The 126,211-nt window shown below is 40.5% G+C and overlaps 3 protein-coding genes across 4 annotated transcripts; 2 read left to right on the top strand and 1 right to left on the bottom strand.

The window, feature by feature from the left end:
* Positions 1-4,792: 4,792 nt before the first annotated feature.
* FANCD2 (FA complementation group D2) lies at positions 4,793-65,477 on the top strand. The gene is made up of 44 exons (XM_063426460.1): positions 4,793-4,925; positions 19,179-19,254; positions 19,503-19,643; positions 21,744-21,811; positions 21,928-22,031; positions 24,502-24,565; positions 25,186-25,238; positions 26,077-26,155; positions 28,056-28,180; positions 28,839-28,926; positions 29,518-29,622; positions 30,000-30,100; positions 34,262-34,358; positions 34,883-34,918; positions 37,285-37,431; positions 37,649-37,783; positions 38,392-38,523; positions 39,020-39,127; positions 40,208-40,317; positions 40,934-40,994; positions 41,470-41,589; positions 43,077-43,150; positions 44,380-44,517; positions 45,453-45,553; positions 46,600-46,715; positions 46,799-46,907; positions 47,113-47,214; positions 48,275-48,384; positions 49,226-49,366; positions 50,074-50,187; positions 52,096-52,224; positions 52,806-52,924; positions 53,024-53,134; positions 53,797-53,924; positions 54,071-54,170; positions 54,593-54,715; positions 56,153-56,246; positions 56,684-56,755; positions 57,709-57,747; positions 58,622-58,696; positions 61,789-61,863; positions 62,980-63,126; positions 65,000-65,092; positions 65,279-65,477. Exons 2-44 carry the CDS (start codon positions 19,188-19,190, stop codon positions 65,348-65,350), a joined length of 4,323 nt encoding a protein of 1,440 aa, XP_063282530.1. The 5' UTR covers positions 4,793-4,925; positions 19,179-19,187; the 3' UTR covers positions 65,351-65,477.
* Positions 65,478-68,667: 3,190 nt separating this feature from the next.
* On the top strand, positions 68,668-81,144 carry EMC3 (ER membrane protein complex subunit 3). 2 transcript variants are annotated; one of them, XM_063426458.1, is made up of 9 exons: positions 68,668-68,745; positions 70,188-70,356; positions 71,467-71,524; positions 71,829-71,922; positions 72,697-72,801; positions 73,782-73,863; positions 76,673-76,752; positions 77,157-77,239; positions 79,834-81,144. In XM_063426458.1, the coding sequence occupies exons 2-9, from the start codon at positions 70,202-70,204 to the stop codon at positions 79,960-79,962; spliced, it is 786 nt and encodes a 261-aa protein (XP_063282528.1). In that variant the 5' UTR covers positions 68,668-68,745; positions 70,188-70,201; the 3' UTR covers positions 79,963-81,144. The 2 variants fall into 2 exon arrangements, with proteins under 2 accessions (XP_063282528.1, XP_063282527.1); XM_063426457.1 differs by having other exon boundaries at positions 68,668-68,758.
* Positions 81,145-111,689: 30,545 nt separating this feature from the next.
* Positions 111,690-114,840, bottom strand: LOC134569196 (natural cytotoxicity triggering receptor 3-like). The gene is made up of 3 exons (XM_063428106.1): positions 114,783-114,840; positions 111,946-112,302; positions 111,690-111,781 (listed from the first exon to the last, which is right to left on the bottom strand). The coding sequence occupies exons 1-3, from the start codon at positions 114,838-114,840 to the stop codon at positions 111,690-111,692; spliced, it is 507 nt and encodes a 168-aa protein (XP_063284176.1).
* Positions 114,841-126,211: the final 11,371 nt, after the last annotated feature.

The following is a 126,211-nucleotide window of genomic DNA, read 5'->3' as shown; positions in this document are numbered from 1 at the left end:
AATGCCTAAATCGGGTGGACATCGTTACCTGTTGGTAATTGTGTGCACCTATTCAGGCTGGGTAGAAGCATGTCCTACTCGTACAGAGAAAGCAGGAGAAGTTGTAAGATTCCTGCTACGAGAAATAATACCCCGATATGGACTACCCTGTTCTATAGGATCGGACAATGGTCCAGCTTTTGTTCATCAGTGCCTACAACAACTGACTCATATGCTTGGTATAAAGTGGAGGCTTCATACTGCATATAGACCCCAGAGTTCTGGTAAGGTAGAGAGAATGAATAGAACTATAAAGAACCAGTTGGCTAAAATGTGTCAGGAAACCCAACTTAAGTGGAACGTTCTCTTACCCATAGCTTTATTGCGAATCCGCAGTACCCCTACCAGAAGGATGGGCCTCTCTCCTTTTGAAATCATGTATGGGCGACCACCTCCCGTACTTGGTAACTTAAGGGGGGACTTGAGTCAGTTGGGAGAAGGAATTACCCGGCAGCAGGTTGTAGAGTTGGGTAAGACTATGGAGGAGGTACAGAAATGGGTACAAGATAGATTACCTGTGAATATTTATCCCCCTGTTCATAGTTATCATCCAGGAGACCAAGTGTGGATTAAAGAGTGGAATAATGTACCGTTAGGGCCCAAGTGGAGAGGTCCTTATGTTGTTCTTTTGTCTACCCCTACAGCGATAAAAGTAGCCGAAGTAACTCCGTGGATACATCACTCCAGGGTTAAACCAGCAGCAGTCGATTCTTGGCAAATTACAGCAGATCCAGAGAATCCCTGCAAGATCCGGTTGAAACGCACTACTCAGTCGGAGTAACGAGGAATTATTGTGGATTACAAATTTTATTGTTACAGGTGTGAGTGAGAAGGCCATAATAAAGCCTGTCCGCTTACCAACACATAGTGTATAAGCCAGGAAAGTCTCGAAGGGACACCTGTGAAGACGAGCAGAACTCCATTCCCTGCAGCCCTCACATCCTGGAAGCTGAGGTTCCATCGCACGGACGAAGACTGAGGATGACGGCGAAAGATGTGCTTTTGATTGTGTTTATTTATATGTGTTTTTATATTCAGGAAGGTAGAGGTACCGACACTCCTAGCTGTGAGGTATGCATTAAGACTACGAGAACAGGTAACCATATTTCCCAAACCCTAATTTGGCATTCACAATACGAATGTAAAGGAGAGGTATCAAGATGTAGATACCTAAATATAGACTATAGTGTGTGCCATTTAGGAGTAGGAGAACCTAAGTGCTTCAGTCCAGAGTATCAACCTCGTACAATTTGGTTGACTCTCAGGAATGGAGATCCTCAGGGGACCCTAATTAATAAGACGGTGTTAGAATCCGTACATTCTTCGGGTGTTCTGCTATTTGATGCATGTAAGGCGATATCAAGTGGTAGAAAACCGTGGAATGTATGTGGGGATCTTAGATGGGAGAGGACGTATGGGTCTAATGATAAATATATTTGTCCCAGTAGTAAAAATAAATATGTGAGTCCTAGATGCCCAAATAAAGACTATAACTTTTGTCCATATTGGTCTTGTGTGGGGTGGGCGACTTGGGGACAGACAGTAGATAAAGACATGATAGTGACTAAGTTGCCGACTAGCCCTTATTGTAAGTCTATGGAATGCAACCCAGTCCATATACTTATTAATAACCCCGACAAGTTCCTAGATAAGTATGGAAATTTATTTGGGTTTCAGATATACGGGACGGGTTTAGATCCTGGGACATTATTGTTTATAGGAATAGAGACTGATACGGTATCCTCCCAGACTCATCAAGTATACCATTCCTTTTATGAAGAGATGAGTATAGATAATAAGATCCCCCATAACGCTAAAAACCTGTTCATTGACCTAGCTGAAAGTATTGCCGGTAGTCTTAATGTTACCAACTGCTATGTGTGTGGAGGTACTAACATGGGAGACCAATGGCCTTGGGAAGCAAAGGAGGTAATGTCCGGTTCTGAGGCAGTTGACCAACTAATATCTACACAAGCCGATTATCATTTGAGTGTTAGAGGTAAATCTGAGTGGAGATTAAAGACCTCCATCATAGGTTATGTTTGCATAGCAAGGAAAGGAATAATGTATAATACTTCTGTAGGAGAATTAACTTGTCTAGGGCAAAAAGCTTATGATGATGATACTAAAAATACAACTTGGTGGTCGGCTTCAAATGTCTCAGAACCATCTAACCCGTTTGCTAGATATGCCAGTTTAAAGGATGTGTGGTTTGATTTATCCATCACATCTACCTGGAGAGCCCCAGCAAATTTGTACTGGATCTGTGGTAAGAAAGCCTATTCGGAGTTGCCACAGGACTGGGAAGGGGCATGTGTGTTGGGTATGCTCAAACCATCCTTCTTCTTGTTACCGATTGAAACAGGTGAGACTTTAGGTGTTAAAGTGTATGATGTGAATCATAGGAAGAAAAGGGGACCCTTAGAGATAGGCACCTGGGAAGATAATGAATGGCCTCCCCAGCGTATCATAGATTATTATGGGCCAGCCACGTGGGCAGAAGATGGTACCTTTGGTTATAGAACCCCAATTTATATGCTCAACCGTATTATAAGATTACAGGCGGTGGTTGAGATTATTACTAATGAGACCTCACAAGCACTCAATCTTCTAGCGAAGCATAATACCAGGATGAGGACAGCAGTGTACCAAAATAGATTAGCCTTGGATTACCTTTTGGCAGTAGAGGGAGGTGTATGTGGGAAGTTTAACCTGAGCAATTGCTGTCTTCAAATAGATGACGAAGGGCAAGCAATAGCTGAGCTTACTAGCCATATGGTTAAACTAGTGCATGTGCCTACTCAGGTATGGAAAGGGTACAATCCAAGTAGTTGGTTTGGTAGCTGGTATGAGTGGTTTGGAGGGCTTAAGGCAGTGGTAGGTGGAGTCCTACTGATTTTACTGTTGTGTCTACTCCTACCGTGTCTTATACCCTTAGTAGTTAGGTCTGTGCAAAGCCTGATAGGAAGTATAGCAGAGAGGAAGGCTGCTGCACAGATAATGGCGATATATAAGTATAAGGCTCTAGATCAAGGAGAACCAATGCAGGAAGATGAGTGTTAAAAGATTCACATCATAAGATAAGTCTGGTCTGGTTCATGGTAACCTGAGGTATATGCAAACCAAGGTTAAGTGATGCCTCAAGTAATTGTGAAATATCAGAGGCATCAAAGGGGGGAATGTGATGTAATTCCAGTAAAATACAAGTTTAGCAGGCTAAGATTGCCACAAGGCATATGTATGTATATGTGTTTGTAGTATCAGTTAGTTAATTACACGTAGCTAAGATACTGTTATCACTGTACTGACCAGGTGCAGGAATGTAAGAACTGGAATTACGCGTCCCTCTCCTTTGTATCAGATGAGCCACGTGGTTAGACCGGATGGATGAGTTTAGACTCTATTTATTAAATAGGTTAAGGGTATGTGTGGGTGTAGTTAATTGTGGGAGGAGCTACAGTGCTATATAAGGAATGTACTCTATGTATTCAGTACTCAGACTTTGCTGTATTTTGGTGACGCTAGTCCCTCTGAGTCCCGATCGGTGATCCAATAAAGAATCTCTTCCTTCCTGAAGAAACCTGTGTCCATCTCTCTGTGCTTGGCTTCCGTCAGTTTCTCCGGTATCACATCCAGTTTTATACTTGGATATTACCATATTCTACTCTCTCTTACTGCTTAAATTGGAAGGTGATCCACTGATGACATTGTTCCCCTATTTAAACTCCCTTTTCGTTTGGATGGCGGTACAAGTTCGGGATCGCAAGAAAGAGGAAATTGTCAAGGGAATACCGCCTATTATGCTGGTTGCCAGGGAAGATATGTTTTAATGACTGTTTCCTGTATTCATTTCATTGTTAAAGTTTTTTCTTTGCTGCTGAGGGAAATAAAGATAGAGTGCAGCATAATACTCGCCTCCGTGTCGTTAATAAAATCATGACTTTACGTCATGTAAATAGTAAAATCTGGTAATTACAAAATGCTGTTGGTCCAATAAAAAAGATATAGCAAGATACAAATGGCATCAGACACCTCCATCACTTGACTAATATGGCTACAATCTCTTCACCAGCACTATGAGGAATATTTAGAAAGATAACACCTTGGTATGTATATCCTGAATGGTCACTAATAGGCCATTTCACATTTTAGGCCAACTGTACTTAAAATAGATAATTTGCTATTTTCACTTAAAATCAACTTTGACACTATAGTGAATAACCCTGTTTGCAGAGAATTGGACACAGCAGCTCCCAAACTAAAGTGTGCATTCTCAGCAACTCAAAGAGAATGTCAGAATTAGAACTCAGAATGGCAAAACTGTACACAAACTAAACCCAAAACAACTGATTCCCTCCCACCCCCAAATGTGACCATGTTAACTTAATTTTATTGAATAGACTAGTTGGTTAAAAAAAAAAAAAAAAAAATTGCTAATAAATCTAACTGGCATTTTCAGTAAATGTTCTCAAATTTTCGTCACTACTCCCTAACCTACACTTATAGCGCACTCTGCCTCAGCACACTGCCACTGGGAGGGGTGACGTCAACAAATCCAAACGTCTGATTGGTAGCGCAGAGTGAGCGCGTGACGTACGGGAGCTAGATTTACTATTGGTCAGTTGTCCCGCCTACAACAAGTCTATCCAATCAGCGTTGCGCAATGCGACCCGCCCCTTTCTCCCGTCCAGGCCAATAAGAACGGGCGGGGAGGCCTGGGCGTGGCTTGCGTGAATTTCCCGCGCACCTTCCTGCTATGCAGAGCGGGGGATTCACTAAGCTGCGAGAGGTCTCGGGGCTGTCCGGAAGAGTGACGGCCAGTGTCTCTACAGGCACCTCGGTCTAAAGGAACTGCTATACGAAGGCCTACCAGAGGTCTCATTACAGTAAGCCTGCCCTATAGCACACAGACAGGGATAGATAGAATTATAGCAGACACACAGCCAGGAACTTCATAACTACCACTACCGTCACCCTCAGCCAGAACCAACCACGCCTGTCACCCTCAGCCAGAATTAACCACGCCTGTCACCCTCAGCCAGAATCAACCACGCCTGTCACCCTCAGCCAGAACCAGCCATGCCTGTCACCCTCAGCCAGAACCCCATGCCTGTCACCCTCAGCCAGAACCCCATGCCTGTCACCCTCAGCCAGAACCACGCCTGTCACCCTCAGCCAGAACCAACCATGCCTGTCACCCTCAGCCAGAACCACTTAACGTGACCCTAGTTGCAGGACAAAGGTCAGCCATTAGGCAGCATGTGATATGGCTGCAGAGGGGAAAAAAGGTAGATGTCTGAGCATAATGGGAGTTGTATTTTTACAGCAGCTGAGGGTGTACCTTCCTGGCCACCCACCTGTCCTATTTATTGTTAGCTTATGGGTTATAAAACATAGGTACTTATTTAGGAAGTACTGGCTCTCCATTCTAAAACATTACTCTCTTCCATTTGTTGTATTATCCCTAGGAGATCAGAATGTTCGTGAAAGACATGGTTACAGTATTCTCCAAACTACATCTTGAATAGGTTGTGCAATTTTGGGCACCTGTTCTAAAGAAGTATATTATGACTCTAGAAAAAGTGCAGAGGTGGGCTACAAAATTAGTAAAAGAAATTGAACATTTTAGCTCAGAAGAAAAGTGGAGATATGATAACATTATACAAATATATCTGGGGCCAATACAAACCATTGTATGGAAATCTATTCACAAACGACTATACATAGGACACTAGGTCATGTGTTTAGACTGGAAGAAAGAAGATCTAGTCTAAAGCAAAGGAAAGGTTTTTGTTTTTTATAACCATAAGAACAATAAGGATGTGGAATTCTCTGTTATAAGAAGCCTTTTATCAGTCTGTACAGGTGTTTAAAGGGACACTTCAGGCACCCAGACCACGTCTGCCCATTGGAGTGGTCTGGGTGCCAACTCTCACTACCCTTAACCCTGCAAGTGTAATTATTGCAGTTTTCATAAACTGCAATAATTACATTGCAGGGTTAACTCCTCCTCTAGTGGCTGTCTACTAGACAGCCACTAGAGGGCACTTCTGGGATTCTAGCACAGGTTTTGTGAGGACCTCCAGCGTCGCTAAAATCTCCATAGGAAAGCTCTAATGTGCGGGTCGGCGGGCATGATCAGTCTCCCCCACCGGATGACTGGGAGGAGCGTGGGGGGGATCCAGAAGCAGCGCGGAGGGACATCGGCGCTGCCTCAGGTAAGTCACTGAAGGGGTTTTGACCCCTTCAGCAACCTGGGATGGGAGGTGGAAGGGAGAGGGGACCTGCAGTGCCAGGAAAACAATTTGTCTTCCTGGCACTGGAGAGTCCCTTTAAGCAGCAACTAGATGCATACTTGCAAAAACCTAATGTGCAGTTATATAATTTATCAGCTATAGGGTAATAGTTTCTTGATCCAAGAATAATTCTTACTACCATTCTGGGGTCAGCATGTATTTTTTTCCCTCTAGTTTGTTTCTTCAAACTTTCTTTTTTTTGCCTTTTGGATCAACCGCAAAAAACAGATGTGAGGAAGGCTGAACTTGATGGACACGTCTCTTTTTTTTTTTTCAACCTATGTAACTATCTCTGTATAAAACATTTAGTGCAGCTGACATAGAAAGCAACACTAGTATCCATTTGAGTCACTGCATTTAGAGGTGTAACAAGCCAGCAATGTAAATACTGCCTTTTCTCTGAAAAGGCAACATTTACATTGAAAAGCGTGCAAGGACAGGAAGTAGACTCCATAACCACTACATTATTATTATTATTATTATTGCCATTTATATAGCGCCAACAGATTCCGTAGCGCTTTACAATATTTTGAGAGGGGGGGGATGTAACAATAAATAAGACAATTACAAGAAAACTTACAGGAATAATAGGTTGAAGAGGACCCTGCTCAAATGAGCTTACAGTCTATAGGAGGTGGGGTATTAGAAACATTAGGATAGGAAATATCAAGTAGGAGTGAAGCAGAGCTGGAGGAGAGAGCAAAGCACTATCCCATAGGGACAGGTATGTAAGGGAGAGATTACTCTGGGAGGCCATACGCTTTCCTGAAGAGATGGGATTTAAGGCCCTTCTTAAATGATTGAAGACTAGGGGAGAGTCTGATGGCAGTAGGCAAGTTATTCCATAGGAGAGGAGCCGCCCGTGAGAAGTCCTGCAAGCGTGAGTTGGCCGTACGGGTGCGAGCAGCGGTCAGGAGGTGGTCGCGGGCAGAGCGGAGGGTACGAGGAGGGGCATACCTCTGGATCAGTGAAGAGATATAAGAGGGGCTGGAATTGTTCAGTGCTTTAAATGTATGGGTTAGCACTTTGAATTGACTCCTATAGGATACAGGGAGCCAATGTAAGGACTGGCAGAGGGGCGAGGTGTGAGAGGACCGACTGGATAGGAAAATCAGTCTAGCTGCAGCATTCATTACAGACTGTAGCGGGGCAGTACGGCTTTTGGGGAGACCAATCAGGAGAGGGTTACAGTAATCCATGCGGGAAATTACTAGAGCATGGACAAGCTCCTTGGTAGCATCTTGCGTAAGAAAGGGGCGGATGCGGGCTATGTTTTTGAGTTGGAACCTACAGGACTTGGCAACAAACTGGATGTGAGACTCAAAGGTGAGACCAGAGTCAAGTATGACGCCAAGACAGCGCGCTTGTAGGGATGGACTTATGTGGATATCACTGACTTGAAGGGAGAGTGAGAGAGGAGGATCAGTATTAGGAGGAGGAAAGACAAGGAGTTCAGTTTTAGAGAGGTTAAGTTTGAGAAAGCGTGACGACATCCAGTCAGAGATGGAAGAGAGGCAAGCAGTGACACGTTGCAGGACGGCCGGGGAGAGGTCCGGTGAGGAGAGGTATATCTGAGTGTCATCAGCGTACAGGTGGTAGTTGAATCCAAAAGAGGCAATAAGTTTTCCAAGAGAGGCAGTATAAAGAGAAAATAGAAGGGGACCAAGGACAGAGCCTTGGGGAACTCCAACCGAGACAGGGCGAGGGGAGGAGGTATCCTTGGAAAAGGAGACACTAAATGAGCGTTGGGAGAGATAGGAGGAAAACCAAGAGAGGACAGAGTCACAGAGACCGAGTGATTGAAGAGTTTGAAGGAGGAGAGAATGATCAACTGTGTCAAAGGCAGCAGAGAGGTCAAGGAGAATTAATATGGAGTAGTGACCTTTGGATTTAGCGGAGATTAGGTCATTAGTCACTTTGATAAGAGCGGTCTCAGTAGAGTGGAGAGGGCGGAAGCCAGACTGAAGAGGGTCAAGGAGAGAGTTGGAATTAAGGAAGTGAGACACACGGGTAAAGACAAGTCTTTCCAAAAGCTTTGATGAGTAAGGGAGCAGGGATATGGGACGATAGTTCGAGGGGGAGGACGGGTCAAGAGATGGTTTTTTCAGGATAGGTATTACAGTGGCATGTTTAAGGTCAGCAGGAACAGTGCCAGAAGAGAGAGAGCAGTTAAAGATGTGTGTTAGGATAGGCACAAGACAAGGGGAGAGAGATCTGATGAGGTGAGATGGGACAGGATCAAGTGGGCAAGTGGTGGGGCGAGAGGAATGGAGAAGGGCAGCCACATTAAAGGGACACTATAGTTGCCTGAACAACTTCAGCTTAATGAGGTTGTTCAGGTGAGAACTATAGCTCCCTGCAGCCTTTCTCATGTAAACACTGTATTTTCTGAGAAAATACAGTGTTTACATTGGAAGCTAGGAACACCTCCAGTTGAAGTCACTCAGACTGCCACTAGAGGGACTTCCAAGTTGATGAATGCCTAATTCGCATTCATCTTTACGTTTGACGTCTTCACGCTTGGGTGAAGACATCAAAAGTGCTATCGGCAGACGGGATAGGAGGCACTGTGAACGCTCCTCCTATGCCCTGTAGTAACCACGGAGCCTGTCAGCGTTGAGAACCGACAGTGTGGGAGATAAGATCTCCTGCACACAGCGTCGGCTCGAGCAGACAGGCTGAAGACCGGAGACCGAGCAGGAGGATCCAAACTGTAAGTAAACTCATTTTATGAGTGGGAGAGTGTGGGTGTGAGTGAGAGAAATAGATAGAGATATATATATAGAGTGTATGTTTAACAATGTTTATTTACAGTGTGTGTTTGTATACAAACACTATGTGTGTGTATATGTGTGTGTGTATATATATATATATATATAGAGAGAGAGAGAGAGGCACTGAGCTCTCAGCTCGCGAACACGCATACTGCGCACATGCGCGATAGAGCGGCATTCAGTGGCGCTCTATGAAGCACCTAATTGCGATGCATCCTATTGGGCCCTGCGATTTCATCATTTTGATGAAAAAGTGTGTGTGGCCTGACGAGGAGCTCGGCGCTGGAACGGAGGTAAGTTTTAATGATAAAAAGAGCTCCAATTTATTTTTTATTAGGGGGAAGTTCATATAAAAGCAAGAAAGAAGGCTAGGGGACCTTTCTTGCTTTTATATATTGACTATAGTGATCCTTTAAGCTTGAATGTAATCCATTTTTTTTTTTTCAGCGATGCAGTGGATTTATTAAAGAGACACTATAGTCACCAGAACAACTATAGCTTAATTTGGTGGTTCTGGTGTCTATAGCCTCTCTGTAGACTTTTCAGTGTAAATGTTGCCTTTTCAGAGAAAAGGCAGTGTTTACATTGGTGCCTAGTAACACCTAGTGACAGTCTCACAGACTGCCACTAGAGGTGCTTCCTAGTCCAGTGCTGCTCAATCAAAATTGATTATTTCAGCCATGGAGGTGGATCCAGCTGTGGCAAGCACTGCACAGTGTGGGAAATAAGGTGAGTAAATTTACCTTTTCAGGGCTATCACAGCAGGGGCAGTCACCTTAACAGCCACACCAGTACTATAGTGTCAAAAATATGTTTGTATTAGTGACACTGTAGTTTTCCTTTAATTTTTCCTTTCCACTTTTTCCAACATTAAAGTAATGGAGTTTTTCCCACCACTGGAAATTCTGCAAAAATCTGTGGATTTTACTATAGAGAAAACCATCACTTAACTCTTTGATTAATATCTCCCATTGACCTCTGGGCTGTAATTGACAAAGTTTGGAGTGTCTTTGTCTTAGCCAGTTTAAGTATATGCTTTTTTTTTTTTTTTTTTTTAATTCTTTATTTTTGTTGTGCGTGGTATAACAACAGGCTTGGTCAGCCACAATAGCAGTTCCAAGTAGTAATGTAATAAACAGTTATAACATAACGTGGCATAGGAGTATACAGCACATTTTTAGTTTTGGATGATAACATATTACTGTCTAACGCTTCAACAGTATATATAGAATTAAACAGGTTAATCAGTGGCATTAGTAGGTGCTCATCTTTTTATATCGATTTTGTTGTTATGAAAACATGCTTAGTACAACTAATGAGTTTCAGGCAAGTATTCTAGCATAAACGTGTAACAGTAGTGTATTGCAGGATAACGTTTCATGTTAAACCGGCTGGGTGTGTGGGGGTACCCGGGTTTTTTTTTTTTTTTTTTTTTTTTTTAAGCCGGTTGACAAGTAACCTCATATGTTAATTTGCTTTGATAGTTTAGTGAGTTATAACATCTATGCATTGAGACAGCCAGGCTATACTATTTATGTTAACAGGTGGTACCTGGTAGCTGATAATGCTTGTCATATTATAGGGGGAAAGTGTAATGGCTAGTGGCTCCGGTGAGCACTGTGGGTGGTCGGCAATGGTCATGGATTCGGTAACCATAGGGTAGTGACTGTCACAGATGGCCGGATATTCAGCCTATGCCTTCGGTGGGCCACGTTTTGTAGTCTCTATCCAGGTCGGTTTTGGAGTGCGCCTGGTGGGTCGAGCCTCTGAGGGCTCTGTGTCTGTCTGCCGGGCATTGGTGAGGTGAGGGGGCCCCCTGGTACCAAGCCTGTGTTGAGGTCTGTTTTTTCAGGGACCCAGCACCATCCAAGTCCGTCCTCACCGAGGGAGAGCAGTGTCGGGTCGTGGTCTTGCGTCGCCTGGCGGGTACTTTACTCAGCTGTCTGGGAGCCGGTCTGTTGATTTTACCCCTTCCCCGGAGGCGGTTGCCGGTTATGGTGAGTGTTGGGCGCCGCCACGTGCCAATGTGTGGTCTGCGGCCATTTTGCGTCCTCTGCCTCTGGGCTTTCCTTTGGGGTTCTCGCTTGGGATATTGTGTTTTTGGCATCAGTTTCGCCCAAAAGGCCGCCAGGATGGCATCAAGCCTTGACTCCAGAGTCCCCTGGGCCTCCGGTCCGCAGTGTATGGTTGCTCGCTGTGGTTGGCTGTGGTAGGTGAGTATGTCCGCCATTTTGCGTGTCGAGTTGCTGTTCAAAGCGTCGGTTTGTGCTTTGTTCGGGCCCCACCACAATGTGGGCAGTGGAGTGTGAGCCGGGATGTCCCCCCCGGCCCTGAGGGGGGGGAACGGGACTCTGTGTGGTCCTGCTGGGGTAAGAGACCGAGGACGGGAGGTCGGCCGCCACTCCCGCCCAGGGTCCTCTCTAGGCCGCAATCGCTCTGCATGCTTGTTGGCGGTCGGCATCACGGTTTTCCGTTCCGGAGAGCTCCAACCGCCGTCTTCAACGATTAAATCCCTTTGTGGGTCAGTATTTGAGCGGCAGGAGGCTCGATTCCATGCTTGGTTGAATACTTTGCTATGGAGCTCCTGCAAGTTGCGGCCGTCCGCCATGCTGGTCAGGCCCCGCCCCCAAGTATATGCTTTTTTAATAATTGTCAAGGTTACAATTAGGATTTGTATTTGGCAAACAGGCTAGTAAGTTCATTCAGACACAATTACACATATCAAGCTGCAACAAAATATGAAATCTATTAGCTTTTCATGAAGACTAAAAAAAAAAAAGTAGGTATGTGTTGGAAATTATTTTCTCTGTGAAATGTGCCTTGGTCAATAAAAGATCGCAAACCACTGGCAGGTAGCATCATTGTAACATTCAGTAAGCTTGGTAGGTCACTGTACATTAACCCCTTCCCGACCTCGGACGTATAAGGTACCTGATACGTCCGCGGCTATTTTGAGCGCTGGAAGCTCTGGTAGTATTGCAGCGATGCTCTGCATGTGCTGAGTGCCTCGAGGGGTCGAGGCACTTAGCAAAGATATAATTATATATAAAACCATAAAATAATCAATATAAATATTAAAAAACACATGTCAGACGTTTGGCTTTGCACCCCCCAAAACAAACCTATGCATATGTGGTATCACTGTACTCAGGAGATGTTGCTGAACACATATTGGGGTGTTCTTTGGCAGTAACACTTAACTGGAGCTGAGAATCCATGCCTAAAGTTTGAAAAAGGTTTTTTTGTTTGTTTGTTTTTTTACAGTTTTTCCATCATATTTTATTTATATTTTCTAGTAAATTATATGATCTGAAAATAATGGTATCTTTAGAAATCCCATTTAATGGTATGTAATATGTGTGGGTACAGTAAATGAGTAAGAGGAAAATTACAGCTAAACACACACCGCAGAAATGTAAAAAGAGCTCTGGTCCTAAACGGTAAGAAAATTGAAAAACGGCCTGGTCACTAAGGGGTTAAAGAGTGCATTATGTATGAGTGTCCAACCTGTTTACAAACCATATACTGCATGTTATACGACCAAAAGTACAAAAACACTTGCTTGTTGTAAATCTAACTCCAAAATCATAAGTATTTATGGCTAGTTGTTCCCACCTTTTGTTTATGTAAGTGCTTTAAAAACACTAGTTAGATGGGCAGCCCTTCTTTGCCCTCCTTAAATAGGGTTAAAATTTTAATTTATTTCAGCGCCCCACTGGCGTTCTCTGTCAATCCAATGAGGCTAATGCTCACTTGCTGCAAAACGCCGCACTGCACCAATCCGCATTGCCAAGAAAGCACCTCTAGTGACTGTCTGAGTGACTGCCACTAGAGATGTTACTACACAGGAATGTAAACACTACCTTTTCTCTGAAAAGCCTGCAGGGACAGGCTGTAGATACCAGTACCACAACATTAAGCTGTAGTTGTTCTGGTGATTACAGTGTCCTTTTAATAGCATGTAAAGATATCCATTAGGTATTGAAGCATTGCTGTATTGATTGCTTCCATTCAGTCACAAGAGCATAATAGGTGAGATCCGGCACTATTGTTTTATTATCCCTTGCTAATTGTTGTTTAACCCCTTAAGGATGGGTGTTCTATGTCATCCTTAAAGGACCACTCTAGGCACCCAGACCACTTCAGCTTAATGAGGTGGTCTGGGTGCCAGGTCCCTCTAGGATTAACCCTTTTTTTTTTATAAACATAGCAGTTTCAGAGAAACTGCTATGTTTATACTGAGGGTTAATCCAGCCTCCAAAACCTCTAGTGGCTGTCTCATTGACAGCCGCTAGAGGCGCTTGCGTGCTTCTCACTGAAAATCACAGTGAGAGCACGCAAGCGTCCATATGAAAGCATTGTAAATGCTTTCCTATGCGACCGGCTGAATGCGAGCGCGGCTCCTGCCGCGCATGCGCATTTAGCCGATGACGTCACAAGGAAGAAGGAGAGGAGGAGGAAAGCTCCCCGCCCGGCGCTGGAGAAAGAGGTAAGTTTAACCTCTTCCTTCCCCCAGAGCCCGGCGGGAGTGGGTCCCTGAGGGTGGGGGCACCCTCAGGGCACTTTAGTGCCAGGAAAACGAGTGTTTTCCTGGCACTAGAGTGGTCCTTTAAGCGGCCGTTCCTAAACAGCGGCGGGCGGCATACAGTGTCCCTCCGTCCTTTTTACTTACCAGGTCCCTGCTGGTGGTCCTGATACTGGGGACTGCTCAGGCATTCCCCCTCCGGCAGGTTTGATCTTCCTGGGCCATGTGATCGCAGTGTCCTCGCTATTACATGCCCGGAATGGCTGCCTGCAGGGGGACTGCCTGACAGATAAATATTTTTTCTTTCTTTCTCAAATATACAGTTGCAAGAAAGTGTGTGAACCCTTTGGAATGATATGGATTTCTGCATAAATTGGTCATAAAATCTGATCTGATCATCATCTTAGTCACAACAATAGACAATCACAGTCAGCTTAAACTAATAACACACAAAGATTTAAATGTTGCCATGTTTTTATTGAACACACCATGTAAACATTCACAGTGCAGGTGGAAAAAGTATGTGAACCCTTGGATTTAATAACTGGTTGAACCTCCTTTGGCAGCAATAACTTCAACCAAACGTTTCCTGTAGTTGCAGATCAGACGTGCACAACGGTCAGGAGTAATTCTTGACCATTCCTCTTTACAGAACTGTTTCAGTTCAGCAATATTCTTGGGATGTCTGGTGTGAATTGCTTTCTTCAGGTCATGCCACAGCATCTCAATCGGGTTGAGGTCAGGACTCTGACTGGGCCACTTCAGAAGACGTATTTTCTTCTGTTTAAGCCATTCTGTTGTTGATTTACTTCTATGCTTTGGGTCATTGTCCTGTTGCAACACCTATCTTCTGTTGAGCTTCAGCTGGTAGACAGATGGCCTTAAGTTATCCTGCAAAATGTCTTGATAAACTTGGGAATTCATTTTTCCTTCGATGATAGCAATCCGTCCAGGCCCTGACGCAGCAAAGCAGCCCCAAACCATGATGCCCCCACCACCATACTTCACAGTTGGGATGAGGTTTTGATGTTGGTGTGCTGTGCCTCTTTTTCGCCACACATAGTGTTGTGTGTTTCTTCCAAACAACTCAACTTTGGTTTCATCTGTCCACAGAATATTTTGCCAGTACTGCTGTGGAACATCCAGGTGCTCTTGTGCAAACTGTAAACGTGCAGCAATGTTTTGTTTGGACAGCAATGGCTTCCTCTGTGGTATCCTCCCATAAAAAAACATTCTTGTTTAGTGTTTTACGTATTGTAGATTCGCTAACAGGGATTTTAGCATTTGCCAGTGACTTTTGTAAGTCTTTAGCTGACACTCTAGGATTCTTCTTCACCTCATTGAGCAGTCTGCGCTGTGCTCTTGCAGTCATCTTTACAGGACGGCCACCCCTAGGGAGAGTAGCAGCAGTGCTAAACTTTCTACATTTAGAGACAATTTGTCTTACTGATGAACAGCAAGGCTTTTGGAGATACTTTTATAACCCTTTCCAGCTTTATACAAGTCAACAATTCTTAATCGTAGGTCTTCTGAGAGCTCTTTTGTGCGAGGCATCATTCATATCAGGCAATGCTTCTTGTGAAAAGCAAACCCAGAACTGGTGTGTGTTTTTTATTGGGCAGGGCAGCTGTAACCAACACCTCCAATCTCATCTCATTGATTGGACTCCAGTTGGCTGACATCTCACTCCAATTAGCTCTTGGAAATGTCATTAGTCTAGGGGTTCACATACTTTTTCCACCTGCACTTTGAATGTTGACATGGTGTGTTCAATAAAAACATGGCAACATTTCATTCTTTGTGTGTTATTTTAAGCAGACTGTGATTGTCTATTGTTGTGACTTAGATGATGATCAGATCACATTTTATGACCAATTTGTGCAGAAATCCATATCATTCCAAAGGGTTCACATACTTTTTCTTGCAACTGTATCTTTCTCTTCCCACTCTTATCCTTCTATCCTTTCTCTCCTCATTTTTTTCTTTCTTTTTACTCCTTTCTTCCTTCCTTCTCTCCCCCTCCCCTTTTTTTTTTGTTGTTGAAATTTCTCTTTCTCTACTCTACAAGGGATAACTTGATCAACCAATTTTTTCGTATCAATGGTTGTTTTTTTTTTCAAATTCCTATTTAAACCTCCTTCCATTGTCAACTGAAGGCTAAGATGCATTTTTACAATTTTCCAGTTTGGGAGACTATTACTTCTACAGGCTCTAGCTATTGAGATCTTGGCTGCTGTCAGTGCGTGAATGAAAAAATATTGTAGACATAAATTATAATAATTCAGATTTAAATGTAGCAAGACCACTTCTGGGGAAAAGGGTTAATTCCTGTTAACAATTTAATTTGGGTGTTTTCCTCCAAAAACACTGCAATATGCGACAACTCCACCAAATATGTAGGAAATCATCTTTTTATAAATTGCATCTCCAACACAAGTCAGATGGACTCTGATTTATTTTAATAAGTTGACTAGGGACCAGATATAAGGATCTTAGGATCTTAAAATGTATTTTACATTAAGTTTAAACAGTTAATGGATTTAGAAACTGTTGAACAAGACCGTTTCCAATCTTGTAGAGAGATTTTTTTGTTTAGATCCTTTTCCCATCGCAGGAAAAATAAGGTCGGCATTAGAGTATTTCAATAACGAGTTACATTTGTTTAGCAAATTTTTCATACCTTTTCCCTTTATTAAAGGACCACTATAGTGCCAGGAAAACATACTCGTTTTCCTGGCACTATAGTGCCCTGAGGGTGCCCCCTCCCGCCGGGCTCTGGAGAGAGGAAAGGTGTTAAAACTAACCTTTCTCCAGCGCTGGGCGGGGAGCTCTTCTCATCCGATCCTCCTCCTCCCATTCGGCTGAATGCGCACGCGCGGCAAGAGCTGCTCGCACATTCAGCCGGTCTCATATGCTTTCCTATGGACGCTTGCGTGCTCTCACTGTGATTTTCACAGTGAAATCACGCAAGTGCCTCTAGCGGCTGTCAGTGAGACAGCCACTAGAGGGTTTGAGGGCTGGATTAACCCATTTATAAACATAGCAGTTTCTCTGAAACTGCTATGTTTATAAAAAAATGGGTTAACCCTAGCTGGACCTGGCACCCAGACCACTTCATTAAGCTGAAGTGGTCTGGGTGCCTAGAGTGGTCCTTTAAGCTTCCCATGATGTTATAAGATTCTAAATTTTCTTCAGGTAAAGATTTATTCAAAAAGCTTTTAATTCTCATGTAATTATATCGTTCTGTCTCTGGCAGGCCAAATTTTGTACATATTTTAAATACATAAAGAGAATCAACACAGTAAAGGAGGAGACTATATTTAAAAGAAGAAAAACTACCACAACATGAGGACATAGTCTTAAATTAGAGGGACAAAAGTTTAAAAATATCAGGAAGTATTACTTTACTGAGAGGGTAATGGATGCATGGAATAGCCTTCCAGCTGAAGTGGTAGAGGTTAACACAGTGAGAGAGTTTAAGCATTCGTGGGATAGGCATAAGGCTATCCTAGACTTAAGATAAGGTCATGGACTAATTAAAGGGACACTATAGTCACCCAGCCCACTTCAGCTCAATGAAGTGGTCTGAGTGCCAGATCCCTCATGTTTTAACCCTTCAGATGTAAACATAGCAGTTTCAGAGAAACTGCTATGTTTACATTGCAGGGTTAATCCAGCCTCTAGTGGCTGTCTTCCTGACAGCTGCTAGAGGCGCTTCTGTGACGCTGGATGCGAAAATCGCATTCAGCATGCAGAACATCCATAGGAAAGCATTGAGAAATGCTTTCCTATGGACTGTTGAATGCACTTGCTCCTCTCGGAAGATGACGTCGGCGGGGGAGGAGAGATCACTGGCGCTGGATTAAAGTTTAGTGGCGGAAGGGGTTTTAACCCCTTCAGCCCAGCGGGAGGGGGGCCCTGAGGGTGGGGGGGAACCTAAGGACTTTATAGTGTCAGGAAAATGAGTTTTTTTTCCTGACACTACAGTGATCATTTAAAAGTATTTTGAAATATTGGGCAGACTAGATGGGCCGAATGGTTCTTATCTGCCTTCACATTCTATTATTATTATTATTGCCATTTATATAGCGCCAACAGATTCCGTAGCGCTTTACAATATTATGAGAGTTTCTATGTTTCTATATTTGTTTAAATGGTTTAATATTAGGCCCCATCGTTATCCCCAATTATTTTTAGGCCTACATTGCTCCATTTGTTCAGATTTAAATCTTGCATATTGTATTCGAGGATTGAAATCGGCAAGGCACTAATAATACGGCTTCTAAGTTCTGAGTTCCCCTTTATTTTTTCCAACATTTTAAGGATAGATTTTATTACTAAGCTACCAGAGCCTGGAAAAGGTTTTATAAAGCTAAATAGAGTTTAAAAGCTGTTTTAGTTCAATAAAAGGTGTGTGTGTGTGTGTATAAATAAATATATATATATATATATATATATATATATATATATATATATATATATGGGTCAAATATAAGGCTTGCCCATTTAAGTTTTTCACATTGACATTTGTCAGATTGGTTATGTTGCCTTTGAAACAGAATGGTAGACCAGGAATGAGAATTACCCCCATGATGGCATACCTATTGCAAATGGGGTATGTCTTATCTTTTTTTTTTTTTTTTTTTTTTTTTTACTAACAACTTGGTAACAAACACTGGCCAAAGTTAGCGTTCATTCGTTTTTTTGCCTTTTTTATACACAAATATGAACGCTAACTTTGGCCAGTGTTTGTGACTAAGTGGCTACTAGAAAAAACTGGACATACCCCATATGGAATACCCTGTATTATATACTTTTGTAAATGGTAGGCCATCATGGGGGGTAATTCTCATTCCTGGGCTACCATACGGTCTCAAAGGCAACATAACCAATCTTCCAAATTTTAATGTGTGTAATCTAAAAAAATTCCAAAACACTATAAAACCTGTACATGGGGGGTACTGTTGTACTTGTGAGACATTTCTGAATACAAATATGTGTGTTGCAGTAAAAGCCAATGATATTGTGACATTCACAGTTTAAAATGCTGTGCATAACTAAAAAAGAAACAAAATATCTTAATTTCTCACTTTTTTTTGTGTTTCATATATAAATATTTTATGTGAAATAAAAGCCCTGAGTCCCCTGAACAAAATGATATATAATACGTGTGGGTGCTCTTAATATGAAAGAGATACATTATGGTTGAACAGACATATAATCAAATTCCAGGTTTTGTTTTGATCAGGACATGTACAAGTGCCTAAATTCATGAGGGGTTAATGGGCTTGGTACACACCACTTATGTTTTCCTCATCCAGAGCAGACACACACCATTTCTGCATGGCTCTTGGTGTGTGCATGGGATGGGGGCCTTTTTTAAACTGTTGTCACAAAACCAGGTTTACAAAAAAATTTAGAATGTCATTGAGTGCAGCTGGGCCGTCCCACTGGAAGAGTTTGTCTATAGAGACTGAATAGTTATGTGCCTGATTTTATACACCCTTCAGCAATGTCAATATTGGTATTCTCTTGTTTTTTAAGACTTGAACAATGGTTGCCAAACGAAGGCTCTCCAAATCAGATGACAGGGAGGAACACGGAGCTACGGATACTTCAAGTAAGACATTACCACTATTAATGTTTTCAGTAATTTGCACAATTTATCATGAATGCTCTTTTTTTCTTTCTTAAATACTTTGTGGCAGTGCATTGGTGCATAAACACCTCCCGCAGCCTCAATACTTTGACTTTGTGCCTCTTTATATTTTATAACAATTTAGCTAATATAAAAATGGCATGCTCTGTGAAGGCCCATCATGGAACGTTTCACTGGTAAAATAAAATCATTTCTCATTTCTATTCCAGAAATAAAGAAAAGTCGTACGAGTAGTAAGAAGTTGAAATCCACTGTTCAAGAGGGTGTGGTGGACAATGACAGTATATTTGTACAGTTACTTAAGACTTCTGGCATGCTTCTTAAAACAGGAGACCATCAGAATGAATTAGGTATGGTGGATTTTTAGACTGTCAACGATTAAAGAAACGCAAAGCCATCATTTTCTGCAACGCACAAAAGGTTTCTTGACTGTAAAGTTGTCATGTAATGATCTTGCCCATGACTGCTAAACGATTGCCTCACCATTGCTACGTGCAGTCAGAAAGTGCATTACAGGATCTAGACACATAGAAGTCACATATGTCAGATGCATATGCTGGGACAGGGTCTTTATAACAACCCATTAAATTAATTTGTAATGGTTTTGGTGTTAAGAGTGTACCTTAAACAATAGTAGTGCTCAACACAAAAGTAGTTGCTGAGCACAAAAAAACTAATTTGGGGGGCGTGGCCGACCGAGCAGCAGAGAAGACGTGTTTACACAGAGCTCTGTCCCAGACATTAGAAAAACTCGTTTTAAACAGGGAATTCAAAACCCAAAACACGCTAAGTGACAACCGCCCTCGCACAGAAGGCTCCATGGGGCGAAAGCACAAAAAAACTTACCATCCAGAGGCTCCAAAAATGCAGGATATCAGACTATCCTTCGAGAGGCCTACACCGCAGGCCCGAGCCAAAATGGCGCCCGACCCGCCTAGCGAAGATGAGGCCTTGGAGAATTACCACGAGGAAGAGGAAACCCCGGCCTCACAGTCGGAGGGGACCCCCTCTAACGAGTCAGAGTCAGATGAGGATTCCACCCCAGCAACGAAGAGAGATATTAAAAATCTCCTGCTGGATATGCGGCGTGTGTGGAAGGCTGACCTCCTAGACACACGCACGGAAATAGGGACCCTCAAACAACGAGTCACGGAGATCGAGACAAAAGAAACAGCCAGAGAACAGAGTGTGCAGGACACCCACAATAAGCTGCAAGCATTAACAGAACAACTAAGCAAACTTACCAAGTCGCAGCTAGTGATGGAGTCCAGACACAGACGGAAGAACATCCGCCTCCGCGGAATTCCGGAACACATTGATGGGGACGCAGTACTGCCCTTCCTTCGACGCTTCATAGCCTCACTGGGTATAGGGGGCCACACAAATCCAGAGATACTAACGTCAGCGTTCCGGGTCCGCAAAGCCGCGGCTGCCCCAGCAGATGCCCCAAGAGACGTAATTGCCACGACCAAAGACATCACAATCCGGTCTGCGATCATGGCCAAATCGAGGGAGCTGGGAACCATGCACTTCGACGGATGTGATATTGCCATATACGGAGACCTCCCATTTGCCGTCCTCGCAGTCAAGAGACAGCTAACACCAGTGGCCCAGCAGCTGAGAGAGGCGCGGATCAGATATCGGTGGGGGGTAGATGGCTCCCTCCTGGCGACGCACGGCAACAACATACTCACCCTCTCCTCTCCGGAGAACAAAGAGACTTTCCTCCAGAAGTTGACTTCGAGCAAGAATATCCCAGCGACAATCCAGAAGCAGAGAACAGACACACAGGGTCCCACCAGAGTTCGCCCATTAAACCCGCAAGCTAGACTCCTAGTCAAACCACGTCACCTGTAGAAATACCACACACATAGCGGCCCTTAGCAATTCCCAGTAACCAAACAACGAGACACACAATAGTGGCCCAGCATTGTCCTTCTATAAACCCACTGGTTGCCTAGTAAGCGGTAGCTAGCACCCATCAGCGACATCTGACGCAGAATCATGCTAGATAGCAAGACACACAATAGCTGCCCAACATTCCCCATCATGCACACATTTGGAGACAGGTAAATAGTGGCTTAACCCTCTTACGGGCCCACGACAGAGTCACATTTACCAGTGGGCAATAGTGGGGCCACATAAAGGATGTACGAAGGATACCCCTATCTACATACATAAGGCTCAGCACGATCAAACTATACAGGGCACCTTTGGACTGCCACTATTCCACATATCGCCTACTCACTGTTTATTGTACCAGAATTAATATGTGAACTTTATCACTTTCTTATATTATGTGAACGTTATCACTTCTTATACTATGTTCCAGATGTATTTTACATTTTCCGTTGTGAAAACACCAATAAAATACAAATTTAAAAGAAAAAAAAAACTAATTTGACAGAGAGTTATATGCTAATTTCCTTTCACAAACTTTTTTTTGGCAGCTGTGGATCAAGCTATGTTCCAAAAGAAACTACGTCAAGCTTTGAAGAAGCATCCCAGATATCCAAATGTATGTAGCAAATTCTGTATTTTAGTAATACCTTAACCGTGCTAAAACGAATGTGATTTATACAACATCATATATTCACAATACTCACTCTAGGTATTTTTTCTCTTTTTCTTAAGGTAATCCAAGAGTTTATAAGTGGCCTGGAAACACACATTGAAAATCGTGACCAGTTAAGGAATTGTCTCCTTCCTTGTGGAACTCAGCAGGTGGAGGAAACAAGGTAAAGAAAGTGAGATATTGTTGGTTACAGTTAGCATGCCACTGTACCTTTTTTCAAGGTTTTGAAATAAAAACTATTAAGAAACATTTTTGTGAACTTGCTCTTAATCCAACCTCAGTTTTCCGGCATTGTATATAATTGTAATCCCTATTTATTGTGTTATATTTAGTTTTAATCAAGGCAGGTTTTAAAACAATCTATTTATGCCATGATTGTATGTGCTCTAAAAAATCATTTGAAGGTTATTTTGTGGTATTTTATCCCTTCATTGAAAGATGCAGAAATAATTTCTTATTTTTTTTTTTTTTTATTCTTTATTTTTGCGGTGCTTTGCGTGACAATAAAACAGTACATTGCAAGTCAGAAGTTCCTGTACATAGCATCAACATTTTTATCTAGCGTCTTGTGAGTCTGCACCAATTATATAATATTTTAAAAAACAAGTTTACAACTTGGATCCAGGTCTTGTCCTGCGTAATATTTGTTATTCGTGTGTTTGAGTCATATATTCGGTTCTGGTATCCGCGTTCCGTGTGTTAAGTAGTTATGGAGTATGTGGCGCCTCCATGGTTATGACACTTGGGTGTACATGTATGTGTCGGAATAGTGTCAGCGCTATATCATGCGGGAGTGAGTCCCGTTGAGCATGTAGTGTCAGTCAGGTACGGTCCATGTCAGGATTAGGTCTGTCGCGGGTTGTTCGTGTGACAGTCTTCAAGTAGGAATCGCAGCAACATAAACATTTAAACATTATAACCTCAGGTGATGTATAGGCTTGGCTAACCGAGCCGCTAAGGAGGAGAGAGAAACAAGTTCAATGAAAACAACTTTGCAGTCTTTGGGCCTGAAGTAAAGGTAGGCGCTGGGGAAGTGTCCCTACTGTGCCTCATTGTCAGCCAGTCCCTTGAGGCTGTCTTGGTTCCGAGGACCGAGGGCTTCTGTTCCGCGGGACAAATGGTGCGGTGTGCTCTGGGTCCCAATTGGTAGTAGAGGATCTTGAGGGTGAGTTAGCGGTCGGTGGGACCAGTCCCAAGGTCTCTAATATTGTAGGTGCCTCCTCCATGGAGGCGAGTGTGAGTTGGGTTCCGTTCTGATGTATCACCAGGGATCCGTTTGCCCCCCATCTATAGGTGATGCCTGCTGCCCTTAGTCTGTTTGTGAGGGAGCTGAAGGTTTTGCGCCACATAAGGGTATATTTTGTAAGGTCCTGGAAGAAAGTTAGGCTAGCGCCCTCAAATATCAGAGGTGTTTTACCTTTTAATGCAGACATGACCTGGATCTTTTCGTGGACATTTGGGCACCTGAGTATCACATCTCTGGGTGTGCTTGAGCGTACCTTTAAGGACGTAGGTAGGCGGTATATCTCCTCGGTGACCATCTTCTTGACCGTGGTGTGAGGTAGAATAGTGGCCAGAAGGCGCCTTGTGTAGTGCGGCAGTTCATCTGGCAAGATGGCTGCCGGGATGCCTCTAATTTTAATATTTGTGCGCCGATGGCGTTCCTCCATGGTTGTCTGCTGTGCCATTATGGCTCTTTGTTGCGCCTGAAGGTGATACATCGAATCTTGGAGCTCAGCTAGGTGGGTTTGTATGTCCGAGATGTGTTTTTAATTTGCGTGTACCCTGTTTGTGGTGGCTGTGATGTCTTTTTTGATGGGGGCCAGTTCTGACGCAAGGATTTTGTGGAAGTCCGATAATAGGATTTTCAAATCATGCCTGGATGTTGGGGTCATGTTGGATGTTCGGGTTGTGGCCCTATTTGGGTTTCTAGGGTTGCTTCTGCCTCCGGTTGGTCCGTGTGTTGGTAGTGAGTCGCTGGACGTGGAGTGTCCGCGGGAGTAGTTTTGGCCGGAGCAGGCCTTTGAAGCATGGCCCCTATGTCCCGGTTTTGTTCTGCGGCTTGTGGTCGCTGTGAGCGGCGGCCCATGGCTGGCGTATGTGCAGATTGGTCTGGCCTCTGGAAGGAGGCTTTGTCCCGCGCTTGTCGCGCTCCGTAGCCGCCGAGTATTAGCGTGGGGTAGGCCCCAACTTTCCGTCTCCGCTTCGGCTGGGTGGAAGCCGCGAAGAAGGGCATCTATCGACTCGGGAGGAGGTAGGGAGTCCAGCTGGAGGCTGGTGGAAGTTGGATTGGCTGAGGGTAGCGTGATTTTCAGCAGATTGTGCCAGTTGACAGAGGAGCTTGTCGGAATGGCGTCCTTTTAGCTCGCTGGTCAAGCTCCCATAATTTCTTATTTTTAAAGCTAAAATTATACTTTTTTTTTTCCTTCTTCTTGGAGACATCTTTTTAGAATAGGATTATATTATGCATACCTTAATGTATTACTTCAAATATAAATATCTAACTAAATATAAAAAATTCTTAAATATTAAATACTTAAATGTATGTAGAATTTAAACACAGCGTGTGAACCATATTTTATAACTATTATCTTTACTTTTATTAATAGCTTTGTTATTTACTTATTTTACAGTAACAAAGCCAGTTCCTTCCATGATAGCCTCATTAAACTTTTGCTTGGGATTGAAATATTACAAGTGAGTCAACTTTTTTTTCTGATATATTGGGGGGGATTTATCAAAGGCCTGTGGTCTGAAACCTGTGTGCACTGGGGTGAAATACAACAATCCTCAAAAGTCAAACCCTTATAGCAAACAATTGAATGCTGAAACTGTATGCCCCAGCTCTGGACTAATGTAGCCTTCAAAACACATCACTATGTAACTAATCCGAACACTCTCCATTCTATGCAGTAAATCATAGTAGCAGAAATTGAGATAATAAAAATAATGGTTCTTTGCTTAATAGAAAGGCACAGTGCATATCTCTAAACTAGATCAGATCCAGACTCCTGACCTTTACTACTGTTATGGCTTGATATACATTACTAAAATGTGCTTCCATTGATATTTTAATGCTTGGATAACAATTTAAATAATGTTGTAATATACATATAAACCTTACACATTGTATTTGAGGGTAAGGGACTATACAAACTGTTATTTTTTTTAATTTTTTTTTACCGCAATTGTCTTCTATTTTTTTTTTTTTTAGTGACCTAAATCTGTAAGATAATGTATATATTTTTGTGTCTTGCTCTATTTAATAGATTGTATTATTATTATTATTATTATTATTATTATTATATTTTTTTTAGGAGTTTGTTATAAACACATTGTTTGAGAAGCTCCCTGAGTTTTTGTATGATAGGTAAGCATATTTTTTAACTTCTTGCTGATCTTTTTACTAGAAGACATACCGCTGTATTTGGTGTGATAATATTATGCATAATACTCAAGAGGCACTCACACTTTTTTACCTTAATAAATTGCAGCTAAATAAATGTAAAAATATTCGGGACTATTCACTATTTGGCCTAAAATTTGCAATTAACTTGTCAATTCCCAGTATGAAGAAACAATTGCAGAGCATCTTTCATATTGCAGAGTGTTGTTCACATCTTTGTATTAAATTTGTCCAACATGGTAAATAAATGTTACAATGGTGTGTGTGCTGGCGAATGAAGAAGCAACATTACATTGTTGTACAAAGCAGCATTTACCTGTCACATATTATTTTGCTTTACATTATACGTAGGTGGATCCATGTTCCTGGGGGAAAAAAAGTAGATTTGTTTTACATGTAAAGTGCAATCTTGGCGGTGGTTAAATATTCACTTTTATTTAGTCTATTGTTTGACACAGATTGTGTAGTTTTTTTTCTTTCCCCTCCTTTTCTCAATGGGTTACCTCTACTGAAATTTAAGATTTTGAATAAATGCAAAGTTTTATGCTTGCCGTTATTAATATTAGTCCTTGGCAGAGTCTGTTCTACTTCAGCAGCTAATTGCTTATTTTATCCTTTAACTATTTTTGTTTTTTTAACCCAATGTCACGTGTTTTAACCCCTTAAGGACACATGACATTTGTGACGTCATGATTCCCTTTTATTCCAGAAGTTTGGTCCTTAAGGGGTTAAATCACACTAAGCTCCTGTTGAGTTTTAAAAAACAGTAGATTCATTTATATATATATTTTTTTTGTTAAAGTGTTGGCAGTGATGGCATCAGTATCCCTCGACTTATCATCAACCAGTTTAAATGGCTTGACCGAATAGCAAACTGCAAGGTACTGCATCTAAAGCTGGAATGTATATAGGAAGATGGTGGAAATTTTAGGACTGTGCTTGAGTATTTTAGGCATCAAGAAACAATTTATACGTCAAGAGCAATATATGATTTCACTAACAGTAGGTTGCCAGCAGTAATAATTTAGGAGATATTTGAGCTTGGGTTTTGGGATTTTTCAGCCTAGCCTGTAAGGTCTCTGATACTTACCTTGGCAGTCCGCCAATCAGCTGTTGCCCCGATCCAGCAGACCACCACAGCAGTGCCTCCTGACGGTCCAGACAGACTGGATGCTGGCCACTGTGCGCGTGCCCCTTTTTATGACGCAGCACACGCTAGCCGTGTCATGATGTCAGAGGGACTCTTAAAACTAGAGACCAACGTACGCTTATGTTTTTTTCATGACACCGTGCTCTGTTGTGGTTCCTAGCTTTCTAGTGTTCCAATTGTATGTTCCTTTGTCTGCTTGTGTTATTTTGGTATTGGCCCGGCTTTGTTCTGACTACTCTGTTTCTCTGGTTCCCTTGATATGGCTCTGGCTCAAGGTCTTGTGATTTCTGGGTTCCCTTGACCTTGGCTTGTTCTGACGTACCTATTTTTCCTTTCATTTATTTAATTTATTCTTTCACTCCGGGATAGGTGCCTTTCTCTGTCTCTATTTCTCTGGAAGATTTACATTCTGCTTGTTGGGTATAATGCTACATAGCCCCCTTGAATGCATATGCTATTGGGAGTAAACATATCCCAAGTCTTGAATATTGTACCTGTTATTCTCTTTCACATTTTCTGATAAGCTGTATAATATTCCACATTCTCTACCCTCTTAGAATTGATATGCCTGTGCCAATTAATAATGCCCTGCCCCTCCACCCCAATTAATATCCCCTCCTGTATTGCCCTCTAACCGATATTCCACATCTCTTGTCCACCACTGAAATGTCTTTCCTCTGGCTTTAGTTCCCCTACATTTACATTTATGCCTAAATTTCCTCTCAACCTTGTTACCTGGGTGGTAGGTATTCACTCTTATTTTTCCTCTAAACCCAAGTATGTGGATGACATTTTTTTTATTTACTGTTTGCTGCTGGGAAACAGCAAAAAAAAAATACATGTGCTCTGTCATGGGAATGCACCTGATGCCTCAGTGGTGCACTGCAAAGAGAATAAGGTATTCATAACAAAGTTCCATAAGGCAGGCCAGCATCCTTGGCAATGTTTTTCATACATTTGCCCTGCTCAGCCATAGTTAAACAGAAACCGGTCTGTTGAACGCACAATGATTTCTAAATAAATTGGAATCAATGTAGTAAAGGGACACAGTAGTCAGCAGAACAACTATAGCTTAATGTAGTTGTTCTGGTAAGTATAGTCCATTTCTGCAGGCATTTTCATGTAAAGACTGCCTTGATTCAATGCATCTCTAAGAAGAGATGCTGATTCTCCAGGTCAGCATTTGATTTTGCTCCCACCCCGACTACTTGGCTGAGATAATCAGATTTGACGATCTCAGCCAATCCAATGGTTTCCTATAGGAAAGCATCGCATTGGCTGAGATCATCAACTCTGATGTCAGCCAAGGAGGCAGATCAAGGGCAGAGCCAGCGCTGGCGGTTCCCATGGCCCTGGAATAAAGGTGAGTTTGTAGTATACCTAAGGGGGGGAAGAGGGTAACACTATAGGGTAAGGAATACATGTTTGTGTTACTGACCCTATAGTGTCCCTTTATAGGAAACTAGAAAGCTGTGTTGGGGTAGGGGGAGAGACTTGTTTAGGATAAATTTAGTCAGCTCAGCATTACCCTACTGTTATTTGTTCTAACTTGTTCATTATGCTTCGGGAAATCAAGTAACTAAATGAACAAAGATAAACGCGTGTCTCAAGTTTTTTTTTCTTAATTTTAGGACCTTGCGTCTAAGATCATGCAGTTGGTTATTGTGGCACCAGTTGAAATCCAACATGATATTATCACTAGCCTACCTGAAATCCTGGAGGATTCGCAGCATAATGACATTGCCAAGGAACTGAAGTAACAACACTTTTTTTTTTTTTTTATGCAGCCATTACTGTTTAAAGGCCATGAGTTTAGATCTTTAATTTGCAAAATGTACATTTAAAAAATTTATAATAATTCTATAATGATGGGACATTTAAGATTACATAGCATTTGAGTAAAGTTCTTAAATAGATTGTATAATAGAGTTGAAATATTGAATTGTTCTCTAGTTTATATGTTTAAGCAATGATGTGTTCATTGCACAGAAGCAAGACACATTTTCTGTTTAGTGCAAGATTGTGTGTTAAGCTCAGTTGAACCTTAAGGGCAGTAAATGAGATGAGAGAATTTTCAGTTCACTCGAATCACCATGAGGCTTTTAAATATAGGAAAGATTTCTGATCTGTCTTAATAATCTTTTCCCTCGCCTTCACAGTTTAATCATGATTTAACCAAGTCCTGTGCTTGCTATGGGCTTTAGAGGAAATACAAAGTAAAACTAATCTCCTTTTTCTTGAAAGTGCAGAAAAATCACATTCAATTATATTACCACTATTTTTGTTCTTCCCAGTTAGCACGGCAAACACAGTTCTGCAATGCTAGGCAACATAACTCCCTTAAATATATGATTGCAGAATTTAAAAAAAAGCTCCTTCAAATGTTCATGTTGATTTTTGAATTGTATCCTTAGCTCTTTGCTGCAGCAAAACATCCAGCTTACTGTACCAATCCTTGACGCCCTCTCCAGTCTCAATCTTAACACAGAGCTCCTCATTGAGGTAAAAACATTTTCTTTACAAATCAGAATTTTTAAAGCAAAGTGAATGCAAAGTTACAAGGGGTAGATGGTACAGGTGCATGATGGTAGGTGCATTCTCTGTTTTATTTTTATAACCAACATACAATGCAGCCAGCCTGTATGAATACCTAATTTTATGTATTTCACAAAGCAGACTAACACTAGAGTTTAAATGTTTTTGGCAAAAAAATAAATAGAATTTACATTTGTTTCAGGCATTTATTTAAAAAAAAAAAACAATTTGTACCAGCAGTAAGATACATGGGTGACAGAAGTAAAAATGATGTGCGCTAAATGGTATTTAGGAACAATTAAGTCGATGGAAATCAATTGCCAAAGGTTGCCTACCACTGTGCTAGTGCATAGTTTGCGATGTAAAGCACACACATTTCAGCTGACAGCCAGTTAGACAACAGTATCTTCAAACGCTCTTTTTAAACTTTTCATATGAATGCTTTTTTTTGTGCAACTAGACCATTTCATTTTCAAATGTAGTGTGTGTGTTTTTTTATGTAGATGGTTCCGAGGTTTCTAGCGATTATTTATTAAGTGATCATCATCCATCTTGCAGGTTCGCCGGTCTGTCATGTCTACTCTTTCTGCAGTGGAACTAGAAGATTTACCTGTCATTATTAAGTTTATTCTTCACTCCATAACTCCTTCTGATGCAGTGGAGGTATGCTGTCCTACTCCTGAACACAGGACAATAAAATTTATTTGCAACAACACATGAAAAAATGTACAAAAATACCCAAAACAATAATGGGAAAAGCTGTAATTAAATAATATCGAGGTACATGGATGGTTTAAGTACCTGTAACAATTCTTGCCTGCAGCTGAATATATGTTGCTTACTTCTGTTCTTTTCAAAGACTTCAGTGGTAGTAGTGGTCAAAAAACAACAGCAGCTTTTAAATATTACATATTGTTAAGTATTTAGCATTCTACACTGGCTATGGAACTTTGTGCACAAGATATTGATAGACTTTAAACAGTTTGTGTTGTAATGCTCCACATCATTTACGTTTTCACTCAGACAAGTTTATATTACAGGTAATTTCAGAGCTCCGCAGGACTTTGGATCTGGAGTCATGCGTGCCTATTCCCCAGATACAAGCCTCTCAGAACAAAATGAAGAATAAACCTCATGCTGGGTACATTTTATAGAACTTTGGTTATTTTTCCGCAAAACTATTTCAAACATATACCCTAAAACAATCTTTTTAATATGACTTTGGCAGATTTTATATAATACCATTAAATGGAGTGGAGTTAGGGTTACCAGTAAATGTGAACAATTACAGATAACAAACTAGGCAACAGTTTGCAAGGCTTGTCTACCATCACAAAGGCTAGTTAGGTGTTATGTGTAAAAGGGGGTATTGATTCACATGATCAACTTATAATTTGTCCTCTTTTTAAATCAATGGTAAGACCCTACCTTGCATATGCAGTGTAGTTTTGGTCACCACTTTTAAAGAAATATATTGAACTAGAAAAAGCTTAGAGGCAAGCTACATATTTATAAGGGGTGTGGAAAGCATTCGTTATGAAGAAAGGCTAGAAAAACTGCCTTTGTTTGATTTTTAAAACAAGATGTCTCGGAGGGCATGTGATAGTACTATATAAATATATACAGGGTCAGGGTTAGCTAGATGCTAACCTGTTCATTAGCAGGAATATATAATGGGCACAAGTTCACCCAGTGAGACTGGAAGAAATGTGTTTACATCAGAGGGAAGGGTTATTTATATTAAGTACATTAAATATGGAAATTCTCTACCCAAAGATGTTGCCTTATAAAATTTGTAGATATATATATATATATATATATATATATATATATATATATATATATATATATATAAAAAGAAAAGCATGCTTTAAAACAAACAAACAAAATAGACTATTTAACAATATAATTAACATGATTGTTAACAGCAGGGCAAGGATTTTTGCCATCCCAGGCAAACAGAAATTTGCCGCCCACCATGTGACATCACAATGCCCCACCCATGTAATCTGCCATATGGGCCAGTGCCAGTGCTGCACACAGTGTCTTTTCTCTGACAAGGCAGTGTGTTTACATTAAAAAGCCTGCAGGGACAGGCTATAGACACCAGAACCACTACATTAAGCTGTTGTGGTTCTGGTGACTACAGTGTCTCTTTAATGTGAGGTAAATCAGAGAATAGTGCCACTAATAATATACTGGATTGCCTACTTACCACCAGATGCGGACAAGAGGATGATGATGGGCTCAGGCTGCAGTCTGGCTCCACTGGTCTGGTGTAGAACACACTCTCTGGAGGTTGTTTGTAACAGTGCTCACAAAAATCAACGAACAGGTAGCAGCTCCATTTTTTGGGGCCCCTTACACAGCTCAATGTCTGGGCCCCCAGGGCCTGACCGTGGGTATGCCTACAAGGCCTCGACCATAAGTCCACCTACATGGCCTACATGGCGTGTATGTGTGTAAGTGATGTGTTGTGCGTTACTGTAAAAGGATGTAATGTGTGTGTGTTCTTAAAGAATATAGTGTATAGGGATACCAATTTGTGTAAGGGATGCATTGTGTGAATCTGTGTTTGTATGTGTAAGGAATGCAAGGTGTGTTTCTGTGTATGTAATGTAATGCAGTGTATGTGTCTGTAAGGGGTGCATTGAGTGTGTGTAAGTGATGCATTTTGTTTCTGTGTGTGTAAGAGAAGCAGTGTGTGTGCGCGTAAGGAATGCATTGTGTGTTTTTCTATGTAAGGGATGCATTGTGTGTGTGTAATGGATGCATTGTGTGTTTCTGTGTGAGTGTAGGATACATTGTATGTTTCTGTGTCTGTGTGGGAGTAGAGATGCATGGTATGTTTCTGTGCGTGCGTGCGTGCGTGTGTGTGCGCAGGGATGCATTGTATGTTTCTGTGTGTGTGTGTAGAGATGCATTTTATGTTTCTGTGCATGAGTAAGGATGAATTGTGTATGTGTGTAATGTGAAAGAGAGGGTTTGCGGGGTAGGGTAGGGGCTGAGAAGGGGAGCTGCTCTTTATTTATTATATTTATTTTGTTAATATACTTTTTATGTATATATTTTTTCTTTAAGTTTTGTGTTTTACACCCCCTTTAGTTTATCTCTTACAAGCCCCTTGTGTGTCTCTTTCCCCCCCTCTTTGTATGTCTTACTCCCCCAAGCCCCCTTTTGTCTTACTCTTCCCAACTCCTTTGTGTGTCTCTCTCCCCCCGGGCTCCTCTGTGTGTCTCCCTCACAAGTGACTGCGTCTCTCTCCTGAGTCCCTCTGCGTGTCTGTCTCCCCTACCAGCTCCTCTGTGCTTCAATTTCACCCCTTCCTCAGCCTCTCTGTTTGTCTTACCCCCCCCTCCCGTCCCTTAATGATCTCTTTTAATCCCCCCGTCCCTTAGTGGTCTCATCTCCTCCCCCTGTCCCTTAGTGATCTCTTCTTCTCCCCTCCTGACCCTTAGAGGTCTCCCCTCCTGTCCCTTAGAGGTCTCCCCTCCTGTCCCTTAGAGGTCTCCCCTCCTGTCCCTTAGAGGTCTCCCCTCCTGTCCCTTAGAGGTCTCCCCTCCTGTCCCTTAGAGGTCTCCCCTCCTGTCCCTTAGAGGTCTCCCCTCCTGTCCCTTAGAGGTCTCCCCTCCTGTCCCTTAGAGGTCTCCCCTCCTGTCCCTTAGATGTCTCCCCTCCTGTCCCTTAGAGGTCTCCCCTCCTGTCCCTTAGAGGTCTCCCCTCCTGTCCCTTAGAGGTCTCCCCTCCTTGTCCCTCAGTGCTCTTCCCTTCTTGTCCCTCAGTGCTCTTCCCTTCTTGTCCCTCAGTGCTCTTCCCTTCTTGTCCCTCAGTGCTCTTCCCTTCTTGTCCCTTAGTGCTTTTCCTTGCTCCCCTGTCCCTTAGAGCTCTCCCCTCCTGTCCCTTAGAGCTCTCCCCTCCTGTCCCTTAGAGCTCTCCCCTCCTGTCCCTTAGAGCTCTCCCCTCCTGTCCCTTAGAGCTCTCCCCTCCTGTCCCTTAGAGCTCTCCCCTCCTGTCCCTTAGTGCTCTCCCCTCCTGTTCCTTAGTGCTCTCCCCTCCTGTCCCTTAGTGCTCTCCCCTCCTGTCCCTTAGTGCTCTCCCCTCCTGTCCCTTAGTGCTCTCCCTTCCTGTCCCTTAGTGCTCTCCCTTCCTGTCCCTTAGTGCTCTCCCCTCCTGTCCCTTAGTGCTCTCCCCTCCTGTCCCTTAGTGCTCTCCCCTCCTGTCCCTTAGTGCTCTCCCCTCCTGTCCCTTAGTGCTCTCCCCTCCTGTCCCTTAGTGCTCTCCCCTCCTGTCCCTTAGTGCTCTCCCCTCCTGTCCCTTAGTGCTCTCCCCTCCTGTCCCTTAGTGCTCTCCCCTCCTGTCCCTTAGTGCTCTCCCCTCCTGTCCCTTAGTGCTCACCCCTCCTGTCCATTATTGTTTCTCTCCTCCCCTCCCTTAGTGTTTCTCTCCCCTCCCTGTCCCTTGGTGGTCCTCTCTCTCTCCCTCCCCCTTAGTGGTCCTCTCCCTCCCCCTTAGTGGTCCTCTCTCTCCTGCACCACTTCAGTGGTCCTCATCCCCCCCTCTCTTAGTGGTCCTCTCTCTCCTGCACCACTTTAGTGGTCCTCCCCCCTCTTAGTGGTCCTGTCTCTCCCCCACCCTCCCCTTTAGTGGTACTGTCTCTCTCAACCCCCACTTCCCTTTAGTCCTCCTGTCTCTCTCACCCCCCTCCCCTTTAATGGTCTTGTCTCTCTCACTCCCTCTCCCCTTTAGTGGTCCTGTCTCTCTCTCACCCCCTCCCCTTTAGTCTCCCCCGCCCCGTTCATCCTACCTATCTTTGTAGCATAGACGGGCGGCGGACCGCGATACAGGAGCTTCTGTTTCCTGTACCCAGCTGGACTGACAGGAAGTGCTCTCGGGTCCGCCGGTCGGGTCCTGGAAACAGATGCTCCTGTACTGCGGTCCGCCCCACGCTACACTGAGGGACAGATAGGAGGGAGCGCTGTGCGCTTCCCTCCTGCCGGGCTACTCAAATTTGCACCCCCCGGGCCGGTGCGCCCTAGGCGACTGCCTAAGTTGCCTATAGGATGTGCCCGCCCTGGTTAACAGGTTGTTGATTAAATAAGAAAACTGACTGCCATTATGGAGAATATTTTTTCCCCTTTGTGTGACGTAAATTGCTGTTGCTTTAAGCTGTTGTTTATTTGATTTTTACCTTCATTTGGATCAACAGCTTAAAAAGTTGTTTTAAAGGTTTAACTTGATGGACTTGAGTCTTTTTGTTTTCAACCTTTTGATCGTTATGTAACCCTAATGTCCAAAATTCTAGTCAACAAGGCAGCAACCAAGACTGTGTTTCTCTGCTGATGGATGCCATCAAATCTGCTATCCGGTTTCAAAAACACACTTCTGAAGCATGGATTAAGGTCAGATATTACTTCAACTATACAGTGTGTGTGTGTGTGTATATATATATATATATATATATATATATATATATATATATACACACACATACATACATACAGGAGAAACAAATATTGTTTTCCTATTTAATATCTAAAATAAATGAATACCCACATGCATATTGTTATACAGTAAGAAGCTTATGCTCGGCTCACTCACCAGCACAGTTATAGTTTATCTCTGATTATCTTCGCTAATAATTAAATGTAATTATACATGAACAAAGACAAGTAAGGTTTCAAAAAGACTTATCTGTTTTATGATATTTTTAGTGAAATACCATAATTGCTTTTATAAATCAAATACTAATTATCGTTTTCTCTTGAATCTGGCAGTAGATAGAATAAATTAGAAAGATTTCAAAACAATCAGTTAATATGTGAACAATGGGAGGGGGTGGGGAGGTGGATAATGCGGATAGTAGCATGTTTGCAACATTTTGCATGTTTTATTAATGTTGCAATTTGTTCCTTTTACTTTTTAGGCAATAGAAAATGTTGATACTTTGGCAGACCACAAGGTAATTTTCATATGCTGTTTTATGTTCCAGTTATTTGTGTTTTGTGGCAAGATATAATGTAGAAATAGTTTGTTACACTAAGTAAATGGGTACACCAGACACTTGGACAATTCATATTGCTCCAATATGGTACATGATGATAATTTCTCTACTAGTTAGAGCGGTACTCCAAGGAGTATGCCAAGCATCTGACGCATTATATGATGCACAATAGATGTCTTTTTCGCTTATTGTGCAAGCGTTGTCTTGCAGTATCATCCTTATACCATTTTTGTACTCTTGTGCAGTGCAAAATTGATGAGGTTTATTTAGCAGGTGAAGTTATCAGGATTGTATAAAATACAATATGTCAAGATGATAGAGGTTCCAAAGAGGGAGAACTTCAAGTAAATATATCTGCCCACCTACTCCCCCATTACCACCATACTACTAAGTATATCACCTTGGACAGTCTTTGCAAACATTGCAAAAATTCCACAAGTGACAGTTCTGCTTTAAGTCACTTATTTCCAGTTGTAAAATGACCCAAACTACTATAAATCACAGGAGATAAACACCCTTACAGGGCAGTTAGTATGTGATTGATGCAAGGGAAGGTTGTTTTTCTCATCTGTGGTTTAAGTCAAAACCTAACTCACTTGTATGTAGTCTTCATTAAAGAAACCGTAAAGGACATCTTGCACTTTCAACTGCACTGTTGGTTATGTGAGTGCCAGGGGCTCTGTCTGTGATGCTTTAGTCTGAATGACGATGTTTAGCTTTAGATGGAAATGAGTGTGGCAGCCTTCCTTTACTTAGTGTGAATTCCTTAATGCTGCATGTTATACTAGAACAGTTTTTTTTTCTCCAGAAAAGGACTTGAGCAAAGCTGAATATGTCTATTTAGTGGACCACTGGCTGTTTTAAAGAATTGCTTTTGAATATTTACTTTTAGACATATCATTTTAAAAATAAAAAAATAATCTCAGTGATTGGTATTTATTGCTCCTTTTCAAGGTAAAAAAGTAATTTCTGTTTTAAAGGTGTACTGTCTCATCCTAGGAAGCATACTATATTATAAAAACAAAGAGACCGTTACCTGCGCTCTAGCCTAAATCCCCAAGTACATTTAAACTAAATGGAGGCTCTTTAGTTTAATTCCAATGACCATTTGAATATATAAGCTCACCTGCCACGTCAAGGCAAGCCTCAATAGGTGAGTTCCTACACTAGCCATTAGATATGCTGATATCAGCCAAGAATCTCCAGTAAGACAGGAAGGGGTATTTTATAAACCCTTTAACATTTAACCCTTTATAGGGCTTCTACACATTCAATAAACTTTGCTGGCATCAGACAAAGTATAAACTTCTCTAATGAGACATGAAGGGGTGTTTTATAAACCCCTACATACTTAACCCTGAATAGGGCTATAACACATACAAATCACCTGGCTGGTATAAGCTAAAAGGCAAATTTCTCTGAGACAGGAAGGGGTGCTGCCCCTACATACTTATAAACTCTTAATAAGACAAACGTGGGGAGGCTGGCAGCAATGTAATATAGCTGTGTGATACAAAATGTATATACAAACACAAAGATAAAGTACTGCTGCTTACAGCAGCAGTAGCTTAGTATCCAACAGCTTAAAATACATAGTAAAAACAAAGATAACCTTACCTGCGCTCTGACCTAAATCCCCATGTACATTTAAATAAAATGGAGGCTCTTTAGTTTAACCCCTTAAGGACACATGACATGTGGGACATGTCACGATTCCCTTTTATTCCAGAAGTTTGGTCCTTAAGGGGTTAAATGTACATGGGGATTTAGTCCAGAGCGCAGGTAACGTTCTCTTTGTTTTTACTATGTATTTTAGCTGTTGGATACTAAACTACTGCTGCTGTAAGCGCGGTGCCTTATCTTTGTGTTTGTATACTATATTATGTTTACTAATCCGCTTTAGTAAACAAATATGTACTCCTGTGATGTCAAACGTAAAACTGAATGTAGAAATCCACACATCTTTCTCCTGCAGCTGAGCTTCTTCATCTTAGCTTCCTGCCAATCATTGTCATAAGCTCTGTCCTTTTCATCTGGCATTTAGCACAGAGAAAGCATTCAGCGAAGAGGAGAAATTAAACAACGTTTGCTTAATTTGCCATTTGTGCCCTGTCCGTGCCTTGACTAAACTGGACCGCGATGTAATATTGCAAAATCTTTTGTAAATTTAGAAGAAGAAAACTATACATTATTTTTTTAAAAAGGTTGTTAAAAAGTTATTTGAAGTGGTTTATACAGTGGTGCAATTTTAAGAAACTATACAGTTCCCCTTTAATTAAAGCCACCTTTATGTAACTTAATGCAATTGTTCATTTCTGTGACAGGTTACAGATTTCATTGTGCTGTTGATCCTTCATACAACAAACAATAACAATAGCAAGAAACAAGTGGAACGAGTGCTGAGGAACAAAATTCGATTGGGTTGTATTTCTGACCAGCTATTGCAGAGTGCTTTCAAGAATCACTCTCAGGTAAGCACACTCTGTACAGTGAGTCCTCTTTCTTATTCCCTACAAATGTGAATTGAATTACATCGAACGTTTTTATGCTCTAACCCATGTACCTTCAGATACAATGTGACCTCAATAATATAGCGCATTTGCATTTTATTTATCTATCTATATTTTTTTCCTGTGGATAATTCCAAGCACCAAGTTATTTTTTTTTTTTTTTTTTTTCTTCATGCAGGTCTTAAGAGATTATTTTTCATCTATCTTGTCCCTGGCTCAGACACTACTCCGATCGCCCGAGACAATTGTAGTCTCATTTGGGAGCCTTATGTACAAACGCACTTTTTCAGCCTATGATTCTTATTGCCAACAGGTAAAATAACGTCCTTTAAAGAAGACATGTGATCTACAAATGTCCTCTTAACATACATTAAAATTAATCTGTCTATACCTCGTGCTGTCAGATGTTATGATTACATTTTTCATTTTGTCTTGTTAACGGACTATACTCAAAGAAATATGCAGAAAAGATCACAAACAAAATGATTTACTGATGTTTGCACAATTTGCAGAATGTAAAGCTAAAATGTATTATGATGAGAGCTCTTTAAAGCAGAACTGTAACTTGTGGAGTCCTTGATTTATTATATTAAATTATTTTACAAGGTGACATGCCAACCTGTAAAGTGAGGGGCTAAGAGAAGGCACCTCAATCTTCTTTGATACATCCCTAAGCTCCTGTTGGCTTCATGTGCTGAACAGCCTCAGTAATGTTTTACCCATAACAAAAGAGTACAAAATAGAGATTCATGGAACTTGCATATGCAATGAGATAAAAGTGACAGCTGATGGGAATGGAAAGATGCAGTGGTGGATGCTACTTGCTTGCGTAGAAAATGTAAAAGAGATTTATTATAAAGGTCTTCTGAAAATTATACCTTTATACTTATATTTTGATTCCTATGGTAAATATTTTTACAGGAAGTTATTGGAGCACTTGTGACCCACGTGTGCAGTGGTTATTCTGCTGAAGTGGATGTGGCTTTGAATGTGCTGATTCAATTGGTAACTCAACAACCAGCTGCAGTGGCTTTGTATGCTGTGTTTATAAAGGTTAGTACTTTGAAGGCTTGCCTCTTTCCACATATAATTATCCTAATATAATTGTGGTCATATAAATTACATTTCTAAAATTAATTACTTATACCTGAAAGATTTGATTTACAAAATGTGAATGGTGGTCTTTTTTGAATAGAAAAAAATAGATAGAAAAACTGAAAAAAGACCCCAATCTGATTAAACCATTAATTCTATTTTAACCAGACAATATATATATATATATCCACGTAGAAGGTTACTCAGTGTGTGTGTGTGTGTGTTGTGTTGTGTATGTTATCTCTTATTGTATATTAAATCAGTGCAATATGTTCAGTTGGGCACTAGGGGTCAGGTTATACCAATTTATCTATGCTGTAATAGATTCATTAAGTTAGTGATGCGTCCCATAAATTGGTAAAAATAATGGAAAGAATAAATAGTTTAACAAGTAGATGAATGTCAACACTTTTGGAGAAATGATAGATAACTAATAAATTGTCTCCTTGTGCAGGGTATTCTTGATTATATGGATAATCTGAATGTTCAGCAAATCCGCAAACTATTCCAAATTCTCAGCATGTTGGCCTTTAGCAAAGGCCAGGAAGGTAGTCACATACAGGTAAGGAAAAGAAAAAATGGTCTCCCAGGGTAGTAGGTACACTAAAGGCTTATTTATAAACTATGTATGTGGTCAACTGTTTGCCTGGTTCATTATATACATCTGTAAGAAAAAAGTTGGAAATGTTTGAATTATAAAGTAACTGTTTAGTAGATATACTCCAAATGAAAACATGCATGCCTTTAAATATGCATTTTTTATCATTGGAATTATATAAAAAAAATTCTTGCAAAAGCTGCAGATCTCTTGTTGAAGCCTTTACAAGCTCTCCTCTTCTAATCCAGACCAGACATGTGGTTGCTGTCCAATCACAGACTTCCCAGTGCAGCTCAGTGAGAAATCTTTGCAAGGCAGGTGTTCTTGGCAATTGCTGCCGCTTCATTTTACCTTAACTGAGCTAAACAAACTAGAATGCAATAGGACATGGTGTCTGCTTAAAAGCCAGGGGGTGTAACAAGGTTAATATTTAAAAGTACCAATTTATAATTAAATCCTATTTTTAAATGGGAAAAAAGAGAATGCCGTCTTCATACATAAATGCATTTCATTCATGCATTTCAGCAAGCTAGCCCTCATGCCACCATTTTAATAACTTCAAATAAAAGAAAATTTGCCTATTTATCAGGTTTGCCCCTAGTGGATGGGCTACCTGATGGGCCCCCAATGTGCAGCTCTACTGGCGGTAGTTCCATCACTGCTCTGGATTATTTTGATTTATGCATTTTGATCTTTATCACTTTATCAAATATGTATGACATTTAAAAGCTTACAACAAACATTATGTTTTGTTGAATTATTCAAAATTTAGGATGCTTTTACAGCTTTCTTTAGCTTTAAATACAGGAAAAACTGTCTGTTTTTTATGATTACATTTAAATCTTGACTAAATAAAGGTCTAGCTCACCAAATATAGTTTTACCCATATGCAAAAAAAAAATCTACAGTGCCATATGGTGCATTTCCCAGTCACGTATGGTTCCCTGTGAGGTAGAAATGAGCCTTTGGAGACCAGGCTACTCTGTACTTTGTAGCAGTAAGAATGATGCTTTTAGTGCATAACTGCTGCTCCTCTTTTTCCAGGACGACATGTACATTGTAATCAGGAAGCAGCTGTCCAGCACAGTTATAAAGTATAAGCGTATAGGGATCATTGGTGCCGTGAGGATGGTGGGAAGCATGGCACTTGATAGGTTAGTATCCATGTAAAAATTCTTCTTCATGTACACTTAAAGATTCCTATCGTCCATGAGAGACACGGCTGATGCTTATGGGTTAAGCTTATATTATAAAAGGAATGACATTTTAAGAAATGTAACCAACATCAATTCAGTCTTTTATTTACTACTTTCCATTAGCTTTAAAGTTTCCTTCCGCATGCAATACATAATATTTATCTCTTGTCCTAATATTAGTGGCTCATCATTGGCATACAATGTATCACCAGTATAGTATGTTTGCTTTATGATCATGGTTTTACATCATCACCTTATAAAATATTTCAAGTTCAACCTCTTCAGCAGATGGGCAAAGTGAGGCTTATATATTGTGTATTCTGCATTGCTAAATCAGTAATGCATAATTGACGATTGAATTGTCTAACATGTAATGAAATGTGCAATGCTGAGCAATGTATTATGCATTTAAAATAAGATGTGTTGTGTTTGTACACCTCATTGTGACAGTATTGCATTAACTAAATCTCTAGCTTTATGTGCAAATGCAGAGAGGAGGCACATACTGATAAACCATTTAGCTTGGCTCTCTGAGTTATTGAACACCTTTTTCTGTATTTTTATTTTAATTTAGGTCACAGCCAGGAGCTAAAAATGCAGAAAGCAGACCTCTAAACACAGACGTCTTTAGGCAGGTGAGATTTGCTTGCAAAGTATATATATATAAAAAAAATATAAGTGTAAAGTCACTTTTTTTTTTTTTTATATTATTTAATTAAATTAAAAGGGATGCCTTAATAACACTGCGTTTAACAGCTTATAATTATTTAGAGTAGCACATGTCATTTCTGCTATAAACCCTCCTGACTAGAACACAGGGTTACTCCTTAACACACATGCCCACTGTAATTGCTGAATAAAGTACGTAACTCGGATATGAGTCATAGGTGTTACAAACCACATATTTTTGAGTACAGGTACCTCTCAAACTAATACAGCTGATACCGTAACTCTACGGTGAACAGTGACAATAAAGTCATTATGAAGATCACTGTTACTGATGCTGCTGACCTTAGAACAAGCAAACCTTTTGCAAAAGACTATTTGATTGCATTATCGTTCTGAGTAGTTCTGAATACGTAGCCTTTGTTTCTATGCTATTGATAACAGGTCACAGCACTGCTGGATTTGGTACGTACCTGCAGTGAGAAGACTCCAGAAGCCTCTGCCCTCTATTATGATGAGTTGGCCAGTCTGATACAGAAGGGAAACCTGGACCAACAAGTCATGGTATGATTCCAAAACTTTTCTGTGATAAAACCCTACAATGTAAGAATGCATATTATGATGCATTGACTATCTGTGGGTAATATTTCCTCTTTGTAAAGACAACAGACTTTGGCTCAACATGAGCTTTCTAATGTTAAGCTGAGTGTTGCCTAACTCTGCAATGCACAAATAAACTTGCCTGCACCACACAAGCTACACGTTGTGGTGGAATGGGTGTTGCCCCGGCTTTTTCGTTACGGCGAGTACTATTTTCTTTTGTATGCATCTACTTACCAAGTTAACACTTAAGCTGACTTGAAAGCTCTTTACTAGTACTAGTACCTTGAATTAGTGTCAGAACATTAAAGGACCTCTATAGAGCCAGGAAAACAAACTCGTTTTCCTGGCTCTATAGGGTCTTTAGGTCCCCCCCCACCCTCAGGGTCCCTCTCCCGCCAGGCTGAAGGGGGAAGAAGGGGTTAAACGCTTACCTTTCTGCAGCGCCGGGCTCCTTTGGCGCTGGGGACTCTCCACCCTCTTCCGACAAGAGCCACGCGCGCATTCAGTCAGTCCATAGGAAAGCATTTCTCAATGCTTTCCTATGGACGTTGGCGTCTTCTCACTGTGAAAATCACAGTGAGAAGCGTGGAAGCGCCTCTAGTGGCTGTCAATGAGAGAGCCACTAGAGGCTGGATTAACCCTAGTGTAAACATAGCAGTTTCTCTGAAACTGCTATGTTTACAACTGCAGGGTTAACCCTAGATGGACCTGGCACCCAGACCACTTCATTGAGCTGAACTAACACCTCCTCGTTAACCAGTAACACTAATTATTGGAGCTATAACTACAATATAATATGGCACAATTGATAACATAAAAAATACACGTGTGCGCAATATCTGAAATATTTGTTTCACATACAGTGCAATGTCTGACTTGGCACCTATTAGCATCACAACTGCTGGTGACTGTCTTTAACTTGTGATGTAATCAAAAAAGCCACAAAAAGCTACTTTTTTTTTTGTTAACTGCCTATCATGTTCGTAATGGCAAGAAAAAAAAATAAGATCTCCAGTTAGTACTCGTTTTAAGTTAAAGGCGTTGAAACAGCTTTGTCTCATTGAAATGGTTATAGTATTTGCAGTCCCCTGGCCACCGTCCTTTCATATAGTGAATAATGCTATATGAGAGTCCCCAGCAGGACTAATGTGCTTGAGCAGCAGTGGGCCACGGTTGCTGGCTGAGAGTGTCAGCTGACATTTTCCAGCTTATCACAGCTACCTATTGCTGGTATTAATTTGTATGACTTAAAAAGTGTGTAATCTTCCTGACTCAGTCCTTGCTCCATGGTTTAACATTGAAGGGGGGGAAGCGTTTGGAGATGCCAAGCACTGTAACCAATTCAATGAGATGAAATGGTTATAGTGCCTACAGTGTACCTTCTAATAATGTGTTGCTTTTTTGTTTTGTTTTTTCTTTGATGACTTTTGTCATCTTGTTTTGTACAGGACTGGGTGAATAAAACTGTGCTGGACGATTTTCAGGATGATTTTGTGGTAGATCTTGATCAGACTCTTGAAGGGTGAGTATTTAATATGACCACTGACTTTTAGTAGAAACCTTCAAAGTGGAACTGACACTTAAGAATTTATACTATGCACTGTTTTTTTGTTTTTGTTTTAAGTTTTTTGTTTGTTGTTGTTTAATTTCGCCTTTTATCTGAATGGTTTCTCTATGCCGACTGCCAGGTGCACAGGACAGAGCTTATAGCAATGAGTAACGGGGCGGTACCTTGGAGGCACCCATTTGCTAGATACAGAGGTGTATATTTCTACAGTTGATTTGATTTTTGCACCTTACATATATATATATTTGTTAAATGTATGGATAAGTAAACATAATATAATATAGAAAAAAAAATGGAATGTGAAAGTTTCCCTAAAGGCAATGTACGGATGTAATGTGCCTCCAGAAAGGATTTGGAAACATGTAACCAGAACATTCTACTTGTATTTAGCAGTTAATTTATTAGAACAATACCGATATAGATAGAAAGCCAAGATGATTGCTGTTGTGCAAAAGCAACCAAATGTTTGTGATATTTTTTAAATACATAAAGGACAGTGGGGTGAGCGGCAAGCATTAGAGCAAGGATAGACAACCTTCGGCACTCCAGATTTTGTGCACTACATCTTTTATAACGCTCTTACAGCCATTCCTGGCAAGCATCAAGGGCTATGTAGTCCATCACATCTGGGGTGCTGAAGATTGCCTACCCCTGTATTAGAGTATTAATAGCATATTAACTTGCAATTAGTGTAATTATACATTGCTTATTGTGCAGTGAAAACGCCCCAGTTAAAACAAAAAACAAAGTAGTTGATGGATTGCACACAAATGTGCTGAATTAACTTACTATGTAACTATGGATTAGCTATACTTATGTTTTACTTTTGTGAGAGCAAGAATATCTGCAGTTGAGTTGTAGGATTTATGCTCATGATGTGAAGGAATACTGGTGATATTCTAAACATTACACATACCACATCCTTAAAAACTTTCCTTTGCCTTAGACTAAATCTTCTTTCTTCCAGTCTAAATATATGACCTTGTATCCTATGTAAAGTCCTGTTTGTGAATAGATTTCCACGCAATGGTTTGTATAATGTTATCATATCTCCTCGGAGGCAAAGTTTTTCTAAACTAAACTGAGCTACGCCCTGCAGGGTATTCGTAATTCATCTTTACATTGTAAGCATAGTTATGCATGCATTGTTTGTTTACCTGCTTAAAGATTGTTTCCTTCTGCAGAAACTTCCTATTCCCAGTAAAAGCCATGTACAATCTTGATGAAGACGAAAGTCAGGGTGGGATTGTCATCAACCTCTTACCTCTTCTCTCTCAGGAATGTTTGACTAGAGGAACAGCACAAGAAACCAATAAAGAACGGTTAGTACAGCTGCACTTCACAGAAAATTAGTTTGGCAACCATTAACATGTTCACTGTTTATGTGGAACACGAATGGTGGCCAATATGTATGAGTAAACTAAGAATAAATGGATAAATGGCACCCAACTTCACGTTTCATCACTTGTTTGTGAATAAACAGCATCAAGTACGGAAAGTTGTTTTTTTTTAACCTATTTTTTTTGTGTTTGGTCCTTTATAGTCCTTACAGAATACATGTGCTTCTCCTCAACACCTAGTCTTGAGTGCAATATGATTGTTTGTTTCGTTACAAATATAGTTTTGTCACCCAAGCATTGTGAGAAAGTGATCACATACCCAGAACTTATATGGATTGTTCGTGTCAATGACTATTTGAAACCTAGGCAGCATTTACAGTTGCACTGGAGCCCAAAGTATCCCTGTAATACTGCCCTAAATATGTACATGACACAACATCTTTGATTCTTTTTCTAGTGTTAAACTTATTACACTGTCAAAAGTAGTGTTGCTACAAATAACAATTTACTGCTAAAGTTATCTATTATCCAAAAATGAAGTCCTAGTTTTGGGTCATCCACAGGTTTACTTGACGTTCACCCCGGAATGTGAATGTTAACCAATGATTGGCTAGTCACAAAGTGCTTAAATAAATTCTATAGGAAAGACGTAAATAATAAGTAAAATGTATCAGTAGTCCTTTAAGCAATGATGAGGATTAAAATAGCATAGATGAAGGAGAAATTGTGTCAAAAACCGCAATATGTAGAAGGAAATGACAGCAGGCGGTGAAGGCAGTTTGCAGTTTCATTTCACATTGTTCAATATTTAATGAAATATGTAATTATGTATGTTTGTACTTGGTGCAATGTAAAACATTTTAGTAGTGCATTGCATAGAAGGAATATTTCTACATTTAGTTTTTTTTTCTTTACAGACTTGTATCTCCTATCTGCCTATCTCCATTTTTCCGACTTCTGCGGCTATGCATAGAAGACCAACATGATGGGAATCTGGAGGAAATTGATGCTTTGTTAGGTACTAATGTTAAATGAGAACACACCCCTACTAATTATTTCTGACTTAGTCCTTGTGCTTGATCCAATGCCACGTAATATTAAACATGATTATTTGAAAATACAGTGGTTGTAGGGAATTGACAAACAAATGGAAGTATAAAACAGTTGAAAAATATCAGTAGCTAGTTGGCGAAATTATCCGTGTAGACTTTTTTTACCCTAAATTTTGCAACCAAAGTAATTTGGCATTTATATCTCTCCAACAGGCTTGACACAACTGTTATGTATGCCCAAGCAAAATTATAGTAATATGTATAATTGTAATATAGTAAAACCTGCCTATAATGTATCTGTCCCTCAATGACACTGGAAGGCAAAGAAATAAATAAAAATAATGTAACGAGCGCCCAGAGCTCCCATAAAACCAATAAAGAGTTGGGGAATGCGATATGTGGTGCTTATCAAATGGTTTTCAAGAACTGCTTCAGCTGCAATTCTTGACATCCCTGTTAACATTGCTAGAAAGACTCCACCTATCTAGGCAGGACACTGATCTATAAATGAAGAACAAAAATAAAATGGATCCATATCAGTATTTTTCTGGCCTAGACAGGCAGGGACCTGGCTTTCTAATAGTTCGTTATTGTTACTTGTATTTGCATCTCTGGCTCCCATGCATCCTGGAAGCCGTAGGCAACTCTCAGGTTTGTTTTCCCAGGTGAAATGTTTGACAACTGCAACAAATTCCAAGTGGGAAATAGAGAGGAGAGTGGATTATTTTTCAAACTAAATTAAAGGAATAGCACACCCTTTGATCCAAAGTGAAAGGTGAAAGGAACATAATATGTTTCAACTATCCAGTTTCAAAAGGCCATAAGATTCCTACAATTATATATAGAGTGATGCTTCATTGACACTTTTAAATTACATTTCTAAATAATATGTAGTTACACTCACAAATTTATCTAAAATTTGGTTTATTAGAACAATACATCATTTTTCCTACTTACTGAATGCTAATCATTGTGAGTTTAAATGATTCATAAATGTCTGTCTCTCCTCCAGGTTGCCCATTGTATCTGACAGACCTGGAGGTAACTGAAAAACTAGAGTCTCACTCTAAGCAAGAGCGTGAGTTTCTCTGTACACTTCTCTTCTTTGCTCTCAATTGGTGCCGAGAGGTAAGCACAAAACTTTAAATACCAGTTTTTGTTTCTTTCTTGTGAGGAGAGAGAGAGAACTTATTATAATGTGTTCTTCTCAGGTTGTGAATGCTTTCTGTAAGCAAAAGAATGCTGAAATGAAAGGAAAGGTGTTGACACGGTTACAGAATATTACATGGCTGCAATCAATCCTAGAGAAATGTCTAGCAGGTAGAAGCCTTTAAAAAGTTATTCATGCTCTTTAGTATATATTTATAACAGAATTTGTATGTTGTGTTGTGTTGTTAAAATGAAATCCGTTCGTAAATATTGTGTGAAAATAATTATGAATTTGTAATATTATTTTCTATGTCGCTCCTTTACACAATATTGGTGCTGTCCAGTAATATCCCATCTGTTTTACTCCTTTTTGCAGTGTCTCCTGGGTTAATTCCTCCACTTGCAAACTTTGACTTAGATCCTCATGAGGGGATCCCATCTTACACACCAGCCACCACTGCAAAAAAGGCAAAAAAAGGTATCAGATATGTAGTATACACCTTACAAGACATTGGGGAAAACTAGTATTTACTTAGTGGTACTAAAACTACATATTGCTTTCTAAAATTTAAATATCAAAGGGACAAAGATCATAAAAAGTTGTCTGCAACAACAGAGATAATAATTATTATTATTATTATTATTAATCAGTTTTAAATGTGGGTGTCTCAGATACCTAAAATGTTATATATATATATATATATATATATATATATATATATATATATATATATATATATATATATATGCTGTCCTGAGGAAAGTCCCACACTGGGTCGGAAACGTCAACCTGTTTTGGCATCACTTTGTGCACTTTAACATGGGCACATTTTAACCACAAAGGAATAAACACTACGTTTTAAACAGAGACCGTGAGTCTATTATTAATTGTTTTGTAACTACCCGTCTGGCACCGGGCATTTATATTTTTGAAACTGTGAACATTTGAGTCTGTGTGCAGAGAACTAACTCAATTTACTATATATATATATATATATATATATATATATATATATATATATATATATACATGTTTTCATGAACAATCTTTAAACATTACAAAGCTGAAAGATGAAGCCACAGAGCATGTGCAGGGTTTAATCGTGTGTGTGTTTTTATTTGCTTTTGTATTATGCATCCATGTTACAATGCTGTCCACTATTAAGGATTAATAAATGTGTATTGATTTGTAAGAATACCCCTTTCTGAGATATTGCCTTTGAGCTGATATCAGCAAGGTGAATTGTTAGTGTAGGACTCGCCTAAAAGGTTTACCTTGACGTAACAGGTGAGCTTACACTTTAATGGCCATTTTAGTGGTTCTAAAAACCACTGGTATTTAAATCTTCATAAGGCTTTGGGAGTTATGTTGTTCTAAGAAATAAATGTAACCTGATTATTAATCTGTAAAGAGAGAGACTTTATCTGCAGTGTCTTTATGAACTTACAAGGTAATCAATAATTTTTTTCTTCAGTTGCATGTGTATTTCTTGTGGAGTCACTGATGCAATTGTACCTCCTAATTTGTTATATTGTAGGAAAAAAGCGAACATCAGCAGAAAGTAAAAACTCATCTGCAGACAGCTCTCAAATAGAAGAACAACAGGAATGTGAGTCGTCAGAAGTAGACAAAACACTGGTGGAGAAGGTACACGCTTTACCATCTGTTACAATAGTGACTGGTCTAATTATTGGTGTTTTATAGGTTTAATTGGTGGCTAGTGCTAGAAGCCCCTTAGAACTCCATACCCACTTCTTTTTCCCATTGGTCTAGTGAGAGAATGGCATAGCTGCGTTCTGAACAGCTATTGCTATCTGCTCCTTCCAAATGAACATTTTGTATGACACTTTGGGTCCAGACAGAATTTAAGTACACGAAGATGGAGCAGGAAAGAAGAAACTGTGACTCGTAGATCGCAACTATGATTTATTATACTGGAGCTGCATCTCAGTCAGCCTGGATTACCTTGGATTTTATTACATCTGTGTTTGACTGCAAGTTTGTTCATCTTGTTTGGACAATTTGCGCTTAGTCATTTACAGAGAATTTACTTGATGGGATGGGACTCTGTTATGAAGTGATGCTATGTACCCCTGTAACAAAAATGACAAGCACCTCAAACACCCTGTTGGGGGAAGACGTTGGTTTGTCTTAATATCAGTTATTTTCCTGAAACAGTCTTAATTATATTTTCTCCCATCCATTGGTATCGCATTGGTCTACAATGTAACAAAAACAAATGATCAAACCATTATTTGACACCTAGGAGGGTTTAGGAAGTGGTTTATCCAGACTGTATTGTAATCTGCATATCATGAAAAGTATCTCTGGATACATTCAAGGTATATGTGAGTGGTAAAAACTCAGGATAAATACTGCACATAACTCCAAAATTTCAGGGCAGTGAATCAAACTTTTGAATGTGTCTAATGTGATTGGTGTTATTAAACAATTTTTCCCTTTATTTTAAAATTGTACTCACTCGCAGGAGAAAGAAGATAGCAATAAACCGACAGTCAACCTTAACAACTACCGTGCCTACTTTCGTGAGCTAGATTTGGAAGTGTTCACAGTTCTTCAATGTGGTCTCCTCACTCGATCCATTTTGGACTCAGAGTTGCACACAAAGGTAAATCATTGGCAGTAGAAGCTTGTCATTCACTGAGGTGTGAACTGTTGTGAATTAAACGTGAATTTAAAAGTTTAGACCACAATAGGAAAACTGGTAAAAAAAAATAAAAATAAATCTCCCCCATGAGGAAGGCTATTGCCGAAACCTCGGGGTTGCTGTATCTCCTGCTCTGGGTTAGTATGCCCATGTTATTTTGGGTATCTGGGTTATTTTATTGAGCACTTATCTTTCAATTTAATATGTACAATAGGTATGTCATTCTTCATTTGCATGCCTTTATACACTGTTTGCACTCTACTTGTACTATTTTTTTAATCAAATTTCTATTTAATAAAATCTTTTTTATGTGCAAGATTAACTTGGTGTGCTTTGGATTTTTCGATATTGTATGCATGCTTCTTTTGGATTTGTCTGCTAACTGTGAGATGAATAAATTCTTTGATTTAAAAGTTTTTTTGTTTTGGTTATATAATACAGTTTTGCTTACCTTTTATAAAAAAAAAAAAAAAGAAATTACATTTGTTCCCTAAAGAAGAACACTTCCTATAGAAAAATCTTGGTGAAAAAATAGCACTTTGATATGATGTAACTTGGAAAGAGTTTGTATTCATCATATTTTAGGATCTGGTTTAGTATCTAGAAATGTTGTTTTTGGATATGTTTGTGGCCTAAAGATTGTACGTGTCCTCCAATAACTGTTTCAGGCTACTGAAGTGGTGCAATTGGGTCCCACAGAACTGGTTTTTCTCTTGGAGGATCTGTCTAGGAAGATGGAACATATGCTCACATCAGGAGCAAAGAGAGCAACATTCTTAAAGGTACAGCAATGTGTGGAAGGCGGCTGAAGAGATAAAACATTTTTTTTCAAAGTGATGGAAATACTACTTTTCTTCCTAATGTGGTGAAAGACTAAGGCTGACAAGTTCACTATGTTTTCCTGGATACATATCACTCATACCTGCTGATCATTAGAATATGAAAAGTTTTGTCCTTTAGCATGTGGCATCTATATGCTGAAATATGGAAGGCAATTACTATATCAAGGAGGGAGCCCAGAGGTAAAGACTTGTATATCCTGCAGGGGAGCAGGTTTTATATGCTGCATATCCGCATGATGAAGTGACATTGTGTGCAATGCTAGTAATGATTAATAAGAAAGGAAAGAATTCACATAAACTTTACTTTTCATTTTCCTTATTTCTCCCGAAATCCCCAGTTCTGTTTCTGTCTCTTACATACATGGTGAAGCTTCGAAGATTTTTATTTTTTTTAAAAAATTATTTTATCTTGAGTCAAGTAATTGTTTCCTAATTCCCCTGTGTGGTACAACGTAGAGTGCAGGTTATCAAAAAGGCTTAAAGGACGACTATAGTGCCCTGAGGGTGCCCCCACCCTCAGGGTCCCACTCCCGTGGCGCTGAAGGGGGAGGAAGGGGTTAATCTGGGACTCTCCTCTCTCTTTTGACATCTCTGGCTGAATGTGCATGCGCGGCAAGAGCCGCGCGCGCATTCAGCCAGTCTCGTAGGAAAGCATTCTCAATGCTTTCCTAGGGACGCTGGCGTCTTCTCACAGTGAGAAGCGCGGAAGCGCCTCTAGCGGCTGTCAATGAGACAGCCACTAGCGGCTGGATTAACCCATAGGTATACATAGCAGTTTCTCTGAAACTGCTTTGTTTACAGCAAAAAGGGTTAAACCTAGCAGGACCTGGCACCCAGACCACTTCATTAAGCTGAAGTGGTCTGGGTGCCCATAGTGGTCCTTTAATGGGACAGTTTAATCCCCCAAATCACTTCATCTTAAGGAAGTGCTGCTTCTCCAGCATTGCAAACGAAAATAGCGTTGGTTCTGTGACAGCCAGTCACTAGGGACCTTCGACAGAAATAGGTTCAGCAATTGAATATATTTGACATCTGGCTAATGCCAGATCCAAATGTATATCCAGTGCTTCTCTATGAGAAGCTTAGCATTCAGTAGTTCTCGTAGAAGATCACTGGATTGGCAAATTGTAGCAATTGCACTGCATGCACTATATATTTGCATTGTTTCTGTGATCATGGTAGAGGTTTTCACAGAAGATTGGGCTGCAATTAATAATCTCTCTGATTTATATTACAGGTGAATATAATGCCTTATTTAGTATTTTTTTTTTTGTCAGTTTAAGCAACACATCTATTAATTTTAATTATAGTGTTCTTTAAAGGATGGCACAATTATTCCTTCTGGAGTTTTAACAAAGCCTAATATTCTGGCTTTTGACAATAGCACTGTACATGGTTCATCTCACAGCAATCTGGGCATCTTTAAGGTTAATGTACATGTATTAAGAACTTGTGACATATAACGTGTGTATACTATGAAAGCATAATTGTATCTGTTAGTGTGGAATTTGTGTGAATACTTATGTGCATGTATGTGTATTATTTGAGTGTGTATAGATATATATATATGTTTGAAGGTATGTTGATGTGGAAATGCAGGGATGCATTTGAATAAAGGATATGTTAATTTGAAGGTAATTGTGTATTTGTTTGGCTTGTCATTCTGTATTAATGAAGGGCTGTATATGTGTGTAGCATGAGTGTGAGGTAGGTATGTTTAACCCTTGGTGTGGTGTAAAAGCAGGGCTTGATATTTTGATCTCGTTTTGAAATGTTTAAGATCATGGTCATTTTTTAGTTACACACATCAATCTTATAGAATTTTCTTCTTTATTTTTTTTTCTCAAGATGAAAGGAAACAAATATGTTGGCTTTTCAAAACTACAGCAGCGGACCGCAGAAGAACTGGCTCAGATAGTCGTAAATCTACTAAACTCACTCTGCAACCATGTGGAAAATATGCACAACTACTTCCAGGTGAGCAAACATAATGCACTGAGACAAACACAGTTATTCATATAGTGCCAACATTTTCCACGGCAATTTAGAAATAATTAAACAAGACAAACATTTCATGCCAACAAAACCCGTTTGACATATGGAAACAGTAGGTGAAGAAGACCTTGTTCAAATTAGGTCACAGTCTACAGAAGCACAACTATGTTTTTTTTTTTTTTTTTTTTTTGGTATCTGTGTTTGGTAAAGGTTATGCTTCCCTTCAGACCAGGGGTTTCAAAAAGTTAGATCTCCAGATGTTTTTAAACTACAACTTCCATGATGCTTTGGCATTCTAAAAGAATCCTAAAAGCATCATGGGAGCTGTAGTTTTACAACATCTGGGGAATTTACCTTTTGGGCACCCCTGCTTTAGACCATCATGGATATGTTTATTTGTTGAGCTCTTAGATTTTCAAACATTAGCAATGAAACTCGAATGATAAACTATATCTTAGAGGGGCATACCACAGTAAACCAATTCAATTGTAGGACTGGGGTACCTTCAGATCTTTCTCAATCTGTCAAAATTAAAGATTAAACTGATCTTGATTATTTTACAGGCACTACTGGCAGAAAACCATGGTGTAGTAGACGCTCCAGGCATCGATGTAAAGGAACATCAGTATATGTCCTCTTGTTATCAGTTGCTGTTGCAGGTGTTCCATACACTATTTGCTTGGTTAGTTTTGTTACTTGAAATATTTTTTTTCTGAATTCACTGGCGAGTTGATTGTAGATTGCAGAATAAATGCTACTGTGTAACATTTCCTTCCTTCAGGAGTGGATTTTCTCAGCATGACAACCGCAAATTGCTGAAGTCTGCACTCGGTGTGTTGGCTGGCCGGTTTAAAGAGATGGACGCAGAGCTGACATTGGAGGAACTCATCAGGTAAGTCTATTAAAATAGTTGCAAGAGTATAATCATATACTGTTAAAGGGAAACTCCAGTGCCAGGAAAACAATCAGTTTTCCTGGCACTGGAGGGTCCCTCTCCCTCCCACCCCCAAACCCCCAGTTACTGAAGGGGTGAAAACCCCTTCAGTCACTTTCCTGAGGCAGCGGCGATGTCCCTCGTCGCTGCCTCCTCCTCCGCGCCGCTCCTCCCTGTGATTCCGTCGGCCGGTGGGCGAGACTGATCCCGCCCACCGGCCGAGGAGACCTAATGCGCATGCGCGGCAATGCCGCGCATGCGCATTAGCGCTCCCCATAGGAAAGCATTGAAAAAGATTTTAAATGCTTTCCTATGGGGAAATGAGCGACGATGGAGGTCCTCACACAGCGTGAGGACGTCCAGCGACGCTCTAGCAAGAAAAATCCTTGCTATAAATCAGGAAGTTACCTCTAGTGGCTGTCTAGTAGACAACCACTAGAGGTGGAGTTAACCCTGCAAGGTAATTATTGCAGTTTATAAAAAAACTGCAATAATTACACTTGCAGGGTTAGGAGTAGTGGGAGCAGAAGTGGTCTGGGTGCCTGGAGTGTCCCTTTAAATAGGGTTAATACATTTTTATTTTTGGAGGTATTTAATATAATTTGTTTACTGTCTTTTAGCCAAAGTTTCAACTACCTGAAGAATCTCCACAGCAGTACACCTTCATGTTCTTCTGCTTTAACCCTGATTCAGCTTCTTATTGTTCTCTCAGAGAAAGCAAATTCTTCTCAGTACCGAGAGAAAATAGGTTTGTGTTGTGTTTTACCTTTGATTCTTTTGGAGGTTCTCTTTGGTGTCATTAGTTATGGTACATTAAATTGCATCTTCCATCTGCTTGTGCTTTTTATCCTACCATTCTAATTCCAAATTTGTTTTTGTGGTTTTTTTTAATAGCTTCACTGGCAAAAGGTTTCCTCTGCCAGTCTTGGATCCAAACCAACGGAGAGCGTGAAAAGGGCATCCGATTTAATGAGTCTCTTCAAAGCATTCTCTGGTGAGAGAGTAACCACTGACACATGAGCACAGAAACTATGCAACTGTCTCTCTCTAAAAACAAATCTTGTCCTTAAAACCTCCAGATCGTGGTTTTCTATTCAGGTTTTTTCCCATCGCTCTTGATCCACTAGTTTGTTTTATATTTTTTATTAAACATTTGACCCACATTGCCATTTATAGTACTCTACTATTAGCATAAACAGCAATGTATACATTTAAAGATATTATATTGTATTTAACCAACTATTTGACTGAGTCATTATTTTTGCTACTCTTGATTTAGCTATCCTTTGCCTGGAGAGAGAGACCTTTTACCTCTTTTTTTTTTTTTTTTTTTTTTTTACCTTAATATATATCTGTAGGATATTGCCATTTTATCATGGTAATTTAGTAGTATGATTTGTTAATTATACATTTCAGTATTTACCTTGATAATACAGAAGAAGTCTTGAAAGCAGTGGAAGACATCTGTGGGGTTGGAGTCCCAGAACTTGTAAATGCATCTAAGGATGGAGCATCATCTACATATCCTACTCTCACTAGGTAACCTTGTGCGTTTCTTGTGCACCCCAGTGAATAAAATTCACTGTATAACCTCTGTTTTACTCCTTCAGTCATATTTTGGATTCTCTCTGTTGAAGACACTTATTATTTTGTTGCCATCAAATAAAGTTCCTTATTGAGGGAAATCGTGTACTTTTAAAGCCTGTCTAATCGCAGGTATCTGGGATGTCAAGGTAAATTATTGCCGACTGCTTCAATGTTGTACATGATCATACATCTTGGCATGTGTGTGTGGGATTTTTTTAAGTAGTGAACAATTATAATTAGATTAGGGTTGCACCATCTTTAGAGAGGGGGCCAGATGACTGATTACATTTTTACCAGGGGCTATGGTCAATGATGGTTTTGCTTGAATCTGGGAGATTACCTTTATGATATCTGGTTCCTGACTGCTGGATGAAATCTGTAGAATTCCTAGAAGATTTTCATCTTCTCTCGTCATCTCTCGCAATTTTGCCTATGCTTCACCTCCCACATGTCCTTCTTTTCTTTCTCCCTATCCCCTTTTCACACTCCTCCATGTGTCTTTCCACATCTACCCATTTTACAGTGGCAGGCCACTCCAAGCAGCATTCCTGGAAGTCGTCCGCTTTCTGCGCCGGGCTGCTGGTCTTGTCTCAATCATTCACACAAGCATCTCTGCATATGAGCAAAGAGCATGGGATGTGAGGACAATCCCACCTCTCATCCTTCACACACATTGCCAAGCTGTTAAGGAACAGGTTGGTGATGTGTGTGAGGTAAAGATCTATTGCCAGATCACATGTGAATGAGGCTGACATCAATGTGTTTCCATTGGCTGACTGGGGTGAATTAATTTTCTTTGACGACAGGCGCATATGTTCACTTTTATTTATTACTGGTATTTATAAAGCGCCAACAGATTCCGCAGCGCTGTACAACATAAAGACACATACACACACGGTATATTCAGGTTATCTGTACACAGAGCTATAACTCTCTCTCTATATACACACACGGTATATTCATGTTGTCAGTACACAGAGCTATAACTCTCTCTCTATATATCTATTATTATTGCCATTCATATAGCTTGTCGCTACTCCTTATTTTGTACGCTGGGGGCATTGGGCCAGTGGTCAAGCATTAACTAGATGGATTTACCCATGGAATGGGTGTTGTGCACCCCTAAATGAGATGGTTTTATAAAAAGTATACTTGGATTTTAACACATTTTTTGTGTATTCTATATTACAAATTCCACTTTTTCTGCTAGCTTGGCCTGCACAATATGGAGTACCTGGATTGAGTGTATCTTTTCATTTAGTGCACACTTGTAGCTTTGGAGAAAACCCTGATTTATAAAAGTATATATAAAATGGTCTAGATTTCCTCTTTTTTTAAATTTTTTATTATTTACTCATAACATCTATGAATATTCGTTGCTACTTGCAGGCAAACTTTTGGTGTTTTTTTCCGTGTACTGATGGATAAGCTGGAGAAATGTGTGAGGAACTTCCCTGTCGGAAAGACTTCCGACAGTCATCAGGTACAGTTTATTGAAAACTTTATGCATAAAGTATGACACAGATGGGAAAACATCTAAAATTATAAAACAGTTTGACTACTTAGAGTGGGAGCGCTGGCGCACTGCTGCCATCATACCCACTACAGCACATGGGATATAAATTTTTTATATATTTGTCAATACAGTGGTAACTGTGGAAAACTGACATGGAAAATTACAATTGCAGTCCAGAATAGCTGAACGCGAGAATTCAGCTATGTTGGCCTAAGATTTGCAATTCTGTTTTAGGCTGTTCTCCTTAGTTTGTAGTTTAAGGAATAAAACTAATTCAACTGAGAACTAAATTCATAGTAAATTGAGTTTTCTATGAATCTTGGCTTCATGTAAATTTTGTGTTTCTATTTATGATGTAGGATAAATGCTCCAATTATTAAGTTTCTCTGAAATTTGTATCCTAGATTCATACTGAACAGCTGCTGCGCTGGAACCTGGCTGTGAGAGATTTCCATATTCTTGTTAATTTGGTTAAGGTAAGTTCTTGTCTCCACCATAAAGAGCATCTGACTATCTTACAAAAAGAATACAAGCTGTACATACTTTAAAAGAAACAGAACGAGAGAATGAGAGTTTAGAGAGAGGACCAAAGGAAAAAGTTAAACTGGACATTGTGGGAAATAGAGAAGGAAATTGCAAATTTTAGGCCAAATAGTTAAGCCAAAAGGAAGTGGGAGAGCAGGAAATCCCTCGCACAGAGAGAATACAGGATGCTGAAATGGAAGTTAAGCTAGCACGTTGGCGCCAATAGAGTTTGACAAGCAAGGACAATCACAGCAGACAGGGTGTTACAACAGTGTAAGACCTACAGACATCCAAGAATGATGATACTGGACAGAACACTAAAGAGGTTAACAAAATCCAGTCAATGTGTTCAGTAAATTATCTTATTGAAGGATATCTGAGGCTCACACTCTTACATTAATTTCTCATCAGGGAAAACTTTCAGATATGTTAAAGGGCCTTTATTTTTTCTGGCTGTACTACTCTCCCAATGACACTACATGTAATTGACATTGGTGTCATTATTGCAGTGGTTAGAGGACATTTTGATCTGCTCCTTCGAGAGAAAACAAAAGTAATTTTATTTGATAACCTAGAATTTTCTGAATTGGTTATTGGAGGGCATTGGCAAGAGCAAAATATTATTTGGTGTCCTGTCTTAATCATTATGTATGCAGTGCTCAGAACTGTCCTCGTATTACCCTACATTCATTCGACTGCTTAACATCAACTTTGCTCACACATTCATCAACTTAATTCCTACCAATTTCTTTGTTGTTCTGAAGGACCAAACATATTTTTTATTCCTGTTGTGATCAATTGTTGTGCTATACTTTATTGTCTTGGTTTTACCTTCACACCGAATATCAACCTGTACAGACAGCATCCAAATGGGTTACAATTCTGCACCTTTCTCTTTCTCCAGGTGTTTGACAGCAGACCTGTATTAGGCATTTGTCTTAAGGTAAGAATATGTTGGAAAAGGTTTATTGCAGATTTGTAATTTGTTGCAAAGTAATAAAGCCAGAGAAAGAGTTACATGGGCTACAAAACCATTACATCTTAATTTAGTGGTTTTGGTGTATAGATGCTGCCCCCTTTCTTTGGCAGCGTAAAACATTGTCATTTCTGAAAAATGACCGTGTTTACATTTGTCAGAGAATATGCCTCTAGTGGCCATCAGGCTGGCAGCCACTAGAGGTACTGCTTCCTTAAGACCTGTGAAAATTGAAGGTCTTCAAATTCAGCATCATCACATAACACTAAATGTGTCTAGTGCATCTAATAGAGAAGCACTGGATTGGTAGGAAATGATAATTTCACACCAATCACAGTAGGCCACAATGTCTCTCTATGAGAGTTGGGTTAGACCAAGCTCATCAAGGAGGATGATCTCAGAGGAGGTGGAGCAGCTGACAAAAGGAGACTCTATCAGCTCTGAATAACAGGTACCTTTTAAATGAAATAAAAAATTGCAATTGTCTTTAAAAGAAGGATCTATAATCTAAAGCAGTAAAGAAGCATATTCTTTATTTTTAACCTTAGAATTCCCTTTAAGTATTGTTATTAGTAGTGAATATAATCTAATATCTGTACAATCTACCTACCATTGGACAAATCATACCACATATTTTTCATACTGTTGAAGGAAAGCATATTGTTGGTTTTCACTCATATGCCGCTCTCAATAGACATTATTTGCTCTCTCATTTCTCATCAACTTCACAATATTAAGCAATGCGTGGAATCTACATTTGTTTTTGATCGGGGCTTATGATTTCCTTCTGCAATTGGATGTCTATATGCAGCATTCTAATTTTTTGTTTTCTGTTTTGCAGCATGGCCGCTTGTTCTTAGAAACATTCTTGAAGCTTGGGATGCCTGTACTTGATTTCTGTTTTAAAAAACATCGAGTGAGTAATAAAATTCTACTGGAGTTTATATATTTCTAAATAGAGAAAATTACTATTTCTGTTTTGATACATTACATAGACTAAGGTTTTTTGGAAAACAGTTTTTTTTTTTCTTCTTGAAAGACATAGTACTTTATAAAGAACTTGTACACACACATTTAAACATCCCTTGTGTTATTTCTGCTTTTGTTAATTAAAGGTACACTCAGCTACTCAAATGGGCAAACAAAATTAGAAATTGCTGTTTAGTAGATACACCCCAATGAATACACGCATTACGTATGCATTTTAATGCATGTATTTATTGGGGGTATATTTTGAAACAGTTTGCAAAAGCTGCAGTACTTATGAACTACAGTATGTGCAATTCCTCCCCTTTTTTCCCTAGAAGAGATGCGCACAAGCAGTACTATTCTGAGGTCTGATCTGCGGTATGCAGAAGGGAAGGCAGGTGCACTCAAGTAGAGCGCGCCTCCCACTTCCGTTAGCTCACGGAAGCTAATAGAGGCAGGAAGGGTCTGTTTCATTATTTATTCATAAAATGCTGAATTCTAACAGAAATCAGCACTTTTATAAACTGTCATTATTATTGGATGCCCCTCACCCATAAAGCACTCCATCCAGCTGGGTATGGAGTGGTAATTTAAATGTATCTTAGTTACAACACGCAATCATGCAGCCCGCCAGTCATAGGCACAACAAACGGCTTAGAAAGCAGTTGTTATTGATCAGAAGAGGTGACTGTTCATTATCCATAGGTCATCTGTTTATTTGTCTTGTTTGGGAAGCACTGGCTTCAGTGAGAGGCCTGCTTTACAGTGCTGATATTTGTGTTTAGTGGCTGACGATACAGACTTTTTTTTTGTTCTTAAAAAAACAAAAACAAAAAAAAACCTCTAACATGCTAGTAATATTTGGATATTCATCAAGCGGGTTTCCATAAACATTGGCAATGTAGTGTTCCGTAGTTACACGGACTGTGGCCTCATTAATATTTTTGAATAAGCTTTATTAAGCAAATTGTTTTATATTTTTGGATAAAGTTTCCAAATTATTTATCTACAAAAATTAACAAACTAATGTGGACTCCTGCAGTTAAATCATTTGAAAAGCTATCCAAAAATATGAAATCAAGGCCATTGTTTATGCTATTTTGATTTGAAATATTTTGGGAAGCCAATTACATGTGAGTGTTATATAACATTGTTATGGCAATTTAGGACACTAAATTTGTATGATTTCTTGGGTATTTTCACCAATCTCTCTCCCATTCAGAAGGTATTAATTCTTGGAGTATATATTATAAGAAACTCCAAGAATATCTACCAATAATTCTTGTCTCCTCAAGAGATCGTATTGCAAAGTTAAATCTATCCAGTTTATTCAGCACGTATCTAGGGGGCTCTTTCAAGTAACCTCCATTAAAGTGGCACTGTCAGCATCTGGGGACTTCGCAAAGGCATTGCCACTGGGGGTCTGATAGCCGGGCAAAGAGGTAAAGGTGCATCTTTGTCTGCTCCTCTTCAGCTCCTGGTGTTTCAGCGACAGGAGACGACTTCACTGCTGCATTCTTGCACTTGTACAAGAGTACAGCATTAAGGTCTATGAAGGACCCCGCAAGACCATGGGATCCTCCATAGAAGGAGCCTTTGCCCTGCAGCCATCACTGATGACTGCTGTTGGGATTGACACCGTAGTTCCGCCGAGAGTCAATTTCAACACAGTCAGAATTAGTATTTCTTAATGATTCTAGCTTTTTGAAATACAAGTTTTTGTTAAGTATTAGAATGGTCTTGAAACACGTAAGAAACATTTTGTTGGCATCTTGTTACTAAAAGAACAATTCTCACCCTTTAATTGTAGAATTTAATACTAATGACTTGGCCCATAATTATATGTTACTGTTCTTTTCTGCGGTGCTGTTTGTTAATTGTGAACAGCTTTTTGGGTGAATATCTGGCAACAGTAACAGAAGATGATTGGAGATTAGAGAATTCTTACACCGGCAAAACTATGCAATAGGTGACACAGTTTTGGTGAATGTACAGCTTTTACACAACTTCATGGTAATGCAATTGTGTATTATCTGTTAAAGTATGGCAATTGGCATTTGCAATATCTTTTAGCTTAACTAAAATATGTATTTATATAGTATTTTTGTTGTTGTACCCACATATGTATAAACAAAGGAAGAGCCTTATAGACTGCAATCTGTTTCTACTCAGAAAACAAAAACAAAAATGTTATTAAATAAATCTTACAGGACACTATAGTGCCAGCAAAACAAACTCATTTTCCTGGCACTATAGTGTTAATAGATGCCCCCCGCCCTCCTGCCGGGCTGTAGGGGGAGGAAGGGGATAAAGGCTTACCTCGGTGCTGGGGACTCTCCTCCCTCTTCTGCCGAATGCGCATGCGCGACAAGAGCCGTGCGCATTAAGTCAGTCCATAGGAAAGCATTCTCAAAAATCACAGTGAGAAGCGCGGAAGCGCCTCTAGCAGCTGTAAATGAGACAGCCACTAGAGGCTGGATTAACCCAATATGTAAACATAACAGTTTCTCTGAAACTGCTATGTTTACAGCAGGTAGGGTTAACTCTAGATGGACCTGGCACCCAGACACCTTCATTGAGCTGAAGTGGTCTGGGTGCCTATAGTGGTCCTTTAATTCAGACACAGGTATAATTGATCAAATGTGTCTGTTGCATTTTTATAATAAGCAAAGCAACTCTAAAATTATATTCTGCCTAAAACCTGTTTCTTCTGGTATATACTCCATGTCTCTCCAAATCCTTCTAATGAAATAAGAGTTCCGAAAGCATCTTTTTTGTCACATGTGTAGTAGATTTTGAATATTCATTTTATTGTTGACTTTCCCCTACTCTAATTGAAGCCTGTCTTGATTTTTAGAGTATTTATAATTTGCATTACTAATCTTTTTTTAATATTTCCATGAATTAGCAATGATTGTTAAGCAATAATACCACGCTAGTGCAAATCTCTTTGTATTTGTTCTTTCTCTTTGTTTTGTAATTTTGTTGAATTTCAAGTTATGTATTGTCCCAAACTGTTTTGTCTTGTGTAATTTGCAGGATGATGTGCAAAGCTTACTGAAAACCTTACAGTTAAGTACTAGGCAACTCCACCATATGTGTGGGCATTCCAAGGTAAGTAACAGGCAAATCTTGAGTAGTCCTAAATATATCTTCTTGAGCTTACTTAGTCTACATTGATCTTTCTTAAACCCTAAGTCGGGGCCCACTTTCGCCTTTCTATTCTATTTTCTATGGGTCCTTATTGGTTGGAGGAGACACATTACATTTATCAAACCCAAAACAACTATACTATACTCAATAGAGTATACTATGCTTAAAGCGACACTATGGGAACCCAGCCCACTTCTGCCCATTGGAGTGGTCTGGGTGCCAACTCCCACCACCCTTAACCCTGCAAGTGTAATTATTGCAGTTTTTATAAACTGCAATAATTACCTTGCAGGGTTAAGTCCTCCTCTAGTGGCTGTCTGTCACACAGCCACTAGAGGGACTTCCGTGTTCTTAGAACACGAAAAGTGTTTTAAACTACGCTGGACATCACGATATGCATGAGGGCCTCCAGCATCGCTGAAAGCCCCATAAGAAAGCATTGAATAATGCTTTCCTATAGGGAGGTCTAATGCGCGCGGCCATTGCCGCACATGCGCATTAGGTCTCCAGACGGCGGGGGAGGCGCGTGGGTGGAGCCTGACCCAGCACCGAGGGACATCGGCGCTGGATTCAAGTAAGTCATTGAAGGGGTTTTAACCCCTTCAGCAACATAAGATGGGGGGTGAAAGGGAGAGGGGCACTTCCGGGTCCTGCAGTGCCACGAAAACGGAAATGTTTTCCTGCACTGGAGAGTTCCTTTAATACTAACTAAACACCTGGTATTTTTTGTTGATGCATCTTTACAATCGTGTATTACTTTAGTCCCCTTTTCCAAGTATGCTGATCCGTATGTTTTATTTTTTTTTTACTATTGGTCTTGTATTATAAACGACAAGTTATCTACCTTCTCTTTTACGTTTTATAAATATGCGTGGAAGGTATAAAAACAGATTACCTAGTCCAGTGTATTTTAGGACTCAATTTTTGCTAACAATTATTTATGTTAATTTCACTAATCTGGTCTCTATCCAAGTGTACCTTTCCTTATATTGTTATACTTGACTTCTATATTAAAATAAAGTCAACATGATAAAAGTGAACTGTACAGGAAGTCTAACAAGTGAATGAATTTTCCAGATAAACCAGGATACTGGACTCACTAACCATGTTCCGCTACTAAAGAAGACCTTGGAGTTGTTTGTTTATAGGGTGAAAGCTATGCTTGTTCTCAACAACAGTCAGGAAGCTTTCTGGCTTGGAAATCTCAAAAACAGAGACTTGCAGGTGAGCAATAGACAGGCAATGCGTATACATTGACATATCAGGATAAGGAAAATCCAGGATAATAAGGAAACCAAAAGAAGAAAATTTGCCTAGTAAACAAATGTCTTGCAATATCACACAGCTGTTATTATCTATCATATTGCTGTTCCATCTGATCTGTTAAATATACTTTTTTCATAACTAAATGCCTAACAGTACACAGACGCAACAGTTTAATAATATTAAGTATAGTTTAATTAATAGTTTCCAAATTGAGCTTTCTTTCTAAAAACACCTTGGACACAACTGGGTAATCCCTTAATCATGGACTGGTAGGGGGTACTTGTGGACTGGGTTGGGAACCACTGACCTAAAAAGGTATGTTTTTTTTAACACACCAACTATCCCATTCCACTTGTGTGCTAACATTAAAAGCAGCCAAGAAAATAAACAAATCCTTTTCATGCTTGAATAAAAGCACATCCTAACATAATGCATGCCCACATGCAGACAGGACATTACACATAACACACATACCTTCCTCACAGGGGGCAAATATAATGGACATTTATTATAATACACAATGACATACTCATCACAACACATGCCAGACTATACAAACCTCCACCCACGCACGTCTCTCGTTTAGCTACTTACTAGCCAATCAGAACACAAAAGAACTAGCAACTCAATCTTTAAATCACAGTCACCTGCACAAAGAACACACACTTGTTAATCAGCCACCATGTTCTTGTAATAATACTTTGGTGTTGTTGATAGGCTGCATAGAGCCAGTACACCACTCAGTCACCACCACATACCTACACTTCATGATCCTGTTGCTCCATTTGGATATTTAAAATCAACTCACTCAAGATATAAATTAAAGAACAAAAGGTGTTACCTGCGCATTAGCCCAAATCTTTATGCATATTTAAATAAATGGAGGTTATTTAGAAACTCCAATTGCCATTAGATGTAAGCCCACCTGCCACATCAAGGCAAACCTCTTAGGTGGGTCCTCCACTAATAATTCAGCCTACAGGGAGGGGTATTTTTCTAAATCCCTACATACCTGTTACCCCTCAATAGGTACCAAATTGGGTGTGTGGCAGCATTGTAACATTACAAAATTAAGTGGTTTTACCAACAGTCATTACTTCGTCCTCCCAGTTGATTATGCACTGTGTGACCTCATTGTACTGTATAGTACTTTACAAGTTCTTCATTGTCCCCTGTCCATTCCCTAGTTACATTTCAATAAACACAGCTATAAAAGTGCATTTGCTCATTTAAGGCTATGCAGTCTAATGCAAAACCAAAAGTCATGTGCTTGACGACGACTGATATAAAACCCTAAAACCATCAATATTGTAAATATTGCATGCATTTTCTAAACATTCCAATATGCTATTTTGAAAATAATTAGTTAATCGATTAGATACCCATAAATGAATGACAAACACAATTTTACACTAGGTTTTTTATAACCTACAAATCCAATATATTTTTAAAGCTGTAGATAAAAAATATTTTCAATAAAGAAAAAATTATTACTAGTTAGTATTTGTGTTCAGTAAAAGTTTTATGTAATCTTAGCAGAAACAAAGAAATGATCATATAATAGTATCAGAGGAGTAGATTTGTACTCCAGTCAGGCTATTTAAAGATATCCATAGTACAAAAAAAGACTTGAAGAGCTTAGTGCAACATGGTCTGTGTCTTCATACTCGACATGTGTTGGGTGTGGTATTCACCTGACAAATCGTTTGGGTATTTTTTTCTCTTTGTCAAGACAACTTATTTATTTATTTTTTTGCATAGTCTCTGTAGCTGTATTTATACTTTTTTATACTCATGGTTTGTTTTTTTGTTTTGTTTGTCTTGATCTAAGGGTGAGGAGATCCTCTCACAGCAGTCTCAAGGCAGTGGGACTGAAGAGGAGCAAGAGTCCCAGATGCCCGCAGATGAAGAAGATGCAGAAGAGGTACCAGATAATAGTTTTATGTTGTGATGCTTAATGTAATAATTTTTCTATGATAACTTGCTTTCCAAAATAATTATATGAAAAGCCATCTTTGTGTAAAATAGACAATTTTTATAATATTATGTAAAATAAGGGATTTTCTAAACGTGTGTTACAAAACATAATTTTAACCATGCCTTTTTGTAGGAGGAAGACAATGAAAAAAGTGACAAGGAAATGGAAGAAGAGGACGAGAATGAAGAGGAAGATTCTGATTAAAAACAGTGGACTGTTTATTGATTGCCGATAGTCTGCTTCATCGCAGTCTGTAAAATGAGATATGATGGATTGCCTAGCACACACCAAAGACAATTCAAAAGGACTTATAATATTAAAAAAAAAAAAAAACTTTATGTATATTGCACACTACAAGTGTTAGACAATTAAACTGTAATTCATATTATTAAATGTTTATTTTTTCCCATGTGCATCCAACAGCTGTGAGTTGTCTCCTTTCTGACTTGTAACCTAGTATGTGTTTAGGTTGAGCAATTCACATAAGACATCTGACATAAAACAGTGGCTTATACATCAATATTAACACACCATGTATGTCATGTTGTAATAGGATTTGCCCTAGTCTCTAGTTATTACACAACTACTTGTTTTCTTATACAAGTCTTAAAGAAACACTCTAGACACATAAAGCACTCAAGATTATTGTCTGGAGTCTGTAATTTTTTTTTTGTCCGTTTATAAATTTTCTATTTAAATTGGCTTTTTTATAACCGATGGACTGCAACACTAATCAATCAGATAGCCAGTGAGGTTTTCTTCCACTTCTCTTAGTTACATATAGTTAGCAGAAGCGTCAGGCATGTTTGGATAGAGCACACCTGCCTTGCCCTTCTCAAGGAGCAGAGATGAGAAGACTCTAATAGGTTTATACCCAGGCACAGACTGAAAAAACGAAAGGGCTTGTAAAGGCTGCAGACAGGAGGTATGCTGCTTTGGCAAGCTTTTTTTCTTAATGGAGTGTTAGTAGAGAGTTCCTTTAACTCTGTAATACTAGGATTTTGCACCACAAGAACAGTTGTATTTAACTTGTTCATGTATGAAAGGACTGGGTAAAGTAATACAATAAACAACTAACTGCAGGCAGTTGTCTTAACTCTGATGAATAAGACGTGACTGTTCCCAATAAAATTGCACGCCTTAAACATTGAGATGAGTTACATAGTAATTATAGAGCAGACATTTTAAATGTTACTTTTTGAGTGTTGATGAAGGAGCAGAGCATACACCCAAGGCAATGAACTAAAACACACAAAAGGGTGTTCATAGGTTACAGGAGTATTAGTAGTAGGGTTCTTTGCATTTAATGGAAATTTTCCCCAAGGTGACATGTTGTGGCTAAGAAAGAAGGGAGCGGGGATATACTGTACTTAAAGCGGTGTCCTAATGTCCTCCCCCCACCCATGAGCGGCGGATGGGGGCCCTAAATGACAATAGGGGGGGGCCCTATCGTCCCCCCTCCGGCCCATTCCCACGAGCGGTGGGTGGGGGCCCTAAATTACAATAAGAGGGGGACACCTACTCTCCTCCCCCCCCAGCCCCCACCTATGAGCAGCGGGTGGGGGCCGTTAATGAAAATGGGGGGTAGGGCACCATGAGCGGCAGGCTCGGGTTTTTATTTTATTTGATAAGTTTGACGGGTATTATGGATTTTTATTTGGCCTTTTTTTGGAGCTGAAAAAGGAAGGTTTTAGAAAAAAGAAGACATCAAATGGTAAGTATTTTTATTTATTTATTTACAGGTATTTAGTTTTGTCTCCCCCTCACTATTTTTGGGGTGACGCGGGTTGGTAGAGCTTTATTTAATTTTATTTGGGGGGGGGGTGACTAGGGTCTTGGGGTCCCATAGTCACCTGTGTGGGGGTATTTTGACATTGTATATTTTATTCCAATTAGCTCCACCGTTTGTATGTATATTTCGTGTTTGTTCGTCTGAAATTTCTATTCATTCCTTCGTCTTACTGACGAATGGACAAAATTCCTGTAGCGAATGCCCAAGTATTAAACTGGGCATGCGCTGGAATTATACAGCGCTATCTAGTGTGGGCAGATTACGTGTCCCACAGGAACTTCATCTACCCACACAAAGATGGTGGCGCCCAGAACCTACGTCCGGGCACAAAATAAAGATTAAAAAATAGGTAATGTGGGGGCTTAAGTGCAATTGGTGGTGACTAGGGGGGCAATTGGATATAGAGGAGTCGAGAAGGATGGGTTAAAAAACAACAACTGGATTCGGCCATGACAGTGCCACTTTAAATTAAAATTCTTCCTTCTTGGTGTCTCCACTCCATTGTGAGCTTATCACTGAACTGCGAGAGTAGCCTTATACTAAATTCATAGTTAAAAAAAAATGAAAATGTTTTCACATCAATGGACACTCAGTGCTTTATAATGACAAAATGTTACAAATTTATTAAAAAGAAGAAACACAAATTAACATAAGTATTCAGAACTGTTGCTATGACACTAAAAACATAGCTTACATGCATCTCATGATCATGGATCATCGTTTATATGTTTCTTCAATTTGATTGGAATCTGCCAATAGCAAATGTGATTGGACATGATTTGGAATGGCACACACCTGTAGTGGTTATTTTGATTGGGGTAACCCTTTGATCATGTGGTCAAATTTACATTTTAATTCTACCAATCCCTGCAATTCTGTAGAAATATTAATGCATGTAAACCTGAAAGTACTATTTGTAGAGCTGCGATTTGAATAATCAAACTGGCCAAAATTATTTATTTATAAAATAATTTACCAGGAAAGATACATTGAGATTTCTCTCGTTTTCAAGTAAGAAGTCTTACCAAAACAATATACATGTGCAATATAATTTATTGTAAATAAGTGGTGAACATGCTTTCTTCATTTATTATACCAGAACATGCATATTTGTGTGTCTGCAGGTCATAAGTGAAGAAGTTCATTTTTTAAGGCCACAATAACCTTGGGAGAATGACTTGGTGACTTTTTCCAGTTTGGCTAATTGTGCTTAAATTGTAAATTTGCTTTGAATTACTGGCAATGTTCTAGTGAATAACCTTGTAAAAGATTGCAAACTGTAGGCTAACCCAGCTGTGACTATAGCCAGCTTAGAGAGTTTGACTAATTGTGCAATTCAAGTTTCAATTTATTACAAATCATTGTTTATTGATTAAATCCACAATGATTACTATGTTCTTGCTACTCCACCTGAAAGTCCCCTGGCTGAGCATGAAGGGAAAATAAAGTCACAGTAGAGCCCCAGTAACTAGTTGTGATTGCTTTGTGCCAGTACTGTTGGATTAGATACATGGATTTCCCTTATCAATCATGGCCGACTTGGTCCTTTCCCCATCCAGGGTCCATCACCATGGTTACAGCAAGGTACCCGTCTGTGGGTAAAAATCACACCTCTTTCCTGTCACGTGGTTTCCCCCACTGAATGACGATTGGCTCCCTTAGCTGGTCTCCCAGTGTAACCAGTAGACTGACAGCTGCAGCAGCCAATGATTAGAGTGTGGGCGTGACCTCCAGCCTGGGCGGCTGTGTGAGGGCCTGAGAGCTGTCCCTGTGTGGGAGGAGGAAGTGCTGTCAGCGGTTTGTGTCGGTGACCCGGTTCGGTAAGGAGGTGCCTGGGATCCTCGGTTTCTGTACGCCGTGCGGTGAAGGAGCGGCGCTGATATAGTGCAGGGGGAGTGGCCAGCTCCAGATACCCATTATAGTCATTGTAACAAAGCGCACAATGGGATGCAGACTGGCACCGTTATCAATAGGGATAGAGACTATTATACTCATTGTCTATAACCAACAAAGCATCAACAGCACTGGGCTACCCAGCATTAACCTCGCTGGGCTACCCAGCATCATCCTCGCTGGGCTACCCGGCATCAGCCTCGCTGGGCTACCCAGCATCAACCTCGCTGGGCTACCCGGCTTTAATCTCAGTGGGCTACCCAGCATCAACCTCAGTGGGCACCTGCCTTGCAAAGACTTCTCATTGAGCTGCATTGGGAAGTCTGTGATTAGAAAGCCACAGATAGTCTGAGTGGGGTTAGATGGGGAGGGTTTGCAAAGGCAAGACAAGAGAGCTGCAGTTTTTGCAAGCTGTTTTTAGATGTAACTCCAATTGAAAAATGTATAATTAAATGTATGAAAGTTATAATTTGGGGTATATCTACTAAATATGTGCTTTTATGTATTTTGGGCAGTGGAGTGCCCTTTTAAATTTGAAGTGTGGCACAAATAAATCCAAATTGCAAAATTCTGACTGAATAAAATTGGTGATTCTAGCTATTTGGAGACTCTTTTCAGGATCAGGTAATTGTTTTATTTGGTTTTCAGTTGGCTTCATTTCAGAGTTTAGTAAATATTCCTGATAGAGTGCTCATATAATAGATTCTAGTTGTTTCTTGTGTAAATCATGCTCGGGATCTACTGACAATAAAGAGAGTCAACCCACACTCTCCATGCCATAGTACCTCTATCATGTCTGTGTGACAGACCAACTTAAATGCTAATACAGCAGCCCACTAAATTGTATTACCTGCCAGTGTGGCAGACCAATATATTTCATTTTATTTTTTTCTGCTGGATCATCAAAAACCATTTACACTCTTTCCTGCCAGACAGATGCCCCAACTGACATGTAATCCTTACCATGCCCGAGACAGACTAAATTCATGGTATTAATCCACTCCCTGTAAGAAAGTTAGACTACTTTGCTGAAACATTTAACTCCGTTCCTGAACCAACAAAACAGAGACCCTATGAAGGAACATCTTAGCGGAGGTGGGGACTTATATGGAGTGCACATGGCACATTATAGTAGCTTTCTCCTCCGATGTACATGGATGATCGGTTGACTTATAAGGGCAGATTTTCTTCCTTCATGCTGCTGCATTTACAAGTAATTGTGCAAAGGGATGTGATGCTTGGTGTGTGCACCTTAATTCCTTTAAAAAGGGTTTAATGTGCTTTTTTTTTTTTTTTTTCCTCTCTATGTATCCCATATAGTACATTTCAAGCTAATTGTATGATCTTCCATTACAGAGTTTACAGCAGACATGACGGAGCCAGAGCTTTTGTTGGATTCTAACATCCGTTTATGGGTGGTTCTTCCAATTGTGTTCATCACATTTTTTGTGGGCATGATCCGCCATTATGTCTCCATCCTGCTTCAGAGCGACAAAAAACTAACACAAGAACAAGTATCAGACAGGTAAAGTATATGTCTCTCTCTGATACAAGACAGCAATATGGTTACAATGGGTCTTGGTATGTCGTTACAATTATTGGAGTGAGCACAAAGGGACACTCCAAGCATAGCATAGACCATAACTAGTAAAGCATGCTTTGGGATCTGCACATGCCTTGTCACTCCCAACCGCCAACACCACTAAGGAACAGCAATGGAGCAAAGCCAGCTATTTCTTTCACTGGAAGTACCGGCATTCCTGCTCCCATCCACTAGTCCAACAGGTAGGGTGCGGTGTCTGTTGGTGACTTTTGAACTGTAAATTTAATCCAAAGTGAGATCCCCTTCAAAACACTTGTTACATATTTAAGTAGGGCTTGTATCTGTCCAACTAATGGTAACAAAGATGTTTTCTGTACTGAGGGATGTATCTGCAGTTAGAGGTAAATGTTTGCTTACTCACTTTGTAAGAAAAATGAAAGTTGGTTATCATTTTAAAAGGTGCCCAGACTTTGACAGAGTAACCTCCAGGTCCTGTGGTGCATTACTGTATATACTTAAATTACAGACTATAGTTAATCCTGTGGCATTACAACATCCAGCACTATATATATAATGTTATGGTGGGGAAAAATTGTGATTGAAAACCCCTTCCACCTCAAGTCTGCGGATAGTTAATACCATGTTAAACATACATCTGCACACCAGTCAAGCCATAAGACTTGCTTTTCCCACAGAAATCACAAATCTTCAGTGATGTTATTACCGCAGAGGATTCTGGGTTTGCATATGCAAATTAGTTTAACAAAGAATAATTTGCATATGCCAACCCAGAATCCTATACGGTAATAACATCACTGCAAACCTGTGATGTCTGTGGGAAAAGCAAGTCTTATGGCTTGACTGGTGTGCATTTTTTTGTTTAATGTTTTATATGTTTTATTTATATATATATATATATATATATAATGTGTAATCCAGTTTGACTAGCAATGCTTTTAAATAACATGTTTCTCATAAAATGGAATGTATATCTCTGCTCCATGGGTGTCATTGGGAAATTTTCATGCAGACTACCCGAGGAAATAATTCAGTCTGGTTTATGTATATGATAATCTTCTTGTTCTCTTCCAGTCAAGTGCTGATTCGAAGCAGAGTACTTCGGGAAAACGGCAAATACATTTCTAAGCAGGTACCAAGTAGTGCATGGAACTCCTGATGTGCGGAGTTTATGACTATGGGAGTTGTATGTGTCTGTTTTTTGTTTTCTTCCTCTTTTTTTCATAATTATTTAAGACTGCTCAGAGTGGTAAAAGTTTATTTATTTTTATTAACCCCTTAAGGACACATGACATGTGTGACATGTCATTATTCCCTTTTATTCCAGAAGTTTGGTCCTTAAGGGGTTAAAGCAGATCAAAACTATGCATGCATTATAGATTGCTAATATGCATCTTTACACTTCTCGTGCTCAAGTAAATGTCTTTGCTTTCCAGTCCTTTCTGATGAGGAAATTCTTCTTCAATAATGCAGAAGATGGATTTTTTAAAAAGACAAAGAGGAAAGTTGTTCCACCTTCTCCCATGACAGGTACAGAAAAACAAATACATCTGCATTTTAAACATTTTTTTAAAGCTTGTAATCCATGTAGTGCAGAATACACTCTCATTTGATAAGATTTACCTGGATAAAACAACGGTGTTTCCTTATTTTTTTTTTTTTACTTTTTTTTTTTTTTTTATTGCACTTACGTACAGAACCCAGTGGCAAGAGAAGAGAATTAAAAATGCTAAAACTGGTTAAAGGCACACTCCTGCCCCCATAACATAATCTCAATGAACGTGTAATGGGGGCAGGAGTGTCTGGACGCCATCTTACCTTCAGTTTAAATTGTTTTTCAGCAGTTTAACACCAAAGGTGCAGTCCTCTGCACCCTTTCTTCCTCTCTCCAGTTACTACAGTAATCAGGATGATTTGCTAGGCAGCCGCTGAGAGCAGCAGATAGCACTCTGTCTTTCACTTGAGAGTAATAGTACATATTGAGAATAAGTTGCTATGGGGATGGTACTGTTCCTTTAAGGCTTCCTTGTTATGCTGTGTGTTTATGTAAATACTATTCTTCTAAGAATGCAGACTGCTACACGACTTCCGCACTATACAGTCGTTTACAGTTTCCAGAGTAACTTTTGGGGGGGAAGTATATGTATATTTGTATATATCTATGAGTAGGTGTGTAATAAATGTTTATATATATATATATATATATACACACACATTCTATTTTAGTGTGTATGTGTACTCCTATCCTTAATATTAAATGTGTGGTTCGGAGCTTACCCTGACCTTGTTTTTTGTTCTTTTCAGATCCAACAATGTTAACAGACATGATGAAAGGAAATGTCACAAATGTTCTTCCAATGATTCTCATTGGTGGCTGGATTAATATGACCTTCTCTGGGTTTGTGACAAGTAAGTTTGGTGCAGTATGGATTGGGAACATGTTGGACTTTAAGACAGGAGGACTGCTCTCTCAAGTTATGCCTTACTAAAACGTACGATAAATGAACCTTTATACAGAAATTAACACGACATAGACGGCCACTCTTAATGTGCTGTGATTTATTTGTCACTTGAATTACTTAGTGCTGGCAGACGTTGCCTACTTATGCTATTAGAGGCTTTTGTCAGTTTAATAAGATTACAAAAGCACAATGGCTTGTTGACTTGTCCCGTAGTGTTAAAACTGCGGTGCCCTGCTGCTTATTCAGCGTTCTATATCTTGTAATCAAAAATGTAAAACATTGGAAAGCTGAGCAGGTAAAGCATAATATATTAGTGACCTAATTCTAAAGAAACCACCATTGTGTAGGTAAACTGCTGTACTGTAGCAGGAGGAGGCACAAGATTGTTTACATAACATTTTGTAACAGTAAACTAAGCTACCGTAAGGCATATGTTCATTAGCCTGAATATAGGTAAAATACAAAAGAAAACAAGTGATTACAACACAAACAAGTTCAGACAAACTGACATGCCGAGAGTAGAGGCTCTTTCTACTTCAATCCTCCTATTTATTTATTTTTTATTTTTATTTTTTATTTCCTGACTTTAGACCCTTGGCTTTAACAAAGGAATCAGATTATTCCTCTAATGGCAGATTTTTTTTTTTTATTGTTTTTTTATTTTTTTGCATTTATTTTATTGCATTTATTTTGACTGTTGTCACTTGTGTGCTACACATTCTGCCTAACAAAGCATAAAAACTGTTTAATAGTCCAGTGTTTGAGTTGTTCTACAACATGGACATATGATGCTATGCACTACTAGACTAACTACATTTCATACAGTGTCACGCCTTTACCTGCTAGGACAGTTTATCTATCTGATGATGAATCTACAACTATACTTTATACTATAATGTATCCACTGTCATTGTTTGTTCTGTTTAGCTAAAGTGCCATTTCCATTGACTCTACGATTCAAACCTATGCTGCAGCAAGGAATAGAGCTATTGTCTTTGGATGCTTCCTGGTAAGGAAAATAAATGTTTAATATAAGTTCACTATAGGAAGAACCTTGATGTTCTTTGTGAATGCTAAAGTACTTGTGGCATCTGTATATTGCTAAAATAGTGTCTCTGATTCTGCAGTTCTGGTTGATTTTGTGTTAGTCATTGGGTTTCTGAAACCTCACACTGACATTTTCTCACAACATGTGAGTGAACCTCAAGAACGTTTCCTTGTTATTTGACTGTCCACCAAATGCAAACGGAATGAGAAGAGATGCACATCACACCTCAGTGACTTAGGTTCATATACCGATTTGGATCTAATTACAAATGTGTTATTTATATAACTGAAACCATGCTAGGTGATGAAAATTATCCTAGCAAAGTGTTTACAGTAAATATTAACAGGGATATTTACTAAAGTAAGAATTCAAAGTTAATTGCAAATTTAAGACAAAAATAGCCGACCTGACAAATTCTCTAAAGTCTGCTACTCTTTCAGTGCAGCCAGTCTCACCTTAAATTTTAAATTCACTAGTGAATAACCTGTAAGTGGTCAACCGATTTTATGGGTGGGCAAGTTTTTTGTTTTTTTTATATATTTTTTTTTTTTGTTTTTCTAATCCTTGAGAAGGCTTTATTCTGCTTGGCGTTTTTTATGCTGCTCAATCTCAAGGGATTTATTAAGCATAAATTATGAAGAAAAAATTACCCAAGTGTCAGCTCCGTTATAATTTGAAAAAAAAGAATAAATAGCCACATCAGAAGGAATAAGATTACTTTAGATTACTAATCTTAAAGAAAACAAGATCCTATGAGAAAGAGTTACTGGGAAAATTGGCAGCAAAATATAACTTGTTAAAATGAGAAGCGGGTAACTGAAAGGGCAGAGAGACCGCCAAAAGGGGAGTATAAAAAAAAACACTAGTGGGTACAGCAAAGCAAGGGGGAAAGTTTGCATATTCATGGAGCCATTGAAGGCCCAGCTCGAGTGAGCAGTGGGGAACAGAGAGGTTGGAAGGAAGCAAAGGAGAGCAAATAGAACCGAAATAAAAACATAATAAGGTCAAGAAAAGCATACTCTAAGTTGGAAACAACTCACCTGGAGGCAGGAGCAAAGAAAGAGAAATTGGGGTGGATCTTGATGGGGGTTTTGTATGCCTAGCTTCATACTGTTGGTTCTTTTGGTACTTTATATTAACTGGTTTTTTTTTGGTTGCTCGAGGTGTTCAGCAAAGAAGGGAAAAGAAAATATGAAGCTCCCTGTCTTGCTCTAAACGTGGCCCCTTACCTCTCCCACAACCAAGTAACTCATTACAGTTCTATCCGCAACTTGACAGATCTGCAGATGTCAGAAATTTAGTAACTGGAAAAATAAATGTCCCAAGACACCACGACTTTCTTTTCACCAACCCCCTCAAAAATTAAACTAACCCCTTGGTGACATATTATGTGTCAGGACTATCACAAAAATGTGTGTTTATTACAGTTACAGTCCTCCTAAGATGTGAGACTGTTTAGTGCCAACTTGTGATCACTCTAACAGCGAATCACATGTGCAAGATAGACAGGTATGTGGTTTTAGTGTTTCATAGTATCCTTTGAGTGTTTAAACCAGAGTCCCACAATATCTATTTTTTTAATTTAAAATTATTTTAACTCCTTGATTACTTTGCTGAACCGTGATAAAGACAAACGGCGCAGTAGTATCAATTTGTGCTTATATTGGCAGAGATCAGTCATACAAAAGTGCCAAGATGGCCTTAGTGAGTTACCATGGGTGTATGTTTTTTATTTTATAATTTGTGTCGGACATTTGAACTTGAGGATTGTAAAGTGTCCCAAAATTTGGCATTTCTGTATTCAGAATTAGGGCATTTTGCATGCACTCTGATCAAAACCTGCAGACAATGCAAAAAGTGGAAAAAAATATTCTACTACAAAGCTATTAACTGAAAATTGCTGTGTTATAAAGAACAAAACACCCCTTAAACATACACACAATTTAATTAACTTTGAATTCATAACCCTGATAGTTTTGAGTTTAGTCACCATGATCATCCTTGCAACCGTCAACTTGGCAAATTTTAAAAACTTTGGCCTTTAAATGACCATTCCACACCCGTAAAATATTTTTAGCTTGCTGAAACGCTTCATGGGTGAGCGGCATCCTATTTTAAACCCAGTTTATAAAAGTGCAGGTTTTTGGAAAATGGGCACTTTTATAATTCAATTATGCAACACACCCCCACCTCCCCAGCTACCAATCAAGCAGCATGGGAGGTTTGCTTTCTCCTTCCGTTAGCTCCCCTGAGCTAACAGAAGTGGCAGCCATACTTTACTTGTGCTTGTCTATCTCTCCCTGCATACTTCTGTTCTGACCTCATACTGAAACGCTCTTCAGTGCGTGCGTCAGTTCACTGCTGTCAGCCAATGAATGCAAATCTAGGCATGAACATTTGCATACGTTACCTTGAAACTCCTGTTTCAGACTGGCTATTGAGGCCTCAATGATGCTTGCCCTAGATGGACTTACACCTCCGGAAGCAGATGGCTTAAACTCTACATGTGCAACATTTCATACTAAAACACTGCACATACAGATCCCAGTTACCATGACCACTTCGCGTCACTGAAGTGGTCATGGTGCTTGGAGTAACCCTTAATAAACAATATGTAGATTTCCTTGAAGTAAGAGATGAAAATGCACACAATTGGTCCAGCGTCCAGTAGGGACAAAATACAAGACATCCCTGGTCCTCAGAGAGTTAAACCTTTCTTACTGCTGTAACCCTATTCTCACTTTTGTTCTTGTTTGTGTTTCCTCTGCAGGGTGAGCTCAGCATCATGGTACTTTCTTAATGTATTTGGATTGAGAAGCATTTATTCTCTTATTCTGGGCCAAGACAATGGTAACAAGTGATTATGTTTCCCTTGACAGTGTTCATTCTAAGTGATAACTTATGGTGCTCGAAAATATCAGTTACACCCAGTTACTTTATTTATAATCATAGGAGAAATGTCTTGTTTGCAGATTTTTCTGTAAATATTCAAACAGTGAAGATAAATAATTGCAGAATGTATGATGTCCTGTTAGGGAATGATTCACTGTACAAAATAAACATGTCTTTAATGGGGAACTCCATTGTGATGCATGATCTGATACCTGAGAATTACCATTATCGGTGCTGTTTATTATTTTGTGTATATGTTTCACATAAACCCTATAATTGTTATTTTATGGGTTAACCCGTGAGTACCGTAACTCTCTTGTAGTTTGTATTTCTCATTAAACCTTTCTGTCTTGCCTCATCAGCCGCAGATCAGTCGAGAGTGATGCAAGAACAGATGACTGGAGCAGCTATGGCAATGCCGGCAGACACCAACAAGGCGTTTAAGGTATTAATCTTTGTTTGGTGGGCTGCCAAATTATGCATGAAACATTCCACAATGCAATGAAAACCTCCAAATTAGATTTTTTATGTTGTCACTTATGTTTAGGCTATAGTAGTTAAGAGTTTACAATAAATGCAAGTGAATAAAGGGTTTTCCTGCTTTGTTCTCTTGATCTGCATTTGTAACCTAATTGACAGCTCATCACAACTGGCTGTTTTGTAAATAAATCCCTACATAGTGTGGTGGAATAGCATTGTAGATCCCTTTCTTTGTGACTCATGACATACCAGAACTGGTGATCTAGTGAGACTTATTTGCTAATCTTCTAACTTCAAAGAGTTTAAAACCAATCTATGTTGCATCTTTACAGAAACTCCCTTAAAATACAAAACATGATGTGCATTTTAAGTTTTTAAAATGTTTTAACTTTCAAGCTTGCTTCTATTTTAAGAACAATATACAAATATATAATAAGCAGGTATCTGGTACTGGGTTGAGGCAGTCCTTGCAAACTTGTCAACACTGACATTAACATTTTGAGAAAAACATTTGTCTGCTGTTAAACCAGAATTTGTGCAGTGTTCTGTTTGCATTATCCTATCAAACCGTGTAACCATTTTCAACTAGCTAATAGTCTACATCTGTATTTCATATACGTAATATGATGCAAATGTAATAGAAGCAAAGTATGATGGCTGTTAAAATTAACTATATACTTTAATGCATTGCAATCTTATAGTGTAACATTTGTCTAGATACATTTTATTTTTCAATACTATGCCCAACAAACATTGTGTCTGGGTTTAGATACAAAATATTAACATCATTAATAGGGTCATTCTTTAAAGCGAGCATTTTGGGGGACTAGATTGGAAAAATTCTGGAGCTGCTTTCAGTTAGTGACGTTCCAGACTCTTAAAACTTTTTAGCTCCCTGAAATGCTTTGTGTGAAGAGTGTGGGACTTTTATAAAGTAACACTCCACCCCCTGGCTTGCAAGCAGAGAACATGCCCTGTAACTTCCTGGGTTGGTTAGCACAGTGGAGCTAAATTTAAGAGGCAGACCGCTTCCCAGAGCCCTTGCCTTGCAAAGACTTCTCAATGAGCTGCAGTGTGGCATATCTACTAAACAATAACTTTATTTTTTCCATTTTGGAAGTGGAGTGGTTCTTTAAGCTGTTTTGGATTACAATTTAAAATCACTTTGAATTCCACTTTAGTGAATATGACTGTCAGACATCATGTTTTCTAGCCATCTGTATTTTTTAGAATAGATTGCAATAGGAAGCAGCCTGTTGCTCTGCCACTGGCTGTTAACTGGCTGTTAACTGGCTGAATAATTACAGTAGTACTCACCAAAGTGAGAATTCAAAGTAAATGTAACATTTAAAACCAAAATAATCAAACTGGTGTCTTTCTCCAAGTCTGCTAGACTTCTAATCTGGCTATTTTGCCCTTAAATTTAAAATTCACTTTGAATTCTCACTTTAGTAAATAACAACGGTACCGTATATACTCGAGTATAAGTCAAGTTTTTCGGCACATTTTTTGTGCTGAAAATCCCCCACTCGACTTATACTCGAGTCACTGTCTGTATTACGGCAACTTACATTGCCATAATACAGACCAGGACCGCCGGGCTCATTACAAGCCCGGCGGTCCTGTTGGAGGCTGGCAGAGAGCTGTAACTTACCTTTCCTGCAGCTCCTGTCAGCTCCCTTCTCTCTCCTCCGGTCCGGTCAGCTCCCTTCTCCTCCACTGCAAGTCTCGCGAGAGCCGCGGGGTCAGAGCTCCACGCGGCACTCACACCGCGAGACTTGCAGTTGAGCTGACAGGGGAGCTGACCAGACCGGAGGAGAAGGGAGCTGACAGGAGCTGCAGGAAAGGTAAGTAACAGCTCGCTGCCAGCCCCCCTCCTACACAGCCCATCCACTGGACCACCAGGGAATGAGAGCCCCCCCCTTCCTGGCCAGCTAACAAGCCGGGAGGGAGGACGAAAAAAAAACGAAACATTTAAATACCAATAAAATAAGAAAATTTTATAATATTAAAATTAAATAAAAATAATAATAAAATAAATGCCCACCCCCCACCAAGGCTCTGCATTCACATACACACACACTGCATTCACATACACACACACTGCATTCACATACACACACACTGCATTCACACACTCACACACACTGCATTCACACACTCACACTGCATTCACACACTCACACTGCATTCACACACTCACACACACTGCATTCACACACTCACACACTGCACTCATACAAACACACACTGCATTATTTACACACACACACACACACACACACACACTGCATTCATTATATACACACACTGTAAATAAATATTCAATTAATATACTTTTTTGGGGATATAATTTTATTTAGAAATTTACCAGTAGCTGCTGCATTCCCACCCTAGTCTTATACTCGAGTCAATACGTTTCCCCAGTTTTTTGGGGTAAAATTAGGGGTCCCGACTTATATTCGGGTCGACTTATACTCGAGTATATACGGTGTGTGTTAATTTAATGCAGTGGGAATGTCTCAAGCCTGAAACTTTAAATTGTGTTATTCTCCCCAGACTGAATGGGAAGCACTTGAGCTGACTGACCACCAGTGGGCGCTAGATGATTTGGAAGATGAGCTGATGGCCAAGGATCTGAACTTCGAGGGGATGTTCAAAAAAGAGCTACAAACATCCATATTCTAATACTTGAGCTGCCTTTTGGAAACTTTTGCCCTACAGAGTTTACATTTGTCTTGTTTACCTGCTTGTACTGTTTATTTTATAAAGATGCAGGTGCAGCTTGCATCATACTTTTGGTACAGCAGAGAAAGCAGTTAGCTTAGCAGAACCCTTTTTCCGACTTTAAATCAATGTTCCGTAGATTTCCTTTTCTGGTACTACTGATTCATTTACATACCATTGCTTGCTGTAGAATAGATCCAGGTGTTTCACAACAGTCTTGAGTAATAATTTTAGAAGTTTGGAGCTGTAATCCAGACTGTACATTTTTGACCCTTTAATGCAAGACTGTATGTAAATAAATTATAGCGCAAAGCAAGAAAAAAACAAGGCATATTTAACATTTCCACTGGATAAAACCAGAAACATGTTCAGAAATAGGAACTGTGCCTTTAAACACTATACTTAGAATGTCTTCGTTTTTTTTCTTCATATTTTTTTTTTTTTTTTATCACTGTGAAGCAGAAAAAAAGAATCCATCCGTTTATACTGCCTTTAAATCAGATCATTAGATTACATTCCATTGCAATGAAGAGGGACAGCCATATTCCCTTAATGAGACAGGATCACTCAATAAAATGTGAATTGTCGTGAATTCAAAGAGCCTTTCAAACTGTATAAATCCCTGTCTGTTTCCAGTTTGCCTATTTTGTCTTAAACGTTTGAATTCCAGACAGTTGACACTTTACTGAATATCCTGCCAGTGTTTACTTTGCTATAACCACTCTTATTTCAAAGCGGAGTAGCATAACTGCATCATTAACATGGGGGATACAAATAAAACATTTATAGGAAGACAACCCCACGGCAGAACGGCAGACTCGTTGGCATGGTATATCTGCTTGATATGGTCTGCTCATGGGGTATTTTTTTTTTCTCCTCCTTTATTGAATATCTGAGATATTTATCTTCAGAACTCGGTCAATACGGTAGACAGGAGTCTGTCAACAGCTTATCAATGCACATACTGTATTTATTTATATTCACTTTTTTATTTTTGCCTATTTAAACTTTATACAATATTGTTATTTTGAAGTAACAAAAGTAGACAGACTTTTTTTTAAATGCTTTTCCTGTGGTCCGGTCTCTAAAATGTACTTTTATTTTTCTCTGTAATTTAAAAATAAACGATTTCACCGTACATTATGCTGTAGTAATATAGTCTTGATTCTTACTCTTGTCTCCAGTCATAAGAATGTTGGCTGCAGTATGCTTCTTATATATAATAATTAATGAATTGAAGGTTAGTATTTAAAAACCTTGGCTTAATAAGAGAGTTTCACTAAATAGTGTTTTTTGTTAACCTGAATTGCTAAATATAGACTAAAATAACCATGCTGTGACAATAGCAGAGTTGGACTTTTTTTTCCCAAGTATTGCAATTTTTTTTTTTATTCGCTGCAATTCACTATTTGGTTAATACACTCAAAGTTTTAAAACGTATGCCAAAAATGCTGGGTTGTTAGAATTTTCTGGCCTAAAGTTGTCTCTCCTGTTTCCTACATACTGTTTAGTAAATGCGTCTAGAACTGCCAGTTTTGTTTTGTGATAACATTGCTTGTTTTGTATAAATAGGGGCCTAAGCATAACTAGTGTTTGTAGTGTATAGGTCATGGGTCGTCAGCCTGGTCCCTACCGCCCACTAGTGGGTATTTCAGGATTCCAGGTGGGCGGTAGGGATTTCCTCATTTTGAGAGATTGGGTGAATGCGATCCAGCGGTACCCCTGCGACCGGGTACCCGCCATCACCATTTGCGACCCAGGCCTGCGCGGCAAACCGCCGGGGCCGCCATTCAAGGAGTTCATCGGGTGACCCATGCTGTCAGGGCCACCCGATGGTTATGGATTGTAAGGGGGCCCGGTCAGCCCTGGGCGCTTTAACACCGCGACTGGGCCCCCTGTGATTACATCACATAGAGCTGGGAGGAAGTGACTGCACGTCATTCCTCCCAGCTAACACACAGACTGCGCGGGAGGAAGCAGAGGGAGTCAGAGTGGGAACTGACTCCCATCCATCTGAGCCACCACTGGACCACAGGGAATGTCACCCTCCTGCACCTAAAAGGTAGGAAACAGGTGGGTGACTAAAATATTTTGTGTGTGTATGTGTCTTTGTATGTATGTGTCTTATGTACTTCTTGTAAGCAAACACATACTTCATTCTCTAAACACACACTCTCTACAACCCAGCGCAATCATGTTATTAAGTTTGCTTGCGCTGCGCAGAACAAATACAGGGCCTTTATCTTATGCTAGTGCTCTTCAGCAGAGCTCTGCGCATTGAACTAACATGCTCACTTTAGAGAAGGGGTGTGCTTTCATGTGGTGGAGGTAATGTTGTGTACCTCTATAAAACTAATCTTTGTGGTGATATATGTACAAGTCCACGTGTAATATGTATAGAGTTAGGTGCTCCTGAGGAACAATCCATTCCTGAAAATGTTTGCTTTATTATTATTCATTTTATTAGAAAGGAATACATTATGAAACTTGGGTCTTGGTGTGTCCCTCCACAACACTGTACTCCACAATTATATAACACTACACAATACTTATTAGTTGATAACTAAATTAGAAGTAAATTTATTTTTGCTTTTCTAATTTTCTTTTGACAAACTGAAGAGGATGCACTTGCACGAACTGACCTCTAGGGGGTGCTAGAGGATTTAGAAAATGAACTGATGGCCAAGAATCGAAACTTCAAGAGTTCTGGTTTCTGAGTTACCTTTAAATTATTCGCATATGATGTGGAGAATTTACTGTTCTATACAGTGCAGTGTTTTGTAAAGGTACAAATGTAATTTTTAATGGTGTTTGTTTGAAACAAAGAAAGCAGTTGATCTAGGCATACTATCACCCAAACTACAGTTAGAAATTTATAATATACATTTCACTATATTAGGTATAGCCTTATTTTTAATAGTCCTGTGAGACAGAAAATCCTCGCTGTTAACAAGGATCAGATTACATTTCAATGTCTTGGTCAGTACCATTGACTGTTCCTTGAATCCCGGTGTTTACTCAGAAAGGACAATGGAAAACCGATAGCTCAACGAGCTTATAGAATAAGGTCTTGAGTTCTGCAAAGAGTGAGTATTCTGATTGGCTGAGTCACTGGTTTGATGAGAGCTCATTGCAAAAGCTGCTATGATTGGGCACTACAGCAAACACAGATGGTGTCCCAGATATTTGACACCATGGAACAATTTATTTTTTTATTTATTTATTATTGCCATTTATATAGCGCCAACAGATTCCGTAGCGCTTTACAATATTATGAGAGGGGGATTTAACTATAAATAGGACAATTACAAATAAACTTACAGGAACAATAGGTTGAAGAGGACCCTGCTCAAACGAGCTTACATTCTATAGGAGGTGGGGTGTAAAACACATTAGGACAGGAATTTACAATCAAATAAGGTGGGCTGCCCTTTAGGAGAGGGCAAGAGACAGGTATGTGAGGTAAGGGTTAGTCTTGGAGGCCATAAGCTTTCCTAAAGAAATGGGTTTTAAGGCACTAATTAAAAGATGCAAGACTAGGGGAGAGTCTGATGGCGGTAGGCAGGCTATTCCATAGGAAGGGAGCTGCCCGAGAGAAGTCCTGCAAGCGCGAGTTGGCCGTACGAGTGCGTACAACGGACAGGAGGTGGTCACGGGCAGAACGGAGAGACCGAGAAGGATCGGAGAAGAACCGAGAGAGACCGAGAAGGATGTGAGGAGATATAAGAGGGGCTAGAGTTGTTCAGTGCTTTATAGGTGTGAGTTAGTACCTTGAATTGACTCCTATAGCATACAGGAAGCCAATGTAAGGACTGGCAGAGGGGTGAGGTGTGAGAGAAACGACTAGAGAGGAAAATCAATCTAGCAGCAGCATTCATTACGGACTGTAAGGGTGCAGTACGGCTATTGGGAAGACCAATCAGGAGAGGGTTACAATAATCCATGCGGGAAATTACTAGAGCATGGACAAGCTCCTTGGTAGTATCTGGTGCAAGAAAGGGGCGGATGCGGGCTATGTTTTTAAGATGGAATCTACAGGATTTGGCAACATGCTGGATGTGAGGCTCAAAGGTGAGACCAGAGTCAAGTATGATGCCAAGACAGCGCGCTTGCAAGGATGGACTGATGTTGGTACCACAAACTTGGAGGGAGAGCGAAAGAGGAGGATCAATATTAGGAGGAGGAAAGACAAGGAGCTCAGTTTTTGAGAGATTGAGTTTCAGAAAGCGGGAGGACATCCAGTCAGAGATGGAAGAAAGGCAAGCAGTGACACGTTGCAGGACGGCAGGGGAGAGGTCCGGGGAGGAGAGATATAGCTGGGTGTCATCAGCGTACAGGTGGTAGCGAAATCCAAAAGAGGTAATAAGTTTGCCAAGAGAGGCAGTATAAAGAGAAAATAGAAGGGGACCAAGGACGGAGCCTTGGGGAATTCCAACCGAGACAGGGCAAGGGGAGGAGGTATCATTAGAAAAGGAGACACTGAATGAGCGTTGGGAGAGATAAGAGGAAAACCATGAGAGGACAGAGTCACAGAGACCAAGCGATTGAAGAGTTTGAACAAGGAGAGCATGATCAACGGTGTAAAAGGCCGCTGAGAGGTCAAGAAGAATTAGTATGGAGTAGTGGCCTTTGGATTTAGCTGTGATTAGGTCGTTAGTAACTTTGATAAGGGCAGTCTCTGTAGAGTGGAGAGGGCGGAAGCCAGATTGAAGGGGGTCAATCCTCAGATGGCAGGACAGTTCCTCAAAAGCTAACCCATACAACCTGGGACTGTTGGGAGGTACAGAGTGGGTCAACTTTTAATGCACTGTGTAAGGTTTGAATATTGCAGAGCCTGTACACACTACTCTGACCATGGTAAGTTCCACTTGTAGGTAATTATAAAAAAATATGCTACAACATCTGCTCTGTCAGGAGATGCACATTTAATTGGTAGATTGGAAAATTGTCAAGGAAGCAGAAGAATAGAGGTCTGTGCTCTCTAGACCTCAGTGTCCCAAACATGTACCCATGAACTTCTAGTGGTTTAGGTTTTTATATATTTCCCAATTCTGTTCCAAAATGTTATTCCTAAAACTTGGATTGGTGGGATACCCATAGGTCTGGTTCAAGAATAACTGCTCTAGACAAATGGGTAGCTGGGTTTCCTGCCACACCAGGCTACTATCAATCACAAAAAAATTGGGCACATTTTCACACAATGTATTCTTTGTATAGGGAATCTCAGAAAATCACATACAGTGATGGACAGATATTCAAAGGTGTACTGTATTAGCAGTGTCCTTTATGTCCAAAATACTGTTTTGTCTGGCATAAACACTGCCACTATTACTTGCATATGGTGCTTCTCCTGCAAACTCTGCCCCCACTGTTATAACAGATTTACAATGCTTGTCACCCAATGATGTTCATTAAAATGCACCTTGCAAGGAAATTCCATCAACAGCAACACTGACTTATGTAATAGAAGTGTCTCCAGTTGTCTTCGCCAGTGTCACTTCAGGTCATTCAATTCTCATAAAATTATCTGAAATGAGAAAGGGTGGGGTACAGACAACTCCTTTTCAAAAGTGGCATTGCTGGATTCTGTGACTTTTAGGATGGACTTAGTTTACTAATTTAAACTCCAGCAGCAACAAGATTTCACATAACTGCATTTCGAAGGGAGCATCGACAGTGTTTAACATATAAGTCTGAGTAAATAAAGATTAAGTCAGTTTAGAAGTAGGAGTTTATTCGCTACACTGAGAATTGTACACAACTGAAACGTAGGCTAAAATAAGAGAAAACAAATTGTTGACTAGTTAACCTGAATTTCGCAAACCCCTGATTGTCTCCACAATTAAATGTTTATTGCAAAGTAACCTGGGATGTTGGAATTCTCTGTGCCTGCTGGAAGATCTTGCTGGTATGTGAGCTGCTTCTGCTATTGGTAGGGAGGGGGCAGTAGTCTGTGCGTGTACGTATGTGTAAAAGTATGTTTGTATAAATATAATGTAGATTTATGACATTAAGATGCATTTAATCCATCTATTAATGGACTGGCAAACCGGGCAAATGACACATGGCCCCTGCGGGCCAATGCTATTAAAGCACCTGCCTTTCTGTGTGCCATGAAAGGTCGGTGGGGAGATCGAATAGCTCACTCAGCGGCCAAAAAGCACTTCACTACGGCAGCCCGTAAAGAGAAGAGGGGAGTACCCGGGAGCGTTATCCTGCCGCTCCGAGCCATTACCATGACGATGCTCCAATCTTGCAAGAATGAACTCTGGCCAGAGTTCACTAACAACTAGGACCACCAGGGCTTGTAATGTCCCACCTCCTGGGCCAAAGGTAAGAAATGAGGAGGATATAAAGATTATTTTTAATTAATTATTAATAATATATATATTAATACATGTTTATATAATTATTATTTTTTTGCTTTGCTCTCATCTGCCCCCTACACACACACAGTACCTCTCAACACATTCACACACTGGACCCTGCACACATATACTGCATCCCTCACATACACAAATTGCACCCCACACAAACACTGCACCCCTACACACACTTCATTCCAGACACACTACATCCCTTTTACACAAAGCACCATTTACACACATCACATTGCAGATACACACACTAGATCCTTTATACACACTCAGGATCTCCTATGCATACACTAGATCCCTTGGATGCAAACACACTACATTCCCTAAACACACACTCTCTACAGCCCCTACACACACACACTGCATCACCTATACAGACATACACTGCAGCCCCTATGCACACACTCACTACATTCCCTATACATGTAATGTCCCCTATACACACACACGCTCTCTTACTCTGCACAGCCCCATGCCACACATTTTACACCACAAACACAACACGACTGAAACCGACCAAAAACACCACACCAGAATCAGCTCAATCTACACATACGCAAGCCCACAGACAGCCTCCAAACACATACACAATACGATTTCCTTTTCCTTTTGTGCTCTGGTGTTTCACCTGTGGAGACACCAGAGACAAGTCACAAGCAAACACACAGCAAGCACGTAATTAACTTTGCTTGTGCTGTGCAAAACAAACACAGGGCCTTCTTTCGTGCAAGAGCTCTTCGGCAGGGCTTTGCACAAGGTCTGCCCTAGAAAAGCGTTGAACCAACATGTTTACTTTGAGAGTGGGCATGCTAGTCACAGGTGATGACAAAACAACTTGCCTCCTTCTCACTGAGCCGCTGTGATTAAAAAATGCTCCATTTACAGGGCAAAGCTGTTTGCTATGTACTGGCTGTGGGGCATAAATGGTTTTAATAAGTTATAAACTATTGATGTTTTTTTATGTTTTAAGAACAGTGAGGTTATTAAATGACTGGCTATTTGAGGTTGTGAAAATAAAGTGTTTAAAATGTTATTATTATTATTATAAAGTCTAACTATGCTTTCTATTACAATATTTAATTTATGTGTATGCTCTTCTTATTAAAAAATAAAATATCAGTCTTTGCCCACGTTTTTTTAAATAGATAATAATTATGTGTCTGTGTTTATGTGGTCTCTTAGTAAGAATATTGCACATGAAACAAAACCTATCATTAACTACAATATTTTGCAAATCACTGGATAAAAGCACTATATAAGGACTGTGAATTCAATCAATATACACCAAGGTAATTCACTATACTACCAAGGACGTCTTAAAGTTGTATGTGCTAAAATGACACAATGGTTCTTTAGGTTATGCTCTCCAAAACACACAGGAAAACCAAGTATATCCCTCTCTGCCCTTCAAGAGTTTCGATTCCAGTTTGCTCACGTATCCAAAAACCTACATGCGGTAATATGGCCAAACGAACAACACTATTCAGCAACAATAATTGATATTTCTTCATGTGGGCACTTGGCATAACTCCCTAAAATTATAAAGAAGGGCCAGCCTCAAAATATGGAGAACCGGAGACACCATTCCGTCTTACAAGGGTACAATCTTCCTGTACCCGAAATGTTATGATAAATATGCTTTTATATTCTGGGAAATACTATCCGAGTGTAAGGCTCCATGATCGACTTAACATAGCATCAACTTGGAGGTATAACCATTGCAACTATAGAACCAATGTTATACCATTGTTATACTTTTTGTTATATAAATGCTATTTTCGTAATGCACATACATCTATAAATAAAGAATTTTTTAAAAAGCAATACTTATGGCTGCAAATAAACTTCATATTCACAACGTATTTTTTATCCACATTCAAATAAATACAAGCAAAAATGCAACATTCGGCAGTGTAACTCTGCCCCCTTAGCCATTCGGCTTCTTTACAAAAAGCAGTTTCAATATTTGACGTACACAGCTCATTCAATGAGCAATCAGTATGAGCTTAGCTGCTGACATCACCCTGCTCCATATCCAATCACTGTCCTTTTATTATCTTTTCCCTTTCCTCTTAGCATGATTCTGAAATTCTAACAACAGAATAATAGAACAGTGATTGGCTGTCGGAATAGAATCAGCTCACACTGATTACTCATTGGCTGAGCTACAATGTTTATCTTCCAATCAGAATGATGCTTTGTGAAAAGCTTTGGCATAGCTCTGGGTTAGGTGATACACTACAGAAATCTGCAACATATCTTTCTTTTGTTAAGCAAAACTAAAAGATATTTGAACAGGCAGAAAATTAATGAGGCCAAAATCGATCAAATGTCCCTAATTTGCATGGGTGTAAGGGCTGTCCGATATGGAGAAAAAAAATAATATAAAAAAATAACATCTCAATTGTTTGTTTTTTAAATTGTGCTCTTAATTGTAATTTTCTATCTTTTTTAATTATTATTCATACATTTTTACATTATGAAACTAGATGGTTTATTTTTTTTTAATACTTTTTGTCTGGAAAGGAAAACCAACATAATATGATCAGCCATTATATGTACTATTTATGGTAACAGCATAGCGTGATGTACGGTGACTTGTGACCACATTTCCTCCTGTACAGCAGGTCCCTAGTCCCCTCTATGAGAATGTACTTGCAGCAGTAAATGAAGGAATGCATACTGCAGAATCTGTAGTATAATAGAGTTTTGGAGCACCGAGGGCAATCTATAGTGCCCACTACAAGATGGTACCTGCAACAGCAGCTCCATTCCCAACCTTCTATTCTGTTTGTGGTGTCGATCGGCTGGGAGGCAGGAGTGTGAGGAAGAGAAGCGTTAGGCTACTCTAATAACCTGTTACAAAATGGCAGAACAGTTTTATGTGTGATTTATAAATCACAAAGTTTCAGGTTCAGATTTCATCACAATTGATGATCAGAATTTACCTTTAAGGTATCTTACTTTGACATTGAAAAGGTTTTATGTTATCATTTTTCAGTTCATGTGATGATTCAAAATTATAGTTGATAGACAACAGCTTATAGAATTCACTGTATGCTAGGGAGTACACTACAGATAACTGCAACTATTACATTACAAACATTTACTCTACACAAGCTACCTCATACAATATATCCTACATACAGTCTGGCCAAAAGAGGCCCACAGCCCTCTCACTTAATCAATCAATTAGACGAAAGGAGCATCTCATGAAAAAGGTAAACACAAGTTATGGGTATGCTATATACATTAACTATATTAATTACATAAAAATATTTCTGAAATATACAAATCCCTCAAAATACTCCTATTTAAGGTCCTCTTCACTTCACTCCCACTTGTAAAATATTAAAATCCACCCAACTATTAGCACATCAAATAACACGTTCTTTGTTCATTTGTGTTTTGGAGATGGAGGTTTCCTTTGGAGATTAGAGAAATCTATTATCATCCATCAACTTTTATTTTAGGGTATCTAAAGATGCTCCTGGGCTCATCTGCTTAAACTCCATTCTTTCCGTCTGTTCACGGGGTAAGTATTGCCGATTTATCGACCTGTAGACTGTCATGGACGTGCTCTGGCACTGGTGAAATAAAGTAAAAGATTGTTATTTACAATAGTATAGTGTAACATTGTAAGTGGTAGCTTACACTATGATTAGATTTTCAATTGTATAAACTAATGAAGAAAATGTATTATATAAAACAGGTGCTTTATTAGGCAAAATAACCATGAAGAAACACTCCATTGGTTTCTATGGCGATTACACTTTGAATAGTATCTTTTGTTTAACTTGAAATACATCCCTTAACACTTTATATAGTGTTATACTATGCATAAATAGTGCAGGCTCTGCTTCTATAGTCTGTAAGAGAAAATTACAAAGGAATTGGTTTATTCACAAAATGCTTAACTTTAGTGAATTGAAATCTGTACTGCAAACAATTCTCCAACATAGCAGTTTTAGCTATAACTTGGCTATATTAGCCAAAATATTGCTGTTTGGGGTTCAGTTCAATATATTTTCCTGAGTTTAATGAATAAGCATAATTTTGAAAGGAAGGAAAGAAAGAAGCGATGGCAGTAGGTTGGGATTTCTGGCAAGGGAGCAGTTTATACATATTTGTGTGTATAGATAGAATTAGAAAGACATACTTGAACTGGTCAAGTGAGAAAGGGCGCCCCCTAGTGCATAACTATATACATATGTACAATGAAGTTATAAAACATAACCTTTAATATTTGCTGTGATAAAAAACTCCGATAGGGAGTAAGAACAAGAAAACAAAAGTAAACTTAAAAATGGGGGGGACAAATGTCCAAATGGGGGTAGATAAACTAAAGGTTCCACCTAAAGGGTATATAAAGCTGGATAGAGCTATAAATCCCCCCAAACAGTATAGTGCGTCTCATCTGGGCAATCCCAGCTGGAATTGCAAAAAATGAAATTCAATATCAAATTAGAGTAGCCATTCCTGTAACCGCTCCACATACAACCTGTTAATATAGAGAGTGCTTGCTAATGGCAAGAATAATATATAATACACACTTGTAACAGGAGGTAACGATAGGAAGGCTTACACAGAGCCAGTAGCTAGTAAATACACAGATACATTGTTGCAAATTGCATAGTGTCCATAGTGGTGCTGTCACCAGGGGACGGACAAACAGAGTGAGGAAAAAACAGGTGAATATATACAGGGTCTAGTTGATAGCCAAAAAAGGCCGGCTAGCAAAGTAGATAGCACAATCTGACCAACGATAGAAACCCCCGTAGTCACCTCTGCCCCTACTAGCCCCCGATCCCCTAATGAACTGCACAGGATCCTATGATAGCTAAACTAGCTTGCTGAAGTAACGAGATTCTAAACTGGTTGGTGTCTGGACAAAACTTGTCCCCCCTTTCTGCTACCTAACATGTGTTTCGGCGCTACAAAACGCGCCTTCGTCTGAGGCTCTATATACATATGTACAATGAAGTTATAAAACATAACCTTTAATATTTGCTGTGATAAAAAACTCCGATAGGGAGTAAGAACAAGAAAACAAAAGTAAACTTAAAAATGGGGGGGACAAATGTCCAAATGGGGGTAGATAAACTAAAGGTTCCACCTAAAGGGTATATAAAGCTGGATAGAGCTATAAATCCCCCCAAACAGTATAGTGCGTCTCATCTGGGCAATCCCAGCTGGAATTGCAAAAAATGAAATTCAATATCAAATTAGAGTAGCCATTCCTGTAACCGCTCCACATACAACCTGTTAATATAGAGAGTGCTTGCTAATGGCAAGAATAATATATAATACACACTTGTAACAGGAGGTAACGATAGGAAGGCTTACACAGAGCCAGTAGCTAGTAAATACACAGATACATTGTTGCAAATTGCATAGTGTCCATAGTGGTGCTGTCACCAGGGGACGGACAAACAGAGTGAGGAAAAAACAGGTGAATATATACAGGGTCTAGTTGATAGCCAAAAAAGGCCGGCTAGCAAAGTAGATAGCACAATCTGACCAACGATAGAAACCCCCGTAGTCACCTCTGCCCCTACTAGCCCCCGATCCCCTAATGAACTGCACAGGATCCTATGATAGCTAAACTAGCTTGCTGAAGTAACGAGATTCTAAACTGGTTGGTGTCTGGACAAAACTTGTCCCCCCTTTCTGCTACCTAACATGTGTTTCGGCGCTACAAAACGCGCCTTCGTCTGAGGCTTAAACAGTGAGTCATGGCATCGCGGGCTCCTTAAGTAGCCCCTTCAGTTTGATTCATACTGGGAGTGTGTACATCGCGATCACGCCAGGATTGGTTGATCGCGGATGAGGCCCCGCCCCTACTGACAACTCCTCCTCCTGCTGGTGTACGTCTGGTGGATCGGCTGCAGTGTGTCAATTAACCATGTGTGTGCCGGTATCGCACAGACATGGAAAAAGTGTTTGGGGGGATTTATAGCTCTATCCAGCTTTATATCCAGCTTTATCCAGCTTTATATACCCTTTAGGTGGAACCTTTAGTTTATCTACCCCCATTTGGACATTTGTCCCCCCCATTTTTAAGTTTACTTTTGTTTTCTTGTTCTTACTCCCTATCGGAGTTTTTTATCACAGCAAATATTAAAGGTTATGTTTTATAACTTCATTGTACATATGTATATAGAGCCTCAGACGAAGGCGCGTTTTGTAGCGCCGTAACACATGTTAGGTAGCAGAAAGGGGGGACAAGTTTTGTCCAGACACCAACCAGTTTAGAATCTCGTTACTTCAGCAAGCTAGTTTAGCTATCATAGGATCCTGTGCAGTTCATTAGGGGATCGGGGGCTAGTAGGGGCAGAGGTGACTACGGGGGTTTCTATCGTTGGTCAGATTGTGCTATCTACTTTGCTAGCCGGCCTTTTTTGGCTATCAACTAGACCCTGTATATATTCACCTGTTTTTTCCTCACTCTGTTTGTCCGTCCCCTGGTGACAGCACCACTATGGACACTATGCAATTTGCAACAATGTATCTGTGTATTTACTAGCTACTGGCTCTGTGTAAGCCTTCCTATCGTTACCTCCTGTTACAAGTGTGTATTATATATTATTCTTGCCATTAGCAAGCACTCTCTATATTAACAGGTTGTATGTGGAGCGGTTACAGGAATGGCTACTCTAATTTGATATTGAATTTCATTTTTTGCAATTCCAGCTGGGATTGCCCAGATGAGACGCACTATACTGTTTGGGGGGATTTATAGCTCTATCCAGCTTTATATACCCTTTAGGTGGAACCTTTAGTTTATCTACCCCCATTTGGACATTTGTCCCCCCCATTTTTAAGTTTACTTTTGTTTTCTTGTTCTTACTCCCTATCGGAGTTTTTTATCACAGCAAATATTAAAGGTTATGTTTTATAACTTCATTGTACATATGTATATAGTTATGCACTAGGGGGCGCCCTTTCTCACTTGACCAGTTCAAGTATGTCTTTCTACTAACACATGTATGTGAGGGTTATCCCCTGTTTCTTGGTCGCCCCTCAACACACACTCAGTTGTATACCCCTTGGGGTACTCAACTACTCTATTTATTCGTTTACAAGGTTTTAATACCTCAGTGTGTTCCGCATAATCTATAATCTTTTCCCGAATGTGCTATTTTCTTATACTATCATGGCCAATTTTCTGAACCAACTAAAAGATCCAAACCAGTGGTGTGTGGACGCCGAAAAGGTGTTCACTGACAAGGAGAGTGTTTTCCTCTCTCATGACACCAGTATTGACTCAAAGTTTAGAGTCATATCAAATGCATGTAAACAGCAGATTAGACTGGGCTGGGAAATTTCATCCATCCAGAATTATCTTAATAAGTCGATGATCCCCAGGGGTCTCAGAATACAAGTAATGCCTAATATGCAGATGGAGGATACGGCCCTCCTTAAAGAATGGGAGGAGGCAGCTAATTTATGCTCACGAACCTTCATGGATATCATCTGTAGGTTTGAGAGCCAAAGGTTGGAACAAATTAATGCTAATGTCAAAGAAGCAGTTGAGGCTGTACAGAATAACAAAGACGACCCAACCTTTGACTCCCAAGAACTCAGGCTCCAGCAAAACTTGAATAAATACCAAGACACTATTAAAAATCGAAAACATAAAAAGTTTATAAGAGATAATTCAGACTACAAAAGTGGACGGGTGTATAGAAGGTTTAGTAAAAGAAGTACACGTACTGACTCAGACCAATACTCAACGTCAGAATATGAGACTTCTGACACAGATACTGAAGGGTCAAGTTCAGGTCCAATACCTTCCAGTGCCATCCAAACCAAGGGTATACTAAAGAAAGGGGTGGCTTTTTTAGGCCAAACCCCCCGAGAGGGGGAAACACAACCTCAGTACAGACAAACAAGGTACAGGGGGAGGGCGCGCAAACGGTATTGAACAACAGCAATAAAGTCATCAATCTCTCCAATAAGGCACTTACTGAATCCCAGATTAAGGTCTTGGCTAAAGGGCTATCCTTTGTCCCTGTTCCTCCATTCAATAAGTTTGAATGGATTAAGGACATCCATCTATTTGGGAGGAGGTTGGCCCTGCATAAATTCTTTCTTATAGAGAAGGAGAAGCGAGCCAGAGATTTGGGTTTCAATGTAAGGGAATACCAATGCCTTAGGGAACTGGTATCCCTATTGGAGGAGAACGATGACTCATCCCTCTTGCCATATACTGATCTACGACATAAAAGCAAGTTCACGCCGAACATAAAGGATTTTAAGAACATTGACATGTTCGTAGAATCAACCTGTAACCTGATAAATGAGCTCAAGTTGGATTCCCTCCAACCCCGACCACATAGCAACCTCTCCAGAAAAGAATGGCAGGCTTTATGTGAATTACAGAGTGACGATGACATCATCATTAAGCCAGCAGACAAGGGGGGCAATATTGTGGTTATGAATAAGGCACAATATATACAATTAACCCTCAATATACTGAAAGACAGCACCACGTATAAACTATTGAGTACAGACCCCTCAGTCAAATTTTTGTTGACCTTAAAGAACCTTTTGGATGAAGCATTTGACAACAAGGTCCTGGGCAAAGATGAATATACATTCATCTATACAAAAAGCCCGACTGTGTCCACATTCTACTGCTTACCAAAGGTACATAAACAATATAAGATCTTAACAGCCAGACCCATTGTGTCCGGCTCGAATAATTTAACCTGTAAAGCGAGTATCTATTTAGATAAGATCCTTCGCCCATTTGTAGAAAAATTACCCTCCTACTTAAGGGACACGAAGGACACCTTGAAGTGTCTAGCCTCCACCAATTTACCTAAAGAGGCCATCCTGTGTAGCCTCGATGTGGAGGCATTATACTCGTCAATTCCACACTCTCTTGGGCTGAGACACATCAAAGATTACCTGGAAACACGAGGACCTGCCCACCAATGTCACACCTCATTTGTACTGGACTTGCTACAATTCGTCCTAACCCATAATTTCTTTTTGTTTGATGGTCAGTATTACCACCAGGTGCAGGGAACAGCTATGGGTACATCTTGTGCCCCATCATACGCTAACCTGCACCTGGGATGGTGGGAGGAACATGTGGTATTCACCAACAGTAACAGCAAATACACCAACCACATATTCTTGTGGAAGAGGTTTATAGATGACATCTTGGTGGTATGGACTGGCACAAAGGAGGATTTTACGTCCTTTGTGGAGAGCCTAAATTCCAATGATCTTAATTTAAAATTTACGATGGAAGTAGGCGGTTCGTCCATCAACTTCCTTGACTGTACCTTTAGCACCTCCCACCAACAAACCTTTGAGTCAACTCTGTTCAGAAAACCCACCTCAACTAACACTATGCTGAGGTGGGAGAGTCACCACCCGACTCCTTTAAAAAGAGGCATCCCCATTGGCCAGTACCTCCGCCTGAGGAGGAACTGCTCTAGTGAAGATGACTTTATTCTTCAAGCCAAGTCTTTGAGAATGAGGTTTAAAGAAAGAGGATACCCTAATCGCTGTTTAAAACAAGCATACCAAAGAGCGCTATACAGCGACAGAACAGAACTACTCAGGGATAAACCTATTCCCAATGAACAAGCCCCTACTAGATGCATAGTGAACTATGACTCAGGATGGGACCAAGCAAAAAGGATAATGAGTAGGTTTTGGCCACTCCTTTCTCAGGACCCCCACCTTAAAGGGACTGTAACCCCATATGTATCCCTCACAGCCCGTAGAGGTAAAAATTTAAAAGAATCACTAGTACCAAGTCACTTCTCCGCCACAAAACCTGGCCGGAATTGGCTATCTGTACAAGGCACGTACAAATGTGGCAGATGCGTAGCATGTAGGTACATACTAAAGGATTCTAAGCATCTCACGGACTCTAGTGACAGGGTGGTCTGTGATGTCAAACAGTTTTTCAACTGCAGCACCAAGGGGGTGGTCTACCTTCTAGTGTGTACATGTGGCCTCAGGTACGTGGGCAAAACGATTCGGCCCTTTAAAAGACGTATCATGGAGCATGTACACTCAACTAGAAACCAAAGGGACACCCCTATAGCAAGACATATAAGAGACCGACACGATGGAGATCCAGGAGGGGTCAGGTTCGCTGGGATTGAAAAAGTGACCATTGGTCGCAGAGGTGGGGACTTGGATCACACTCTCCTAAAAAGAGAGTGTTATTGGATCTTTAGATTCAAATCATTGGCCCCTAATGGATTAAATGAAGGGTTCACCTTTACCCCCTTCATCGATTAGAAATAACACAGGGAAACCATATATATTCTTCATTTTTTGTACATATGTATATATCATTTACCTAGTCTGTACACACTTTATTTTGTTCACTTAATATCAGTCTAAGCATCGTTGGTTATTTTGTACCCCAATTACCCAGATGGAGCCACATTACAAGGAATTATATCCATCCAATGGCTTATATCTACAGTTCCTCCAATATGGGACCAATATAACATCGATACTATGGTGTTATTTCCATTGATATAATCTATAGCTGTAATGTGCAAAGATCCATGCCCGTGTCATGACTCAGATTGAGTAAAACCCCTTTAAATGGGGGACTCTACCGAAACTTTTATGTCATTTCTCGTGGGCAGTTTGCTATTCTACAACCATTAAGCAGCTGGAGTCTCTATGCGTGGATACATTGTGTAATGCTTCATTCACTTTTTCCATGTCTGTGCGATACCGGCACACACATGGTTAATTGACACACTGCAGCCGATCCACCAGACGTACACCAGCAGGAGGAGGAGTTGTCAGTAGGGGCGGGGCCTCATCCGCGATCAACCAATCCTGGCGTGATCGCGATGTACACACTCCCAGTATGAATCAAACTGAAGGGGCTACTTAAGGAGCCCGCGATGCCATGACTCACTGTTTAAGCCTCAGACGAAGGCGCGTTTTGTAGCGCCGAAACACATGTTAGGTAGCAGAAAGGGGGGACAAGTTTTGTCCAGACACCAACCAGTTTAGAATCTCGTTACTTCAGCAAGCTAGTTTAGCTATCATAGGATCCTGTGCAGTTCATTAGGGGATCGGGGGCTAGTAGGGGCAGAGGTGACTACGGGGGTTTCTATCGTTGGTCAGATTGTGCTATCTACTTTGCTAGCCGGCCTTTTTTGGCTATCAACTAGACCCTGTATATATTCACCTGTTTTTTCCTCACTCTGTTTGTCCGTCCCCTGGTGACAGCACCACTATGGACACTATGCAATTTGCAACAATGTATCTGTGTATTTACTAGCTACTGGCTCTGTGTAAGCCTTCCTATCGTTACCTCCTGTTACAAGTGTGTATTATATATTATTCTTGCCATTAGCAAGCACTCTCTATATTAACAGGTTGTATGTGGAGCGGTTACAGGAATGGCTACTCTAATTTGATATTGAATTTCATTTTTTGCAATTCCAGCTGGGATTGCCCAGATGAGACGCACTATACTGTTTGGGGGGATTTATAGCTCTATCCAGCTTTATATACCCTTTAGGTGGAACCTTTAGTTTATCTACCCCCATTTGGACATTTGTCCCCCCCATTTTTAAGTTTACTTTTGTTTTCTTGTTCTTACTCCCTATCGGAGTTTTTTATCACAGCAAATATTAAAGGTTATGTTTTATAACTTCATTGTACATATGTATATAGAGCCTCAGACGAAGGCGCGTTTTGTAGCGCCGAAACACATGTTAGGTAGCAGAAAGGGGGGACAAGTTTTGTCCAGACACCAACCAGTTTAGAATCTCGTTACTTCAGCAAGCTAGTTTAGCTATCATAGGATCCTGTGCAGTTCATTAGGGGATCGGGGGCTAGTAGGGGCAGAGGTGACTACGGGGGTTTCTATCGTTGGTCAGATTGTGCTATCTACTTTGCTAGCCGGCCTTTTTTGGCTATCAACTAGACCCTGTATATATTCACCTGTTTTTTCCTCACTCTGTTTGTCCGTCCCCTGGTGACAGCACCACTATGGACACTATGCAATTTGCAACAATGTATCTGTGTATTTACTAGCTACTGGCTCTGTGTAAGCCTTCCTATCGTTACCTCCTGTTACAAGTGTGTATTATATATTATTCTTGCCATTAGCAAGCACTCTCTATATTAACAGGTTGTATGTGGAGCGGTTACAGGAATGGCTACTCTAATTTGATATTGAATTTCATTTTTTGCAATTCCAGCTGGGATTGCCCAGATGAGACGCACTATACTGTTTGGGGGGATTTATAGCTCTATCCAGCTTTATATACCCTTTAGGTGGAACCTTTAGTTTATCTACCCCCATTTGGACATTTGTCCCCCCCATTTTTAAGTTTACTTTTGTTTTCTTGTTCTTACTCCCTATCGGAGTTTTTTATCACAGCAAATATTAAAGGTTATGTTTTATAACTTCATTGTACATATGTATATAGTTATGCACTAGGGGGCGCCCTTTCTCACTTGACCAGTTCAAGTATGTCTTTCTACTAACACATGTATGTGAGGGTTATCCCCTGTTTCTTGGTCGCCCCTCAACACACACTCAGTTGTATACCCCTTGGGGTACTCAACTACTCTATTTATAGATAGAATTAGCAAGTGTTAAAACACTTATACAGTATCTGTAAAATAAAGTGGTTATCTTATTTAGATAACAAGCAAAAGAAAAAAGTTTTTGGAGTTATCTGCATATCACAGACGGGAACGATTGTACAAGGGCTTGAATGGGTTTTGAGCAGCAGATAAGAAAGCATACGTACTTCAGCCAACCATTGGGCGAAAAAAAAAAGCACAAACAGTGCAAACTGTTATTAATAAAAAAATTATACCTTTATTGCTTAAGCAGTAAGGGGGAAGATACAACCACGATAATGCTAATACATTTCATGTCTCATGGGCACTTCATCGGAGGAGGTTATTTTACTTTGCTCTGATGCAGAGGCAAAAAAGTCTCCTCACTACCACTCTGACTGGTGGTGATCTACCAGCCAATAGAATGCTTCTCAAAGAATGTGCATTAGGACTAAGCAAGGGGACTTATCTATGTTTTCAAAAGGCATACCTTATACCAGTCTTCAAGGAAAACCAACAATCCAGCATTTATAACTTTTCCAGTTCTGGGGATATTGACGAAACCTGGACCATTGGTGTGTGTTGATTGGAAACTACTGTTACAAAAATCAAAATATTCTATAGTCTAGATTTACCTAAACTAGTGTTATCCTTTATTTGACTTTGCAACTTATAGAGCACTGTTTTGGGGGTTTGTATTCTGCCTTTTTCTTTCTTTGATTGATTTATGGTTGAGTTCTTTCAATGACTATCTGACTATAGACTTGTTGTCTATTAAGCGTATTACAGCTCATATATGTAGAAAAAAAACTTCTTTCCATATTTTAAAGTCACCCAAATATTGTTGCTACAGTATTGTATTGTAAATTAAATTGACATTAATATGACATTTTATGTGAAGTCCCACCATTCTCTTTCCCTTGTTGTACTTTTACATACATGCTGTCCCTGTCATTATTTTTATTGACTCAAGTCTCAATAATTGCCACCAAACTCTAATTAATTTCTGTGATCATTGAAATAATTAGTGAGATCTAAACCTTTGGATACATTATTTTGACAGATTTTTGTTACCTGGGATTTGTTAATAGATGCATATAACATCATGTCTGCTGCTGGACTTTGCATGTATTCTCTTCTTTCAGCTGAAGGAGACAAAATCCTTTTTATTCATACATCAACTAACCACTTCTAAGACACACATCCACAGCTAACTTGCTCCTTAGAAAGGAGCTTAAATCAACAAGCACTGTGCTTTCTGCATGCATCACTATTTCACATTCGGATTGTAACACATCCAAAATAACGTGCGTGTTTTCCCTGATTTTCCAATAAAACTGCTGAATAAGTGATCCTGAGTGCCTAGACTGCATTTATTGTTTTACTGTGTAGGATGGACATAGTCAACTTGCTGGTGAGACAGTATTCCCATCTTTAAGGAATAAGGATACTTAATGCCAGGGAATTGCAGGTAACAGACGTCATATTGACACAATTCGAAGGACAAGACAAAGTCAACTATGCAGAATACAAGCTACTTCAAACAGCGGTTTACATGAATCATTTTCAGAATTTGTGAAGAGCAGAAAACCCAGATAATTAGGTAAAGCAGGATAGACACACTATATAACTGTGGAACTTTTTAAAGGGGAAAAAAAAATCACACATAATGTTGGGGTGCACAACAATGATTCATTAAAGGAACACTACAGTCACCTAAATTACTTTAGTTAAATAAGGCAGTTTTAATGTATAGATTATTCCCCTGCAATTTCACTGCTCAATTCACTGTCATTTAGGAGTTAAATCACTTTGTTTCTGTTTATGCAGCCCTAGCCACACCTCCCCTGGCTATGATTGACAGAGCCTGCATGAAAAAAAAAACTGGTTTCACTTTCAAACAGATGTAATTTACCTTAAATAATTGTATCTCAATCTCTAAATTGAACTTTAATCACATACAGGAGGCTCTTGCAGGGTCTAGCAAGCTATCAACATAGCAGGGGATAAGAAAATCTTAATTAAACAGAACTTGCAATAAAGAGCCTAAATAGGGCTCTCTTTACAGGAAGTGTTTATGGAAGGCTGTGCAAGTCACATGCAGGGAGGTGTGACTAGGGTTCATAAACAAAGGGATTTAACACCTAAATGGCAGAGGATTGAGCAGTGAGGCTGCAGGGGCATGTTCTGTACACCAAAACTGCTTCATTAAGCTAAAGTTGTTCAGGCGATTATAGTGTCCCTTTAACATATGGAATGCAGATAGACTTCATTGGTATAAAAGGGGTTGGCTCCCCAAAGGCACACTGGAAAAGGAGAATTGGATGTCTTGCAAGTGATATATCCGGCAAAGGAGAATTGGATGTCTTGCAAGTGATATATCCGGCAAATGACCTTATCCATGTGGTTTAGAACTATCTGGGAGTTTATGGTTCATGACAATAGGGTACAAAAGCCCCAAAGCATACTTTTGTAGACCTGCCATCCAATAAGTGATCAGTTAAACAAAATTGCTGAAAAGTAACTTGTGAATTTAATCATCCTAGCTCAGCCTCAGATACATGGACTGGCAGCAATAACCACTTGAACTCATACTTCCAAGGGCATATGATAAAGGTATAGATCTCTATATGCACCTCACAGGAAATAGGAAACATAGCATAGCAAACATCTTATCGGGTTTATCTGCTGTGTTAAAGTCCCAGATCGGAAAACATGGCCACTGGAAAACAAAATCAATGCAGTTCAACCAAAAATGTATCATGGGCAGGAAGCTAAGTAGCCATTATCCTTCTCAAAGGGGGATGCATTTCATATAGAGATACTAATATGCTACACATGCTTGGCAACTGATGGACATGTGCACTAGTTTTCAGAGGAATCGCAGAATTACAAAAAATTAGGTTTTCAAAGTTTTGAATTTGATAACTTTAGAATTTTAGGTTTCCGAATGAAAGAGAGATATTCCATGAAAGTCAGAATGACCATACAACTCAATGACTGGATGTAGTTTGGATGACATTCAGTTGATCGTGTGTTAAATTCAGCCACTAACAGTGCAGCAAACACAATATCTGCTAAGCGCATGTTCTGATCAATCTTATGACCACATTCATGGACCAATCATTATGCAGTACTGTTTGAGATTGATTGAATGTTTTTTCAGCCAATCAGTGTCAAGTTCCTGCAGAATTAGACCAATGTGGAACTTGTATAGAGAGTATTGCCTGACAGGTTCTCATTTTCTAATTTCTTGTTGCTGTTGGAACACTGAGAGTGGCATTAGCAGCATTTGTGCATAGTGGTTTGTTTTGGATTGCAATTTCTAGATAGCTAGTTTCTGGAGTTGGTGATAGAATTATTCTTTATTTATTTATTGTCAATTAAGGTTTTATCGAGGCGTTATCAAGTTAGTTAAATAAAATTAGCAAACACGGAAGAGTATAACAACACACATTACAATTGTACATGCAAGAGTGAGGCACCTCATTTTTTTTGTCTGTTAATAGAAAGACTTAGAAGAACAATATATGTTTTTGGGATTAACATAGAACACTGACTGCAAATCAGACAAGTTGGTAAATTTACAAGCTTAATAGATAACCTGATGTTAATGAGAATAACAGAAAATAAATAAACTGTGACTGCATCAATCTGTGCTGTATACCAAGGGATAGTCACCAAAGAAAGGCATTTTTATTAGAACCAAAAAGACCTTATGGTTAAAACTTGCTGTTAGACATTGTGGTTCTAATAAAAATGCCTATCTAAGCCTTGGAGTGCCTGGACCTTTCTTTGGTTACTATTAGCTATTTCTTGGGCCTTGGTGCTGACATCTAGTTTGGTTGCACCCAGGCTTTTATTAATGGATTGAGTGCAGTTCCATATTCTGGTTGCTAGTACAGTATACCAAGGGATAGTCACAGATAATTACCAAACTCCTTGCTGGGAGACAAATGGACACCCGGGCATGAGAAAGTTGGTAAGGATGAATAGCCCCTGGGTAACCCCCAGCCACAAATGTTCAGGAGCTACAAGAGAGCACCAACCAACCTCTAGGGGTGATAGCAGGTTAGTCACCATGCTTCCCGAACAGGCAAAGCAACGTGGTCTGTCCCAAATCTTTATTTAACACTTTATTTCATTTATTTATTGTTCTGGTTTAATTTATGATTAATTCTGCCTGTCCTTATTCCGTTCCAATAAAGACTAATGATTGAAGGAAATTAGTTACTTGAATGAACATTTTAAATGACTTTTTTTTCGGTCAAAAAGAATAGGCATATATCTAAATGTCGGTGAAACTTTATATACAGAACGTTTTCTCCATGCACATATCTAGGTCAGCTGAAGCCTCATAGAAATCTGATTATAGTTCAGTATTTTGGGTAGTGTTAAACGGTAAGGGAGTAACCCATAACTAGTTGAGGAAATCTGGTGAAACTGATGGCAGCTATTTTAGATGTGCTTCACCTTAAAGAGAGACTGCAGACACTGTAACTGCTCCATCTCATTGAAGTGGCTATAGTGACTGGAGTCCCCTGACACAAAATTTCCATTCAGTGTTAAACCATTTTTAATGTTTTATTGTAAAATTACACTCCTTGGCAACTCATCCCTCTGTGCTGCTTGTCCTAACGTGGATGCATTAGCCTGAGCAGCGGTGATTGTCAGAAAGAGTCAGCTCCCCGCTGGCCATTGCTGCCCATTGCTGATATTAATTGACATGGCTAAGGAAAAGTGCAATCTCTACTTTAGCTATACCTACAGTGGAGGCCGGCTTGTGGGTGTCCAGGGGTTCTGATTCAGTGTTAAACTGCTTTAAAATGGTTTTACATTTAATTGAAGGATCCCACCAGGAGACAAAAAACATTATAACCAATTCAGAAATGAAATAGTTATTTTGTCAGTAGCCAGGAATTAATTTGATATTAAACTTTGTAAAACAATATATATATATATTAAACAATATCTAATACTTGACTTGTACCAGCACTTCAATTAAACAAAATACACTCAAAGACTGGATATGAGCATTAATACACTGTAGGTTGATATTCCTGTTACTACCTTGGTTTGTGTAGACTGTGTTTATGATAGGATACCTGCAATGTAATGAAAAAGTGGTTTGTTACTTGGCATTTAATAAACATGAATAAAGTAATGTAATCTGAGTACTTAGAAGACCAAAAAGGACATTAGTTCTCCCACTAGACATTCAGCACAGTTAAAAATGTTTAACATTTTTATAGGTATATTTTGCCACCAAAGAGGAATCCTCAATTGAAGCACTGGAGTCCCTACAACCAAAGAAAATGGCGGCAGGGGGTCAGCCTTTCATAATTATTCCAACCCTATACTTAGGGAGCATATATTAAACAATGCAGTTTTCGACAGGCAAAATTATATATTATTACTAGGGAGTCTATTAGTAGAATGGGATAACCAACTCTTTTACCATGTTTTGTTTTTATTAACTTTCTTAAACAGTTAAACATATTAATTTAAAAGCTACTCCAGATTTTCTGGGGGAAATTTGTCCACTCCAACTCCCTTGTTACTACACACATGCCCTATTATTAAGAATGGAGGCAACATTTAAGTACTCTCTCCCGCTTTCTTAATATACATGGTGAGTTTCACATTTCCCATTTATATGAGGTTATTGCAAAATAATGTCTCATTAGTCCAAATAAAAATATATTAACTATCTAGGTATTAATGGATTGGAAGCCCCACCCTATTATTTTATTATGGGCAACATGCGTGTCCGTGTATGTATCTGTATGTGTTATATTGTGTGTATCTTCTTGTATGTCAGTGTGTTTGTCTGTTTATCTGTATGTGCTTCAGTGTATGCATTTGTGTATCTGTCACACACACAGTCACCCCTCCACACACACTGTCACCCCCATTCACCCTGCCACTCTCACAATAACTCCCCCAATCCTATCAATCATCCACCTGAATAAAACACATGGTGAGGCTGGGGGGCATGAATGAAACACATGGACGAGTGGGAGGGAGATGCATGCGGCTAGGGCAATTTTCACTCTGGGACCCCGTGGTATCTAGTTAGACCTCTGCCTACACCCCACCTTTTCTTCTCTTTGTTTACTATTTTCTTAAATATGAATCTGCTCTATTGTCATGTTGTTTGTATTATAAAGAGGGCAACATTGTAGTTAATATATACAGTATTAATGTTTATTTTTATGAATTAGAATGGTCTGGTAACTCTGGTTATTCATTTTTATTATTTTAATTGTTGATAGACTATACGGAGGTGTAAAGGTACAAGAATGGTTAATAGTGGACATTTTAAATGGGGATTTATAATCCAGTTTTAATAATAATTTTGTTATGCCCTTCTTATGAAAAATAAAACACTGCATGTGCCCAACATTTAAAAGTTAATTCTGTCTGTGGTTAAAAATTAAATGTGTCTGTGGTCATTGGCTGTACTCTTATTTAACTTATGTAATTACAAAATATCACATACTATGCAGATAATTTGTTAAATGTATTTGTAGCTGTATGTTTTTTATTTACATTTTTGCTTCAGGATTCAAATGATCCAAGGGTCAGTAGGAATATATCAATTTCCGAACAGCAGGTAAATCATTTATGAAACCACAGATGACATTGTGCATGTATTTGCACATAAAGACGCAATGCTGGCTGGAAACAAATACAAAACTGGCATTATCTCCTAGACAGGCCAAGCATGGGGACATTGTACTGAGATGTCAAGAATAGGGATATCCGAACATGCAAAATTAAAGGAAGCAGTAAAGGAACCCGTACTGGTCGTAAGAGTGGCCAGAATAATGCCCAAGACAGATGAACAAGCAGACAGAGAGTAAACAAGATTGAGGAACAGGGCACACATAAAAAATACAGTTTTCAATTTTACAAGGCTACTTAAAATCAGCTATCTCACCAAACAAATATGGGGATTTAGTTCCACCATACGACCATAATGTGTTAGGCCCACCACTACTTCACAGTACCCCAAAATCAGTGGGTTCTGCACTAATTCCAAAATTAGAAAACAAATGAAATAGTGCTAGTGCTAAATGAAGGAAAGTGTATCTTAATAATCTGTTGTAAGAGCATTGTGAAAATATAATGCAACACAGTTCAAAAAAGGAAGTGTCAAAACTAAACAATTAAAGGGATAGTGCTTTGATTAATCTGCATCATGTGTAAATTTTGGTCACTATGGCAGCACCATTCCTAAGAAATGCATGTTCTAGATGTGCCCCCAATTCCCTTTTTGTCTTTACTAGAGAGTAAATGAGAGACAGACCAAGGTCTAGGAAAAGAGATGCACAGAATCAATTATTAAGCAAAGGTCAAAATGACAGAGAGCAAGAATGGCCAAACAAACTGAGGTCAAAAACAGTAAATCCAATACACAATATAAACCCTCTCTAAAACCCTCTGGTAAAAAGAACCACAACAGGGCAAGGAAACAAGGATAGCTAGGCACAATTTAAAACCTATACTGGATTGTGATTGGATATATGATAAAGCCAGCCATGTCATAAGTGTGCCAACAAGCAGACTCACCATCAAAACACACCATATTACATATCCTATAAATAGAGACCAAGGAAAAACGTTCTGCATCATAAATGACTTAACGTCCGTGATTCCGTGGTGCTGCGTGGGACAGTTTCCACTACACTAGCCTATGCCAATTGCTATGGGCATGGAAGAGGAGGACTCTGAGACATAAAGACAGTCTTTGGAAACTTACTCTTGTCCTGCAGGAGATAAAGCTGTGGAAAACACAAAAAAACACAGAGGATTTAGTATTTATTCAATCAAAGTGATTCAATTATAATTTCCTATCATGAAACTTCAATATTTGTATATTTATTATTTTTACTAATAGCCCAGACCGTCCCACCTCGGCAAATCAGGACCCCACAGGGGCCATGTGATCGCTCTGAAAGAGCAGCTGCGATAGGTGTCCATAGTGTTGCCAGCAGGGGAACTGCCTGAACTGACAGGCAGTCCCCGTGCTGGTGAAAAAAGTTAAAAAAAAAAGTTAAATAAAAGTTTTACAATAAAAAAAATAATGTTAATAAATACAAAAATAAATATATATATGTATATATATATAAGATGCACATATATATATATATATATATATTTATATATATATATATATATATATATATACATATAATATATCTATATGTATATGTATATATATATCTTATATATAATGTCATACTAAGTGTATATTTTATTAATATATGCATATATAATATTACACACAAGTGGCTACTAAAAATGACTAGACATACCCAATATTGAATACCCTGGGTTGTCTACTTTTCATAAATATATGATTTGATGGGGGTAAATTACATGGGTCCGCTTTAAAAATGTCCCAAATAGGACATGGATGCATTATGACCAGCTGTGAAAATTCCAAGACCAAATAAGGTCTTTTAGCCCCCAGAGAATCTGACACACCTATACATGGGTGGTATGGTATCACTGCACTCAGAACACATATTGGGGTGTTCTTTGGCAGTAACCCTTAAAGTTCTCAGTACATGTTTTCTTAAATTGCTATGTTTGCCAAAAAAATCACCAATTATTAATATTATTTTTTAATTTGGCATGGATTGGTGGTAAAATGGTTGCATGAAATGAGTCAAAGTACCCCAAGTTTAATACCTTAGGCTGTCTTCTTTTAAAAAATATATACATGTGAAGGGGTATTCAGGGATTCCTGATAGATATCGGTGTTAAAATGTAACTTGCGTTAATTTTGAAAAAAAAAAATGGTTTGGAAATAGCAAAGTGCTACTTGTACTTATAGCTCTATAACTTGCAAGAAAAAGCTAAGAAAGTGTTAACATTGGGTATTTCTAAACTCAGGACAAAATTTAGAAACTATTTAGCATGGGTGTTTTTTAGCGGTTGAAGATGCATAACAGATTTTGGGGATCAGAATAGAAAAAGTGTTTTTTTTTAATTTTTCATCATATTTTGGAATTGTTATTACAGTAAATTATATGATTTGTGTGGGTACAGTGTATGTAACATGTGTGGGTACAGTGTATGAGTAAGAGGAAAATTACAGCTAAACACAAACACCGCAGAAATCTAAAAACAGCCCTGGTCCCAAACGGTAAGAGAATTGAAAAGCGGTCTTGTCGCTAAGGGGTTAAGCTGTAGTTGTTCTGGTGACTATAGTATCCCCTTAGGGGTTTTCAGCTTTTTACAGATTGATCCTCGTAGTACTCAGTATGATTGGCATCCAGGGCATACAAATCTCAGTCTGCTCTATATCCCTATGCCAAATAGCTGTTCATGCAGTAATAACTGGGATTTCCTCCATATTAATTGAGGGAGAGAGAGGATGGGGCGTGACAATCTTCTGGTCCGGCTACCTCCACACAGGCTGAACTGCCAACCAGAGAGCATAGCTTCTGCCGAGGCTTGTGGTCAGCCAGTGTGATTGTGTTAGCTCGGCCACTACAGAGGCATGGTAGGAGAGCTGGGGGAGGTAGAGGGAATGTTTTTAACAGGATCCATATTCTCTGAGCCCCTTAATGCTGAATAACTGCTTAAGGATTTCTATGAACTTCCTAGCTGGTACATTGCTTCTCAACAGCGACGGGCCCCCAGGAGCCTCAAGACTTCAGTCCGTGTCCGAACTGCCTGAGTGCTTAGTGTGTATGTAACTGAAGATATGTTTGTGAAGCTGGAAAAGTAAACATCCTCACCTTTACTGGCACGGCGCAGGCAGAATATTACCAAACTAACCAGAGTCAGCACTCCACATGCAATGCCAAGAGGAATAGCGACTGACTGAAACGTAACATTTGTACTATCTAGAAGAAATAAACAAATTATTCAAATCATTTTTTTCATCAAGGCAGACTAATGATTAAGGCAGATGGACAGACAAACAGACAATGAGGCAAAGAGACTGTGCAAAAGCTGTAACATAACATTATTATTGATTTTATTTATTTATTAAGACCTATACATTATTTTAATTACTAATAAAAAAAATGCCAATATAATCACGAAGAGTAACAGCTGGCTTATCTAAATAATTTTACTTGAAAGTTTGTATAATAAATTGTAAGAAATTAAGGGATTACATACAACTCACTTAGTGTAAACTTCTCTCTGCGCTAATCTCTTAAATGACAATACATTTGATCTTTGAAGATATTGGCAGAACAATAGTTAAAAACTTAATCGTTATTGCCAATTGCTTTAAAAAAAAAAAGAAAGAAAAAAGATGATTGCAAAGTAATCAAAATTTTCTTTTACATCTAGTCTGCTTGACGATGTTCATCCTATACAAAGCACTACATCACGGACCCCTAATTCCTTTATTTGTCACGGCAGAATAACCCCCATAGTACCCCCATTTTACTCTGATTTGTAAACTACAGATATTGCTCTTGGCATATCTGAATATGTTCAGATTTTATGTGCCCTCCTATTTATTGTTTCTAGAGTTGCCACTTCAAGCAAGGTATTTATAAAGTCTTTATCAATGTTATGACTGCTGGCTGTCAGGCCCTTCACAATAGGCCACTATGGCTCCCTTCAGGTATTATCTTAACAGCATTATAGGCCCCTGCGCAAAGCAATGCACCGGGGTCCTACCTACACAACCACTCACAGGAATAAAAATATATGTTATCGATAAAATTAAGCTTATATTTATTGGTACAAAAAGAGAAGTCCTGCGCTTAGTCCCATCACTGCTGGGCCAGCAGCAACGACTACAATACACATCAGGCTGATGTGTATTGTAGTCGTTGCTGCTGGCCCAGCAGTGATGGGACTAAGCGCAGGACTTCTCTTTTTGTATTTGTATTTACTTTGTATCACTCAGCCTGGTTACAATGCTGCTGCCCATCCCATGTGTTCCCTATTAAGGGTTAATAAGTATAGGGGTGTATATAAAAAATACCCCTTTCTGTCTCATTAGAGATATCTTTGCCAGAAGCTCAAGGAAGCAGGCTGAAGGGTCAGTGTTAGGACCCGCTTAGGGGGGGTCTGCCTTGACGTTGGCAGGCGGGCATCCCTCCAATGGCCATTGGAGCAACTAAATGACCTCCATTTGTCTAAATATACATAGGGATTAAGGAGAGAGTGCAGGTAACTTTTTCTTTTCTTATATTTATTGGTACTTCCAACAAATACAATGCATACACAGAGACAGACTGCTGATTACACCCACACAGACTGCTGAATACACACACACACATACAATGATGAATACACACAGATGAATACACACAGATAGACTGCTGAATACATACACACGCACACAGACTGCTGAATACATACGCACAGATAGACTTCTGCATATACACATGCACACAGACTGCTGAATACATATGCACAGACAGACTTCTGCATCTACACACTCACACAGATAGCTGAATACACCCACATGCACATACTGCTGAATACACACAGACTGCTACAAACACAGACTTCTACATACATACACACATACAAAGACTGCTGAATAACATACAGACTGCTGAATACACACATAGACAGCTATATACATACACAGACTGCTGAATACACACACAGACTGCTGAATACAAACACAGACAGCTGAATACACATGGACTTCTGAATACATGCACAAAGACTGCTGAATACATACAGGCTGCTGAATACACAAACAGACAGGCTACTGAATACACACACACAGACTGGTGAATACATATACACAGACTGCTGAATACATACACACAGACTGCTGAATATACACACACACACAGCTAAATATATACAGAAAGACTTCGGGGAAGGCTACAGTGTGTGGGGTGCAGTATGTGTGTAAAGGGTTGCAGTGTGTGTGTAAGGGGTGCAGTGTGTGTGTGGGGTGTAGTGTGTGTGTGGGGAAATGCAATGTTTGTAGGGGTTCAGTGTGTGTTGGGGTGCAGTAAGTGTGTTTGATTGGATGCTTATGGCCTATATTGTGTGTGGGGGTGAAATAAGGGAGCAAATATATATATATATATATATATGAAAAATGTCCAACCTCTGGCACTCAACCTAAAACAAATTCACAAGCCAGTAACATGTACCCAGGTGCTTCCCAGCAATAATATAAACAAAACTGAAGACAGGAGCACTCTCTTGGATTTCAAAAAATGTAATTCAAAAAATCCCCACCTCTATATCAACGTTTCGACCCTTCAGGGTCTTTCTCTGAAGGGTCGAAACGTTTATGTAGAGGTGGTGATTTTTTGAATTACATTTTTTGAAATCCAAGAGAGTGCTCCTGTCTTCAGTTTTGTTTATATATATATATATATGTATATATATATTTTTTTAACAAAGCTTTATATCCCCCCCCTTCTTACCTTGGGGGGACAATTACCTTTCAAGCCCTGATGGTCCATTGGTGGCGTGTGCAGTTCAGCCTGCAGCTCCTCTGGCTGCAGGCTGACTTCTCTTGTCATTCTCTCCTACAGCGTACACAGTGCTGTGTCGGAGCATTGCCATGGTAACACGAGGCAACGCTCCGACCTGCATGCTTGTGGGAGGAGCGTTCTGCTCCCCAGATCCTAGCTTGCTAGCTCCCTATGTTGATCTTTGATCTCCCCACCGGTCCAGGAAGGCAGATAGCAGGGCCTGCTCTGAATGGGGCTGGCAGGGGGATGAAAGGATCTCCCCTGTCGGCTTCTTCCAATGGGCATCGTGGTGGTACCCCTATTCTTGTCTGCCCAGCATGCCACCATGCAAATAGTTAATATAAATCCTGAGAAGCATTAGGTTTCTTAATGTGGTGGCTTTATTCCGCACTAAAAGTTGTAAAAAGTAAAAAAATAAATACAAATTTAATCACTTTGAATTCCTGACAATTCCCATGTTGGTTAATAGTCCTGTAAATACTCATGTCATTTTTTTTTCCACGGGAATATTTTTGTAATACATTTACAGTTCAGTTACTAATACACAATCTCACCTGTCACATTGAGAAATGTTCCGTTCCCATGTCCTGATATTGTCTCATCTAACTGGAACGTTACTTGACAAATAAACAACCCAGTGTCTGTGATATCCACATTGTGCAGGATGATATTAGCAGAACTTTTGTTGATGAAATCATTCAGATTGGATTTGGAAACTCTGCCTTTAAAAAGTCCTTCAGTGTTTGAAACACAATCCTCTCCATTCACTATATGTCTGTACCAAGTGAACCAGCCATGATCTGCCTCGGATATGTATCTGAGTGTGTACTGACACTGTAATGTGACTGAGCTGCCACTCACAGCATCCACACGAGGAATCTGGTAAACCTGGATACTGTGTGACTGGAAACCTGATAAACACCAAACAAAGACATAATCATTTACAAAGAACCTCATCACATATAATTACAGTGCAGGAAATTACATTACTGGCTTAAAGGGACACTCTGCCTAAATGAACAAAAAAGTAGAATCACTCTTTAGTATAGATACCCCCATGCATATATTCATTGTATATATTTAGAGTTGCAGTTCTTATAAACTGTAGTCTTTGCAAGTCCGCCCCTTTCCCGGAACAGACTAACAGTCTCTACACAGGGAAATAGCCTATCATCTCATTGAGAAGCCTCTGACGCTCTCCCTCTGTGCATGTGTGCGCCTGACTGTGCATGCGCACCTGCTGTGCACGCATGCACTATGTTCTGACGTGGGAGAAAGAGGGATGCAGGGGGGAGGCAGGCACACTCAAGAAGAAACCTCCCTGGCTGTTTGACAGCTGAGAGGAGTTTCTTAATTTATTTATTAAAGTGCCTATTTCTCAAAGAATATATAATAGAATATCTCCCAATATAATCACGTCTAAATGTAGACGGGAGGATCAATGTAATCTTCTTTATCCCAATGGTTGACTTAAAGGGAAAAGAGACAAAAGAACATAGTGTACTACTTTCGGAATATAGGAAACACTTTATTGTCTGCACTTACAGAATGCAAGAAGATTAAAAGCCCATCAGATATTGTTGTGACCTTCTCGATGAATCCCAAAGTGAAATCCAGGAACTCAGGATGAAGAAACACGAACAAAATAATACTTATAAAAGTACAAAATAAAAAAGTCCGTTAAATAAAGTACTCCTGCTTTATTTAACGGACTTTTTTATTTTGTACTTTTATAAGTATTATTTTGTTTGTTTATATTTCTCAAAGAAGCAAGCTGAAGTGCTTTATGGATGTGGAGTCATCCTTTAAATTAATTAGAAACTGAGCAGCTATGGGGATGACTGACTAATGTTAATTAAATGCCTATTTTATTAATGGCACTTGAGGTACCTAGTTGGTCTCCCATACAAGTACAAACCACGCCCGAGTCTGGATGGTTTCTGAGATCTGACGAGATCAGGCACTTTCAGACTGGTATGCCTATTTTATTAAAGGACCACTCTAGTGCCAGGAAAGCATACTCGTTTTCCTGGCACTAGAGTGCCCTGAGGGTGCCCCCACCCTCAGGGACCCCCTCCCGCCCGGCTCTGGAAAGGGGAAAGGGGTAAAAACTTACCTTTTTCCAGCGCTGTGCGGAGAGATCTCCTCCTGCTCTCCTCCTCCGATCCTCCTCTTCTCCTCCCCGTCGGCTGAATGCGCACGCGCGGCAAGAGCTGCGCGCGCATTCAGCCGGTCACATAGGAAAGCATTCACAATGCTTTCCTATGGACGCTGGCGTGCTCTCACTGTGAAAATCACAGTGAGAAGCACGCAAGCGCCTCTAGCGGCTGTCAATGAGACAGCCACTAGAGGACATAGGGGGAAGGCTTAACCCATTCATAAACATAGCAGTTTCTCTGAAACTGCTATGTTTCTGAAAAAATGGGTTAACCCTAGAAGGACCTGGCACCCAGACCACTTCATTAAGCTGAAGTGGTCTGGGTGCCTAGAGTGGTCCTTTAATATTAATATGCACAGAGAGGCATTAATTGGCGGCAGAATCAAAAGTATCACCCCTAAAGAAACCTGATGTAATTAATTCTGCTGCAGAGGACACTTGGCACACAGCAGGGACCCAGGTCAGACGGCAAATTGTTGTAAGCTGGTTTGCCCTATTTCTGGGGAATAGCACCTGGGTGGGCCTACCATTATAACCACTAGAGCAGGCTGTAACGGCTATGATGGTTGTATTAACAATTTAAATACACTGTGCAAAATGTACTTTAATAGGTATTGCTTTAGTAGTAAACACACATAGTCACTGGACAAAACTTCTGCAGACAATCAGGTATCAGGTATTTACTAGACCAAATGATTCCCAGGCCCTTACCTCATCTAACTGAAACCCGAAGGACTTAGCCCTTTCAAATTTTGCCCAAGTGGCTAGTTATCCCCTAAGCCCCATCTTCCTCCCACATACTTATCTTTGCTTACCCTTCCTGGATAATAGCTAATAATGAGGGGAGATGACTTGATTAAAGATTTTAATTTGTCAGTCTTCTTTCTTAGGCCACCAAAATGGACAAAAATAATATCCCAACACAACTAAACCACAAAAAAAGAAAAAAATCAATCTGTAGGAGGGTTCAGCATAGACCGAGTATTAAGAGGGGCAAAAGCTTGAATATAGGCCATAGCCATCTTCAATACTGAGCACTGTGATTGGTTGCCATGGGAGAGTAAATATGGATTTATTTTTGCCATGAGTTTTAAAAATATTTAAAAAAAATTCTAGCAAATCAGTTTTTCTTTTGATGATAATAACCACACAAATATCAGCGGTTTAATAGTACAATTTTAATGTAATCCATTAAAGATGTATGATGGAGTTTTTCCATCATAGATGTCCTACCTTTAAGTACCCATGACAGGATAATTCTGCCATGCACCATTTTACCAGCAGGGGCCATCTTGCTGCTTCTAACTGGTAACAGAAAGCGAATGCCGCTGCCCCACTAAATGTGGATTTAAATCCCCATGGCTGGAACTTGGCATGAGCATGGTATAAAATCCTGCTCACACCAGGGAGACCCATGTATCAATTAAAATACTACGTTCCCCTCAAAGTGATCACTGCATACACCCCTATAAAAGGGGATTTAAATAGCTGCCCCATGAACTGTGAGCATGGTTAAATACGTATATCGGTATGCATTTTTAAATACTGTGGCCAAGGTTTGGGGTTCTGGTGAAGTCTTGTCTGATCAGTGGCGAAGCTACCAGGGTCGCAAAGGTCATGACTGTGTCGGGCCCTGGGATTCCGCCTGTCAGGGGGTTATTGAGGATGGAATGTGTAAGCAGGGCAGCAGCAGGCAGCTTACTCTACTTACAGTTTGCTTGCTTGCTGCTGCCCTGCACAGAGTCCAGCTCCACTATTCCAGCTGGGTCACTGGTGGTCCAGTGGGGAAAAGTGAGGCCATGTATCTCTTTCGATAACCTTTTATCATATCCTCTCTCTTGCGGCTCTGGTGCCTGTTACTGACTCAGAGCACAGCCGAGGATTCCCAGCCTGCACTCTGACTTACCAATGAGTGCCAGAAGCACGAGGGAGAGGATATCATCAGAGTGTAGCAGCAGTAGGTGCAAAGCATCCGTTATACCACCGAACCACCAGGGAATATATAACAGCTACTTCAGCACTGGACCACCAGTGCAGGCGATACTATGGAGTCTCGCCTCGCAAAGAACTGAGGCAGAGTCGCAGGCAAGCTCATTTGGACTGAGAGAGTTGGTAGGTGTTTCTATGTGTGTCAGTGTATTTATTTGTGCATGTATGTTAGAAGGATTCCCTCTGATAGGAGAATATCGATAGGGTCCGAGGAGATCCTGATCAGGTCTCCTTGCCAGCACATTGTAACAAATCACTGCAGAGGGCGCTTAGTGCTGAGCTATGCAGGTTGTGAGTGAGTGATTGTGGCTGGAGGGAGATTGAAATCATATTGTCTCAATATGATTTAGCAACAAAGTGCGAAATAATCCCTCTCTCATGTTCCTAATGTATAGTGCTGGGCACTCAGTGAGCTGCAATGTACGAGATTCCCTAAACTGACACTCAATCAATTGCTAATCCTAACCATAATCCTAATTCTAACACTATAGCAAGGATAAGAGTTATGCTAATAATTAGGAGTTAGGATTATGATTGATGTTTTGCAAAGTTATAAATAGGGATTATCGTTGTACTAAGGAGGTTTTGCTGAGTCTTGTTTAAGGAATTTTATTACAGTGGCACCTATGAGATTTAAAATAAAAAAAAGCAAAAATACAATGTGTTGTAAAAAGTATAAAATAAAAATAGATTCCACACAGTTTGAAAAAAAAAAGTGAAAACATGGCACCTCAATAAAGCTCAAAATATATCATGTGAGAGTCCCCATGGTGTCCACATTTGCAAATGGTGATTGGTGTTCATTTATGGAGTAATTAAAATGTGTGAGCTACATAGACGCATCCTCAATTTGGCATATTATTGAAAAACTGCAGTAAGCAGGTTATGCACTCTTCCCTTTATTGAGGGCTGGTGGATTTGTCCTCTTTGCTGCCCCAGGGTTAGTTATCTCAACCTCCTCCCCCCCATTTCTTCTCTCTCCCGAATTGTGCAGTCTCTCAGCACTCTCCCCCAACTTGTGCAGTCTCTCAATGGTTTGTGTAAGCGATATGCAATGCATACATGCTTTGTGTAGCATATATGAAGGCTGTGTGCTGTTTATGAATAGCTTGTTTAGTGTGTGAAAGCTGTGTGCAGTGTATGAATTATGATACAGTGTATGAATGTTGTGTATATACTCTTCTTTTGTTTCAGTTTGTCTAAATATTTCACTCCTTTTTGTAAGCTCACTATATAAATATAAATAAATGAAAAAAAATATGAATGCTGTGTGCAGTGTGGTTATACTGTGTGCAGTAAATATGAATGCTGTGTGCAGTGTGGTTATACTGTGTTCAGGATATATGCATACTATGTGCCGTAAATATCAATATGGTGTGCAGAATATATGAATACAGTGTATGTACAGTGTGATAATACTGCGTGCAGTAAACAAAAGGAGGGATGGTCATCTTCCACAAGCCAGGTTCATATTAGAGCTCATTGAGTTCATCTTGACACACAATTTAGATTTTATTAAAGACACGGAGGCTCATATTATGCATAACTCTTTCTTTATTTCCTCAGCAGCAAAGATAGAGGAATATAAATATTGTCAAAATGAAAGAAAAAACTGTATAGGCATAACGGGTAGCCGATCACATGGTAGAGGAAGTAGCTATATAAGTCCTGTGTCTCCCACAATCCTCCTCTTTCTTTGCTGCTTCCTCAGACAGATAAGTGTTACTTGTTTGCTCTTGATTCTGATTTTTCAGTTTGGTGTTTTACATGTATTTGTATTCATCTTGTATTTATTTATTCTGTTTGCCTTATTGTGCACACTATTCTGTCTTGACCTGTACCGTCAGTGCCTCGGACTCCTTGGGGGTTCTACCCCTCTAGCCGGAGGTTTTCCACCCTTCCCCTCCCTCCCCTATTCTCCCGCTTTCCCGCGTGGGACCCGGCTCTGCCTCGCTGCCGCGACCGTCTCCTGCCCTCGGCCGCGGCTGAGTGCTCTCCTCTCCCTTCTCACCAGCTGCCCGCGCGGCTCAGGTGCACGCGCCCCTTCCCCCGCCGGGCACCCGGTCGCGAGCGCCTCCCTCACGTGCGGCGGCCATTTTAGGCAGACTCCGTTCTGCTTGCAGTGCTGCCGTGCGGTCGGTCGCCTCGTTTTGTCCTCTGGGTCCCCTGGCACTCTGACGGTCTGGTCCTTATTTGTTTTTCTCCCTGCTATTTCTGTGGGTTACTCAACCCCTTTTTCTCCCATAGTATAATTTGTCAGTTTTTCTTTACTTAAACTCACTGTGGTTTTGCAAAAATGCAGGATAGGGAGGATGGCCCTGTAGGCCCCCCTGGGGACTTTCACTCAGATAATCCTGAGGGTAATATGGCCTCTCAAGAGTTTCAGGCCATGCTGGAGGCCACTATGGCTTCTTCAATCCAGAAAGCTATTGCCTCAGCCATGGGGGCTGTTTCCTCCTCATTCTCACAGTCCCTGCATTCTGTGGTTTTACCTAATATGGTCCCTACTACCCCCCTAGGTGTGGGTTCCCCTTCCCCTGCCCAGACTGTGCCTGGTGCCCGTAAGGCAAGGACTAAGTCTAAGAATGTCGGCTCCCACTCCTCTATGCAGGTGCTTCCTGCCATGACTGACACGCTGGAGGCGGTCACAGATAGCGCGCACCCCACGCGCAAAAGAGCCCCTGGCCGGGCTAAAAAGGCTAGATTATGGAAACGGGCTAGAGCCCTTGATGATGGGTCGGATACCGACCGGAGTGTGGAGGATGAATCCGACCTTATGGAGTACGACTCCTTTGATGATAATGACTCTGGCGAGGATTTGCCCCCTACGGGCGTCACCCCCTCGGGGTCCTCCGCCATGGACCGGGGCCAGTTGTTAGGCCCCTCTGGGGACACCAAGGTGATCCTTGACCCACAGGGTAACCCCCTGTTCGACCCTGACGATTTGCGCCACCCCCGGTCCGCTGAATGGGTCCCCCCGGATCATATTGCCCAATATGTGGCTAAACGCATCCGCACGCCCCTTTCTAGGGAAGGCCGCAATAAGCTGCGCGCCGAATGCCCACGACCCTCCCTCCCGGGCTCTGCATGCAAGACCCCTGACATTGATCCGCAGATTACCCAGTTTTTGAATAAGTCGGGGTGGAAATCTAAGAAGGGCCTTGACCATTCCCTAAAGGGTTGCCAGGACAAGATCCTGGATACGCTGGGACCCCTGTCGAAGCTCTATGAGCTCCTCGACTCTGCTAGAGCGGGAGACTCTGTTGTTGATGTGGATGTGGCCATAGGTTGGGTCCAACGGGCGATATGCCTACTGGGGAACGCCAATACGGCGATGTCCACTGAGAGGCGTAAAGCGATCCTCCTGAAGATAGACCCTAAACTGGCCACTATGACTGTGGCGGAGCCTGATCCGACCGATGAGGGTTTGCTGTTCGGCACCTCTTTTGTTAAAGACATGGGGTCTTTTGTCAAGACCTTCACTGCCATTGACAAGGCACAGGCGAATATGAAGCGCGTGTTCGCGCCTAAGGTTTTCGGAGGGGCCGGGCGTAGCAGGAACCGTCCACCCGGCCGTGGTTTCCGAGGCGCATTCCGCGCAACCGGAGGTTCCTTTTTTCCCTCCCGGGGATTTCAGGACCAGAGAACCCCTCCATTCTTCCCGGCCAGAGGTCGGGCTTGGGGCTCCAGGTATTCCCGCGGTGGTAACCCCGGCAGACGTCCTTATGGTAAGTACCCTTTCTTCCCCTGCCATTCAAGTAGCAGGGAGGTTGGCCCTATTTTACCGAGAGTGGGAAAATATCACCTCGGATGCTTGGGTTCTGCAGTGCGTAAGGGGGTATCGCCTAGAGTTTGTTTCCATGCCTGTCCAGTTTTATTCCCCCAGAGAACTATCTCTTCCACCAGATCAGGACGAGATGATCTCCACAGAGGTCACAGAAATGTTATCCAAGGGCGCTATAGAGGAACTGCCGTTCACCGCCAAGGGCTTTACGAGCAATCTGTTCCTGGTGCCCAAGAAAGGGGGCGGAGTTCGCCCTGTGATAAATCTTCGTCCCCTCAACGCCTTCCTGCGTTACCAACACTTCCAGATGGAAGGTATACACTGCCTCAGAGACCTTCTACGCCAGTCGGACTGGCTGGCCAAACTGGACCTGAAGGACGCTTACTTCACGGTCCCTATTGCTCCGGAGTTCAGAGACTATCTCCACTTCACATGGCATGGGCGTCGCTGGCGCTTCACCTGCCTGCCTTTCGGTCTCTCCTCGGCTCCCTGGTGTTTCACCAAGCTCTTGAAGCCGGTGGTGGCGTTCCTTCGAACCCGCGGGGTTCGTCTCATTATCTCCCTGGACGACATTCTGATTTTGTCCCAATCAAAGGAGGATCTCCTTCTTCACCTAGAGTGGACTACCAACCTGTTACAGAGGTTAGGTTTTCTGATCAACTGGGACAAGTCGGTCCTGGATCCCGCCCAGTCCATAGAATTTCTGGGCTTCAGAGTGGACTCCGTCCGACAGTTTCTGTTTCTACCGGGCCCCAAGGTGAAAGCCATCCAGAAGGAAATTCGAAGGGCTCTTCGCGTCCCAGATTTGTCCGTCAGGCAACTGGCGAGGATAATTGGCCTTCTCGCGGCCTCTATTCAAGCGATCTTCCCGGGTCCACTACATTACCGAGCCCTCCAGCGGCTCAAAGGGGCACACCTTCGGTCAGGTCACTCCTACGAATCTCGGATACGCCTGGACGCGGAGTCCAGAGACGAATTGGTGTGGTGGCTGGCACACATGGAGGCGTGGAACGGGAGGGCCATTTTCGGCTCCATCCCGGACGTGGTGATCGAGTCCGATGCCAGCTTACACGGCTGGGGTGCTCGTTGTGGAGACGTTTCCACAGGAGGCAGATGGTCAGACATGGAGAAGTCGTTGCACATCAACTGCTTGGAGCTCCTGGCAGGGGCGTTCGCGATCCGCAGCCTTACCCCAGGGCGGGCGAATTGCTGCGTTCTCCTCAAGATGGACAACGTGTCGGCGGTCCGTTACATAAATCACCTGGGAGGTACGAAGTCCAAAATGTTAGCGATGCTTGCAAAAGATTTCTGGCAGTTCTGCCTATACAACAACGTCTCGGTGACAGCGGAACACATTCCGGGTCTGGACAATTCGGGAGCGGATTGGAATTCCAGACACTTAAGAGACTCTGGCGATTGGCGTTTGCACGCTTCGGTGTTCCAGGGCCTGGAAATGTTGTGGGGAAAATTCCAGATGGATCTGTTCGCATCACGGCTGAACACACAACTGCCGAAGTTCTACAGTTGGAGGCCGGACCCGGCAGCGGTGGCGACGGATGCCTTCCTCCAAGACTGGCCACAGGGTCACCTGTACGCTTTTCCCCCGTTCAACATGATCGCACGCACGATCTCGAAACTAGTTCGCCACGACTGTCGTGTGGCGCTGGTCACTCCTCTCTGGAGATCTCGGCCATGGTTCCCTCGCTTGATGGAGTTGTCCATAGATTTCCCTCGGTTGATCCCAATCTTCCAGGACCTCCTTCTGGATCCGGATGGGAACTCGCACGAACTGGTGTTGCAACACCAGCTGCCCCTGATAGCGTGGTTCCTTTCAGGGGACCTTGGGTTGTCTCAGACGTTCCGCAGACAACTCTCCTACTCCTCGATAACGCCTGGGCCCCAGGCACACGAACAGCTTATCGAGCTTCATGGAGATCGTGGGCTGGTTGGTGCATGGAACGGGCAGTGGATCCCGTATCTGCCCCTCTGCATTTGATCCTGGAGTTCCTCACGTTCCTGTTTGATTCGGGTAAGGCTTACCGCACGATCAACCTCTCCCGCTCGGCTATTTCGGCCGGACACAAGGGTTTGGATGGCTCCCCTATCGGCAGACATCCTTTTGTATGTCGCCTTCTCAAAGGTATTCGACTCGCCCGTCCTCCTCGGCCTCGTTTCTCTGCCTTTTGGGACGTCAACGTGATGTTGCAGTTCCTCTCATCATGGTACCCTAACCAAGAATTGATTTTAAAGCGATTGTCATCCAAACTGGTGATGTTACTCTGTTTGGTCTCTTGCAAGAGGGTCTCTGATGTCAGGGCCCTGGATTGGGACGCCGTTGCATTCACCCCGGAAGGCGTTACTTTTGACATATCCAGGAGGACGAAATCTGCATCCAAGTCCTTTACATACCCTAGGTTTTCTGGTTGTCCGGCACTTTGCCCAGTGGATTGCGTCAAAGTTTATCTGGATGCTACACGTTCCCTCCGCTCCGCTGATCTACATGATTTGTTCTTATCTTTTAAGTCACCTCACCGGCCAGTTTCGACGCCTACTCTAGCACGTTGGGTGCGTTGGTTACTATCTTCTGCAGGTATAGACACCTCTGTTTTTACGCCTCATTCTGTACGGGGCGCGATGGCTTCAAAAGCCTCCTCAGTCGGATGTCGTCTGGAGGATATTATGCGGGCGGCAGATTGGTCCAGAGAATCGACCTTTAGGGACTTCTATTTCAGACCTATTGAACACATCGCATCTCGAGTGGTTGCACAGCTTTGAACTTGCATAATATGAGCCTCCGTGTCTTTAATAAAATTCCCAGCTTTTACTAGTAACATGACGTAAAGTCATGATTTTATTAAAGACACGGAGGCGAGTATTATTCCCTCCCACCCTCCCGGTGTGGATTTGGGATACGAGATGCTTGAGACTCTACGGGTTTTTTGCTGTTCTATTAGGTATGTATTTATTTATATGTATTTATTTATATATTTTATTTATATGATTGGATGATATTGTACGTCTCATTATGTTTACTAATTATTTATATTTTGTATTTCAGAATCCAGTTTGTTGTTTGTGACTCCTCACAGTGATGTTTGGTAAGTCTACAGTTTTGAGTCTAGAAATTACCATATTTCTCCGTCTTTTTTAGCTTGAAGTTATCGTATTGTTCCTGTCTCCTGTGTTGATCAAGTGGGACATCGTTCTTCTTACCTGGTCTTCGGTTTTCGCAAGAAAGAGGGGGATTGTGGGAGACACAGGACTTATATAGCTACTTCCTCTACCATGTGATCGGCTACCCGTTATGCCTATACAGTTTTTTCTTTCATTTTGACAATATTTATATTCCTCTATCTTTGCTGCTGAGGAAATAAAGAAAGAGTTATGCATAATACTCGCCTCCGTGTCTTTAATAAAATCATGACTTTACGTCATGTTACTAGTAAAATCTGGGAATTACTTTTTATTTAACGGCTGTTATTTTTTATTTAACAGCAAGTTATACCACCAGAGGAGCACTGCGATGGGGATAGCTTGTGCCCCTTCGTATGCCAACCTCCACCTAGGGTGGATGGGAGGAACACCTTACACAATCAGAAGATCTAAATGCCTCCCTATAATATTTATGTAGCATCGCTATATAGACAACGTCATAATTGTGTGGCAGTGTAGCCTTGAGGATTTCAATAATTTTGTGACAATTCTAAACATAAATGACGAGAACCTGAGGTTCACTAGTGAGTTTGGAGGGTCAATCTCAATTTTTTGGATTTGACAATCTCAATCACAGAACAAAATATGATTTAAACCACCCTTTTAAAAACACCATTGTCCTCCAAAAACCTTTTAAGATGGGATAGTTTTCACCCTAGACCCCTGAGGCAAGTTTTACCAACTGTCCAATATCTGTCAGGGTACCTGTAGTCTCTACCTCAGAGGAGGTGAGAGACTTAAACGTTTATCCTCCCAGAGGGGTTGTTTCCTCCGTTCCTCGCGGTCCTCTCGGCCATTTACAAGCCGACCGCGAGGGATCCACTTCCTTATATGACGCGACGCTCAGTAGTCGACGTCATGACGCCAACCCGGGTCGACCTGTCAGTCAAGTCCCGAGCACTAATCAGGACTCGTCGGGGGCGTGATTACCCTCTAGAATCAAGGTATAAAGTAAGGCTTTCGGCATCTGCTCATTGCCCTGTCGTGGTTCTAGCCTGTCTAGTCACTCAGCGCTCTTGTATTCTAGTTGTCTCTTTGGTTCTGATCCGGCTTGTTTGTACTACCCTGTTTATCTCTGTTACCCTTTGACTCGGCTTGTCTCTCGCTTACCTGTCCTCTCGTTCCCTCGACCTCGGCTTGTCCCTGACTATTCTCTACTTACTCCTTACGTTAAGTCCGGCCATTCTAAGGTCCGGTATACGTACCTACCACCTGTTTGTACTCTGCGTGTTGGATCCCTGTCCCGATCCTGACATTACGACAGGGCCAATGGATCCTGCAGGTACAAACACTCTAGGTTCGACGCCATGGATCACAGAATGGACCAGATGGCTCTAGCACTACAGGCGTTACTATCTCGTTCTAGTAATCAACCAGAGGAGATGCGTAATACTTCTATCTCTCCTGTGAGTTCAGGTCTAGAGGTAGCCACTGTAGGTGCTTCTTCCCGTATCACTCCACCTGTACGTTATGCTGGCTCTCCAGAGAAGTGTCGTGGTTTCTTAAACCAAATAGGTATCTATTTCGAATTACAACCCCGCTCCTATTCTACAGATAGGGCGAAGGTTGGATTTATTATCACATTACTTGTCGAGAAAGCTTTGAGATGGGCCAATCCATTGTGGGAAAATGATAATCCGTTAGTATACAATTATAATGCCTTTGTAGCTGCTTTCAGAAGAACTTTTGACCCTCCAGGTAGAAAGGTCAATGCAGCTAGATTACTGTTGCGCCTTAGACAAGAAAACCGAACACTTGTGGATTATGCACTAGAGTTCAGGTCCTTGGCGGCAGAAGTTAAGTGGAATGAACAGGCTTATATAGATGTATTTTTTTTTTTTTAATTTGTATTTTATTGAGTGTTTTGCAACATAGAATACAACTTATACAGGGTATGTCTTGGAGGCATGTATTAGTCCTTTGCCTCTTCTATAAGTCAGAGTTCTGTTGCTCATTCAAACGTGTCACACAGGTTGTCTTCAGTTGGGTTTTGTCATTGTCTGGTGTGTGTTCTCGTCTACTGTGAGTTGTTGTGTTTCGGCTGTGTTGTGTAGGCTTGTGTGGCTATGTGTATCTATGGTGTCGGGCTTCAAGGCTATGTGGTTTTGCGTCTCTTAGGTGTTTTGTGAAGTGTCTGAGGGGCAGAGTGTCATGGGTTACCTTCTAGTCCGTCCTTATGTGGGGCTGTCGCTCTCTCTCTATGTGAGTCTCGTGTGGTCTATGAGTCATGTAGCCTAGTATGGGGTTAGGCATGTGGCAGGACAGTCCTTGTTTTAGGGCCGCTCTGCCCTTAGGCTCTCCGGCGTCTTTGCTGGAACCTGGATCCCTCCGGGTCAGGCCGCAGTATTTCTTGGTTCTTTACCCGGTAGGTTCATAGACTTCCAAAACGCCGTGAGATCTTCCCCAGCTGATAGGGTAAGTGTTTCGTGTGCCTTTTGGATGTTCAGCGTTCCATCGTCTCCCCAGCGGTACCGGACCTCTGCCTCTCTCAATTTCTTGGCTACTGGTGCCAATTGTCTTCTCGCTACCAGCGCTGCGAAGGGAAGGTCTCCATAAACCGTCACACTGCAGCCCTCGAGCCGGAACACCTTGATCTCTCTGGATTTGTTGAGGATAGCGGTTCTCACCCTTATGTCTCTGGTGATGACTATTATGTCTCTTGGTGCCTCCTGTGGTGCTGCTGCCGCCTTCCGTACTCTGAACGCTGAGACCACCATCCCTTTGGTGTCTTTGCTCTTTAGGCCCATCGAGTCCACCAATCTCTGGACGAAGGGCAGCAGGACTTCGTCACCCACTGTTTCTGGGATTCCCCGCATGCGGACATTTTTGCGTCTGTGGCGGGATTCCAGTGCGGTCACCGACCGGGTAAGTTTCTGCACCTTCGTGGCCAGATCCTCGATTTGGTCGTGGGCGTCCTGCATCTGGTGTTCCCTAGTCTGCTCTTTATCTTCTATGTCAGAGACCCTCTTGCGGAGGTCTCCTATGTCTGCTTGTGCTTCCTTTAAATCTGCTTTCCAGACTTGCCTTATGTTTTGTAGGAGGCTTTTAATGTCTCCTTTAGTCACTGGGGAGGAGTCCTCGTCGGAATCCGTTTCTGGGTATTCTTCTCCCGGTTCAGGCGAGGTAGATAGGTCTCCCTCCTCCTGGGACGCTTCTGAGGCCTCCTCTTCAACCCGAGCCGCGGGCGCCATTTTGGCTGGAGCCGCGGGCGCCATTTTGGCAGGAGCCGCGGTCGCGGCTGCAGGTCTCTCAAAGGAGAGCCTTATGTCCGGCATTCTCGGGGTCGCTGGCGGCTGGTTTCTTCTGTTTTTGCGCCTCATAGTAGTCTCTGTCGGAGGGTGAGTAGGGATGTCGCCAGTGGTGCTCCTGTATTTCTTTTTCCTGCTCTATTTTGTTTTCTGTCTCGGAGCTCCAGAGGTTTGCGTCCGCTCTGGTGCTCGTCCGGCCACGCCCCCTCATATAGATGTATTTTTAAACGGGTTATCAGACATAATCCTTGACGAGGTTGCTACTAGAGAGCTTCCTGAAGATTTTGAGGATTTAATTTCTTTTATTTCTCGCATTGATGAACGTTTAAGAGAGAGGCAGAACACTCGAGAGAGAAACCGTAGACCTTCCTTTAAACTAGCTCCTTCATTTCAAAGTTCTGAATCCACAACCTCACTTCTTCCAGAAC

This window comes from Pelobates fuscus, chromosome 7 (genome assembly GCF_036172605.1).
Source record: "Pelobates fuscus isolate aPelFus1 chromosome 7, aPelFus1.pri, whole genome shotgun sequence".
Classification (NCBI taxonomy): Eukaryota; Metazoa; Chordata; class Amphibia; order Anura; family Pelobatidae; genus Pelobates; species Pelobates fuscus.
The sequence above is the reverse complement of the archived record's forward strand: the minus strand, read 5'-3'. Positions and strand labels throughout refer to the sequence as shown.

Bases quoted from the DNA above. Each gene is read 5' to 3' on its own strand.
- FANCD2 (XM_063426460.1), top strand. From the start codon at position 19,188: ATGGTTGCCAAACGAAGGCTCTCCAAATCAGATGACAGGGAGGAACAC. The intron at 38,524-39,019 runs GTTAGTACTTTG...CTCCTTGTGCAG, and splicing joins TGTATGCTGTGTTTATAAAG to GGTATTCTTGATTATATGGA. The intron at 56,247-56,683 runs GTACAGTTTATT...TTTGTATCCTAG, and splicing joins AGACTTCCGACAGTCATCAG to ATTCATACTGAACAGCTGCT.
- EMC3 (XM_063426458.1), top strand. From the start codon at position 70,202: ATGACGGAGCCAGAGCTTTTGTTGGATTCTAACATCCGTTTATGGGTG. The intron at 70,357-71,466 runs GTAAAGTATATG...GTTCTCTTCCAG, and splicing joins CAAGAACAAGTATCAGACAG to TCAAGTGCTGATTCGAAGCA. The intron at 72,802-73,781 runs GTAAGTTTGGTG...TGTTCTGTTTAG, and splicing joins CTTCTCTGGGTTTGTGACAA to CTAAAGTGCCATTTCCATTG.
- LOC134569196 (XM_063428106.1), bottom strand. From the start codon at position 114,840: ATGGCCCCTGCTGGTAAAATGGTGCATGGCAGAATTATCCTGTCATGG. The intron at 112,303-114,782 runs GTAGGACATCTA...GGTGTTTATCAG, and splicing joins CCTGTCATGGGTACTTAAAG to GTTTCCAGTCACACAGTATC. The intron at 111,782-111,945 runs GTGAGATTGTGT...TACAACTTTTAG, and splicing joins AACATTTCTCAATGTGACAG to TGCGGAATAAAGCCACCACA.